Below are 140,287 nucleotides of genomic sequence, written 5' to 3'. Positions count from 1 at the left end.
TTACGTCTTCAGAACTTATAGCTGGAACTTTGTACCTTTTGACCCCCTTCACTCAAGTTCCCCCCCCCCACCCCCAGGTTGGTTTTGAAATGAATTCCTTTCTATTTAATTATTTAGACAATACTTGAATATGTGCTTATTTTAAATTTTTGGACATACAGGCAACAGTACAAGACCTCCTTCTCACTGATGCTAGTTTGGTGTCTATTCTATTTTCCTGTGCCCCCCACACATCCGTATAGACGTATAGAAGTTTAAGGTTCACTTTGTGTTTATTTTTTCCACATGTCAATGGAATCTTATGGCTAAGTATTGTTCCAAAACGTGTTTTCTTTACTTAGCAACATCTCGGAGGCCACCTATGTCAGAACATGGAGACCTACCTGTTTAACTCCTGTATAGTATCCCGAAGTATGACTGTACTGCGTTTTTAGTCCTGCTTCCCTGTTACCTGTATTTCATGAGGCTCGGATCCCCCCGCCCCGCCACCGCCACCGAGGATCTTCCCAATCTTGGAGAAACTGCCCCTCCTAAGGCTAGCTAATTCCTAGAGATAGCAGACAATTTGCCTGAGAACAGACCTTTCATATACAAACAAACCGATCTGGAGCCCACACCCCCAACCACCTTATCTAACTCTCACACACCAAGTCAGTATTTCCCCTGCCCTAACTCACCCCAGGGCCGGGTACTGGATAACTAGGCACCACCTGATAGCCCAAAGCCTGCCGACACCATTCAAGCACGAACTTGCCTACCCTAGCTCGCCCATTCCTTACCAAGGAAACCACAGCCGAGGTTCATTCCTTCGGCCTCCCCACGGACCCTGGTGCTACCGCGTGTGGCCTCGTGTGGTGTGGTGCACCCCTCCTCTTTGGAATTATAAGTAATAAAACGTCTTTCAATGGCTGTGGCCTCACTGTGTTGGCGCTCAGTCACCTCTATACATTAAGCCCCAGGTACCGTCAAAACACTGGATGAGAGACATTTAGACGTTTTCAGTTTTTCACAGTTAGTGAAAGAGCCGCAACGACCATCTTAATAGATACCTCTTTGGAGGAACGGCCAGGTAGTAATTACCTACTTCCTCACTGATCGCCTCGGGCAATGTCCCTCCACACCCAGCCCCCGCTCCCCCTGCCCTTGTCCATTTCACAGCTATTGAGCCACAGAATAGTGAGACTCAACCCCAGGGGTGGCCCCTGGAATAGTTTGAGCACCCAAGATGCTCCACAATACAAAACATCTCCCTCCTCCCACCGGTCCTCCCTGACCCCTGAACTTCCTGTTTGAAACTGAGCATCACCTGGTCCAGAGAGATTTCCCCTGGAAAGTAGAACATATCAGCCAGAAAGTCAGGGAGGGCTCTGTCAGAATCATGCCACGTGGACAGAACACGGGGAGCTTCCGGGCTGGTCAACGCCCGGAGATCTGGGGAGAGTGGCCTGGAGAGGACACAGAAGCTCTGTGCTCCTTTTCACATACCTTGCCCCACACATCTCTTCCATTTGGCTGTTCCTGAATGATATCCTTTTATAATAAAGCAGTAATCTGCTGATAATGTTGACCCTGCCCACTGGAAAACAATGGGCTTCCTGAAGCTTCGCTGCTGGGACTCCTGTGGGGGAGGCCGGCCGGCCGTGGGGCCTCCCCTCCTCAGCTGACACGGGGCTGCACCTCAGCCTACATTTGGCTCCCCCAAGCTCTGTGGAGATACTGGCCCACCCAGGTGAGGCTGTGCTTTGCTTCTCTTTGGCTTTTCAGATATTTAAATATCTCCCTATCTCCCATCCCACTCCAAAGACTCCGTTAGAACATGGAGAAAGAAGGAGGGAAGGGTGGGAGGGAGGAAGGAAGGGAAGGAGGGGGTGAGGAAGGAGGGAGGGAGGGAAAGAAGGAAAGAGGGAGAGAAGGAAGGAAGGCAGGAAGGAGGGAAGGGAGGAGGAAGGAAAGGGAGGAGGGAGAGAAGGAGGACAGAGGGAGGGAGGGAGAGAGGGAAGGAAGGGAAGGGAATGAAGGAAGGGAAGGAGGGAGGGAAAGAGGGAGGGAAGGAAGGAAGGCAGGAAGGAGGGAAGGGAGGAGGAAGGAAAGGGAGGAGGGAGAGAAGGAGGACAGAGGGAGGGAGGGAGAGAGGGAAGGAAGGGAAGGGAATGAAGGAAGGGAAGGAGGGAGGGAAAGAGGGAGGGAAGGAAGGAAGAAAGGAAGGAGGAAGGAAGGAAGGAAGGAAGGAAGGAAGGAAGGAAGGAAGGAGGGAAGGAAAGACCGTGTTTTGGATCCGAAGGCCTGGACAAGTCACCTCACGTCTCTGAGTTTTGATTTCCTCACTTCTCAGAGCAACTGCCAGAAGATATGCAGCACACATAATAGTGAAATAACGCGTGTAAAGTCCCTCAAGCATAGATGTGCTAAAGACAAAAGCAAAACGAAAGCAGGGCATGCTGTGTGTTCTCCACGTGCCTGCCCAGGAAAGAGCCTGGGCTTCTCTGTTCTCTGGCCTCCACTTGGATTTGGCCAATGAAGTACCGGCAAAAGACTGGTGTCAAAAGGAAGAGGGAGGTTGGGTATTTATTGCCCCGTCTCCTCCCTCCCCACTGGCTGGGTTGACTGCGCAGAGTTCTTCTACCTAAGACCACACTTCCTTTCCTGCAGCTGCCCCTCGCCCCTCCAGGCTACGGAGGCCAGGGCTCCCTGCTGTAGTCCTGGGTGCCCCTCCATCCGTACCAACCCCCTTAGGGATTAAGGCCCTCCATCAAACTCTCTCTCCAATGGCCCCTTCGGCCTGCTGGAACCTTGGCTGATGCAATGAGCCAGTTTCCCTATTTTTATCGAGGTGCTCTCTTGTCTGCCCCCCACCCCAGCTGCAGAAAGAAGGTTCCTGTATCCTGAAGGATAGACCAGTCTTAGGGGAGTCTCCAGAGGGGTGGAGTGAGACCACCCTTGGGCAGAGGAGCCTGGGAGAGGATTGTTGGCAGAGCTGCTTGCCCGGCTGGGCCCCACAGGTAGCAGCCATCGGAGATGCCTCGGTGCCCCAATTCTCTTCCTGAATTTTGCAAGAGCAGGGTCTTGTCCGCCCAGCCCCTTCTTACCAGCCCAGGTGTCCAGGCTCTGGGAGCCTGACTCACACTAGTAAAATGAGCCAGGACCAATGGCTACATCAGCTTATTCAGTGATCCTGAGAAGGATATGGGCTGAGCAGGAGGATTCTGAGGTCAGCTGGTGAGTAGGCTCTCCTTCAGGAATTAGTGGTAATAAAAACAGTCACCAGATACTGAGCACCTACCAAATGTCTAGGCGCTGTGCTGGGACTTTCATTCCTCCAGCAAATAGTCAGTAATTGATGTCGGGTACCATTCCAAGCCCTGGAGATAGAGCAATGAACACATACACAGGGACGCTGCCCTCTTGGCGATGGGCATCTGTCATCGTAGCTAGTCCCTGACTGAGGACACTGAGGTCCAGAAACTTGCTAAAGGCACTCACTGGTAAATGGTTGAGCCAGGATTTGAACCCAGGCCTCCCCCCAGGAACTGTCGTCTTTGGAAAGTCCAGGAGGATCAGGGAGTATCGTGGGAAGCACAAAACCCAACTCAGGGAGAGAGGACCTGGGAGAAGGAGGCGCAGATCTCGGGGGGGAGGGGACACGGGGCTCGCATCTGTATTCCAGCTGCCTGCGGTGACTAAAACATAGGGTCAGGGGCCCACGGTGACACAACCAGGGGAGGATGCTCTGTGAAACGGTGCTCCTGGCTTTTGCTCGTTTGTAATTTCCTTCTTGACGTAAAATTTGTGAGTCATGGTCTCAGAACTTGTCTAGTTTCACAATCCACAGAGATGATTGCAGACACTGTCGTGACTCCTGCCGGCACATTCATTTTTCCCTCCCGGTTTGGGGCATCGGGGATTTATTTTGGAAGGTCGGTGGAAGCCAGGCAGGGAAAGGTAAGCACAAGACCTCGTGTGCCACTCAAGGGGAGTGTCGTGCCAAGGCTCCGGGAATGCTGAACAGCTGGCCAGAGCTCCGTCTCCCCGAACGCGAGCAGACATCCGCCTAGTTGACCACCTACTGTGGGCAGACAGTGGATTAGGCAAAGGTGGGCAACGGTTAAAACCATAGACCAGGCTCTGAGCTGACAATGGGGAGCCTGCCTGGGATCCTCTCTCTCCCTCTCTCTCTCTGCCCCTCCCCCGCCCAAATAAATAAACTTAAAAAAAAAAAAAACCCCGAAAAACCATAGACCCTGGATTCACTGGATCCAAGTTCTAGCTCCACCACTTTCTGGCTGTGTGACTTCAGGCAAGTCTGTTCACCTCTCTGAGCCTCAGGTTCCTCCTTGGTAAAAGAGTGGGAATAATGATGCCTTCTTGACAGGGCTGCTATGAGGATTAATGAAGCAACACATTAAAATGCCTAGAAGGGGACACAGCGCATTGCAAGCGTTACACACAGTGTGAAGGGTCAGTCCCATCGGGGAACACACGAGTCGGGAGACAGACACGTGAATATGCGCACACCGTATTTGTATGCGTGTAGTAATAAGCGAATTGTAACACAGGTGGGGGCTCAGGTGACCGGTGTTGCCCCTCCCTGCTGCCATCTGGCATTCACACAGCACACCTGGCCACCACAGAGAATCCCTTAGGATCAATCCCCTAGGTCCTCACCTCTTTGAGGTCTCTGTTCAAATACTGCCTTTTCCTTTTAATTTTTCTAAATGTTCATTTATTATTTGAGAGAGAGAGAAAGAGAGACGGAGCGTGAGTGGGGGAGGGGCAGAGAGAGAGGGAGACACAGGATCCGAAGCAGGCTCCAGCTCCGGGCTGTCAGCACAGAGCCCGACGCGGGGCTCGAACTCACAAACCCCCGAGATCATGACCTGAGCTGAAGTCACTTAACTGACTGAGCTACCCAGGCGCCCCAAAATATTGCCTCTTTAGAGGATGCTCTCTAATTGCCCAATTGAATTAGAAACATGTTCTTTCTCTACCTCATCACTCCTCTTATTTCCATCATAGAACTTACGCGGACATTTTCCCATTGACTTATTTGCTTGTCTAGGATCAGCCTCTCCCGTACAAAAGTAAGTTTCCAGATGAGCTGGAGCCTGACATCCCTGTCCCTCCTCGATTCCCAAAGCCAAGTACAATGCCCAGCACATAGTAGATGCTTAAAAAATACTAGTTGAGGGGCACCTGGGTGGCTCAGTCTGTTGGGCGGCCGACTTCGGCTCAGGTCATGATCTCGCGGTCCGTGAGTTCGAGCCACGCGTCGGGCTCTGTGCTGACAGCTCAGAGCCTGGAGCCTGCTTCGGATTCTGTGTCTCCCCCGTCTCTCTAACCCTCCCCTGCTCACTCATGCTCTGTGTCTGTCTCTCAATAATCAATAAACATTAAAAAAAATTTTTTTAAATACTAGTTGAAAGAACTAATAAATTCCATCTTCCCAGGAGTTGTCTTCTGGCGCCTGTACCTGCTTTCCCGAAGGAGGGTCATGGAGGCTCTGGAGGCAAGAGGTTTACATGTTGAGCCTCAAGCGTGCCTGTGTGGGTCACCGAGCTGGCCCCCCTGTGCACCTGAGCCGTGCCCCCAAGAGTGAAGGGATGAGGTGGTGATTGTCAGATGCGGCAGTCAGAGCTCTCTGCCCCCACCCCCTCCTGGTACCACATGGCGTAGAGACAGCATTTGTCTGTGGCAGGAGGCCTGGTTCCCAATTCTATCCCTGATTCGTGGGGAGACCGTGAAGGGGCTGCTGTGCCTCACTTGGCCGCAGTCTCCCATCTAGAAAACAAAAGGGCTAGAAGAGATTGGAGGGTTTGTTTTTTGGTTTCTCTTTAATACCTTTTTTTTTTTTTTTTTTTTTGAGAGAGAGAGGGAGAGCACAGGGGGTGGGGAGAGAGAGAGAGAGAGAGAGAGAGAGAGAGAGAGAGAATCCCAAGCAGGCTCCATGCTCAGCAAGAAGCCCAAGGCAGGGCTTGATCCCAAGATCCTTGACCATGACCCCAGCCGAAATCGAGAGTTGGACGCTTAACCAACTGAGCCACCCAGGTGCGCCCCCCCCCCTTTTTTTAATCTCTCTCTCTTTTTGTTTTTAGCTTTTTGGTTTCTTTTAAACTGAGATATAGTTCACGTGCCATAAAGAATCAACAGTTTTTTAACTTTCTTTTGTCACAGAATATTTTTTTCAGAAATTACATTTTATATGCAGATCCAATGCATAAACAAGGTAAGAGCGGGGCTATTCTGGGGGGGGGGGGGAGGCGTGACTTGAGAACCAGGTCCGCTTAGTGAACCCCTTGCTTCCACCACCCTGCCCCCTCCCTTCCCTCCGTGGTCCCTGAGGCACTTCGGTGGGATCCCAGGGCTTAGAGGAACCCGGTTTGAAAACCACTGGACAAGAGGCACTGTCTAGGGGCCCTCCAAGGTGCAGGAGCCCTGGGGGGTGGCGAGGGGCCCCTGCTCTCCCCATTTGCAGATGGGAGTTGTTCCTTGAGCCGCAGTCCAGCTGCCTCCCAAGGGTCATGAGAAAGAAGGCAAGGGCAAGCTCGGGGCGCCGGAAGCGGAGCTGGCCAGCTGGGAGGCAGTGACAGGCACTGGTACCGTGGCCTCCTGGATGGGCTGGTGACATCACAACCCCAGGAAGCAGCTGCCCGAGAGGCCCTCGCTGTCCCTCAGTCCCCCTCTGGGAAAATCAGCCGCCAGCTGTTGTAGTCCTTTCTCACTGGCTTGCTGTTCTGGATTGTCCCCTCCTGAATCGTCATCTTTAGCCCCAGCAGCAGCCCCTTCCTCCCGTTAAACGATCTCCTACGAACCAGGACCGCACTGCCCTTACGGCACAGCTCGAGATCACATGAACTCTCTTACATCATGTAATCCAATCATCACCTCCGTGTTATGAAGTGGGGACCAGCACCAGCCCTGTTTTACAGATGCTGAAACCGAGGCTCGAGGGGCAGGCCAGGTCGCACCAGGCGAATACCTGAGTCAGGATTTGAACCCGGTTCTGTCCAACTCCGCCTACGCTCTTTTCATGAATTCTCACATTGTCAGTGTCGAAGCAAAACAATGCCGGGTGGAGAATTCTTCACACAGGGCAAGGCGAGGTTATACATTTCAAACCCAGTGTCTTCTATTAAGGATTATACCTGGCCTATTCCCCAGGCCTTCTTAGGAAACCTGGCAAGGGCTTACCCCACTGCCTGGCATTCTACAGATGTTAGCTATATATTAAAGAGTACACGTAAGCATGATAAAGAAGTAACATAAAATAAATAAAATAAAATAAAATGAAATAAAATAAAATAAAATAAAATAAATTAAATTAAAATTAAATTAAATTAAATTAAAATAAAATAAATAAAAATAAAATAAAAATAAAATAAAATAAAATAAAATAAATTAAATTAAAATTAAATTAAATTAAATTAAAATAAAATAAATAAAAATAAAATAAAAATAAAATAAAATAAAATAAAATAGAAAAAAAAAGATGTTAGCTATAATTATGACTCTCTCCATTTTGCACAGAAAGAAATGGAGGCTCAGAAGAGTGAAGTCATCCATCCAGCCCATAGAATAGATATGTGCCAAAGCCAGGCTGGTGAGACCCCAAAGTGGAGGCTGTTTCCCTTAAGCCTTGAATTTCTCAGCCAGGATTATCCACCTGCTCAAACCCTGTGTTCGTCTTCTAGGGCTGCTGTAACCAAACAACCACAAAGTTGGGGGCTTCAAACAACAGATGTGGATTCTCTCACAGTTGTGGAGGTGGGGAGTCCAAAAGCAAGGTATCAGCACGGTTTGTTTCCTCCAGAGCCTCTGGGAAAGAATCCTCGCCTCTATGCCTCACTTCTAGCTGCAGTGGCTGCCAGTAAAGGTCAGCATTCCTCGTCCTCGGGCCCTGTGACTCCAATCTTTGCCTCAGTCTTCACTTGGCCTTCTTTTCTCTGTGTCTCTGTGTCTCAGATCTCTCTTTCCTGTCTCATAGAAGGACGCCAGTCCTTGGACTGAGGGTCCACCCTAAATATAGGATGATCTCATTTTGAGATCCTTAACTTAATTACATCTGCAAATACCCTATTTCCAAACATGGTCACATTCGCCGGTACCAGGGTTAGAACTTGAGCACATCTTTTTGGGGGACATAATGCAACATGCCACATCACCACCACCACCCTGGTTCAGCAAATCTTCGTTGAGCACACCGTGCCAGCCCTGGGCACAGCAGGTATCTTGCATTCATGGTGCCCGTGGTCTTGTGGGACAGGCAGACAGGCACAGATCATAGTGGGATGGTTTTCTAACCAAGCATAGAGGGGCGCCTGGGTGGCTCAGTCCGTTAAGCATCCAACTTCGGCTCAGGTCATGATCTCATGGTTTTGTGAGTTCGAGCCCCTGTCGGGCTCTGCGCTGACAGCTCAGAGCCTGGAGCCTGCTTCGGATTCTGCGTGTGTGTCTCTCTCTCAAAAATAAATAAACATCATTGCACTGTATGCTAACCAACTTGGATGTAAATTAAAATAAATAAATAAACATTAGAACAATAAATAAATAAACCAAGCATAGAAATAAAGACTATGAACCACAAAAGATGGCAAGTAATAATGTCCAGGATGGAGAAAGAAGGGAGCACGGTATGTGTCCTATCAATCAATAGATATTTATTAAACACCACATACAAGATATTTAGGGAAAAAATATATATTTGAAGAAAAGCAGCACAGAACTGAAGAATGAGCCCGAACTTCAGCTTTGGAGGCAGAAAGAACACAAATGCAGGCTTTAACCTGTCTGTGCCTCAGTTTCCTCATTTGTAAAATGGGAATACTAATAGCGTTTGCCTCACCGTCGTTATTATATTTAAGTGAAATCTCTCAAGCATCCAGTCAGCAAATATTTACTGAACCCTTTCTATGTGTCATGAGGGACTAACAAGACCCCTGGCACCAAAAGCACTTGCTGTCCGTTCTTATCCTCTTTCTCCCAATTCACAAGTTAGGTGAAAGTTCAGGACAGAAATATAAGAGAGGTCACAAGGCAGGACAGGCTCAGAGCCAAGAAGAAAGCACGGATCCGTGTGTTTAGGAATAGTGGGGACATGGCCAGGAGGTCTGCAAACGCTTTTCCTGGGGAAATGGGCTTGGAATCAGACCCTGGAGGACAGATAAGAGGGGGAGGAGGGAAGATTCTGTGGAGCAGTGGTGGTGGGGATGTAAGATTGGGGGGGTGAGGAAATCAACTGGTAAGAAAAGTAGGTTTGGGCTCGATCCTTTCTGCGGCGTTCTGGGCTTTTGGGTGGGGGTCAACTGGCGCACCACTGAGAGAAATTTTCTAAATCCAAAGGAAGCAATCAAGGGTAAGCACAGATAAGAATGTTTTCAGCCATATCACAAGTGTTTGTGTTTCTTTAAATTGTGCTCCAAAGTGAGTATCACTTTTTCTGCAGGGCATTTCCTGTATGGAATGGTTCCATAGGTTCCCGCTAAATTTCACTCGGGTGCCTTTCCTACTCGACAAGGCTTTCTGGAGGCAGGGGCTGTATCTTAGCCAGTGCCACCCTGGTGCCTCGCTCAGTAAGCACTCAATAAGCATTTCATTGAGTGAATAAATACTTCTATAATTCTATTTTACACGAGAGCATGAAACTTTGAGCAGTGTGCTAAAATGAATGCTTCCTGGCCTGGGGCAAGTATAATACTGATACGCACAACCCCCAAGCCAGGCAGGACTGTTCAGTTGTAGACAGCTGCTAGAATGACCAGCCTGGAATCTAGCAGGACAGAGCCACACAGAGGCCCTGCTAAACTAAACTTACAAACTCACATAAGTTGAGGCGGTGTTGCTTTAAACTCAGCCAACCAAAGGTGGATGCAAACGACTTTCTTTAAACAAGCCAGCGGCTTGAGACTTGAAATAGAACAGAAAGGGAATTCACAGGACTCAACCTTGTCTTCTGGCTGGAGCCCTTGAGATCTGGGGATGCTGGCCAGGCTAATTGTGTGTTGAGATAAGAAACGGCAGCCTTCTTTAAGGTTTATTTTGTTTTTGGAGCCACCAGATCCAGTGGGCGGATCATGCCTTGAAATAGAAGCATCTCGAAAAGCCTGTGAATCATTTCTTAGTGCCGGCCTGCAAGGTTTCATATCCTGTTCTCAGTGTTACCTTGGGTGCTGTGAGCGTGTGCGTGCGTGTGTGTATTGTTTTCGGGGCTGTTTGCTTAGGATTTGGTTTTGAAACTTTTACTTTCTTTTAATAGCCTTTTTTTTTTTTTTAAGCTGGAAGAATTTTTCAAATGGTTTTTGCGAGAAAGTTCAAACCCTGGAATGACTAAGTCTCTGGAAGAATTTGGACTTTGTGAGGGGAATTTGTTGGTATTTGGTATGAATCACCCAGTCACTGATTTCTGCAGCAAAAAGATCCTTTGGAAAGCTTTTAGGTCAGCCCCTTCAGTGTACACATGGGGAAACTGAGGCTCGGGGAGGGAGAGGCGTTCAGCCAAGGCCACACTGCGTGTCAATGGAAGAGATGGGACTAGAATGTCGATCGGACTCCTGGAACCAGCTTCGGGTTTGCAAACAAGCTGTCATGCACACAGTCTACGTTGAGGTGGGCACAGCTTCAAGATCGGGAAAGGAACAGAAAGAGAAAGAGAGTTCTGAAGAGTCATAATTCAAAGCGTACAGGTTAAAAAAAACAACGAAGAGTATAGATTTAGAAGGGGCAGAGAAGCGAGTATGTGAAGGTACTCTACGTGCATTACCCCTGTTTAATCCTCGCCAGATCCCATGAGAGCAATGGTTCTCAACTTGGGTTGATTTCGCCCCCCAGGGAATTTTTGGCAAGGTCTGAAGACACTTTTGTTTGTCACAACTTAGGAAGGGGATTTGCTACTTCATCTCTCAGGTAGAGGCCAGGGATGCCGCTAAAACTCACAATGCACAGGGCAGCCCTCACAGCAAGTGTCCATAGTCCCAGGGCTGGGAAGTGCCCTGGGGAGGACACTCACATCTCTATCTCTGTTTAATGGCTGAGACAGCCTGAGGCTCATGTGGTCTTGGGCAAATTCCTTAACCTCCCTCTGCCTCATTTTCCACATTTATAGCATGGAGACAGCAGCACTAATGTCAAGAATTACGGTGATTAAACGAATTAATGTTTGTAAATCACTTAGAACAGTGCCTAGTACATATCAAGTATTATATGAGTTTTTGCTAAAAAAAAAAAAAGAAAAGAAAAGAAATAAATTGGCCCAGCACACGCAGAAAGTAAGTGGAAGAATTGTAATAAAAGCCTAGGGAACATTTAAGGGCATGGGGGCTGGAAGATGGGAGACCTTCCGGGGGTGCGGGGTTTTGTGAGCAGGTGAGGCACGTGCATGGCCGTCCAGGTGACATCTTATATCCTCGTGACCGTGAGGTTTTCCTTCTCAAAACTGCCACCTTAAATGCAACTTCACCTTTTCATGTTAAAATGACATGCACTGTTAAACAGGAATATCTGAGGCAAGTCTGGCATAGCGAGCCACTGCGAGCCATCAGCAGCTGCCCATGAAAAACTGGCTGATGGGTTCCTTCTCGGCAAGCTGGGCTGCAGCTCCCCCCAGCAGGCCTGAACCACCAGTCATGCCCCAAACCCACCGGCACCACCTGAATCAGGCCTGCCTTCTGGCCCAACCCCGCCCCCTACCCCGGCTTACACCCCACTCGAGGACCTGTGCCTGATCCTCCCACCTTCGGCTCTGATGGCCCTTTTACCCGACCTGGGGCCCAGTCCCCGCTTTTCCACTTTGACCCTCTAATCCTGTCCTCAATCAAGGGACAGATTCCTCCACTGGCTCCTGATACCCGCCAGCTCTCTGCGCGGTGACCATGTGCGGGCCCCAAGGACTGCCCGCTCAGCCCAACTCTCTCAGCGAGGGCTGGACTCTGGGACGTCCACTAGGCATCCATGTCTCCCCCCTGTCCGGGATCCACCCTACGGGCCCATTCCTTACATCAACCATTTACCGAGCATTTTGAGATAAGTGCCTTATATCCTTGCAATAGTTCTCTCCAGCTGTGCCCCACTCTCCCATCTGCAAATCTCACCAGCCCAAAATCAAAGTGTTGGCAGGTGAGCGTTTCCTTCTGGAGGCTCTAGAAAAGGATATATTTATTTCCTCACCTTTTCCGCTTTCTAGAAACTGCTGACATTCCTTGGTTCATGGTCCCTTCCTCCATTTTCAGAGCCAGCAACGTGACACTTCTCTGGCCCTATTTCCATTGTCGTCTCTTTCTCATGCCTCCCTCTTCCACTTTTAAGGACGCTTGTGATTACACTGGACCCAACAAAATAATCCAGGATACCCTTCCTATTTTAAGACCAGCTGATTAGAGGGGGCGCCTGGGTGGCTCAGTCGTTTAAGCATCCGACTTCGGCTCAGGTCATGATCTCGCGGTTTGTGGGCGCGAGCCCCGCGTCGGGCTCTGTGCTGACAGCTCAGAGCCTGGAGCCTGTTTCAGATTCTGTGTCTCCCTCTCCCTCTGCCCCTCCCCCACTCATGCTGTCTCTCTCTCTCTCTCTCTCTCAAAAATAAATAAACATTAAAAAAAAGATCAGCTGATTGGCGACCTTCTGCAACCTTGACTCCCACGTGTCATGTAATATAACATATGCTCAGATTCCAGGACACAGACATCTTTGGAGAGGCCATTAGTCTGCCAGCCACATTAACCAGCAGGCAGTGGTAGGTAGCACGACAATCCACACCGCAGGTACTCCTGACGCAGACAGCTGCCGCTCAGCCCTGGCTGATCGCATCACGCGTGAATACGGGTTCAGTATGGCTACATCTACCAATATTTCAAATGAAGCTAGAAAACTAGAGTCTCAGGTGAAATTTTCCAATCTTGAAATCATTTGGCAAGGCCAAAAAAAAAAAAAAAATTTTTTTTTCTTTTATGGGCCAGATTTGGCCTGAGGCCACCCAGGTGTGACCTCTGGATCCACCTTCACCCTATCAGCCGTGGGGAGACGATGAGCTGTTCTCTGGCATTTACAGGCTCTGCAGGCTCTGGGGTATGAGGAACAAGCTGGGCCTGGAAGTGGGAGGGAATGTGGTCAGGAGCCTAGCGGGTACTGGTGGGGATTCCTCAGGGGAAAGTTTGGAGGGAGAAGGGACAAACCATTTCCCTAAGGGACCAACCATCACCTGCAGGAAGCAGCCGTGCATCAAAGGGCACAGGAAATCAGGCAGAGACTGACCTGAAGAAATCAGCCAGAGTGAGGTAGGCTTTATGCCTCATGACTTCAGAACAAATTAAGCACACACTTTCTAATTTCAAAAGGTATCAGTTCTTCCCTTCCCCTTGACAAAAAAAAGAAAGAAAAAGAAAAAAAAGAAAAAGAAAAAAAAAGAAAAAAAAAGAAGAAAAAAAGAAAAAAAAAGAAAAAAAGAAAAAAAGAGAAAAAAAAGAAAAAAGAAAAAAACTAGCAATACTGGCTGGCTGGGAGGAGACTGGCAGGCTGGGGGGATGGCAGGAAGCGGGGTGAGAAGGAGGCTTTCACCTTATGCCTTTTCATGCTTTTTGAATTTTGAGGCAGGTGTGTTACCTATTTAAAACATTAAATTGAAATCCTTGTATAAATTTGAAAATGGTTTGACACATGGTAGTTTATGTTAAAGGTAAAAACATAAATGCAGTTGTCATGGCGACTCGACTGTACTTCCATGAAGATGGTATATGTGACCTCAGGGCAGAAAGATTTAGAAATGGTGAAATGTTGGGGCGCCTGGGTGGCTCAGTCGGTTGAGCGTCCGACTTCAGCTCAGGTCACGATCTCACGGTTCGTGAGTTCGAGCCCCGCGTCGGGCTCTGGGCTGATGGCTGTAGAGCCTGGAGCCTGCTTCCGATTCTGTGTCTCCCTCTCTCTCTGCCCCTCCCCCGTTCATGCTCTGTCTCTCTCTGTCTCAAAAATAAATAAACATTAAAAAAAAATAAAAAAAAAAGAAAAGAAATGGTGAAATGTTAATAAATTTGGCCAGTTACTTTGGACCTGTCATTGTAACTGACTGATGCTTCTCCTGGTCCTCACATACCAGGGCTTCGATAAACCAGACTGGAATCAGTCTTTCTTTCTTTCTTGAAGTTGTCTTTTTAAGTAATTTCTACACTCAACGTGGGGCTCAAACTCACAACCCTGAGATCAAGAGTTGCATGCTCCACCAACTGAGCCAGCCAGGTGCCCCCAGACTGGGGTCTTCTTTAGGTCTATTCTATTCCATTCTAAATGGCAAAAGGCAGGGCACCTGGGTGGCTTAGTCAGTAAAGCATGCAACTTTTGATCGCGGGTTGTGAGTTCACAGCCCATGTTGAGCCTAGAGTTCACTTTAAAAAAAAAAAAAAAAAGCCAAGAAGCTAAGGCTTTGAAGTCAGTTGGCTTGCCCTTTCCACACTGGGTGACCTTGAGCAACATGCCAAACTTATCTGAGCCTCGGTTTCTGCATCTGCAAAGTGGGGGTAGTAATAATACCAGCTTCAAGGGTTGCGATGAACATTAGTGAGTTAATGTATGCAGAGCACCTGAAACAGAACAAAATCAGCATCCATAAATGCTGACTCAAATTATTTAACTACTTTTACTACCCTCTTTTAACCTTGTTTCTTTTGAGTGGGGAATTGTTAAAACCGTAACAACTTAGGCAATAACAATGCAGGCAGTCTAAAATGAAGTGAATTTAACCCCTGGTTCCCCAAATCCTTACAACCACCCAAGGGAGTATCATTGTCTCTATTCCACAGGTGAGAGAACTGAGGGTTGGAGGAGGTGAGCAAGTTGCCCAAGGACACTGAATGTGGAGATGGAGAAGATAGAGGCCTGAACCAGGTTTTCAAGGTTCCAGATCCCATGACTTTCCATTCAAGTCTGTTCTATGGTGTGATTATAAAATAACAGGGTTTGTTAGTTTGGTTTGGGGACAGTCCCTCCCCCACCATGGCCCCAGATCCAGTAAACTCCAAGGTGGGGGTCAGGTCAGGCCTCTGGCTCACATTCTGGCCTCAGCTTTGGAGCCAAGTTCCTTTCTCCCCTGGGAGGGAGACAGGGTTGGGGAGGGGGTGTCAGAGCATGGGGGCTACCACACATGACCTTGGGCCAGCTGCTGCCGGAGCTTTCTCACGGAGGAGGTTCTCCCAGCATCCCGAATCTGCAGCCTCCCCCTGACCCTTGCCATCTAAGAAGTCGTTGTTGCAGCTCGAGTTAAATGTCCCCAGAAAGATGGAGGGCACAGCCCAAGCAGCCTTTATCAAGTGTGAGAGCCCAGAGGTCAGCAGCTAAGCTCGCACGTTTCCAGCCTGGCTCCTTCACTTCCTAGCTGAGGCCTCTGCTTCACCTTTCTGAGATATCCCCAGCTGTAAAATGAGGTAACGGTAGGATCTATCATAAACATTGTTGGTATACTTTTCTTTTTTAAAGGAGCTTTATTGAGGTATAATGCACATACCATAAAACTCACCCACTTTAAATATAAGTCAATGGTATTTCGCACATTTACAGAGTTGCAAAACCATCACCACATCCATTTTAGAATATTTTCAATCAACTCCCTTCCCCCCCCCCCCCCCCCCCGCCAAAAAAAAAAACCCTGTCCCATTAGAAGTCACTCCCCTTTTGGGGCACCTGGGTGGCTCAGTCGGTTAAGTGTCCGACTTCAGCTCAGGTCAAGATCTCACGGTTTGTGAGTTTGAGCCCCGCGTCGGGCTCTGCGCTGACAGCTCAGAGCCTAGAGCCTGTTTCAGATTCTGTGTCTCCCTCTCTCTGCCCCTCCCCTGCTCGAGCTCTGTCTCTCTCCCTCTCTCAACAATAAATAAACATTAAAAAAAAAAAAAAAGAAAGAAAGAAGTCACTCCCCTTCTTCCTCCCAGCCTTATGCAAACACTAGTCTACTTTCTATCTCTATAAATTTACCTTTTCTGGAAACTGCACATAAGTAAAATCACACTGTGCTGCTCTGTGTCTTGTTCCTTTCACTTAGCATAATATTTTTGAAATCTACCTATGTGTTGCATATATCATTACTATATTCCTTTATTTATTGCTGAATAAAATTCCATTCTATGGAGGTATATCTGTTTATCCATTCATCAGTTGATGGACATTTGGGTTGTTTCCACTTCTTGGCTACAAGGAACAATGTGGCTATGAGTATCTCTATACAAGCCTTTGGGTAGACATATGTTTTCATTTCTCGCCTACAAGAATTGCTGGGTTGGGGCACCTGGGTGGCTCTGTCGTCTAAGCATCTGACTTTTGGTTTCGGCTCAGGTCATGATCTCATGGTTTCGTGAGTTCAAGCCCTATGTCGGGCTCTGTGCTGGCAGCATGGAGCTTGCTTGGGGTTCTCTCTGCTCCTCCCCCACTCACGCTATCTCCCTCTCTCTCAAAATAAATAAACTTAAAAAAAAAGTCACTGGGTCATATGGTCAATTTATGTTTAACTTTTTAAGAAACTGCCAGTTTTCTAAAGTTTTCCCTTCAGCAATGTCTGAGCGTTTGTTGAGAGAATTAAATGAGGTAATTAACATAACACACTTAGCATAGTGCCTGGTCATAGTGAATCTTCAATAAATGGTAGCTGGTGCTAATCGAGGTCTTCATACGGTCAACTAAATTACACTACCCACGATACTGCTACCTTCTTCCCTGAAAAGAAGGTAGATCTCAAAGAGACAGTCATTCTAAAGTAATAATGCCCACATTCTTGATGCTCTAAGCCTGGCACTCAAGCCTCTGCACACACCCTGCCTCCATCTACTTATCCAATCTTGGCCAGCATCCACCCACCGGTCAGCACTTTTGCTCACACCATTCTCTGCTCGCTCCCTCCTGTCTTCCTTCTGTCTGCCCTTCATGTATTAAAATCCCTCCTGGGGGCGCCTGGGTGGCTCAGTCGGTTGAGCGTCTGACTTCAGCTCAGGTCACGATCTCGCGGTCCGTGAGTTCGAGCCCCGCATCGGGCTCTGGGCTGACGGCTCAGAGCCTGGAGCCTGCTTCCAATTCTGTGTCTCTCTCTCTTTCTGCCCCTCCCCCGTTCATGCTCTGTCTCTCTCTGTCTCAAAAATAAATAAAAACGTTAAAAAAAAATTTAAAATCCCTCCTGGCCTTCGAGACTCAGCTCCAGTATTCTTTCCCCTCTGAGGTCTATCTCGACTTTCTAACTAATTAGATCAGTACTATCCAATCAGTAGCCACTAGCCATATGCGGCTACTGAGCACTTGAAATGCAGCTAGTCTGGACTGAGATGTGCTGAATTATAAAACGCACACCAGATTTTGATGTGCATGAAATCACATGTGTATAATTTTGATGGATGTGGATTTTCACCAGTGTGAAAAATAATGCAAAATGAATAGTTCTTTGTATTCATTGTATATTCAAATGATAATATTCAGGGTTAGGTAAAACACATTATTGAAATTAATTTCACCTGTTCTTACTTTAAAATGTGACTGCTAGAAACTTAAAAAAAAATTTAATGTTGATTTTTGAGAGAGCAAGACAGAGTGTGAGTGGGGGAAGGACAAAGAGAGAGATGGAGACACAGAATCTGAAACAGGATCCAGGCTCTGAGCTGTCAGCACAGAGCCCAACATGGGGCTTGAACTCAGGAATGGGGAGATCATGACCTAGGCTGAGGTCAGATGCCCAATGGACTGAGCCACCCAGGTGCCCCAAGAAAATTTTTATTTTCTTATTTTTATGTTTTTAAATTTTTAAATGTTCGTTTACATTTGAAAGAGAGAAAAAGACAGAGTACCAGCAGGGGAGGGGCAGAGAGAGAGAGGGAGACACAGAATCCGAAACGGGCTCCAGGCCCTGAGATGTAAGCACAGAGCCCGACACGGGGCTCGAACCCACAGACCGTGAGATCATGACCTGAGCCGAAGTCGGACGCTTAACTGACTGAGCCACCCAGGCACTCCCCAAGAAAATTTAAAATACATACATGGCTCACTTCTGTGGCTGTGTCATAGTTTTTTTGGACAGCATTGGTGTAGAGCACCAACCTCCTAACGGTTGGTATTTATTGAGCACCTATTTCTTAATTTTTCTATGTGTTATCTGATGTAATGCTCAGCACGATCCTGTGGGGTAGATATTATGAATATCTCCATTTTACAGATAAGGAAGCAGAGGGAGGGTGTGACCTCCCCAAGGTCACACAGCTGGACATAGCAGATTCAGTATTCAAACCCAAGCTGTCTGACTCCAAAGCGGATAGTCTTCCGCGGGATTTTGCTGCACAGACTACTAAAGCACCAAGGGCTTTGGGGGTCTCCCTGGGGTGTCTTCGGCTGGAATTAGAACAGCTCTGCATGGTAATGAATCATGCTAATCAGAAACTCTGAATGCTTGTCTTTCATAAATACAAATTGAGACAGCAGATTAATTAATATAAGCAATGCATTTGGAATAAATTGGATCTGGGGATCTGTGGGCAGAATGAAAGGCTGAGGGCCACTGATCTAAACAAATATCTCATTTTGCAGGTGGGTAGACTGATGCCCAAGGACGAGAAAGGATCTGCTCAGGGTTGTCAATTAGTGGCAGAGCCAAGTGCAAAAGCTGGGTTTCCAAGATTCTAGGCTGAGCTTCCCTGGATCTACGTCCCCATCTTCGCAAGGACGGTCTCTGCCCCCAGCTACTTGGAAGCCCTTTGTCTTGAATCAGTCTCCTCCTCCTTCCCCTAGGCCCATCCCAAGGACTATAGTGGAGGGGGCCAGGAGACCCAACCCATTTCCCACCAGGGTCCCAAGGCCACCATCCGGTCCTGGGCCAGGAATTCCTTTCAGGGACTGAACTAAACGGGGCGGAAAATAATGCTGAACCCCTGGAGGCCTCCAAGAGCCCCTGTTTCTACTGAACCCTGGCCTAGCAGGCCAGGCCTCCCCAAGTCTCCTCTCTGCCGGCTCTCCGGGCTCCCCCAGGCTTCCCCTTGTCAGCTCCCGTCTGCACACTCATATGTGTGCAGGGAGAGGAATGTTTAAACAAACTGCCCACATCCCGGGTTCCCTCTTCCCAGCCCTCTCCAAACAGGCAGGAGACTGTGCTAAACCCAGCACCGTCGTCCCTCTGAGCCAACCCAGGAGAGCCATGGTCAGAGGCACAGACAAGAAGCCACCAAGAAATAGAGACACGGACACAAAGAGACACAGAAAGTGTGTCGGGCGACAAAGAGAGGAGATACAGGATGAATGTTTAAATCAAGATAAAGAAAGACATGGAGTAAGAGGCGAAGAGAATAGAAATGAGAAGAAAGACGTGGAGGAGAAAAGGGGATTCGCGAAAAGGAAAATTAGAAGAAAGGAAAACAGGGAAAAGACCGAGAAATTAGAACTTGAGGAAAGTGACTGAGGGATCCATCTAATGGGCAGAAACGCGAAGGGAGAGAAAAGCCCAGACACAGAGGGCGAGGGCTCGTCGCGCTGGGGCGCGGGGGATGCGAGGGTCCCTGGGGGCGCTGGCGGTGCGGGGCGTGGGGGACGCGAGGGTCGCGGGGGTCCGGGGTGGGGGGACAGCCCCTTCTCCGGGAGCCTCGCCCCGCTGCGCCGGTCCCAGCAGCCACATTCCTCCGGGTTTCCCACACGCTCGCCATCAAAGAGTCCCCAAAGCCCAGCTTTTCCCGCGCCCCTCCCCCGCCAGGGCTGGAGAAGCTATTTTTCACCCCCTCCTGGTCTTTAATCTGTTGTGGGGAAAGAAAGCGGCTTTTGTTGGGCGAGGGGCTGCGCGGGGGGTGGGGAGGGGGCGCCGGCGATTGTGTGTCCCGCAGCTGCGCGCCTGGGGCCGCCGGGGGTGGGGGCGCGGGGCGCGGGCGGGAGGGCCGGGGTGGGAGCCGCAGGGCCCCGGGGAGCAGGCGGGGAGGGCCGGGGTGGGGGCCACAGGGGCGCGGGCAGGGAGGGCCCGGAGGGTCAGGCGGGGCCGAGGTGGGGCACCCGGGCGCTGGCGAGGAGGGCCAAGGTCGGGACAGGGCCAGAATGGGGGCAGCCAGGGCTCGGGGTGAAGGCGGAGGGGGGTCACGGTGGGTGAGGGAGTGGAGGAAAAGGCCACCCGGGCGTGCAGGCTCATTGTCCTCTTGGCCCTGTTTGCACCTGGCCCCAAGATTGAGGGAGGATGGACACATCCTGAGCAGGCACATTAGGGAGAAGGCCGCACGCCCAGAGAAGCTCATATACTAGGCAGGGGACCACGGGCACTCGGGGAGACACCCCCACCCTCACTGGCAACCCTCAAGGAGGGTCCCAAAACCCTGAGAAGGGCCAACGACACATACTCAAGGGGGGAACACACACGTTCAGAGAAGCACCCACTTACTCAGAGACGTACACACATGTAAGCTGCCAGACATCATGAGGGTCTGTTGAGCAAAATGGATTTCAAATGTGAATTTCCTTCCCTTTCCATCCTCAATTCCTCCTTAAGGTAGTCCCCGTTCTCCAGCATTTGCTTCCTTTCTCCCTCCAGTTGATAAGCCTGGCGCATGCTTCAGAGCACAAGCTCTGGACTCAGGCTGCCCTGCTCTGCCTCCCAACAGCTGTGTGACCTTGGGCAAGTCACATCACCTCTCTGAGCTTCAAACGATAGGATTGAGAGAGAGAAAATACATGTAAGATGCCTGGCTCATTGTTGCCACTCATCAAAAGCTGTCCTTTAAAAGGCTGCTGGTTGGGGCGCCTGGGTGGCTCAGTTGGTTGGGCAACCAAGTTCAGCTCAGGTCATGATCACATGGTTTGTGGGTTCAAGCCCCATGTCGGGCTCTGTGCTGACAGCTCAGAGCCTGGAGCCTGCTTCCGATTCTGTGTCTCCCCCTCTCTCTGCCCCTCCCCTGCTCACACTTTGCGTCTCTCTGTCTCTCAATAATAAATAAATGTTAAAAATTTTGAAAAAATAATAAAAAATAAAAATAAAAGGCTGCTGGTGCTTGGTCCCCTGTGATGATTACACTCATGAGTAGCTCCTACCTGTGCTTTCGGACACCCCTGCATTTCCAGCTCACTGCAGAGCTCTGGCCTGGTTGGGGGTAGGGGACCCCCTTCCTCTCTGGCAGGGTCACCTTTATTCCTTTATTCACCTTTATTCCCCTGCCCTCGAAACCTCAGTACCTGTCCTCGAAACCTTTGAACTGTGGCTGGGACCTAGGCCAACCCAAGACAATATCTGGGCCGGGTGAACATTGCTTTTCAAGGCCTTTCTTTTTTTCTTTTTTTTTTCTTTTTTTTTTTTTTTTTTTTTGCCATATTTTTTTCTTCCTTTGGACTTCATCTTTCTAAAGCCTTTTCTGACCCCTTGTTAGTGGGAGCCCAAATACAACAGTCAGCATCTGTCTGCAGCAAAGACCTGACAGTCACAGGATCAGAGTCATCCAGTAACACTTGCATCTAAGTTTTAACCCCCCCCACCCCCAGATGGTCTCCCCAAAGTGATGACTGAGGTGGAACTTAATTCAGTACATGTTTACTAAGTGCCCACTCTGTGCCAGGCACTCTGAGGTCTACGGAAAACAGAGAGACAGATTCCACTGGCTACAAAGCAGGTGAGCTATATGCCTCCTATGGTGGTTGGGAGTGTTCAATGAAATCCTGAATGAAAGTGCTTTGGAACTAGTAAAACCTCGGCAAAATAACAACCTTTTGTTGTTATTTAAGTCACAGTTGAACTTCCACATAACCTACTGATGCTTTCCAAATTCTAAAAGTTCCACACTATCCCTGCTTGATAGGTGATTGCTGGCCATACTCATTAGTCTAGAAATGCTAGGGCGAGGGAGCCAGTCCTTTGTGTCTGCACACTGTGTGAAGTTTGAATGTGTGTCTCCGTCCTTGTATCAATTTTTGAACCACAGGACCGGATTCAAATCTCGATTGGTGGAGTTCTATTTCCTACCAGCTGTGTGACAAATCTCTTTGAACTTCAGTATCTTTGTCATAATAGTACCTATCCCCCAAAGCCTCTAGAAGAGATTGTGTAAGATAGAGTTTATAAAGCACCCAACAGAGGATAGGTGCTCAGAAAATAAACTCCGTACCTGCTTCGCTGTGGGTGTCCACCCCTCCACCCCAGATGCCAAGCCAGATCCTGGACATCTCATGGTCACTGCCTACCTGTTGAAACAAGGGGTTAGTTAACTTCTGGGTGGCATGGCTGTACCAAGCCAGGCTGGATTTGGGTTGGAAGAAGGAGAAAGGGAGGAAATTCAATTCCAAATCTGACTCTTTAATTTTTTTTTAATGTTTATTTTTATTTTTGAGAGAGAGAGAGAGACAGAGGCAGAGACAGAGTGCTATTGGGGAAGAGCAGAGAGAGAGGGAGACACAGAATCTGAAGCAGGCTCCAGGCTCTGGGCTGTCAGCACAGAGTCCGACACGGGGCTCGAATCCACGAACCTCGAGATCATGACCTGAGCGGAAGTCGGATGCTTAACCGACTAAGCCACCCAGGCGCCCCCAAAGCTGATTCTTAAAAACAGGATTAGTGGGGTGCCTGTGTGCCTGTGCTGACAGCCCAGAGCCTGGGGCCTGCTTCGGATTCTATGTCTTCCTCTCTCTCTGCCCTTCCCCCACTCTCTCTCTCTCTCTCTCTCTCTCTCTCTCAAAAATAAAAATAAACATTAAAAAAAAAAAAACAGGAGTAGTCATTCTGCACTTTAAGAATAGATGTCTGTTGGGGTGCCTGGGTGACTCAGTCAGCCAAGTGTCTGGTTCTTGATTTCGGTTCAGGTCATGATCTTATGATTTGTGAAACTGAGCCCCACATTAGGCTCTGCGCTGGCAGTATGGAGCCTGCTTGGGATTCTCTCCCTCTCTGCCCCTCCCCCAGCTCAAAATTAATAAACATGAAAAAAGATTTTAAAAAAAGTATAAACATCCCTTAAAGTATGGACAGGAAAGGGTTTTTTGGGGGGGGAAAGAAAGCTCCAAATTTCCAAGAAATTTCCAATGCTGAGTCTTTCTGTTAGAAGGCAAAGGTTTTCTCTTGGGGCACCCGGGTGGCTCAGTCAGTCAAGCATCTGACTTCAGCTCAGGTCATAATCTAATGGTTCATGAGTTTGAGCCCTGCATTGGGTTGGCTGCTGTTGGTGCCGAGCCTGCTTTGGATACCCCTCTGTCTGCCCCTCTCCCATGCTTGCTCTCCCTCTCAAATAAACATGAAAAAAAAAAAGTATTTTTTTAAAAAAGAAAACAAAGGCTTTCCCTTAATGTCCCCAATACCTTAGTGTCTGTCTTCCTATCAAATGCACCACCCCCTCTTGCTTTTCTCTATCCTGTAGAATAAAATACTGTCAGGTCCAGCTATGTTCCGAAAAGGTCCCTTGAAGGGACAGAAAGAAAAGCATAGGCACAGAAGGACAGAAGCTTTGACACAGGCAGACATGGGTGCAAATCTTGGATCTGCCACTTACTGGCTATGTGACCTTGGGCAAGTATGTTAACCTCTCTGAGCCTCAGTTTCCTTGGCCATAAAATGTGTCTATGAGATAAGGTATGAGTAGGCACACAGTTAAGATTCAGTGAAGGATGATGATGATGACGATGATAGCACCAATTACTTCTGAACTATTGAGTAGCCTGTCTTGGAGGCCCCTGGAATCCTCACCCCTATAAGGACTCATGCCTTAGATCCCCAGGCTTCCCACATTCCCCTTCTCAGTATTACCCACATTCCTGAGAACAGTCTCAGCGGGAGCCATTAAACTCACCTGGCACCACCCATTCCACACACCAGGGGCTATCGTAGCACAGAAAAATAACTAATTGGTTCCCACAGCACTTTCCATCCCTCCTCCCCTTTCATCCTCCCAGCTGTGAGGTAGGTGGATATTATTTTCCTTCCCATTGTGCGGAGGTGACAACTGAGGCAGAGTGAGGGGAGGCAGTCCATACAGGAATTTGAGCCTGGTCTTGATTCTGAATTCCCTGTGCTTTCCTTGTATCATAGGAGTTTCAAGCAGCACTTTGAGGTCTAGCCTTGCTAATGGGAGAAGGAGCATGTTTTTTGTTTTTGTTTTTGTTTTTTTTTGGAACATGTTCTATGTGTGTGGCTTGAAAGTCCTGAGCACACAGTTACAGGCACTTGAGGAGCAAACAAGTACCTATTAGGAAATGCAGCATCTGGGGATGTTCTGAGACCACAGCAGGCCACCCTAATGCTAATGAGAAGGGATAGAGTGGACAGGGAGTCCAGTGAGGGGGAGGCCAGGGTCCTGGCCCCAGGTTCACGGCTGACATCCCCAGTAACCTTGGGCAAGCTTCTGAGGTTCCCTTGATTCCCACTTTAGAACACAACTGGAAAAAATAGATAGGTAGATAAATAGATAGAAACTCAGTTTAGGCAAAAAGACATCTGCGGTTCTCATCATCATTACTTTGGCTTTGAAAGCAACAGCTCAGAGACCCCCCACCATTTTTAAAAATTTTAGAGACAAAACAGTATAACTTAATAGTTCTGCCAACTCTTCAAAAAACAGAGAACACAACACTGAATTTTTTTTTCTTTTCTCCTTCTTCTTCTTCTTCTTCTTTTTTTTTTTCTTTCTTTCAATTTTGGCAAAGGAAGATTCAGTTCCTGGAAATGCTTACAAAATGATTCCTGACACTGGGAGGAGATAGTTTAAAAAGGAAGAAGGAGACGACAAAGAAAAACTATATACTTATATAGATCAAGGAAGAATGTGGAAAGAAAGGATAAACAAAAGGAAGAAAAGAAAGGACTAAAGGAGGGAGGGAAAAAAAGACTTTAAAGGGCCCCAATTCAAGGAACGTTATCAAGTTCCCAGCATCTGCAATTGACAAGCCGCTCGCCTGTCCGGGCGGCGCAGACCCCGCCCCTTTCTCGGGTGTCGGGCGCTCATTGGTGGGGGCGGCAGTCGCCGACCGGTGACTGCCCGAGGAAAGGTTGCCTGGGACACGCATCCCTGTGTGAACGCATGACGTCCCACCCTGGCGCCAGGCTGTCTGGGGCTGAGTCTTAGATCAACACAGCTGTGGGACCGGGACCCACAGCTGGGCAAAGGAGCGGATTCCTCAACAAAAAATAGGATTGTGAGAAAAGTTCTGAAACAAAAACAGCGCAGACAAAAGCCTTAATGACATCCTTTCATAAAAATAAAAAATGCAAGAGGGGGGAAAAAGCTGGTAAAAGGAGCAGAACTGGGAACAGAAAGTTCAGAGGCATTTGGAATAAGAGGCTGAGGCCCCGCCACCACTAAACTAGTTGCAGAAGGCCTGAGCTAGCCCTCCAGTTCGCTGTTGGAAAAAGAAGTCTCTAGGGTTCAGACTTTATTCAGGATTCCCAACGGTACCCTGCTTCTTTCAGAATTAGAATCTTAGATTGGAGAAGACCCTCAGAGGTCGTTTGCTCTCCACCCCGCCCCCCTGGCCGCCCCCTCCCCCACCCCCTCCCCCGTCATTTTGCAGAAAATTCGGCTCAGAAAGGAAGGAAATTCGTCCAAGGCCACATTGCAAGGTGTTGGCATGGCCAAGCCACAATTCTGCTTGCTAATCCCACTGCATCCTTCTCCTGCCTTGTGTCACACAGCCCATGGGTATTTCAGCCTGAAAGCATCTGGGGAAATAATAAATGTGAAGGTGCTTTGCAAACAGCTACACAAGCCTGAGGCATCAGTGGTAGTAACAGAGGAGGGGAAAGGAGTGAAGAGAACCTGTGTGGACCTGTGGACCAAGCACCTACCACACACCTGGCCCCATGCCGTGTCCCCAGGCACCAAGGAGAGTAACAGATCTGGTGGAGGGAGCATGTCAGGTGCCTTGCAGAGCAGAGGCACGCAATAAGTATTTGTTGAATAAATGAGGTAGGTCTAATTAGCTTCATTTTATAAATTGGGGGATCGAGACACAGAGAGTTGACTTAGGACAACATCATTAGTAAAAGAGAAGAGATTTGAACATAAATCTGCCTGGCCCCAAAGGCCATAATTTTTCCAGAACCCCCCCCCCCCACACACACACACCCCGGGTTTGACCATTTTGCACAAACCACGGAAGTCTGCATGATAGAAAAGGAAAAGGTTTTCTATTTGGTCGTTCAGGAGTCGGCATAGCCACCATTTTCCCTTCCCATGACCAAACAGCTGGAATTCTCTTCTTTTGATGTCTGTAGTTATAGACTGACTTGTGTACTCCCAAGTTGTTTTCTTCCTCCTTCTTGTGCTAGAGTATGAGAAACTTAAAACCATTAATATTCTAGAAGAAATCTTTAGAAGACCCCTTTCTTGGAACAGAGCCCTGTGGTATGATGGCAAACAATGGTACTTCAGGGTTAGCTCTGCCATTAGCTATGGCGTGACATTGACATGTTTTATAGCCCCTCTCTGGGCCTTTTACCATCCCACACCTGCTTGTCCAAATTTCATAAAGCCTTAGATTCCTGGCATTGGGAAGGATTTACAATAATCATTGACACCACCTCCCCGTATTATTCCCAAGGCAACCAAGGCCAAGGTACCTAGGCTTGTTCAGGAGTGTGTGGCAAATTATTGGCAAGGCTGGGATGTTGATTCCAGTGTCCTTTATACTATGACTATTTTGAGACTCTCTTAGCTCTGGGCTCCCATTGTCCTGTTAATCAGTGCCACATACTATAGAACTCTTAATTGTTTCCTGTGTTAATCTTGTCTCCCCAAATTGTGAGATTCTTGAGAGCAGGAGTCACTGTTTTATGTGAGGTGACTCCATAAATATTTACCAACTGATTGATTTAGGAAACAACCATTGGGGGATCCCACCTGGTCAGTTCCAAGATGAAAACCAACACTTTGAGGCTGCAAATTCCCTAAAGTTCTGGGAAGTTACAAGAAAACAAGCAGAGAATACTTGAGTGCAATGTCCTGTTGCAATACAGAGTTTAGCTCTTTCCTGGGCTCTCAGATAGAGCTGGAGCTATTTCAGCAAGGCTAAGAATAATCAAGTCCAGGTGGCCTACCCTTCCATTGCAGAAAGGGACAGACAATAGAGTGATGAAATTTCCAAACTATTGTTTTCTGCATAGAGGTGTGTGGAAAGGGCAAAGCAAGAATTAAGAGATTCGCTGACCCAATGTGGGACTCCTAAAAAGACTAATGAAGAAACTATCCTGTCCGTAGGCCCATATTTAAAATCCAGTCCAAAAGTCTAATCAAACTCACTTCCAAAACACAATTGGGCATATATTTGGCTCCTTATGGAGTGCATAGGGCCAGAGAGTGGGACCTCCTTTCTTTCTCCATGCAAAAATCACGGATTCAGCCTGCTTTCTCCTTTTTTTTTTTTTCTTTTCCCCTGTTGCTCAAATAAATAGTGTTCTTTGCTCAAACCCCCTTCCCCTCCTCCTTCTGCAATCTCAGCGCCTAGCCCAAATCTGTTTTCTTCATTGTAACCTCAGCTTCACCGCAATTAATTTTTTTCCCCTCTGGTCACAAGATAATTCCTGACGCCAGTGAGTCTGGAGGTCAGACGAACAGCAAATTGGGGAACAAGGCGGCACTAATTCCTTACAAGTTTCCCTTGAAAAATCCTTTGCTTTAAAAAAAAAAAAAAAAAAAAAAAGCTTCTTTGCTGTTCAGGGATTTATGACCTCAGAGGAGCTGAGGGTTCGAACCAGTGTTGGGCTGTGGGTGGACTGGCAGGGGGCAGGGAACTCAAAGATCTGGGGCGCTGCCAGGAAAAGGCAAATTCTTAAAGTTAATAGTTTTAAGTGATTTTTAAAATCCTTGCTGGCAAAGAGGCCTGCCTCTCCCCAGTATCAGCGCTTCCTCATTCTTTGAATCCGCGGCTCCGCGGTATTCGGCGTCAGACCAGCCTGAGGAAGCCTGTTTGCAATTTAACCGGGTTGTGAACGCCCAGGGCTGGCGGAGGCGGGGCCGAGGGTCACGTTTTGCATAAGGGGGCGTGCCTTCGAGGCGGGCTCTATAAGTACGGGCCGCTGAGAGCGTGCGCGCGTTGCCAGCTGCCTTAGGGGTCCGTTCGCTCTCTGGGTCCTTTCGGCACCTCCGGTCTCATTCCTCAGTATGAAGGCGCTGAGCCCGGTGCGCGGCTGCTACGAGGCGGTGTGCTGCCTGTCTGAACGCAGCCTGGCCATCGCGCGGGGCCGCGGCAAGGGTCCGGCAGCCGAGGAGCCGCTGAGCCTGTTGGACGACATGAATCACTGCTACTCGCGCCTGCGAGAACTAGTACCCGGAGTACCGCGAGGCACTCAGCTTAGCCAGGTGGAAATCCTGCAGCGCGTCATCGACTACATTCTGGACCTGCAGGTGGTTCTGGCCGAGCCCGCCCCGGGACCCCCAGACGGCCCGCATCTTCCCATCCAGGTGTGTGGGGGCGTGCGCGGGAGCCGGGGCGGGGCTGAGCTCCAGAGCCCGGATGCTGCTGAGACCCCCCCCCCCCCCCCCCCGCCCCCGAGCGTTCCCAAATACCATGCATAACTTTCCCCTCTTTTCTTTCTCCCAGACAGCCGAGCTCGCTCCGGAACTTGTGATTGCCAACGACAAGAGGAGCTTCTGCCACTGACCTGGCAGTCCTGGCGCCTCCAGGTGAGTATCCGCCGCCTTCTCCAGGGGCTGGAGGTGGGGCGGTGCTTAAACGACAAATCATGGAATTGGTAGGCCTGCCAAGGGATTGGGGCCTCCTCAGCGTAGGGAAAACGAGGCCAGAGAGGGGCTAGTGACTTACCCGTGGTCACATCAAATGAATGACGGAACCAATTCCCATCCAGTGTGCGTTTCAGCCTTCAACGCACTTTGCCCCTGCCCTCCCCCCCGTGGCCAAAGACACGAGAAAGTAGGCGCAGGTAAATAAAATAGCCGTTCTGTTTGGAGTTTGGTAAAGGAAGCTGTGTCTTTCAGCCCTTGTCCAACTAGTGTCAATTCCAAGAGGGCGGGGTGGTTGCGAGCTCCGCCTGTGGTCCTTTGGCGCCAACTGGGTGGGGGCAGCGTGGGGCGCGGAGTTATCAGCTGGAGGTAGAGACCAAGTTTCCTCCCTGGCGCCGGGCAGTCTGCGGACGGCCCCCGCCTCGGCGCGCTCGGCGGAAACTGATGGCTCCCTGGTCTTCTTTCCTCCCCCGCCCAGAACGCAGGTGCTGGCGCCCGTTCCGCCTGGGACCCCGGGACCCTCTACGGCCGGAAGCCCGAGGGCATGGATGGGCCCCAACCTCGCCCTGCCCACTTGACTTCCCCGAACCCCTGCCTCGAGGCTGGACCTGGCGCCCGGGAGCGAAGGACTGTGAACTTGGGTGGCCTAAAGGGCCAGAGCTAGCTCTGGGCACCAGCTGGGCAACGTCACCCAGCCCCCACCCCACCCCCAGGTTTTAAAGACTATCTTTCAGAGTGTGGAGGTGGGGGGTGGGGGGGGGAGTGGCTGCTCTCCAAAGTCTGCCAAGGCAGCAGTAGAGCTGGTCTTCTGGTCTCCTTGGAGAAAGGCTCTGTTGCCCTGATTATGAACTCTATAATAGAGTATATAGCTTTTGTACCTTTTTTGCAGGAAGGTGACTTTCTGTAACCATGCAATGTATATTATTAAACTTTTTATAAAAGTTAACATTTTGCATAATAAACGGTTTTTAAACACTTGAGTATATAGTTTGGTTCCTTAAGTTGCTAACACTCTGTGAAGACTGAATTTAGGGGAAATACATGTCCTTCTTGGACCTTGGGGAAAAAGCAAACTTGCTTATTTAAGGGGGATGGGAAAATGCCAGCTAAGACTGGAGTGGGGGGGGAGTGGAAAAGGCTCATGACGGGAGCTCCACATCCATTGAGGTTTGGGTGCAGAGAACATCCTGGCCCTTGTCCCCTCATTTTACAGATGAGGGAAGATGTGAGGGGAAGTGACTAGCACAAGCTCACCCAGCAGGTTGGGAGCTCAGGATAGAAATTAGGTTTCCTGAGCCCCAGTTCTTAGGTCCCTTGAGCTCTTTGCTGCATTACCAGATGGTCGTCTTCTTCAATGCCATTAATGATTCATGAGGTCTTTCTAGCAGGGGATGTGGAAGAGTAGTCTCACCTGGTGCCCAGACGGGTGGTGGTTGATAGACCCATTTCAGAGATGAATAAGCACATGGGGGCCTGGTTTCATTTCCCTCCTCATGCTTTCTGGTTTGGCTTCCCCTTGGGCTTTCAAATTTGGAAAAAGTAGGAGAGGGGTTTTTCTCGTCCCTCAAATCCCTAGCCACTCTGATCAGAATGATTTGGGTGCTCGTTGGAAATACTAGTTCCAACTAGTTGGTAGTTGAGGGCTCTGAGACTAGACTGGGAATTTGAAGAAGCTGCCCTACAGCCTCCATTCCTTCCGGTAGTTCCTTCCTATAACACCTCCATCGGGAGTCTACTCTGTAAAGCATCTTTATCCCTTCTTTAGAAATGGAGAAACCGAGGCTCAGTAGATAATGGGTCTCAGTCAGGTTCTCAGAGCCCCTTGAGAGAAAGCGATGGGATTTTAACCTAACTACAGTGACTATGGCTGTAGGGGACAGGGACAGAGCCTGAGACTGGCCATCCCATAGGTCCAGGTCTGAGAGTAGGGCAGACGACAAGACCCCCCCCCCAAACCCACACCATCCCCTTTTGCCCCCCACCTGGCAGCTCCCCAGGTGGGCTCCACCAGGCTCCTGGCCTCACTAGATTCCTGTTTATGATATGATCTCATCTGTGTTGGCCCCTGGCATGAGTTACTTCAATATTTCATAACAAACAGGTCACGTCATCACCCTTCATGCCTTAACCTTGGTGAGCTTTCAGGGGTGAACAGGGGCATGTGCAGGGGGGCGAGGGGGGGGAACCTCTGTCTTTGCTAACCGGCTGACCAGCCGTTCCTGTTTCCTGGTTTCTTCTGACGATCCGATGGCAGGTATGAACACTCTTCAGAAAATACATGCACACACCTTTGGAGAGTAATAGCAGACCTCCAGTCCCCTGGGAAGTTCTCAGTCCCCATGCGTGGAACTCTTGCTCAAACCAGGTAGACCCAGGTTGGGTCCACCTTGGTTTGGATTGTTGGGTGTGCTTTGCTGGCTCTGGAGACAGCCACACGGGTGCAGATCCCGACTCTGTCACATGCTAGCTATACAACTGCAAGCTAGACTGCCTCTCTTTGACCTTCAGGTTCCACATCTAACTAATTGCTGATCCTGAGCATACTATTCGGAGGCCCCCGGCTCTACATTAGACCATGAACTGCAGTAAAGCCAGGCACCGAGCTTCTACCCTTTCTGCCACAGCATGCTGCTTCCTGCTCACTCAGAAGCGGTGGGACTGGAGGAGGCTGGAAGGAGCCGAATGGCTCATCTGCCAGGTGACCTTGAGCAAGCCGCTTCACCTCTCCAAGCCTCTCTCCTCCTTTGCCCAGCAGCTGGCAGCTCTCGAACTCTCCCTCCCTGGACAGAAGATAATGGTGGGAAAGTTCTTTGAAATGCATCACACACCTACAAGGTATTATTAAGCTAATTCCAAGGAAATTGCCTGTCAGGTCTGCTGAGACTGAGCTGTTCAGGTGGCCGGGACAAAAGCTGAAACCAGGCTGCCAATTCATTAGTCATTAGAGAGTGAAAGCAATTTGGCCTCAGGTCGGAAAAGTCTGAGAGAGAGGATAGTGTCTTCTGTCATAATCACCTATTGAGTGCCTGCCAGATGCCAGGCTCTATTTTATCTTCTTTTCTTCTAATCCTCACCACAACCCAGCAAAGTGGGTATCATTATCCCCATTTCACAGAAGAAACCGATTCAGAGGGGCTGAGGAACTGGATGCCGCTCACACCACAAAGAAGTGGCACAGCAAGGATTAGGAAGCCCAAGTCCGCGTAGCTTCAAAACCCACGTCTTCACGTCGACTCCAGGCCAGTTCTTCTCCCTCTCCGTTCCCTGTGCCGGGTACTAGTTCAGTCCCCAGTGGGTGCTTGCTGAAGGAACGACCCAGGGCCACCTCGGGTCTCTCCCTCCTTTGTGAAAGGGGGTGACGGTCCTTCCCTTACAGGTTTGGAATTCAGATGAAAGGGAACATACATGAAGCATATGTCAGGCTCTCTGAAACACAAGGGTCAGTAAGACTCAGCGTCTTACGTCCATTATCGCATCAGCTCTGAAATAGGGCCATTTGGGAGAGATTTGTACTTTGTAAATAAAAAACAAAACGAAACTAACAAAACAGGCTCAGAACACGCGAAGTAACTTGCCCGAGGCCACCCAGCGCCTAAGTAACCAAGCAGGGATTCAAATTCATGCCCGTGACACCGGAGATGATGCCCTTTGGAGGAGGCCAGTGATAGCTCTCCCCAGCTGCGGATGCACCCGACAACCTTCAATTATCTGTTTTCCCGGCCTCATCACCTCTCCCGGCCACCACTCTTCATTCCCCAGGCTACACTCTAAAGCCTCCTGTCGCTCTCTTTCCCGCAGAACTGCTTCTCGGCTCCCCTCTGCCCGCGCTCCCCACCCTGCAGCTGGGCAGCCGCTTTCCACCCGCCGCGGCTCGGAGCCCGGGCAGGGGTGGAGCCTCGGCCCACGTGGCCCGGAGCCCCGCAGGGCGGAGGAGAGCCGGCCCCGCCCCTCGCCCCGCCCCCGGCCCGGCGACCCGCGCTCCCCCCCCCCCCCCCCCGCGGGCCCTGGGGGCCGCTCGCAGGTGTTCACTGGCGCCCGGATGTCTGAGCTCTGGCTCCGCTCTGGCTCCGGCTCCCTCCGCAGCCTGCGGGCGGGGCTCCCAGCCCATCCGGAGCCTCGCGGCGCCCCCGCCGCTCTGCCAGCAGCGCGGCCTCCCAGTTCCCAGCCTCCCGGCCTGGGGGGGGCCCCCCACCCAGCGGAGTCGCTGACCCGACTGCTCTCCCGCTGCCCCCAGCTGCGCTCGGGCCGCTGCAGCCTCAGCGTGCCCCCACCCCGCTTCCTGCCTAGGCAGTTTTGCCCTGGCCGGGCGGCCGCCCTGGATCGCACCCCGTTCCTTCCTTCCTTCATTCTTTCAGGCTACTCGCATTCCTCGAGCGCCTGCGACGTGCCCCGCGCAAGGCCAGTCCGACCTTCCGAGTGTGGCCCCAGGCCCACCGGGGTTCTCCGGGAAGCCTCTGTCCTCCGCCCCAGTCTCCCTCCCCATCCCGCCCCACTCTCCGCTCTGCTGTCCTGTTTCACCCACAATTTAGCATTGGATTGTTCTCTGGTTATTTCTCCTGCTAAGGGTCAGTCGGTGACAAGGTCGAGGGGTCTCCTTGTGACCCAAATCAGGGGTGAGTCTGAAAGTAGGGTAACGAGTCAGAGTGTGGCCAGAGCTGGAATTCTGCCAGACTGCGGCAGGGTTTGCGGATAAACCTGCTGGCAGATAAACCCAGAGCCTGGGTTAACAGACACGGTGGGAAGGTCAGTCTGAGTAGCATCAGTGGTCGAGATTAGTGAGTCAGTCTATGGGTCGGGTAGGTGGACAGTCCAGATCAGGGCTGTAGGTTACTTAGGAAAGGATTTGAGGATTGCCTTTGACAGGTCAGATAAAGGGGGTGGGGGGTGGGTGGTGCTGTAACGTTTGAACTCAGATTCATATTCCTCCAGAGCTGGGGGCTGACTGTAGGTAGTCTCCCCCCTAAAGCACCCAAGCTGCAGAACTGACTTTCCATCTGGGGACCCTCCTTCTCCTCAACACCACCACCCCACTCCACTTGGTGCCAGATGTAGGAGACAGAGCCCTCACGGGGCCAGACCATGGTCAAAGGGAGCCCAGGGGGGTAGTAACACTGGCCAAGGTAGGGAGGCCGTAGGCTTCCTGCGAACCCCACCCTGGAGCCACCTTGGTCTGCAGGTAAGTTGATGTTCTTCCCTGCACCTTTTGTCATTTGCTCGTGAATCTAAAGCTTGTCATGGATAGAAGGGCTCTTATAGGTCACAAATGTGGCCCAGAGAGGAGAAGGAACCTGCTCGGCGACACACAGAAAGTTGCTAGTCAAGACAGGACTCAAACCCAAGCCTCCTACCTGCCTATCTAAGGGCTCTTTTTGTGATATCTGCTTACCCTGAGCAGAGACCTTCATTCCCACTTTAGAGATGGGGCAGCTGAGACCCTGAGAGGCTTAGGGCCTCACACGCTTTCTACAGAGACACTGTCAGGGGCTGGTCCACACCCCTGTCCCTCCGTGCACCCTGAGGATCTGGAAATGTGAAGTCAAGGACGGTGGTTCGCTGGAGCATTGCCTCGTTGTCATTGCCACCCAGCCACCTCCCTCCTGCTCTCATTAGGAGCAAATGAAACAAGGGTGGCCAAGCATGAGTTGGAAGCTGGGGAGGGGAGAGAAACACTTTTTAAGAACTGCTGGGGAAAAGCTTAGCTGGGTTCTTGTGGAAACATATGGAACTCATTACCCTAAGTCGAGGTGGTCCCTGGCCAGCTGGCAGTTGGTTTGGGGCTAAAAGTGTGAGCTGTGTGGCAATAAGGGTACCAAGGCATGGCGGACCCCTTGGAAATACCCCACCTGCTCACTGATCCAGGTTCTTCAGGAACCTGGTTTTGTTTCTAGTCCATGCCATTTTTTAGCATTAAACCAAAAAAAAAAAAAAAAAAAGTTTAAAAGTAAGGGTTTCAAGACATTCCAGGCTACTAGGCCACTGTAGGTCACGCGAGGAGGAGGTGAGGACTCGAGGACCATCAAGACAGATGCTACGGCACCACACACACACCCTGGCTCACACACATCCCTTCCCCAGCAGGGCCCCTGACAGGTCTTACTGTGGGTCCAGATACACGAAGGATTGATCCCAGCTTCCATTCAGATGGGTCCCAAGGAGCCTAGATGTTGGTCACGCATCTCGTTAATGGCATTTTCCACCGTAGATTTGTCTCCTTCTACAAAGAGAGCAGCAAGAAGGTGTTCAAAAGAGGCCACTCACTCGTGCACAGCATTTTCATCTACATGGTAATAGGAGACTTGAGGGGCTGCCTCTATTTCACTCCTGCGAGGCCCACAGATATTAGGGGACCCGCAAAAGGTCACCCTGGAGTAAGTGTCAGAGCCCAGGTCTCCAATACAGCCTCCACATCCAGTGTCGTTGATGTCTGTAGCTCTTTTAGAACTCTGTACAAACCAATGAATCATACAGAATTGGCCTCAGCCAGCCACTCGAGCCCTCCCGCACTTTCTGAGTCTGGGAATCAGACAGATGCTGGTTGAGATCCTGACTTTGCTACGTATCAGCTGCGCCCTTACAGGTAAGTTACTTATCCTCTCCGAGCCTCACATGACTGCTTTGATGATTCAATCAGATGACATATGTAAAGTGCCTGGCACTGGGTAGGCCCTGGGTGACCCCAACCACAGAGCTAGCTGGGCATGGCTGTCACATTCCTCATATAATTCTTTGCTCATCTTTCCAGGGAGGCAGTGTTGTTGGCATAATCCAATCACGGCATCTCAGCACTGCCTGCCCAGCACAGATGCCCTTCAGAGCCCTTTCACACGCACCCAGGAGCATCTGATCAGCAAGACAGCCAGGTGTCTTGAGGAGTAGAGCTGGGACTAAAAGCAGGACTCCAGCCCCCTAGTACCTCCATTCCCAGGCTGTGCCACATTGGACAAGCTCCTTCACCTCTCTGAGCCTCAGTTTTCCCTTTTTTTAAAAAAAAAAAAAGTTTATTTATTTCTTTTGAGAGAGAGCAAGAGAGGGGCATCCGGGTGGCTCAGTCGGTTGAGTGTCCGACTTCAGCTCAGGTCATGATCTCACGGTTCGTGAGTTCAAGCCCCACATCAGGCTCCGTGCTGACAGCTCAGAGCCTGGATCCCGCTTTGGATTCTTTGTCTCCCTCTCTCTGCCCCTTCCCCACTCACACTCCATCTCTCTCTCAAAAATAAATAAACATTAAAAAAAATTAAAAAAAAAAAAAAAGAGAGAGAGAGAGAGAGAAAGGGAGAGAGAGAATCCTGAACTGACTCCATGCTGTCAACACGGAGCCCAACATGGGGCTCGATCCCACAAACCATGGGATCAGGACCTGAGCAGAGATCAAGAGTCGGATGCTTAACCGACTGAGACAGCCAGGCGCCCTGAGCCTTAGTTTTTCATCTGTAAAACTCCCAACGGCCCCTCTTTCAAAGGGTGGTCGTAGGAATGAAATAAGACAACAGAGGTAGAGTACCTGGTACAGGTGAGGGGCTTGGGGCTGGCAGCCTTCCTGATTTCATCAGGAGAAAGTCAAGCAGCAGCCAACTGTTTCTTCATCATCCTCACCTGCAAGTCCTTTTGCCAGTGTTCAATTGAACTGACAATGGATAATGTGGATGTTCTAATTCTTGGTGTTGAAATGCTTCTGTGTGCCCACGTTGCTCCACTTGGCGGCTGCGTGAACTTGATCAGGTGACTTAACTTCTTTCATCCTTAGTTTCCGCATCTTTCTGCACCTATAAAACGGGGGTGATAGTGCCTGCAACAGTTGTGAGGATTAAACTAGTTAACACACAGAACTCTCAGACTGGCGCTTGGTACATAAAAAGAGCCCCCCGATACTAGTTGTCTTTCGTTATCTTAAAAGACCACGGGAAGTTTACGTTCTCATGCATTCTATAGCCATCTGTGCTTTATGAAGTCATAATGTCTCAATTTTTTAAGTAACGTTGACATTTCAGAGAGATGTGCAGGTTTTCATCACATGCCTTTCTGAGACCCAGCCAACTTCACACGTAGTCACACATGTGCACACGCCCCTGCACGTGTAGACACACACACTTTGAGAAAGCCATGCTACACTATGCTGCTTCCCAAATGGGCTGAAACCACCCCTCTTGCCTTGGAGAACTGCCTGCACTCTCCCTCCCCCTCATCATGCTTTGTGGAGTGAGACAAGAAAGGGTGGTCACCTCTCAGCAGGAGCGTACTCGTAGGCAAAACTGACTGGGAGCAAGTCCAGGCTCCAGCTCTTAAGCTGAGAGTTAGAGCCCGGGGCCCAGTCCTGGCTCTATCCCTCTCTTGCTGTGCAACCCTGAGCAAGTACCTTCACCTCTCTGAGCCTTGGCGTCTCCTCTGTGAAAAGGGGCTGACCGTTTCTACCTTGCAGGATTGTTGTAAGGATTAGAGAAATCCTAGAAAGCCTGGCACACAGTGGCTGCCCCATAAATGAGAGCTGTTAAGAGCTTGGCTGTTTTTTAAATTTAGTAAAAGCTATCTTTTATATATTCCTCAATAAAATGGGGCCATTGTTTCTATGCCTTACATAATATATTTTATTGGTTTTAAACACATCTGTTAATCCAACAAAAGTTCCCCCCCCCAAACATCATTTTATTTCCCATTTTATTCATATTTTACAATGTCTGGGCAAATCGTTGAAGCTTTCTGAGGCTCAGTTTCCTTATCTCTAAAATGGGGAAAATGCCTTCCTCACCAGGTTGTTTTGAGAATTTAATGAGGTGGTGTATGTAGAAGTGCTTTGTAAAGTCAAACAAGTGGAAGAGATTATTTTCTGCCCTCCTTGCCCTTCCCCTCTCACTAGGCTGAATTCCTCAAAGACAGGAGGGAGTTTTGTTAACCTTTGTATCCCCAGCACTGAATGTGTAGTAATAAACCTAGTAATAACAGTGACAGCGATAAGAACTTACATTTCTTGAACACCCACTGTGTGCCGTGTCCCAGACTAAGTGCATCATCGTAGGGGAAGGAGGAAGGACAGACATTTAGAAGTTTTTGGTTCCCTCTGCTGATTATTTATTTATTTAAAAAAATTTTTTTTAACATTTATTTATTTTAGAGAGACAGAGAATGAGCAGGGGAGGGAACAGAGAGAGGGAGACACAGAATCCAAAGCAGGCTCCAGGCTCCAAGCTGTCAGCACAGAGCCTGACGCGGGGCTCGAACCCATGAATTGCGAGATCATGACCTGAGCCAAAGTCAGTTGCTTAACTGACTGAGCCACCCAGGTGCCCCCCCTCTGCCGATTATTTAAAGGTGAAGGAATTGTTTCACTTTTCCCATGGGCAAGTTCTGTCTTCTATACTGCAGATAAATTAATCTCATTCTCGGGTCTTATACATTGTTTGGCCAACCCAGTCGGGTAACAAGAATAGTAGTTGTTAGTTTCCTTATCCACAAAATGGGCTTGTGAGCAACTTGCCTCATATAAAAGTGTCCCACAAATGACAGCTTGCCTTCCCTCTTCTTTCCTCCCCACCTCCTCACACCTTTCCTTTGGAGAAGATGGTGATAGGTCAAGATGACTGGGCAGAGGGCTGAGTCCCTTCACCCCTCTGGGCTTTTGTTTCTTTTTGGCACAGGAAGATCTTTCTGGAATAATTCCCTGATTCTGAAACCCTCCGAGTCTTGCCTCTTGCAGAAATTCTCCCTTATCGGCTACGCTGCCAAATATTCGACTCACCCAAATACCACATGCCCCCCATGAGCATGTTGTGTGTTCCAAGTAGATTTAAATTCTAGGGGCGCCTGGGTGGTTCAGCAGGTTAAGCCTCCGGCTTCAGCTCGGGTCATGATCTCACTGTTAGTGAGTTTGAGCCCTGCGTCAGGCTCTGAGCTGTCCTGGAGCCTGCTTCAGATTCTGTGTCTCCCTCTCTCTCTGCTGCCCTCCCCCCAAGTGAAATAAACATTAAAAAATTTTTTTTTAAGTCCTAGAAGGCAGAGTTGTGTGTTAGGGGCTTGATTTCTATTTCCCTAAGCATTTCTTCATCATCTCACTTCATCCTTTATAAACCTTTCAAAGTCCCCAGGTCACAGATGAGGCAGCTAAGTCTAAGAGACAAAAAGAGCCTCGGTTAAGACCAGAGAGCCAGTCCTATGACCAAGACATGCCAGGAGCCTATGTGAGCTCAGGTACTCTCTAGTACCTTCTTTTCTTTTTTCTTTAAAGATTTTATTTGGGGCGCCTGGGTGGCTCAGTCGGTTAAGCATCCGACTTCGGCTCAAGTCATGATCTCACGGTTTGTGGGTTCGAGCCCTGCAGCGGGCTTTGTGCTGACAGCTCGGAGCCTGCTTCAGAGCCTATGTCTCCCTCTCTCTCTGCTCCTCCCCCACTCTCACTCTGTATCTCTCTCTGTCAAAATCGACATTAAAAAAAAAAGATTTTATTTATTTTTATCAGGTAAACTCAGCACCCAACATGGGGCTTGAACTCATGACCCTGAAATCAAGAGTCACATGCTCTACCAACTAAGCCAGCCAGGCACCCCCTTTGAGTGCCTTCTCGATACCAGGCTCTGTGCTTGGTTCATCCTCCCAGTAATTTAAAAAAGCAGATGTTGTCCCCACTTTCCAGACAAGTAAGTTGGGATTTGGACAGGTAAAGTAACGCGCCCAAGTCAGACAGCAGTAAGAGACAGAATCCTGATTTGATCAGGGCTGCCTCCTGAATGTGTGATTTTTGTTTAATATTTTGAGGCACTTTTGCCATTTGGGGGCCTCGGAAGACGGCCTCTCCAAGTCTCTGCAGTGGTAGTGTTGTACCCCAAAGTAAGGAGTGACTTCCAAGGCTGACCCCATGCCCAGTTTTCTCAGCCTCAGCAGCAGGGTCAGGGGATTCCTAGAGCACAGCACACAGAGCTCCTGCAGCAGCATCTGCATCAAGTGCCCCCATCCCCAAAGCCCATTGTCTCCGCAGGAGACAATACAGATAAAGGACCCAGCCTAGTGGGCTGCCTGCATCAATCTGTAACCATGGAAACCCCTAGGGAGACAATTCCAAAGCTCCCCCAGCCACCCTCCGCCCTGCAGCTGTGGCTCCAGGAACCCAGCCTCCAGCAGAAGGGGCATCGCTGATAATTGCCACCCCCCACCACTACCACTACCAAATGGGACACAGCTGGGCTCTCCTCCCCACACATCGTCCCAGCCTCTCAGTCCTAGAACTGGTGTTAGCAAAGGGGCCTTGGATACATTTAAGGCCTAAAGTTTATTTCTGTTGCAGGAAGGTCAGTTCAGTGAGATTCGGGCACAGGCTGAGATAGATCATTGATCCCAGGGTTGCCCACAGGGGGAAAGGGGACTCTGAATCCTTAACCCTTGAACTGTCAACCGGCTGTCCCGGGAAGGGCTTAGGTCCTCAGCACATGACTCCCCTCTGGTGGCCAGTTGCTGTAATTGTCAGTGGAGGCTCCAGGGAGGAACAAAAATGACTTCTTCCTGGGTAGCTGCTGTGATCCAGACACCTACACATATTAGATCTAATCCTCATAACTACCCTGTGAGGTGGGTATTCTTACCCTACTTACACGTACTGAAGCCAAGGCTTTCTGAGGAAATCCTGAAGTAAGGCTAGATGGCAGAGTGGATGAACCCTGGCTCAAAACCTGCCCCATCATCACCAGCCCTGTGACCTTGGGCAAATTACCTAAACTTTCTGAGCCTCAGTTTCTTCATCTGCAAAGCTGGGTGATAACAATACATAGTTCATAGGGATGTTATGAGGATTACATGAGTTAAGATTTCTAAGCTGTCAGAATGGTGACTGGCACGTAGTAAATAAATACAATTCTGGGCCCTCATACTCAAGCTCTGTGCCTTCAAGGCATATCATTGAACTACTCCTGGCCTCAGTTCTTTCATCCGTAAAATGGGGCTAATCGTGGCTTCCCCACAGGGCTGTTGTGATCACGTGGATTTGTGGATTTGGGGTATGAATGTGCTTGCTTTGCATTGTTGTTTTTAATCTGCCTGTTGGGGGAGGAACAATCATGAGGGTGGGGGGCAAGTGGGATTAGAAAGTAAGGGGACGCCTGGGTGGCTCAGTCAGTTAACTGTCTGACTTGATCTCGGCTCAGATCATGATCTCATGCGTTGGGCTCTGGGCTGACAGAGTGCAGCCTGCTTGGGATTCTCCCTCTCTCCTCTGTGCCCCTCCTCCTGCTCTCTCTTTTTCAAAATAAATAAATAAACTTTAAAAAAAGAAACAAGGAGAGTAAGGCCAGGAGAAGGTGGTGCCTGAGAATACTGGCCCCTATGACCTCTTTGGCCCCACAAGGTCCCCAGTTCCCCTAATGCAGAGTCACAAAGAGATTCTGACAGTGGCCAGAGCTTTCCTGGGAAGAGATTGGGAGTGATCCCTCAGCCATTCTAAAAAACTTTCATTGAGTTCAGTTCAGTAAGCAATTCTCGCACTTCTGCTCTGTGATGGGCGCTGGGCTGGATACTGGAGTGTAATGATAGACAAGACAAGGAACAGCTTAAATCTGGAGAAGAGGATAGAACAGAAGAACCACTGTAATTACACTGGGAAATGATGACAGCTTGAGATTCTTAATAGGAGGTGGGGAGCAGGCATCAGAGTTCTGGTGGGGGGGGTGGGTGGTAGGAGCTATCACCACCCAGACCCATATGAACGTCACCTGGGCTCCAAAGGCTGGATGTCTTACTTATTTCAAGAGGATTCTGAGTCTTCTTTTCTTAGTTTTTTTAAGTTTATTTATTTATTTTGAGATTGAGAGAGAGAGAGAGAGAGAGAGAGAGAGAGAGAGAAAATTCCAAGCAGGCTCCGCACTGCCAGTGCAGAGCCCCACCCGGGGCTCAAACCCACAAACCCATGAGATCATGACCTGAGCTGAAGTCCAGAGTCGGATGCTTAACTGCCTGAGCCACCCAGGCACCCCGAGTCTTATTTTTCAACGTTGGTAATTGATCTGGATCCTTGATTTTACTGTCCCAGGTTCCAGTTCTGTTAATCTGAAGAGTTCTAGAATACCCACTGTTATTGAATGTTGTTTGAGATCACATATATATACAAGGTACACAGCATTCTCAATGATTTGTGTATCTGAGAAACTTGTGTCTGAGAGCAGACCTTGTTTTTTCCTGGTGGAAGAGACAAGACGCATGGGTGGCTCAGTCGGTTAAGCGTCCGACTCTTGGTTTCAGCTCATGTTGTGATCTCGTGAGTTGGAGCCCGCATGGGTGGCTCATGAGTGGAGTGGGTGAGTTGGAGCCCCATATGGGGCTCTGTGCTGACAGCACGGAGCCTGCTTGGGGTTTTTTCTGTCTCTCTGACCATCCCTCTTCTCTAAATAAATAAACATTAAAAAAAAAAAAGAGGAGAGAGGACATAGGTAAACAGGGAAAGCAGGGATGTTAGAGGGGAGTCAGAAGTGCATTCGATCAGAGCCTACGGTCCTTGTGTGAAGGGGGCTGAAAATCAGAGGGGCTGGGGGCAAAGGGGTGGCCAGGCCATGGTGGGGAACTTCTTGCCAGAACTTATTAAGGCTAGAGAGTGACAAGGTCAGGTGTGCATTTTAAAGAGTTCCTACAGGAAGAGGAGAGAATTAATTGGTAATTGCAGGAATTGTGGGTGGTGCTTGCCTACCCTACTAGTCTGGGCATCTCTATTGGGACTTGAATCCGACTGCCCTCCTACAACATGGGACCACCTTCACAGGACCCAACATCTGTGAAAACCATCTCCGGGGTCTGGAGACATCTGGGAAGGATCCGGCCAATTTGGTAGCCCTGGCCTTCCCGCAGGGCTGCGTTTTTCACATCTTTTTTCTCCTCCCCAAGCCCACAGTGTGTGTGTGTGTGTGTGTGTGTGCCGGGTGGGGGGTGGGGGGGCGGTCGTGGCTGACTTGTTGACCAGAATAGATAGCCTTGCAGATTTAGGGCAGTTGCCTGAGTTTACCTCTAGATGGCAGCCTTAACCCTTAAACCTCACCAGCTTCCACCCAAAGGCCAGAGAGGAGAGAAAAGGAATAACTACCAAGCTTGCCCAGCCACCTTAAGTGCACATCATTATCTCTGGTTTACAGTTGAGAAAACTAAGGCTCCAAGAGAGGCGAAGTCATGGGTCCAAAGTCACACAGATAGGCAGGTGGAGTGGAACTTAGCTTCTCTTCAGCTTCTCTTGAGCCGTAATTTCCTCACCTGCGAAACGAAACTGATCCACCTCTGGCAACGCAACCCTATTTTCTGTCACTATAGATTTACCTATTCTGGACATTTCACATTAATGGCATCATACAATAGATGGCCTTCCATGTCTGGTTTCTTCCACTTAGCGTAATGTTTTCAAGGGTTTCCGTGTTGTAGCCTGTATCAGTCCATCATCCCCTTTTATGACCGAATAATTTTCCATTGTACGGCTAACACATGAAATGTATCCATTCATCCACCGATGGACATTTGGGTTGTTTCTACTTTTTGGTTATTATGAATAAGTCTGCTGTGAACACTCATTCTCAATTCTTTTGGGTATACATCTAAGAGTGATACTCTCTGTACAACTTTTTGAGGAACCAGCAAACTTTTTTTCCAGTTTACATTCCTCCTGCAGTGTATGAGAGTTCCAGTTTCTCCACATCCTGGACACTTGTTTTTGTCAGTCTCATCAATTACAGCCATCCCAGTGGGTGTGAATCTCATTGTGGTTTTGATTTCCTTTCCCTAATGGGCAGAGATTTTTCTCCCTTCGTTCCCACAGTGCCCATTTGGCTTCTCTCTTGATTTTAGGTTCATTTGAACAGGTAACACACTGGGGAGCCCCCAAACAGGAGGTCTGTACCTTCAGGAAGCTTCTATAAAGAATTTTGTATTTTGGGGGCACGTGGGGGGCTCGGTCGGTTAAGCCTCCGACTTCATCTCAGGTCATGATCTCACAGTTCGTGGGTTTGAGCCCCCCGCATCGGGCTCTGTGCTGACAGTTCAGAGCCTGGAACCTGCTTCGGATTCTGTGTCTCCCTCTCTCTCTGCCCCTCCCCTGCTCACGCTCTCTCAAAAATAAATAAAATGTTTTTTTAAAAAAAAGGGTTTTGTATTTTGATAAGCAAGGCTTTGAACAGAGAGAATCTGAGCATTTTTCAGGAGACGATACACCAGAGATGAGGTACACCAGTTGGAATGGAAGTTTGCTTGGGTTTGGGGACTTTTCCAGAGTTTTGGGGTGTGTCTGGAATAGGGTCTTTCTCCCTTACCAGCCGTGTAGCCTTAAGCAAGTTCTTTAATGTCCCCCATGCCTTGGCTTCCTTGTCTGGGAAATGGCACTAAGCATCCCTAACTTATTTAGTTGGGTGGGGCACACTCTTTCCACCCTCACCAATGTCTGCAGCAGTAGAACCCTGGATTCAGTAGCAGAATGTACCCTCCTTCACCTGGGACACTGGGGATAAGCTCTTTATTCAGAATGACTCAGTGCCTTGGGAGCCAGAGGTCTGAGTTCAGTTCCTGGTCTCATCTCTAACCAGCCCTTAGTCAAATCTCTCTGCATTGTTTGAGCCTCAGTTTTCTCATCTGTCCAAATTGCACCTGTGTTATAGGGAAATATCAAGGTGATAGTGCATATAAAGTGCCTAGCTGGGTGCTTTATGCTGGGAGGTGCTCAGGAAATGTGAATTATCATCACCATATCACTGAGCACAGGCCTACTATGGGCTGGCACCCTCAGAGAGGAAGGCAGAAAGATGAAAACAAAGCATGGGTCCTGTTCCCAAGGAGCCTAGAGTTTCCTTAAATGTCTGACTTTAGGCTTTTTGCTCCTGCCACTCCGCCATTTGAGTTGGGCCTTAAAGCTGGGTCAGAGTTGAGCATGAGGGGATGGAAGGGAGAAGGGGCCTTGGGGATATGGAGCCACGGTAGCAAAACCTGGGAGATGGGAGCGTGTAACCCAGGAATGGAAAACTGCAAATGTTGTAGTTTGGTTCCACTGGGGCTTCTTCTGGTCCATCTCACACAAATCTTAGATAAAATATATTAAGTACCGGGGCACCTGGCTGGCTCAGTTGGTGGAGCATGCACCTGTTGATCTGGGCGTTGTGAGTTCAGTCCCACGTTGGGTGTAGAGATTACTTAAATATATGTTAAAAAGAAACAAATAAAATAAAATATATTAAGTGCACAGTAGTGCCCCTCTGAGGACTTTGAGGACAACTTACTGAATCGCACAGTAAATAGGTCACTTTTGCCATCCCCATTTCAAAGATGAGGAAATTGAGGCTCAGAGAGGTCCAGTAACCTGATCAAGAGCACAAGCTAGGAATGGATGGGGCAGGGATTCGTGTTTGGGGAGATAGACTACAGATGTGCTCCCACAGGAATTAGTCAGTTCCCAGGCAGTGAAACTAAAGCCAGCCCCAGCTGCCCGAAACTCAACCACAGAGAGCTGGCTCTTGGCCCCCTTGCTGGCTCCCTTCTTTAGTCTCAGCCCCACCCTACCACCCCCATTTCCCTTCCCGGCCCTAGGGCTCTGCTCCTCCCCCAAACCTGCTCTGCCACAATTCCTTCCAGGATCCTTCATCTGTAAAATGGGGATAATGATAGTGCCTGTCAAGGGGGGGTTGTGAGAATCATCACCACCACCATTTCAATAGTGCCTCAGAGTCCTGTGAAATCAGCCGAGTAGAAGCATTGTCAGCGCTTGATAGTTGAGGAAACTGAGGTTGAGGGGTGGTGCAGCAGCCTGTCCAGGGGTGCTCAGCTAGGAAGCAGAGAACGCGACTTGACTTGGAGCCTCCTTACCACTAAACAGAGCTTTGTTTGTTGAGTCGAAACACACTATGCATGGGAAGAGGTCAAGAAGCACTCTGGGAGGGGGAGGCAGGCAGGGAAGGCTTCCTGGAGGAGGTGAGGTTTAAGCTGGGCCTTGAAGGATCAGTGAAATGTGTAGACTGGAGTAAAAGGGTCTGTGTACTGGAGATAAGGCCAGAAATGTAACCACAGCTGCTATTTCTTTATGAACTAGGCTCCGTGCTGACAGCTTTACATGCATTATCTCATGAGATTTCCCCACAATCCAATGAGGTGGGTGTTAATAGGGATGAGAAAAGTGAGGCTCGGAGAGTTTATAAAACTTGCCTGGGATCACACAGTTAGTAAAGTAACTACCTGGGTTTGGGTTTGAACCCAGTGCTGTCTGCTACAAAGTCTGGGCTCTTAATCACCGTGCATTAGTGCCATTTCATCCATGATATCTGAGTTTGAGGACCTGGTATTAAGCTGGGGACTGACTCTGGAAGGTTTTGAAAGCCAGGCTCAGACCTGCATAGAAATCACATAGCACCAGGCAGGAACCGGCGGACCTGAATTTAGCTTCTGACAGCTGCACCACTCGCTAGCCAAGGTCACATCTTGGAGCCTCGGCATCTCTAAACTCGAGAGCCGGGGGATGTAAATGGATTACCAGCAAAGAAAGTTTTGAAAGAGAGAGGGAGGCTCTTGTGACCAAAGGATTGTTTAGGAGAAACACGGCGATGTTCAAATATTTACTGAGTATTGGGCTCTGGGAATGTAACCGAGAACAAGAACGAGCCCCGCACTCCAGACCCAGCCCCCACCCAGGCCGGCATGGGGCAGGACACAGCTTGGGAGAGTGGAGGAGAAACCTCATATTGAAACAAACAAGGGCTCAGAAACAAACAAGGGTACACCTCTCTGTACCCGCAGACTGTGCCTCCCACTTGGGCCGGCACCTTGTCCAGGTTGGACTGCCAGTTCTCAAATCAGTGAATCTCTGTGTGAGCTTGGGCAAGTTAAGGAGTCTCTCTGTGTCTCCATCTTTACCACGAAGACTATCATGCCTCTTCCCAGGATTGTTGGATTCAATTAAATAAAACAACTCGTGTAATGATCTAACTAACGGCGAGCCTGACATATTGTAGGCACTCAGCAGATGTTAGTATCCTCCTATGAAGAGGTATAAATGTTAGGCTCCACCCATCGCCCCCTGCCAAGAAAGAAAACAGGTTGCTGGCTTTCATTTTAGCGGGGGAGAAAAAGGATATAAAAGCGTATGTGCTAAATAAGCAACCGTGCAAACTAACAAAAGGCCTTTGGCCTGGGCAACGTGCTCCTGGGTCTGGGCTCAGGACAACACTCCGTGCCCAAATCTGCCCCCGCCCCGGAATCCGGGCCCATTACTCAGCGGGCCACGGTGCAGCTCCGGCTGCCTCTGCACGATACGGGACCCACCCTCCCAACCTGTTTCGCGGGCTGCGAGGGCCAGCGGGCGCCAGGCGACAGCAGGTGTGGCGGCCCCTTTAAGCAGCAAAGCTCGTGTTGCAATCGCAGCCTTGGGGACCGGTCCTTTCCGGGGGTGGAGCCTGTGCGTGGTGCGGCGACCAACCAAAGCGCGGCATTTTCCGCGGGAGATCCGAATTTCGCGGCACGCAGTTTGGCGCTAAAAAAAAAAAGGAGAAAAAAAAAAGAGGCACAGAAAGGCTCGGGGACTAGAGAGCCAGGCGCGAAGGAGTCGGTGCAACCGCGCCCCCCCCCTTCGCCGGTCCGAGCGCATCGCCTCTCCGCCTAGCCCCCGGCGACCCCGGAGACCCCTCCCGCGAGCTAGCCGGACCCCAAGCGCCGAGGCCTTTCTGGGGCGCGGGGCCGTCCGGGTCGCCGCCGCCCTCGGGGCGGCACAGCCCCTGGCCGTGTCGCCGCCGCCGCCGCCGCCGCGGGGCGATCTCTAAGCGGGGATCTCCAAGCGCTGCTCGGCTCGGCCGCGGGCCAGGAGGGGAGGGTCCGGCCTTGCCCCACAGGCGTCCATTGGCGGCTTCCCCCGGCCTCCGCGCCATGCCTCCGGCCGAGTGAGCCTCCCCGGGCTCCGGAGCCCGCAGGTGCCTGAGGGTGCGCCAGGCCCGGTTGGGGAGGGGGCGCTGTGCTCGCCATGCTGCGAGGGCCCCGGGCCCTGGCTCCAGCCGCCGGGCCGCCCTCGAAGGTACTGCCCGCGATGAGCCCTACAGAGCTGTGGCCGCCCGGTCTCAGCAGCCCCCAGCTCTGCCCGGCCACCACCACCTACTACACCTCGCTGTACCCGCAGACTGTGCCTCCCACTGCGGCGCCCGGCACCTGCCTCGACGCCACCCCCCACGGACCGGAGGGCCAAGCTGTGCGATGCGTGCCGGCTGGCCGGCTGCCGGTAATGCTGGGGACCTCCCCACCGCCACCCACCGCTTCTCCCTGTGCTTTTGCGGGTGTGGGAAAGGAGGGAGGGGCGCCGGGGACCCAGTTTGAGCGAAGCAGGTCGAGTTGGGGAGGGAAATGAGAGCTTTCGGCTTCCAGAACAACCCACTGCCCTGCATACCTGAGCAGAAGAGCCCTTCATTTTCGGATTTGGGATGAAATAACCTCATCTATTGGAGTGGAGTGGAGTGGCATTGTGGAGACCCAACCCACCACCCCCAGTGCACCGTGTGACCTTGGGGAAGTCCACGGGGGCAACACTGCCACCATTCATTCATTGCTGGATCCAGAAACTCGTACTGGGCATCTGGTATTGTCCAGGTTCAGGGCTTGACCTAAGGACAGTGGGGACTTTAAAAAAAAACAGGGCAAGGGTGGGGGGGGGTGTGTTTCAGGTCCAGTCTGCCTTGGACAGACTCCAAATTTCCCATACAGCCAACTCTTTCCCAGTTATCTGCCCTAGGTCTCCCCCCAGGCCCAGCCTTCCCTCCCAGCCAGCCAGTAGCAGGTGCAAATTGAGGGCAGCCCCTTGGGTTTCCTATTCAGATTGTTTCTTTCTCAAGCCCCAGGCCACTGCCAGGGAGGGCCCAAAGTGTGGCACCGGGTACAGGGTGTGTTTTGTGGGAGTGGAATTCCTGGAGCCCTTGAGAAGGGAAACAATCATAGGGTGGGGGTAGGTGGGGTGGGAAAAGCCCTGGGGGTACTGGGGGGGGGGACCTGGTTTCTGGTCCTGACTGCCACTAATTCAGTGGGGCCTTGCGTCAGTCTTGGCACCAGCCTGGGCTTACATTTCCTTTGCTTGAAAACGCATATGTATATGGGGTAGCTGGGCTAACTTATCTGAGGTCACTTCCAGCTCCAGGTCCTGGGTTTTGGAAATAGGCTCCAGGGAGGGGAAATGGGGGTGCTGTAGGCTTACTTAGTGGTGAGTGGTGAATAAGTTCAGGCACAGAGCTAAGACCACCCCACCCACACTGCCATAGAGACATCTGCTCAGACCTGTGTCAGTGAGCAGGCACGGACCCCCAGCCCTGCCTCTCAGTGGCTACCACTCCCTGCTACTGAAATCGTGCTTTGCCCATCCTCAAGGCTTTGAACCTTTCAGGGCCCCTTCCTGCACGTGATTTCTAACTAGGAGGAAGGAGGCAGGGGTGTTACTCCCATTTTGTAGGTCAAGGAGCCAAAGATAACTTGAGACCAGCTATCTCTCTTATGTTCAGCATTACCCTGTGAAGTAGAAGGTATTAGTAGCCCCAGGGAGAAACTGAGGCACAGAGTGGGGATGTGATCTGTCCAAGGTCATTCAGGGGGATGTATGACCAAGGCTGGCGATCATTGGGTCTCTTCTCTGCAGCCTTAACTTTCCCCGGTGCAGCCTGACCTAGGAGCTGGGTGCCCCCGGGGGAGGGGGCTCTGGGGCGGGCGCAGTCTCTTCTGGGCAGCTGCTTTCAGGCGCTCAGGCGGAGTTTCAGTGGCTGAGTTTCAGTAACAGCTGTGGTTTTGAACTGCTTCCCTCCCAGAGGAGCCCGAGTGCATCTGTCTGTAGCTCCCTCCCAGAGGGGCTCAGTGATCACAGCAAGAATGGCCCTCTTTTACTGAACGCCTCTCGTGTGCCAGGCACCGCTTGGCACTCTCCGCATTGTTATCTTGGCCAAGATGCCTGGGAGGAGGCATCTCACAGATGAGGAAACTGAGCAGAGACGTGAAGTCACTTGTCCAAGTCACAAGCCAAGAAGTGGTGGGAGAGTCTCCTTGCATCAGACTGCCCTAAAGGCCTGCCGGGCCCAGAGCCCCCTCTCCTGTCGGATGCCCCATGGCCCCCTGCCTGTGGGCAGGCTTGGCCCCCTGCTTACTCATTTTACCAGGGTGTGACCTGGAAGAGCTCCAAACCCAACCCTGGGTGTGGCCGCTTGTTTTGTGGCCGGGTTGCAAAGTGCAGGGTGAGCAGGATTTGTTGAGGAGCTGCTGTTTAAAAGGACCTCAGGGGTGGCCACCAAGTTCAATGGCAGAACGAAGCCCTGAGCCCTGGTCTCCTCACTTCCTGTCCAGGGCTCTTTCCAGCACCCTCTGGGGAAGGCTTGTGGTGATCCTCCGTGGCGTCCCTCCTCCGGCCGGGCACATCACACTGTTCTGTCTCATTCCCGCGGGAATCCGTGAAGAGGGTGGGGTTCTGTGCACAGTTCTCTTTCCTTTTAATTTGTCTATGTTTTCCAAATTCCCTCTGAGAGCCATGAAAGCAAACGGACATTTTAAGGAACAACCATACAAGCCAGGGCAGAGGAGGAGATGTAGGCTACCGAGCGGCAGAGCTGGGATCTGGAACACTTGTTCCTACCCCCGCCGTCTAAATGAGGACTTGGGGCTTGGGAGAACCCTGGCTCCGGCCCGTGTGTGCCCTCGGGCAAGTCAGCTCCCCTCCTTCGAGCCCCAGCTTCCTCACCTCGCTGCCCATGGTGGGGTTGTGCCAGGCGGTCTCGGACCCTCTCACTTCTGGAGCCGCCTGAGGAAGGAGCTTCGCTTTTGTCCTTTGGGGTTGGCAGGGGAGCTCGGATCCTGATCAGGCCTTTAGGAAACAACCGAAGGGGCTGCCTACGAGGGTCCAGGTTCGAGCCAGGCTGGCCTTTGCCCTTGGCACATCTCCGTCTCTTTCCAGCTTACCTCTGAGCTGTCTTTCTCCTTGCTGGTGCCCCTCGTGTTTTAGTGATAGCCGCTTCCTTGTGCGAGCGAAGCGCTTTGCTGCACGGTTGCTGAATCCCCAGCCGCGGGGGAGCAGATTATCCCGTTTTACAGGTGGGGCTCAAGAGGTCGACTGTCTTGATGAGCTCACCCAGCTGAGAAGGGGGGAGGCCTAGATGGGAACCCAGATGGGTCTGACTCCAAGGTTTGTGCTCAGGGCCCCCTTGGCCCTCATCTTCCTGGGCTTGTCCTCTGCCGCCTCTGTTCTGCAGGCTCAGGCCCATCTATGGGCTGACTTTTCTCTGGGGAGTGCCCCAAGGTGTCAGGGAGATGTCCAGGGACATTTTGCTGCTTAGGAACACTTGGAGTATAGCATAAGGGTGAGGGAGAGTAAGAGAAGGGAGGGAACTGGTGTGGGTGTATAAAATAATGGGGGCAGGTGGGCACAGCCGGGCCTTGGCTCAAATTCCAGCAAATTCTGGGGGGATGTGTGTGGGACAGAGCTGAGGCAGCCTGGTATGTGGCTTTGGCGTCAGACAATCCCAGGTTCAAACTCTGGCTCTGCCCTTTGTCTGTGTGACCTTGGGCGTGTGTCTCACCCTCTCTGAGCCTCCATTTCTCGTCTGCCAAGAGGGATTGCCAATACTGATGTTGCAGAACCGATGAGCACATGATAGGCCCAGTGCAGGTACTCTGTTCAAGGTCCTTCCTTCCTTCTCCCCGCCTTGTAGGTGGTGAGATTCTTCCTCAAGTGTTCTGTGAACTCAGCAGGGCCTGGCTCCTGTTGGGTGGGGGAGGTGGATGGGGTTGGGGAGACTCTGGGCTGCCCCACCTTTGCCTCAGGTAGAACTCAGCTTGGCTTCCCTTCTCCTCCTTGCTCTTGGCATTCCTTCTTGAGGGTGCCGGGATGGACAACCTCAATCAGATTGATAAAGGCCTTGGAGCTCACCAGGTCCTGCTTACTTCAGCTGTTAAATGGGGGTTGGTGGTGCCGGGGAGACTCAGTGAGGTGATGAAGGTTGGGGCCCAGCCCAGGGCATGTGGAAGGTCTCAGTGAGTGACTGGGCCTTTCTCTAGAGACAAGATGGGTTACATTCCCTAGGATCTAGGATCTCACCAACTGAAAGGTTAGAAAAAGAATATCCCAGAGAGACTTCAAGAGGAATGAGCAGGGAGGTGTTTGGATCGCGTCCAGGTCTGGGTAGGGGTGGAAGAGAGTGGCATCGTATCCAGGCTCCTCAAACCCAGGAGCAGGTCTCCTGAAATCAGTCCGGGAAGGCTTCCTGGAGGAGGCAGGAGCAGGGAGGGAAACTGATAGCAGGAAGAGCTGTCACCACCTCTGACACCTGTCAGCCCAGCTGTGCTCAGCAGCAGTTAGTCTCAGCCCTGCCGAGCATGACCTCACTGTCAAAGGTTAAAATAGGCTTCTCTGTCCTGACCAGCTTAGGGGTGTCTGGGCGGTTGGGGGGAGAGGGAGAGGAAGGAAATGGGTTCAGTGGCCCCCAGAAGGGTGTGTCAAGGAAGAGGCCAAGCCTGGATTTCAGAGAGGGGACTCTGCATTTTCTGAACACCTACTGTGTCTGAGTCACAGGGTGAGCACTTTGCAGGAGTTAGCTCCTCTATTCCTTATAATCATCCCTCAAGGTAGGTGATTGCTGCCTCATTTTACCAAGGAGGAAACTGAGGCTCCTAGATGCAGAGTACATCCCCAAGTCACACACAGACACAGTGAGTCCCTGAAGGAGCCGGGAGATTCAAGTCCAGGCTGGCTTATGCCCCCGTGCCCTAGTGCCCTAGCCCTGCCCCTGCCCAGCCCTAACCAGGAGAGAGGCCCCTTCCGGGCCAGTGCAGCTTCTGGGCCTAATTGGGGCCTGGTGGCAGTGGGGTGGAGAAGAGCAGACGGGTCTGTGGTTTGATTTCCCCAGCAGGTGTTTCCCAAGCTTGGCGGGAACAGGCAGGGGGAGCAGGGGGACCTCAGCTGTTCGTCCTTGAGAAGCAGGGGAAGGATTCATTGTCTGCCCCCTCTCAGCAAAGAATGGCAAATGGAGTCTATTCAGGAGGCCTTGGGGCCCTTGAGCCGGAGCCCAAACATGGGGGGTGGGGAATGTTTGCTCTGCTTCCCGATGTGGGCACCTCCCTGGGGTGTGGCACTGAGCCAGGAAGTCCCCTGGGCCTGGGCGGATGCCCAGCCCCACCCTGATAAGGGCCAGCTGTGGGGCTGTGATGGGCACCAGGGCAGGCTGGGCCAGCTGCTTTTGCACTTGGTGAGGCGGGAGGCTCTCCCCAGCCTGGTGTGGTTTAGGTCCTACCCACTCCTTCCTCCCCGCATCATCCTCTGGGCATGGTGCCGATAGAAGTGACCTTGGGGCCTGTTATTAAGGAACCCCGGGCTCTCGGCTGGACTGGCTTCCATAGTCTTCAGGAGCATGGACCTCGGAATGGGAGTGTTGTGTGCTCTTCAGAAAATAGGGCTCCCTGCGGCACCTGGCTGGCTCGGTCTGTGGAGCATGTAGCGTGACTTGATCTCAGCGTTGTGGGTTCGAGCCCCATGTTGGGCGTTGAGATTACTTAAATAATAAAATCTAAAAAAAAAAAAAGGTAAAGAAAAAAAAAAAAGGATTTCCTTCCCATGAAAGCTCACTTTTTGAGCCCCTCCTATTTCCTCACCAAGTGCAATGATGTTTTCACCAGGACTGGTGGTAAACTGAGGCACAGAAAGTAGCTGCTGGTGGCCTCCATGCTTTGGCCCCGACTTGGGGAAAGGCTGAAGGAAGAGTGATTCTCAAACCCTGTCTCTCTCTCTCCTCTCTCCAAGGCCAAAAGGAAGCTGGACCTGGAGGGGATCGGGAAGCCAGCAGTCCCTGAATTCCGGACCCCCAAGGGGAAGTGCATTAGACTGGACGGCCTCCCCAGCCCCAAAAGTAAGCCTTGCCCATTGGGCGTCTAAGGGCGGGCCCCGGATGGGGGATGGGTAAGGGCAGAGGGCAGCAGCCCGGCCCGAATCATCTGGAGTGATATTTGTAGCACACTTCCCAGTTTACAAAGTAGTTTCCTCTGGGTTGTGTCACGGGACCCTGCCAGTAGGTAGCTCTGTCCCCCTCTCAATGATGAGGCAACTTGAGACGCAGAGCTTGAGCGACTTACCCAAGGTCACACTGCTGGTGAGTGGGGTCAGGACTCAAAGCCAAGCTAGCACTGCTTCTCCCACACCGCACACCGCTCTCGTGACCTGAACGTGATGACCAGCGTTTTACGTGGGAGCTTACTATTGAAAAAAAAATTACATTTCCTGCAGTCTGATCTTTTCTAAAAGAGAGAATCCAGGGTCTTTCTCCCACATGCAGAGGGCTAAATGAATGACTCAAAGGGAAGTGAAACTTGGGTTGGTCTAACCCGCGTGGCCTCAGAGATTTTTAAGATCCAGGGGCTGCCCGGGTGGTGCCTTCCTAAAGTTAAGCTGCAGGGAATTTCTGCCTCTGCCTGCTGGTATTTTCAGTCAATATCCTGGTTCCAGCTGGAGTTTTAGAAACTATGTTAGAGAGGAACAGTAATTTGGGGGGGGTGGGGTCAGAGACCTAATGAAGAAGTTATGTGACCGGGTGGGAAACACGAGGGGCAGGAATTTGGGGATCTTGGGGCACCTGGGTAGTTCAGTCGGTTAAGCATCAGGTGTCCAACTTCGGCTCAGGTCATGATCTCATGGTTTATGGGTTCGAGCCCTGCATTGGGCTCTGTGCTGACAGCTCAGAGCCCATAGGCTGCTGCGGATTCTGTGTCTCTCTCTCTCTCTCTCTGTCCCTCTCCTGTTCACACTCTGTCTCTCTCTCTCTCTCCCTTTCTCTCTCAGAAAAATGAATAAATAAACATTAAAAATTTTTTTTTTTAATTTTTATTTTTGGGACAGAGAGAGACAGAGCATGAACAGGGGAGGGGCAGAGAGAGAGGGAGACACAGAATCGGAAACAGGCTCCAGGCTCCGAGCCATCAGCCCAGAGCCCGACGCGGGGCTCGAACTCACGGACTGCGAGATCGTGACCTGGCTGAAGTCGGACGCTTAACCGACTGCGCCACCCAGGTGCCCCTAAAAAATTTTTTAATGAAAAAAAAAAGGAATTTGGGGGTCTGGACAAGGTTCTGCCCTGATCTGACTAATCACTCCTCTTGTGAGCGTTGGTTGTCTCATCTATAAAATGAAACACACCGAGATCAGGAATAGCAATAAAGTTTGCTCTCCCTTTGATTGGTAGAGGCTGCCGGGATCGTTTTATTGAAAGGTACTAAGTGCACTGATCAGTCAGCAATGTCTGTCAAGGGTGCAAAACCTGACAAAAACAGCCCGTGTGCCAAATGCTTGCCATCTGTGTGTTAGGGGATTCTAAAATCCCCTTCCGGAGGAATCTGAGACTCTCTAAAACTCAGTTTCCAAAACTAGTTTGGCCACTAGCTTGCTATATGACTTGCAAGTCACTAAATTTGCAGAAGTCCTCTTGTGGTTTAAGATGCTGCAGCTGAGATGTGGTCTTGGGACATCCACCTCATTAAGAAAGCATCTTTTTTCATGCGCCTGCCCCGTGTGATAGTATAGGGCTGATTCCTTTCAGATAATCATTGGGCTGCACGTGGAAAGAAAAAGCAAATCTATACACATGTTCTCGAATCCCAGTCCGTTATTCTCTCCCTACCATAATCCTCGATTCCTGACCTAGCTGGCGGGATAGGGTGATGGTTAAGGAGGAAGACTGCAGCCGGACTGTCTGGATTTAAATCAGCTTTGTCACTTTCTAGCCGACTGAGCTGAGCAAGTTACTTCACCTGTCTGTTCTGAAGTGTACTCACCCGTAAGATGGGATGCCTCTCAGGCTGTTGCCTGAGAGGGTGTTGCAAGGATTAAATTTGTGGTATATGGAAAGTTGCTTAGAACGGTGACCAACACACGATAACTATTTGTTGGTGTTGATGGAGGTGGTGTTTCTAGGGCTGCCCTAAGCTATAATGGAAAGGGGCTATGAACTAGGAGTTAGGATGCTTGGTTTCCAGTCGCGCCCCTGCCCCTGCGAGACCTCAGACAAGTCACGTGTCCTCTCTAGGCATCAGGGTCCCTGCCTGGATGGTGGTGGCGAACGACCTCCTGCCTCACAGTGCTCTGTAAACTGGAGAGTGGTTGCTCCGGCCCTCATGCGAAGAGAGGTACTTAATGGGTCCAGATCAAAGGATGAGGTTGTGACTGGGCCCCTTTCCTCTTAGCCCCCAAGTCCCCTGGAGAGAAGACTCGGTATGACACGTCGCTGGGGCTCCTCACCAAGAAGTTCATTTACCTCTTGAGCGAGTCCAAGGACGGCGTCCTGGACCTGAACTGGGCGGCTGAGGTGCTGGACGTGCAGAAGCGGCGCATCTATGACATCACCAACGTGCTGGAGGGCATCCAGCTCATCCGTAAGAAGGCCAAGAACAACATCCAGTGGGTGTGAGTGCCTGGGCTGGGGCCGATGGCACCAGTGGGTGCACGTGCTGCGGGTGAAGGTGCGGGGTGCCCCGTATGCAGTGGGTGTGTCGGGGCTGCAGCTCAGGGTGGCGTCCGATAGGCTCACGTACCTGCCGGGAGCAGAGCCAATGTATTTAAGGGGGAGGTGGAAGGACAGATGTATATGCTGGGAATATATTGGGAAAGCAGGTTGGGGCAGCGTGGAGAATGGTTTCTAGGACACGCAAAGGCCCAAGAGAGGACCCAGATCCTCTTGAGTTGGGATCCCAAAGATTCCCCTCTTCCAGCTTAGGAAAGTCCCCTGGGAGCTGGGCTGTAGCCACCCACACTCCTTGCAGCTCTGAGGTAGGAGTCCCCCAGGCTCCTTTCCTCCTACAGAGAGCAGAGCGGACCTGCAGCCCCTGGCGCGACCCTGAGGGAACCCAGGCAAGGCGTTTGGGGAGGCGGGGGGGGAGGGGTATAGGCATTGACAGCCCCCCAAAGTGGGGTGAGGCTTGATTTGTTTCTTTTCCCTAGCCCAACCCTCAGACCTCAAGTTCCAGTTCCTAGCAGCTCCCCGGGAGCTAGGCAGGGCCCCTGATCTGCACAACCCAGGGGGCGCCGTTGTAGACCGTGTGAGTGGCCCCATCCTGGGGTTTTGCACCGCCTGTTTAGGTCTGCACAGCCGCCCTGGGGTTGGGGCTCCTGGATGTGCGCTGAGACTGACACTGGGGGACTGCTCTGTTCCCAGAGGCAGGGGAATGTTTGAAGACCCGACCCGACCTGGGAAGCGGCAGCAGCTGGGGCAGGAGCTGAAGGAGCTGATGAGCACGGAGCAGGCCTTGGACCAGCTCATCCAGACCTGCTCTCTGAACTTCAAGCACCTGACCGAGGACAAGGCCAACAAGAGATATCCTGTTTGGTGGGGGGAAGAGGTCAGGGAGCAGGGCCTTATTGGAGTTGAGGCAGCACCTCCCTGCAAGGCCTAACTCAGCCTCGGGGGCTGGCATATCTGTTTCTTCCTTCTTTGGTGGCCTGTCCTCACGAGCCTATCGAAGTTACTCCTTATAAAAGTAAGTCCAGTTCCTTAAATCTGGAAAATGGAGAAAAGAACTAGGTGCCCCCTTCATGTAGCCATTGTTTCTTAACTATACATACACAAGGGGACAGGTTATTAATGTAGTGTGTGCCTGATATACATAATTTTAAAAATATTTTTTTAACATTTATTTTCAAGAGACAGACAGAGTGCGAGTGGGGGAGGGGCAGAGAGAGAGGGAGACACAGAATCCCAGGCAAGCTCCGGGCTCTGAGCCGTCAGCACAGAGCCCGATGTGGGGCTCGAACCCACCAACAGCGAGATCATGACCTGAGCTGAAGTTGGGCACCTAACTGACCTAGCCACCCAGACGCCCCTACATAACTTTTTTTTTAAAGTATTTATTTTTGAGAGGGGCAGAGAGAGAGGGAAAGAGAGAGAGAGAGAAACCTAAGCAGGCTCCATACAGCCAGCAAGGAGCCCGATGTGGGGCTCAAACTCACGAATCGCGAGATCATGACCTGAGCTGAAGTCTGACACTTAACTGACTGAACCACCCAGGTGCCCCATATGTAACATTTTATATCCTGCTTTCTATCACCATTTTGTTGTTACAAATCCTTCCTAACTATTTGCTTGATCCATGAACTTGTTGCTATTGGACCATTTTTTGCAAAACAGCAGTCTCATAGGATTTAACCTCATGTTCAGGATGATTTGAGAATGTCCTACTCAGACCACATTCTGGTTTGTTAAGGCCTAGAGTCAACACTTAGATTGATTTGAGATTTCTGCTTTTATAAAGCAGCATTGTGATGAATATTTTTGTATAGAGAACATTTTCCTATATTTTTTACTTCTTTCCTTAGGTTGGATTCCTAAGACTGACACTATAAGCATGGGCTTTGCTAAGGCTTTTCACACACTTTTCCCAATCAGATGGTTCTACCATCTAATTGGTCTTTGGATCTGACTTTGTGTTTTTGGAAGGATTCTAGGCATGGTGAGAAACATAAAGAAATAAGACGGAGCCCTCCTGTCTCAGAGCTAATGATACAGTCTGAGATGAAGTCTTTACATAAAAAACCGTTATGAGGCAGCATTAAGAAATGATTTATACTCCTGTTTGTTTTCAAAAGGGATGGGGGGTAGCCTATGATAGTAGGAGAACAGGTTATGGTGTTTGGTTATTTCTAAGCTGTAGACGGACTGAGAAAGAGATGTCCAGAGGCTTAGGCTGGCAGGCCGGGGGTTTGAATTGTGACCAGCTACTTCTCTTGACTCTCCTGCCCCTACACTGGCCTATGTGACTTACCAGGACATCCGTGCTGTTGGAAGCTTCAAGGAGCAGACAGTGATCGTTGTCAAGGCCCCTCCTCAGACAAGACTGGAAGTGCCCGACAGGAGCGAGGTGAGAGGGAAGCATTTGGTGGAGAGCAGGGTTAGGAGGGTCCCAGGCTGCTCTGTATGCTCTGTCCCTGGTGCTGCCCGACCCCAAGCTTCCCAGGTCCGTGCTGGTACCCATTACAAGATCAGTGGTCCCCGAGCTGGGGGCAGAAATGGCAGAAGCTGGAAAGGGCAACAGGCATCAGATGCTGGCCCGAGAAAATCTCCGTTCCTGGTATCTTTCTGCATCCCACGGCCCCCAACATTTCTGGGCACACGCACACATGTGCCCATACACCGTGGTGTTAGCGCTCACAGTAATCCTTTCCTAACTGTGTCTGGCGAGGTTAAAGACCAGAAATTCTTAATACTTCCTTATGAGGTCCTCTGTGCTTTGACCTCACCAGCCTCTTCTCATATGCTGCCCCATGGTGTCTTTGCTTCAGCCACACTGACTTACCTACAGCTTCCCGCCACACTAAGCTCCTCCCCATTGTAAGACCTTCACCCAGGCTGTTCCCTCCAGCTGAAATGCTCTTTTCTTTCTCTGCCTGGTTTACTGCTGTTCATCCTACTGGTCTCAACTCAAACATCACTTCTTCAAGGAAGCCTTCCCTGATTACCACGCCCCCCCCCCCCCCCCCCCCAGATTTCATTACTACCTGTGCTTTTCTACCACACTTGACCTCCGTTTGCTGGGTGATTGGTGATTCTGTGATTGTGTTCTGCTTCACCTATTAGAGTGTAAGCTCCACAGAAGCATGCCGCACTCCTGTGGTAGCCCCCCCCCCCCAGCCCAGAGCTGGACACACAATAAACGCTCAAGAAATAATTCGTTTAATGGAAGGACATTAAGATAAAGGAGGCCCCACCTCTGTCTTGGAGGAGCTCGGGACCTAGTGAGAAAAAGACCCAAGCAAGCAGTCATCCTGCCATTTATAGACTCCAGGTGCCCAGAGAAAGGACAGTTGGAGGAAGAGCCCATAGATGGCTACAGGTTAATTGGGTCCTAAAGCATGAACAGGAGTTGTCAGGGGAAACGGGTGGGCAGAGGGCAGTGCAGGTGCACCGGGTGGAGACCTAAATGCCTGTCGGAATAGCATGTGTGCAGTTAATCATGGAGGGAAGAAGCAGGGGCGGGAAGGCCAAGTTACCAAGATGCTTTGTTACAAGTAACAGAAGGCCAAGTCCAAATGGCTTAAGTTGGGGGTGGAGGGGACTAAGGGGAAGCAAGTGAGAGGTCCAGAGGAAAGGCTTGGGGATTGCAGGCAAGGCTAGATGCAGGAGCTCAAACTATGACTTTCAGTTCGCCCCATGCTCTCCATCTTTCTCTGCCATTCTTTGTGCTTCCATTAAGGCAGGCTCCCCTTTTCTGGTGGCAAAGCTAGTTTTCATGATAACCAGCTCGGTGACCCCAGTGGGAAGGGAGCTTCTGTTTCCCACGAGTCCCACACGAGTCCTGGGTCCGATGCTCCTGGACTGACCTGAGTCGTGCGCTACCCTGAACCAGTCACCATCACGGTGACTTTCCCAGCCTGTCCCCCAAGCTCACCCATTGGAGTGGGGAAGAGTGCTGTCCCCCCACAGTACATGAGTTGCAGAGGAGTGGCTTCCCAAAGGAAAATCAAGATATTCTCCCTAAAAGAAGGGGACCTGGGGACCGGACAGGCAGCAAGAGCGGATGCCCACCACAGGCCAGACAGGGCAGGCGTCAGCACCAAGCTCAGGAGTTGCGCTGGCTCACGTGGATGGCGGGAGCCGTGGGTGTCCATCCATACACCCCACCCCGACCCATGAGTCAGTGCCCAGCTGCCCAGAGCCATGACCTGGCTTCTCTTCTTCCTCCAGGAGAACCTACAGATATATCTGAAGAGCACGCAGGGACCCATCGAAGTCTACCTGTGCCCAGAGGAGGTGCAGGAGCCGGACAGTCCGACCAAGGAGCCCTTCCCCTCCCCCTCCCCCCTCGGCCCCATCCCTGACTCCACCCAGCCCAGCAGCAGCACTGACCCTGGGATGACAGAACCCATGGCATCTCCAGGTAGGACCCTCTGTCCAGAGGGACAGGAGGTGGGGAGAGCAAGCAGCCTTAGCGTTTCCTCTTCCACGTCAACATTTGTTGGGCGGCGAAGAGGGGTACAGTCCTTCTCCCCCGCTTGTGTGTTTGCACGTCACACTTTATAGAGCACATGCGTGTTCTTGTCCCAGTGGGGAGGCTAATGCTGCTCTGGGCCAGAGGGGTCCTGGGCCTGAATACCAGCACTTCCAGTTACCAGCGATGTGACCTTGGACAAGTCACTTAACCTCTCTTGGCTTCAATTTCCTCATCTGTCAGTTGGGCATAGTAACTAACAGGATCTACTTAATAGGGTGTGAGAATCAGAGGAAATAATACAGGCAAAGCGCTTAGAACGGCACCAGGCAGTAACGGCTAACTATTCTTGTCATTATTACTGCCACTAGGGCTGGTACCACACTTCCGTGGTGACTACTAACGACAAAGCCCCTGGCACTCAGTAAGCCCTCAGTGAATGGGAACTACAGATGTTTGAAGGAAGGCTCAACTAAGATTTTTTAAAATTAATTAATTAATTAATTAATTATCTATTTATTTATTTTGAGAGAGAGAGAGAAAGCATGAGCAGGGGAGGGGCAGAGAGAGAGGGAGGGAGAGAGAGAATCCCAAGCAGGCTCTGTGCTGTCAGCACAGAGCCTGACATGGGACTCGATCTTACAACTGGGAGATCACGACCTGAGCCAAAATCAAGAGTCAGAGGCTTAACCAACTGGGCCACCCAGGTGCCCCTGGGAGTTTGGAAAATTAATTAATTATTTTTATCTTTTATTTTATTAATTTTTTGTTATAATTAAGATTTTTAATTTTTCTATTAAAATTTTTTAATGTTTATTTTTGAGAGAGAGAGAGAGAGAGAGAGAGAGAGAGAGAGACAGACACAGAATCCGAAGCAGGCTCCAGGCTCAGAGCTGTCAGCACAGAGCCTGACCTGGGGCTCGAACTCACAAACTGTGAGATCATGACCTGAGCCAAAGTCGGAGACTTAATGGACTGAGCCGCCCAGGCGCCCCATGACTAAGATTTTTTTAAACCATGACTGTATCAGGTACATCTATTATCACGTTACTTTTCACAGCCATTGTTGAGGTAGGTGTTCTTGTCCCCAGTTTAGAGATAAATAAACTGAGGCATAGAGGTGATGTGACTCTCCCCATGTCCTCTCCCAGGCCTCTCCCCACGAGGCTCAGAACAAAGCGAGGAAGGGGTTCCTGACTAGAGAGGCTCACCCCTGGCTGGGAGGTCGCTGTACGGCTAAAAAAAGCTGGCTATACCTGACAGGAAGTAGCATGAGTTGAGTCATGAGCAAAGAGGCCGGAGAAGTCCCAGGGAAGGAGTCTGGAAGGAGTAGAAATGGGAGCCCAGGAAGGGCCCTTCCTCCAGGACGGCTTATGCCCTTTACTGGGATCACACATCAGGTCAGACTGACAGATCCTTTCAGGTTGTGGAGGCCAGTGTTCAACTTTCTGTTTTCTTAGCAGCAGAATTCCCTTGAGTAGAACCCTGGTGTTTAAAGCAGCCAGAGCTCAAGTTGGTCTGACGGAGGAGGCTTGGTGGGGTGTCCACAGAACACACACATGGATTCCATTTCTTTTTTTTTTTTTAATTTTTTTTAACGTTTATTTATTTTTGAGACAGAGAGAGAGAGAGAGAGAGAGAGAGAGAGCATGAACAGGGGAAGGGCAGAGAGAGAGGGAGACACAGAATCTGAAACAGGCTCCAGGCTCTGAGCTGTCAGCACAGAGCCCGACGCAGGGCTCGAACTCACAGAGCGTGAGATCATGACCTGAGCCGAAGTCGGACGCTTAACCAACCGAGCCACCCAGGCGCCCCTTCCATTTCTTTAACTCAAGGGTTCACAAACTATTGCCTGCAGGCCAAATCTGGCCTGTTTTTAAGCAGCCCATGAGCTAAGAATGGTTTTCACATTTTTGAAGAGTTGGGGGAGAGGAAGAAAGTGACTGTGTGACAGAGATTGTAAGTGTTCTGCAAATCCTAGAATACCATCCGGTCCTTTACAGAAGTTTGCTGGGCGCTGATATAACTCAGCCCTCCATTTTACACATGAATAAACTGAAGTGCAGAGAGGGCAAGTGACTTCCCTAAGGTCACACAGAGGTTGGCGGCAGAGCTTGGACAAGAGCCCAGACCCCCAGCTGATCTCTCCTGTGTCCTGGTCTGGTCCGGGGATCCGGGCTTCTCCCGGCACCAGCCATCTGTCCCTCTGGGCACCTCCCAGTGTCTATCTCCCACTCCAGACCTGTGCCCCACCCTGTTCTCTCTCCTCCCTCGCTCTGCTTTCGCACTTCGCTGTCAACATGTGCGCATCTCTCCTGAGTTAGAACCACTTTCGCTTCGGATGTCCTCTGAGACTTGGGGCAGAGGCGGGGGACCCTCCAACATAAGCGAGGGCGAGGTTTTTGCCTCAGTTTTACAGATCAGCTGTGCTCCCAGAAGGAGTAGAAGCTGACAGAGCAGTCGGTGGTGGAGCCAGCCCAGAAACCAACCACCCTGGCCACGTGGTCTCTTGGCGACATCCTTGCCGAAGGGAACAGGGGGGGTGTTTTCTGGAAGGTATCCGTGCCTGCATGCACGCGCATACACACACTCCGTGTTCTGGCCCGAAGCAGAGTCATTTTGAGGTCTGAGCACCAGGGTCCACATCCAAAGAGGAGGCCGCAATGGTCTTGGCACCCAGGTTCTGGCGTCGTGCAGGGGAATCACTAACCCTTTGGGGCCTCGGTTTCCCTCGTGTGTAACGGAAGGGCTTTGGACGGAAGGGCTTTTGGAATGGTCTCTGACATTTGCCCACCTATGACATTCTGAGGTCAACCTAGATGTAGCTGTAGCACAGGGGATGACTCTGAGAGACTCGGGCTTGAGTCTGCACCTCACCTGCTGTGACTTGGTGACTGTAGGCGAGTCACTGTGGCCCCTTGGAGCCCCCGTTCTCATGTCTCTAAAAACTGGGACACTTAAAACTCCCTCACGATTCCTGGACGGTTTACAGAAAGTGACACAGCGTGAATGCGATTTTTGAAAAAGCTTATACGAACCGGCCGCCTGCTCTGTGTGGTTTGGAGATAGAGGAGTGAGTCTGAGCCATCGGAGTGCGCGGAGGCCCAGGTGTAAAGAACGGCTCCCTCTGGGGGGTGATAACCGTGCAGGAGAGAAAGGCCCAGCAGAGGCTTTCACGCACGTTGTCTCGTTCCTGCTCAGCACGGCAGTGAGCTGGAGCCTTATTCTTCCTCTCGAAGAAAACAGGGGCTTCACCCGGTGGGGTGGGCGGGGCTGGGGTCCGAGCCCAGGTCCTCCCCCTCCTCCCGAACCAGGCCTTTTGCTAGAACACCTCCCTGCAGGCCTCTGCAACACGCTAAAAAATATTCCATTTTTTTTCCATTCAGATATGTTTAATTGACTTCTTTGAGCCTCAGTTTCCTCATCTGTAAATAGGGGTCACAATATTGCCTCCTTTGGGGCCACCTGAGTGTCCGAGGAGGTCAAACACACCTCTTCCCGGGAACCCAGCCAGCCAGGGCAAGCCCGTGGTAAAGCTCAGTTCTTCTTACCATTGGCCAGGGCAGCACTCAGACAAGCTGCCCTCTACTTCACTTATCATTGAATCCTCTCAACAACCCTGGGAGGTGGGTATAATCATCCCCGTTTTAGAGGTGAGGAAACAGAGGCTCATGCACATTAAGTCGCTTGCCCATAGACACACAGGATCAGGCAGGCTGACAAACCACAGCTGTATTTTCCAAGGAATGCGTGGTTGGGGGTTAAGTCATGGCTCAAACGGAGATTCTGGGTATCAGGATATATTTGGGGGGGCGGGTTCTGGTGCCTTATTCCTCATCCCTGTGTAAGAAGTCGCCTTTTTACCTCTAGGTGGAAATGCACCTGGTGTGCTGGGAGCGAGCCTGGGACAGAGGGAGTAGAAAGGCAGGCAGGGGCCAGATCACGCAGAGCCTTCTTGACACTGGTTGAACTTGGATTTTATTCCCAGCCATTTAAAAAAAAATTTTTTTTTAATGCTTACTTATTTATTTTGAGAGAGAGAAAGGAGAGGGGGAGGGGCAGAGAGAGAGAGAGAGAGAGAGAGAGAGAGAGAGAATCCCAAGCAGGCTCTGTGCTACCAGTGTAGAGTCCGATGTGGGACTTGAACTCAGAAACCATGAGACCATGACCTGAGCTGAAATCAAGAGTTGGACGCTTAAGCAACTGAGCCATCCAGGCGCTCCAACTCCCATTAAAAAAAAAAAAAAAATTTTAAATTTTTATTCATTTTTGAGAGAGAGAGAGAGAGCACGAGCTGGCGAGGGGCAAAGAGAGAAGAGGGAGACACTTAATCCCAAGCAGGCTCTGGGCTCCGAGCTGTCAGCACAGAGACCGACGTGGGGCTCGAACCCACAAACTGTGAGATCATGACCTGAGCCAAAGTTGGACACTTAACCGACTGAGCCCGCCAGGCGCCACCCCCCCACCCCCTCCGCCAGCCCTTTTTAAGCTAGAACACAGACTTCAAGGGTTGAGGCAAGCTGACTGGTAAGGAGGCCCCGTGGAACTGGCAGAATTCATTCAGTTGTGGAAATGACCCATCTCGCTGCCGGGCTGGGTGCTAGGGAAATGGCGGGACTGTGTGCAACTCTTGGGCCTTTTGGCTTAGGCAGCTGAGTGGGTGGTGGTCCATTCACTGAGGGGGGAAGACCAGGAGTGTTTGGTTTTGACGTGCTAAGTTCTGGGGTACCTCGGTTCTCTAAGCAGAGGCGTTGCGGGAGCCGAGAGCTCGGGGGCGAAGTCTGTGCCAGACGCGTCCACTGGGAGCGGGATTGAAAGCCAAGGGGCAGCTGTGGTCACCCGAGGAGGTGTGCAGCCAGAGAGGGGAGTCTGAGGCTGGAGCCCTGGGGCACTGAGGGCTTAGAAGTTAGGAAGAGGAGGATACAGAGCAAAGGGGGCAGGAGAAGTAGCCAAGGAGGTAAGAAGAAAACCAGGAGACTCTAGTCTATTAGAGCCAAGTGAAGAGGTGTTTCCAGAAGGGTGTGAATAACGGCACCAGATTCTGCTGGAAGTCAAATAAGACCATTGGTTCGGCAACGTGAGGTCACTGGTTCAGTGGCGTGGTGGGGACAGACCTCAGTGGAAGAGTGAAGAGTGGCGGGCAGGTAGAGGATACATTTGGAGGGGGTAGAGGGTAAGCACAGGCAATTGCTGAGAAATTTTGCTATGAACAGGAGCGATAAGCTGGGCTGGGAATTGGAGAGGGTCATGAGGCCGGGGAGGCTGCTTTTTAAAGATAGGAGTCATTAGCGTGTCTTTGTGATGATGGGAATGATCTGGGAGAGAGAGAGAGAGAGATTGGTGATGCAAGAAACAGAGAATGTGGTTTCAGGGGCCAGGAGCTTGATGGTGAGAGGGGGTAGGGGTTTTGGGTTTTGTTTTTGGTTTTGTAAGATTTTTATTTTTAAGTAATCTCTACACCCAACGCGGGGCTCGAACTTATAACCCCAAGATCGAGAGTCAAGGGTCGCGTGCTCTACCGACTGAGCCGGCCAGGAGCCCTGAGGGGGTGGGGTTTCGAGAGCTGGAGATCCCATCTCCTCGGAGAGGAGGGGAGGGAGGGTAGGAACATGAGGGCGGTGGCTAGAGCGGTACCAGGAAGGTACACAGGGAGAAGGGCGCACGGTCGTCCAGAGGACGGGAGGGCTATTCTTGCGCTCCGAGGTCTGACCAGACTCTTTGGGGCAACAGGCCCGGGTATGACCTTTGCCTGTTCGTCTCCAGGACCAGCGCTGACTCCCCAGCAGGCCCTGCAGCTGCCAGCGCCTCCGCCACCACCACTGCCACTTGTGCCCCTGGAGGCCACCGACAGCATGCTGGAGCTGCCACACCCACTTCTGCAGCAGACCGAGGACCAGTTCCTGTCCCCCACCCTGCCGTGCAGCTCCCCCCTGATCAGTTTCTCCCCGCCTTTGGACCAGGACGACTACCTGTGGGGCCTGGACGGGGGCGAGGGCATCAGCGACCTCTTCGACTCCTATGACCTCGGGGACCTGCTGATTAACTGAGTGGCCCTGCCTGCCCCCGGCAGCCCGCCCCTGTCTCTACCTCCTCACAGACTGGCAGGCCCTCTGCCCGCACAGGGACGTGGGACACAAGGTGCCGTCCTCAGGGTACGGGGGTCTCCTTTTCTCCTTTCTTACCCCCAGCCGGCCGAAGCTGTCTTGGGGGGCCATGTAGGGGATTCGGGTGAGGAGCGTATCAGAGGTTGGGTCCCCTCCTTCCTAATGGAAGCTGAGCCCGGAAGGCCCATCCGGCTTCTGACCTCTGACCTCTCATGCGAAGAGCCACAGGTGAGGCAACCAGGTCCAGGGAAAGGGCCCCGGCCCCCCCCCCCTTTTGAGGGGGAATTAGGACCCTGAATTTATCAAGAAGCACTTAATGCCTTTGTATTTATTTCAGGTTGAGTTTTGTTTGTTTGTCTTCCCTGAGTTTTTAGCAGGGAGATCATTCCAGTTTCTAGTAAGACTTCTCAAGACAGGCCCGGAGCTGTCCACTGTCCAAGGGCAAGCCAGGGCTTCCAGAGCCCCAGGCCAACTCCCCAGTTTCCCCACATCCGTGGGCTGGGTCTCTGGGGGGCCGTCCCGTCTGCTAGAACGCTACTTGCACTTAGGCCTCGTGATTCTAGTACGTGGTGGCCTGGCATCTCCAGCTGAGGCGCCAGCCTTGGATTCCTGGTCTCCTCTGTCCCAGAGATGGTGGCAGGGAGCCACCCCAGGGTAGGCGGCATCGAGGCTCCAGTTCTGGAAACCTACTTCCTATGGAATCCCCTACCTCTCCCTCAGGACATGAAAATCAACCTTGCAGGGAGTCGGCACAGAAGAGCTCCCGGGGAAACACGGACAGGGACGTGGAAGGCGCCGAGGGCACCCTTCCTCTATTTCTGCCTCTCGCTTGGGACAGGTGCTGTCTTGCAGTGAGGACCTGGGAGGGAGTGGCAGCCCCCCCAAAGAGACAGGTGGGATGAGAACAAGAAAATGCCAGAAAGCACCCCCTCTGGTCGCTGCTGGTATAGTCTCCCCCTTCCCTGGAAGGCTTTTTTTGTTTCTTGGAGGCAGTCATTCTCTAAGGACCTCCTCTCCCCACCAGCTCTCACACAGAAAGACCTCTCTCTCCCCGCCACGCCCCCCCCCCCCCCAGCCAAGGACAGAGGTGACCAGGACTTGGTGGCCTTTTGCCTCCTTTTGTCACAGGAATGCCGAAGCGCTGACAGGAAGCTGTCTTAAGTGCACACCAGACCTTGGCAGCTAGTGGGGCGATGGGTGTACGTTAACTCTTCAGGCGTAGGGTCCTGAGAAGGTCTCTTGCCCTCCTCTCTCGAGCCCCCACAATGGCTTGACCATCCCAAGGTGTCTCTGGAGCCCGCTTGGGTGTGGGGGGATCAGCTCTCCTCCCCACTCAACCTGGGGTGGGGCTGCTCTGGGCTGAACCAAGGCTGTGCCCTCTGGAGAGAGGCAGCCAGGGACGGTGGTCTGAAAGGCCCACCACCCACCCTCAGGGAGCTAGGTTTCCTCAGGGGCTCAGCTGGGCAGCACTTTTCTTTTTCTTTTTTTTTGAGTTTGTAGCATTAAGTTGGTTTTAAATATGAAGTTGGCCTCACGGGATTGCTCTTGAGCCGACCAGAAGCTGGCATCTGAAGTTTGGGAGGTAGACTTGTTTGGACATGGGGGTCTGATGGGAGCTAATGCCCACGTGGGGACAGTCTTGCCTTGTCGTTTTCTCAACTTCCCGGGCCCCTAACTGCCCTCTCAGGAGTGGTCAACAGGTCACAGATGCCTCGTGCTGTGAACAGGGCTAATTTTGTATGCTTTGCAGAAGCTCCCCTGATACTCATAGGGGGCTTGTCAGAAGCCTGTCTCGAAGCCCAGTATGTCCAGGGTCAAGGGACTACCTTGGCCCTTGGGCAGGGGGAGGGAGCGTTGCATGGAATCTGGTTGGGGGCATGTGGGGCCAGAGATTGAGATCTCTGGGCTGCCATTTAGCCGTGCCCCATCTCTGAAGACAGAGACGTTTGACTTCCATGCCTTTGGCTCTGTCTAGAGTGTTCTCCTGGAATTAAAGCAGACAAAGGGGAGAAGAGGCTTGCAGGACCCACCGGGAATGAGTTTAATGGCAAAGTCTGGCCAGAATTCAAGCTCATTCCCCAAATTCCCAGCCATAGTGCTGGACAGACGGGCTGCCCCTTGGGCCCGTGGCCTGTACCCTGAGCAGCTGCCCCTGTCCTGTGCTATCCCCTCCACACCCTGCCTGGCCCCCGGGGCTGGACCGCCTAGGCCAAGCCTCCGGCTAGGGGCAGGGGGGTTGGGAGGGACACAAGCTCATGCCTGTTTCTTGCCAGTGACACTTGAAACCTCTCGAGTTCCGTCAGGTGCTTTAAGAATGCATTTTGGCTGGAATTTCTTTTAGGGGCCACATGTAAACTTGAGACCTAGCCTCTTTCTGAGATATGTTATTGCTGTCAGGATGTTTCCCCAGCTCCATCGGCAGCCCACAAGTCACCTGTGTCCCCAGGGGCACCAAAGGTTCGGGGGCTCCAGGGAACTCGGTAGCATTAAGTTGTGCGGTAGAGTTGGAGATTCAAAGAGATCTCTTAAAACCAGGGACATGCTCCCATGTCCCTTCCCATGAAAAGTGTTCATTAGATCAGTGTGGTGTCCCTTCTCCACAGCAGTGCTGTGGTTGGACTGGTGTAGCTGTGGGGGGTGGTGAAGCTCAGAAACCTGGTTCTGGGATGGTTTTGACTTTCCTTTCCCTCCCCAAGTTTTCTCAGCCTCAGTTCTGCACAGCGTGTAGTTTTCAGTAAAATCGTTTGGGTGTTCGCACATCTGAGCATCGTGTGGCTTTAGTGCATTTGAAGTGAAAGCCTTTTGGGGTTGTTTGCAAACAGCTTTCTGGTTCTCATCGTGTCCCAGGGTCCCCACCTCACCCTGGGACACCATTCTCCCACGAGGACCCTTGGTGACCAGAAGCCCAGCCAGCCTGCTGGCTCCTGGGTGAGTGAAGAAGCCTTGAATATGGCACGTGTGTCTCGAGGGTAATTAGGCCCAAGAGAACTCGGTCCCCGTGCTGGGACTCTGTACAGGTCACTTCCCTCTGGTCTGGTTTTTCCCTGGGTCCTGCCTTGATGAGCACCATGTAAACCTCCTTGTGTTGTGATAATTGGGCATTAAATGGCAACTCTGGACACCTTGATTCTTGTGTTTTCTGAAGGTCATTACCAAGTGTGAGTCTGGGGACTATCCTGACCACCTGGCTGATTTCTCCCCAGAAGCAGCCTCCCTTTCCCACATTGACTTCTTACCATGCCTGACATGTCACCACTAAGACACTGAAAAGTTAGCACCCAGATCTAAAATGTGAACATCTCTCCTCCTCTGGGTCCGTCACCTCTCATTGGACTATTTGGACAGCTCCCTTCATCTTCTCACTGCTACCCATTCTTCTCCGTCCCATCCTATCAGTGGTTCTCAAAGTGTGGTCCTCTGATCCGGCATTACCTGAGAACTTGTGTGAAATGCATATTCTCGGGTTCTGCCCCAGACCTTCTGAAACTCAGGGCGGGACCCAGAATCTGTAACATAGTGAACCCTTCAGGTGATTCTAATGCAGCTGAAGTTTGAGTACTCATGCCCTCTACCACCCCAAGAGAGTTCCTTCTAAAATGCAGGGTTTTGGGGCGCCTGGGTGGCTCAGTCGATTGGGCGTCCGACTTCGGCCCAAGTCATGATCTCACGGTTCGTGGTTTCGAGCCCCGCGTCGGGCTCTGTGCTGACAGATCAGAGCCTGGAGCCTGCTTTGAATTCTGTGTCTCCCTCTCTCTGCCCCTTCCCTACTCATGCTCTGTCTTTCAAAAATAAATAAACATTGAAACAAAATTTTTAATGCAGGTTTTTTTTTTAATGTTTATTTATTTTTGGGAAAGAGAGAAGAGGGCAGGGGAAGGGCAGAGAGAGAGGGAGACAGAGGATCCAAAGCAGGCTCTGTGCTGACAGCAGTGAGCCCGGTGCCAGGCTTGAACTCATGAACCGTGAGATCATGCCCTGAGCCGAAGTCAGATGTTTAACCAACTGAGCCACCCAGGCGCCCCTAACATGCAGTTCTGATCATGTCACTCCTACTTAATGGATGGCTCCTCCCTGCCCTCAGGGCCCTCCTCCATGCCCTTCACTTGGCATGAACGTCCATTTACAACATTACTAGTGGCTTACCCTCCCTTTTCACCTCACTGGCCACTCCATCCCACTACCCATAGCCACACTAGACTTCTTAGATCCTGAAAACATGTTTTTCCTCTGCTGGGTCTTAAACATACTGTTCACTTCACCCAGCATGCCCTTCCCTCCATTTCAGCTGAGCAGGTGCCTGCTTCTTCCTTAAGGCCCAGTTCAAGAGCCTTTTTTATAGAGTTTTCTTAGACACTAACATGTAAGCATTAATGTTTTGTACATAGATATGGTTATCTATGGGTTATTGAATACCTGCTATGTGCTAGGCAGGGAGGAGACAGAAGTAAATAAGAATGGTCCCCGTCCCTAGGATGTTCATGAGACACAGATGCATAAAAATATAGTCACAAATAATGTGATGGTTGCAGTGATACACATTTTAGGAGTTAGGAGGGTGGTCATTAGGGAGGGCTTCCTGGAGGAGGTGGAAGCCTGGGACATTAGCAAAGACAAGGGAACATAAAAAAAGATGTCGTGTATTGAGCTTTGTGTGTGTCTGGGCTCAGCGCCATGCTAAATCCTTCACACAACATAATCTCTGACTTCGTAAAGTCAGTGTTCTCGTTGCCACCGCTTTACAGATGAAGAAACAGCTTAAATGAATGCTCAGGTAACCCTCACACTTTGCTCATGGGAATGTAAAATGGTACAGCCACTTTCGAAAGCATTTTTGGCACAAAGATAAGCTTAAAACTATCGTAGGACTTGGTGATGCCACCCTTAGGTGTCTACTCAAGAGAAATGAAAACATATGTCCATGCAAAGACAAGACTTGCACATGAGTGTTCATTGCAGCATTATTCATAATAGCCCCAAGCTGGAAACATCTAAATATCCATCAATTGGCTCCTCTGAACAGAGTTGCAAAAATTCTCAACAAAATACTGGCAAGCCAAATCTAGCAACGTATAAGTAAAAAGGACTGTACGCCGTGGGATTTATCCCAGAAACGCAAGGCTGGTTTAAAATCTGAAAATCGACTAATGTAATGTATCATATCAGTAGAATGAAGGATAAAAACCACATGATCATCTCAGTAGATGCAGAAAAAACATTTAACAAAATTCCATACCCCTTCATGATTGAAAACACACACACACACACACACACACACACACACACACACACATACTCCTACACTGAAACTAATATAATAACTATACTAGAATTAAAATAAAAAACTTAAAAAGAAACCTCAACAAACCAAGGATAGAGGGGAACTTTCTCAACCTGATAAACGGCATCTATGAAAAATCCACAGCTAGCATCATACTCGATTGTGAAATACTGAATGCTTTCTCTCCTAGATCAGAAACAAGATAAGGAGATCTACTCCCTCTGTTTCTATCCAGCATTATACTGGAGGTTCTAAGCAGGGCAATTAGGCAAGAAAATTAAATAAAAGTCATGCAGATGGGAAGTAAGAAAAACTAGCTCTATTTGCAGATAACATGATCTTGTATATAGAAAATCCTAAGGAATCCATTAAAAAATATAAAACTAATAAATGAGTTCGGTAAGGTTGTAGGATATAAAATCAACATACAACAACCAGTTGTAATTTTATGTACTAGCAATGAAAAACCCCAAAAATGAAATTAAGTAAACCATTCAAATTATAATAGCATCAAAAATAATAAAATAGTTAAGAATAAGGTTAACGGGGCGCCTGGGTGGCGCAGTCGGTTAAGCGTCCGACTTCAGCCAGGTCACGATCTCGCGGTCCGTGAGTTCGAGCCCCCGCGTCGGGCTCTGGGCTGATGGCTCGGAGCCTGGAGCCTGTTTCCGATTCTGTGTCTCCCTCTCTCTCTGCCCCTCCCCCGTTCATGCTCTGTCTCTCTCTGTCCCAAAAATAAATAAACGTTGAAAAAAAATTAAAAAAAAAAAGAATAAGGTTAACAAGGGGCGCCTGGGTGGCTCGGTTGGTTAAGCTTTTGATTCTTGGTTTCGGCTCAGGCCGTGATCTTGTGGCTTTGTGAGTTCGAGCTCCGCATCAGGCCATGTGCTGGCAGCATGCAGCCAGCTTAGAATTCTCTCTCCATCTCTCTCTGCCTCTTCCCCACTCACGTAAAATAAAATAAAGAATAAGGTTAATACTAAAGAAGGGCAAAACTTATATTCTGGAAAGTACAACGCATTGTTGGAAGAAATTAAAGAATACCCAAATAAATGAAAAGACAGCTCAATAGTAAAAACATAAATAACCCAATTAAAAAAAGGTCAAAGGCTATGAATAAGCATTTCTCCAAAGAAGATATACAAATGGCCAAAAAGCACATGAAAAGATCTCAGCAACATTAGCCACCCATCAGGGAAATGCAAATCAAAACTGTGAGATATTGATATCGGGGCACCTGGCTGGTTCAGTCAGTAGAGTGTAAGACTCTTGATCTCAGGGTTGTAAGTTCAAGCCCCACATTGGGTGTAGAAATCACTTAAAATAAATATCTTAAAATGACAAGATAATCGCGTTTTATCTACTAGGATGGCGATAATCAGCAAGACAATAAGTGCTGTGGAGGGGCGCCTGGGTGGCTCAGTTGGTTAAGCTGCTGAGTTTGGCTCAGGTCATGATCTCATGGCTCGTGAGTTCAAGCCCCACGTTGGGCTTTGTGCTAACAACTCAGAGCCTGGAGCCCGCTTTGGACTCTGTGTCTCCCTCTTTCTCTGCCCCCCCCCCTTGTCGTGCTCTGTCTCCCTCTCCTTCAAAAATAAATAGGGGCGCCTGGGTGGCGCAGTCGGTTAAGCGTCCGACTTCAGCCAGGTCACGATCTCGTGGTCCGTGAGTTCGAGCCCCGCGTCGGGCTCTGGGCTGATGGCTCAGAGCCTGGAGCCTGTTTCCGATTCTGTGTCTCCCTCTCTCTCTGCCCCTCCCCCGTTCATGCTCTGTCTCTCTCTGTCCCAAAAATAAATAAACGTTGAAAAAAAATTAAAAAAAAAAAAAGAAAACTAAACATAGAACTACCATGCAGCCCAAGTATATTTCACTTCTAGGTATATACCCAAGAGAAATGAACACATATGTATGGCCACACAAAAACCACACAAATGTTTGTAGCAGCATTATTTACAATAGCCCAAGAGTGAAACAACCCAAATGTCTCTCCACTGATGAATGGACAAATAGACGATAGTATATCCATATAATGGAATGTATGCAATGAATGAATACACGCAATGAAAAGACATGACGTACTGACATGTGCTACAACATGGATGAACCTTGAAAACATGATAAGTGAACGAAACCACACACAAATGGCCACATATTATATGGTTTTATTTATATGAAATGCCCAGAATAGGTAAATCTATAGAGACCGAGGGTAACTTAGTGGTTGCTTAAGACTTGAGAAGAAGGGGAAGGGAGAGGGGGGGTGACTGCTAATGGGTACAGGGTTTTATTGGGAGGGAGTAATGAAAACACTCTGAAATTTACGTGGTGATGGACATACAACTATGAATATCCTAAAAACCACGGAATTGTATACTTTCAGTAGGTGAATTGTATGGCATATGAGTTATAACTCAATAAAGCTATTATTTTACAAAAGGACATAGGGATCTTACTGGGGGCATGAAAATGTTCTAAAGCTGATTTATGGTAATGGTTGTAGTTACTTGATAAAATTTCTAGAAATCATTTCATTGTACACCTGAAATAGGTTAAAAAAATTTTTTTTGAGAGAGAGACAGAGAGAGAGAGAGAGAGAGCACGAGCCCGAGCAGGGAAGAGACAGAGGTTGACAGAATCTTAAACAGTCTTCATGCCCAGCATGGAGCCTGATACAGGGCTCAGTCTCTTAACCACGAGATCATGAACTGAGCCCAAATCAAGAATTGGACATTTAACCAACTGAGTGACCCAGGCACCTCAGGTGAATTTTATATTATGTAAACTATACCTCAGTAAAGTTGTTTAAAAAAGTAAAGAGTTTCCAAGTAATGCAACCAATGAGAGGCAAGGCTGAAAATGTATGTGAAAGGGAGAAGTTTCTAGAAAATAATAAATTTACCCAGATTGACTCAAAAAGAAATAGAAATCATTAACTAACTTGGATTGATGTTCAAGAGCTTCTGACTCCAAACGGATGCCAGAGCCAGATGGATTTATAGGTAGGTTTTTTTTTTCATTTTTAGAGTTTTTAAATTAATTCATTCATTAATTATTCTGAGAGAGATAGAGTGAGCGGGGGAGGGGCAGAGAGAGAGGGAGAGAGAGAATCCCAAGCAGGTTCCTCACTGTCAGCATGGAGCCCGATGTGGGACTCAAACTCACGAACCATGACCTGAGCCAAAACCAAGAGTCACATGCTTAACCGACTGAGCCACCTAGGCGCCCATATGGGCAAGTTTTATTGAACCCTGATCTTGAACCTGTACATATTTCAGAGAACGAAACAAAGGGAAGTCATCCAATTTTTTTTTTTATAGGTAGGATAACCTAGATCTCCAAACCAGAAAAGGACGATACAAGAAAAGAAAATTGCAGGGGGAATTCTTTTAAACATAGAGACACAAATCCTAAACAAAAATTAGCCAATTAAACAGAGACTTTAAAAAAAAAAATAGCCGAGTTAGACTGATCCCAGGAGTGCAAACACATTATCTGCACATTTGCTGCAAAACTCCAAGCTGTTCTCATGTGCAGAATGCAAGATAGAAATGTTACTGGGGTGCCTGGGTGGCTCAGTTGGTTAGGTGTCCAACTTTGGCTCAGGTCATGACTCAGGGTTCCTGAGTTCTCGGGCCCCTGTCAGGTTCTGTGCCGACAGCTCAGAGCCTGGAGCCTGCTTCAGATTCTGTGGCTCCCTCTCTCTCTGCCCCTTCCCCCTAACCCCCTCTCAAAAATAAACGCACATTAAAAAAAAAAGAAATGCTACTTTTGGGGGCATCTGGGTGGCTCAGTTGGTTGTCTGATTCTTGATTTCAGCTTAGGGCATGATCCCAGGGTCATGCTATCAAGCCCCACATCAGTCTCTATGTTAAATGTGGAGCCTGCTTGGGATTCTCTTTCTCTCTCTCTCTCTCTCTCTCTCTCTCAAATAATAAAAAATTAAGAAATGCTACATTAGGGAAGTTTCCCCAAGAATCTGTTGTTCCTTGTTTATTCACTCAGCAAATATTTGGGTGCCTATTAAGTACTGGTTACTGTTTTGATACGAGTGCGGAACGTAAATGCCTGCCCGCAAAAAAGGAAAGAGAGCAATGTATATGCTCCTCTGCATTACTACATTAACCAATTAAAGGAAAAAAACCATGTAACCATCTCCACAGATATGAGAAAAGCCCTTGAAAAATTCAACACTCGGGGCGCCTGGGTGGCGCAGTCGGTTAAGCGTCCGACTTCAGCCAGGTCACGATCTCGCGGTCCGGGAGTTCGAGCCCCGCGTCAGGCTCTGGGCTGATGGCTCGGAGCCTGGAGCCTGTTTCCGATTCTGTGTCTCCCTCTCTCTGCCCCTCCCCCGTTCATGCTCTGTCTCTCTCTGTCCCAAAAATAAATAAAAAACGTTGAAAAAAAAATTTAAAAAAAAAAAGAAAAATTCAACACTCATTTATGATTATTAAAAACCTGATACATGACAAAACCCAGGAGTTACTATATTATAGCGAATATCATATTTAATGGTAAAACCTTAGAAACAAGATACCTACTATCACTGTTACAAATCAACATCTTCCCGGTGAACCGGGACAAAGCAATAAGACAAGAGGGAGAAAAAAGCCAGGATCTGACTGCCCCCAACCCAATGCAGTCGACTCCTGTGCTGTCCTTAGACGAGGGTCATTTATCAGACATTTACTGAGCATCTACCCTGCGCCAGGGTGGGATCCTAACTACTGTTTCTTGTCAAGAATTGGCTTCTGCTTTCCATGGATGCCCACGGCCTGGCAGGTGTGTCTGCAGCACAGCTCTTGGGGCACCTGAAGGGTTCTAGATTACAGCAAAGAGAGAAGACCAGACCTCCCTGGGGATTCTAAAGGAGAATTTCTAACAAGGCTCAGCAGTGTGACAATACTATTTCGTTATGTATATTCGTACATTTTGTTTGCCTCTTGATCCTTCCATTAATCCTAGGGGAGTAGGATGCAGTGTCCTAGTAAATCTTAATTCACTGGTGTCAGTCTTACGTCAATCTTCAAGTGACCACAGCCACGGGTGACCAGCAGGATGCCCAGTGTATCTGCTGGCCAGTGGGGCTGTGTTGACCCAATCAAAGCACACATCTCTCCTGGGGCATGCACTCACACGCATGCGCGCGAACACGTGCGCGTGTTTGTGTGCGTGTGCGCGTGTGTGTTCCTTCAAAGGGATCACTAATCACCAGGCAGGTTATTTTATTTCCAACGTGGGGACCACTGCCCTCTGGTGGCCACTCTGCCAAATGCCGAATTTAGGAAAAGTATTACCCTTTATTGAGACCATTAGGAACCAAGTTTTATTTAATCTCCATAAAACCTTATAGAATAGGTATTATCCCCAGTGCAGCTCAGAGAGGTGAAGTTACTTGCCTGAGGTCACACAGCCAGAAGTGGTGGACAGGCTGTGATGGGTGAGGCAGTTTAGGGGGAAGAAGAGGGGCCCCTCATCTACTTCACCCTAATCCCAGCCCCGGTGATGGCATGGGGCTGGAATAGGGTCAGCCAAGCTCCTAGGCTCATGATCTTAACCACCTGGTGACCCAGCCTCCTAACAGCCATTATGGGGGTTCCATTCTAACCTTGGATGTTTCCTTTCTGTGTACAATGCTAGATGCTTGTAAAGCAAAGACACAGCCTTTTGCCCACGAAGAACGTGACTTGTGTCCTGCAAATGTAAGTTGTGAAAAGACACCTTGCTCCATGGAGTGCCTGGCTGGCTCAGTTGGTAGAGCATGAGACTCTTGATCTCAGGGTCATGAGTTCAAACCCCATGTTGGGCATGGAGCCTACTTAAAAAAAACAAAACAAAAACCCACCTTGCTCCAGGAGCAGCAAAGGAAGCATGATGTGTGTGTGTGTGTGTGTGTGTGTGTGTGCGTGTGTGTGTGTTTGGTGTTCTAAGGGAACAGATCCTGAGGGGAAGCTGGAAGGCAGTGTCCTGGCCACAAGGAGTCTTCTTCCCCGGGCAGTGCATCCCCTGAGACAAGCCAGTCGCCACCAGGCAGGCTCCTTAGAGGTGCTGGGGAAACACTTGCTGGATAAATGACCATAAACTTGCAACAGCTGATCTGCTGTCCGTTGCGACGATACACATGATCGTTACTGCACCGTGTGGTCCTGAGGCGCAGAGGGAAAATGCTCGCAGTGTGAAGGTAATTAGCATTCCGCTGACCAGACATACCCAGCTTGGCTGTTTTAGCTCTTCTCAGTTTGCCAGCATTTTGCATCAGAATTCAAGTCAGCAGTTTTCCCTGAAACTAATACCCAAGTTTCTATTGAGCAGCCACTAGGAAGTCAAAACACAGGGAGAGGGCAATTGGCAGAGGTAGAGCTCTAGGCCATTGAGTCAGCACCAGCAGGGCGCCTGGTGCTGTCCTAAGCCTGGTCCTCTTTGCTTCAACCCAGTGGGGCAGGAGGTGGGAAGAATGAATCCTTTCAGAGATGAGAAAGCAGCTCAGAGAGGGCAGGGGATGTATCTAAAGTCACACAGTGAGAGGCAGAGCTGAGATCTGAGTCCAAGTCTAGCCTCACGCCAGCACCTCGACTTCTGTGCCTGTGGTCCTCAAAGAGTGTTCCCCAGACCAGCTGCAGCAGGATCACCTGGGCACTTGTTAGAAATGCAGATTACCAGGCTCCACGCAGAACTACTGAATCCGAAACCGTGATGTTGGACCCAGCAGCCTGTGTCTTAGCAAGCCCTCCAGGTGATTCTGTGTGAATCTCAAGCGTGAGACCCACAGACCATTGCTATAGTGGTCCCTGAGCCTCACCTGCCCGCAGTCAGATGGGGACCAACCGGAGTGGGACAAGCCAAATAACTCCGGTCAAGACATTTTAGGATAGAGCCAGGGGGAGGGAGAGAGTTCTGGGGCTTCTGAAAAGGTTTCATGAAAGAGATGACGTTCGAGCCTGGCCACGACGAATGGAAGGACTTTAAGGATTATAAATGGAAGAAACAGAGCACCTGGGCGGCTCAATCAGTTAAGCGTCCGACTTCGGCTCAGGTCATGATCTCACGGTTCGTGGGTCTAAGCCCCGCCTGTGTCGGGCTTTGCGGTGACAGCTCAGAGCCTGGAGCCTGCTTCGGATTCTGTGTCTCCTTCTCTCTCTCTCTCTCTCTGCCCCTCCCCCACTCGTGCTTTTTCTCTCAAAAATGAAGAAACATTAAAATTTTTTTTTAAATAAATAAATGGAAGAAAAAGCCTTTCAGGCAGAGCAGAGGCACAGAGGCCAGAGAGTGCCTGTTCATAAGTGGGATAGAGGTCAGTTCACGAAAAGCTTTGCAGGCAAGGCTGAAGGGCCTGGCCCTTATCCTGGAGGCAGTGGGGGGCCGTGGTAGGTTTTTGAACAGAGGTACGCTCAGTGCAAAGTTCCAGTGTTTCGCAGCATTTTCCTGCTCACCCACTGTAGCAGGCAAAATAATGGTCCCCGAAGATGTCCATGTTCTAGTCCCCAGAGCCTGTGATTGTGTTATGTTACATGGCAAGGGGAAATGAAGATTGCAGGCGGAATTGAGGCTGCTAATCAGCTGACCTGGAGATGGGGAGCTTGTTCTGGATTATCCAGGTGGGCCCAGTATAATCACAGGGTCCTAATAAGTGACAGAGGGAGGAAAGTCAGAGCCAGAGGGAGAGATTTCAAGATGTTGCACCGCTGCCTCTGGGGACGGAGGAAGGGGCCACGAGCCAGGAATGCGGGCGGCCTCTAGAAGCTGGAAAGGCAGGGCATCCAATGACCAGAGCCTCCAGAAGGAACCCAGTCTTGCCGACACCTTGGTTTTAGCCCAGTGAGACCCATTTGAGGCTTCTGACCTCCAGAGCTATGGGATAAACCTCCAGAAGACTGCAGAAAACTGTCTTCTTTTTTTCAACCAAAGACAATAACATCCGTCACCATTTTCTGAGTGCTTACAGTGCATACTTCACGAACATGCTCCCTTTAATCCTCACAACAGCCCCATGACATAGGCATTATTATCTCCATTTTCCATGTGGGGAAACTGAGGCTCGCCGGAATGAATATGGAGTACAGCCAGCACTGAAGCCCAGGCCTGTCTCCAAGGCTTGTACCCACCAGGCTGGAGAGGACTTTAGACCATGGTGACAGCTTACACTTGGGGGTGCCTGGAAGGGCTTCAGCCAACGGAGGGCCTTTCCTGGCTGGAGCAGGGGCACACTGTTGGAGGGCCCTGGACCCCTGGACGTCCTCCCCTTCTAATGAGGAACTCGGCAAAGTCAAACTTGAACTTCTCGGCACAAACCGCCTCCCCCCTGCCTTGGATCTGCTTTCAACTAGGCCATGGAAGACTGACGCCCAGGTTCACAGCCAGATTGCTTGTGTTTGTCTCCTCATCCCAGGTAAGTCCCTCACTTCTCTCGGTTTTATTTCCTACTCTGTAAAATGGGGATAATAACAGTACCTACTTTTTAAATTTTTTTTTTTAACGTTTTTATTTATTTTTGGGACAGAGAGAGACAGAGCATGAACGGGGGAGGGGCAGAGAGAGAGGGAGACACAGAATGGGAAACAGGCTCCAGGCTCCGAGCCATCAGCCCAGAGCCTGACGCGGGGCTCGAACTCCCGGACCGCGAGATCGTGACCTGGCTGAAGTCAGACGCTTAACCGACTGCGCCACCCAGGCGCCCCAACAGTACCTACTTTTGAGAGTGTTCTATGGGTTATGGCACGTATGTAACAGACTTAACTCATTACCTATACGAAGCAAGTCTAAACCTCGTTATCACTATTTTCTTTTTTTTTTTTTTTTTAAACTTTTTTAACGTTTATTTTTTTTTTGGGACAGAGAGAGACAGAGCATGAACGGGGGAGGGGCAGAGAGAGAGGGAGACACAGAATCGGAAGCAGGCTCCAGGCTCTGAACCATCAGCCCAGAGCCTGACGCGGGGCTCGAACTCACGGACCATGAGATCGTGACCTGAGCTGAAGTTGGACGCTCAACCAACTGAGCCACCCAGGCGCCCCACGTTATCACTATTTTCATTATCAGTTCACGTCCTGGGAGACCCGCCCCATCCCAAGCCTCCTTCTCAGGCACAGTGGCGGTGATCGACTGTGCAGATGAATTCCCACACATACGCTTCTAATACGAATATTTTTACGTGCTCACAAAATATTTCTTTAGGAGCTTTCAACCTTTTGTGGGTTTGGGGACCCTTTGGGACTCTACTGACAACTACAGACTTTTGTGTGTGTGGTTAGTCCATACCCTTCTCTGAAAATTGCCCCTGGGTGCACAGGGATAGGTTCCTGCAGCTATGCTTGGACTCTGTGGGTGTTGGTGGGCCCCCACAGCCCGCAGGCAGCCTGGCTCACCCTAACGGGCATCCAGGGCTACTTTATCCAGCTTTCCAGTTGTGCAGGCTGTATACTGCCCCACTCTAAGGGGCGCCATGATGTAGACTACAATTCACAACCCTGGGGTTGTACAACATGGAGTCTTGTGAGCTTCTGATCCAGACTGGGGCTCCCCAACTCTCTCTCTCTCTCCCAAGGGAGTTTACGTGTTGAGAGTCTAAGATTAGTCTCTACTGGCGGCTCAAACTGAGGATACGTAAATGAAGACCATTTGGCCCCGGAGAGCAGCTGCTCTTGATTCTTGAGTGCTTTCCAGTCTCTCGTGGGACTCCTGGGTAGGAAAGATCTTGCACAACTTGAAACCACAGGATCATGGAGCTCACGGTCTGGCAAAGGGTGGGAGTGGGTCCTCACACACACACACACACACACACACACACGTGCACACGCAGGAAGTGAGGGGAAAACAAGGAAACATGAAACGTAATGAGAAAGCTCGGGAGCCTATGGGAAGGGCACCAAACCGTCTCACAGCCTCAGGGAAGGCTTCCTAAGGCAGTGATATCTGTGACATCTGGGTCATGAGGATGAAGAGGAAATGGCCAGGCAAAGAATAGTGCAGGGAAAAGTAACAGCCAGAGCGTGAGCAGAGAGGTGGCGGTCTGCTGGCCTTAGGAATTGGGCAGAGGTCAGTTTTCTTCTCCTGAAAGAGAGGATTGAAGGAGCAGATGTGGCTAGAGGGGAAGGGGCTGGTGGTCTTGCAAAAGAGTGCAGACTTGATCTTGAGGCGGGGGGCGGGGGGAGTCCCTTTTGCATCCATTTTCCCTCGGCAGTCCTCCTTTTCACTTCTGGTCTTTGGTCTCCTCTCACCCCACGACATGCAATGTGAATTCTCTACTCCCTGGAGCTCAGCCTCGAATCTTCAGAAGGTAGATTGTAGAGCAGTAGAAGAAACAGGGGTTTTGACATTAGATAAACCTGAATTCTAATCCTGTCCCTGCCACTCACTGGTGTAATTTTGGGCATCAGTAAACAGGAATAATAACACCTACTGGATCCAGCAAATATTTACTGCATGCCTACTATGGACCAGATGTGGGGACAATAGTTAACATTGCCAAATCCTTTCCATCCAGCACCTCATTTAATCATTTCTATAACATTATGAGGGAGATACCATTATTCCCCCCTATTACAGAGGAAACTGAGGCCCACAGAGATTAAACAATTTACCCCAGGTAGATAGCAAAGCCAGGATTCAAACCCAGGCAGTCTGGTTCCAAAGCCTGGGTACATAACCAAGCCCTAATAAGGAAAGGAAGTCCCCCCTTTCAGAGAACTTATATTCTAATGGAGGGAGCAAACAATAAAAAAATAAGACAAATAAGAAAATCAGCACGTTAAAAGGCGTAAATGCTAAATAGGAAAAAATAGAGCAGGGTAAGGGTGACGGAGAGTATGGCAAGAGACCGGTGGTTGCAATTTTAGATGAGATGATCAGGATAAGCATCATCAAGGTGGTGACAGTTGAGCTAAGACTGGAAAAAAGTGAAGGAGTTGACCACGTGCATATCTGGGGAAAGAGCACTCTAGGCAGGGGGAGCAGCCAGTGCAAAGGTCCTGTGGCAAGAGTGTGCCTAGTATAGTCAAAGAACAAGGAAGTCAGTGTGCCTGGAACAGAGGTGGAGAACGAGGGGAAGAGTAAGGGTAGACGGAGTCAGAGTGAGACAGGCTTATACAGGGACTTGCAGGCCATGTGGAAACTTGGCTTTTAGTCTGAGTGAAATGGGGAGCCATGAGAGGGTTTTAAGCAGAGAAATTACATGACATTTTGTATTCTGACATGATATTTTAAAGGATCACTTGTTTCTCTGTTGAGAGTAGACTATAGAGGAGCAAGGGTGGAAGCTGAGAGACCAATCAGAAGGTTCCTGAAGTAATCCAGGCACGAGATGATATGGCTTAAATCAGGCTGGTAGCAGTGAAGTGATGAGGAGTGGTGGATTTGGAATCGATTTCGGGTATAGATCCAACAGATGTCTCGATGTGGGGAAGGAGGTTTGGGGAGGGAAATCTAAAGTTCAGCTTTAGATACGTTAAGTTCAAGATGCCCCATCTGACTTCCGGGATCTTCAAGGAGGCAGATGGATAGAAGAGGCTGAAGTTCAGGAGAGAGGCCCAGGCTGGCGTTACAAGTTTGGGAATCATCAGGATCCAAATGGTATTTAAAGTCATGGGACGAGGTGGGATCATCAAGGGCCTAAGCACACATAGGAGAGGAGGTGACCAAGGACCAGGGTCCTCAGTGTTAAGAAACCAGGAAGGACAGGAAGAACTGACATACATAGGAGATCAAGAAGAAGTCACCAGTGAGGGAGGAAGAAAATCAAGACAGTGTGGTGTCCTGAAGGCCAAAGGAAGAAAGTAGCACAAGGAAGCTGCTGGAGGCCACGCAGGGTGAGAACTGAGCATTGACCATTGGGCTCAGCAATATAAGGGGTGTAGCAGTGACCTTAAGGAGAGCAGCTGCAGTGGCTGGTGGGGGCAAGATTCTGCTCAGAGGAACGTAAGAGAATATTGAAGTTCAGGCCTCTTTCCAGAACTCCTACCTCTGTCCCCTGTGGCTCCGCGGCGCATGCTTCTAGGCCTCCCTGAGCTCGTCTCTCCCCCTCCCCACCACTCAATCCCAGCAATGTCCTGGGTTCTCCCGTTGGTAGATGCGATTTGCCTGCGACCCGAAATCGATCGAAGTTATTTTACCGGAAAGAAAAATATTGGAGGAGAGGAATTGGATACGGTGAATACAGCAGTGACTTTCAATGACTTCAGCTGCAAAGGGGGGCAGTGGCTGGAGGGAGAAGTCAAGAGGGAACGTTTTATCATGTGAGCTGTTGAGGCAAGTGTCTGTGCTGATGGGAGTGGATTTTCTGTATTGTCTTTCTTCCCTGTCTTTGCTCATTCTGTCCCCAGCTCCCTCAGATCCTTCGGGGCTCAGCTCAGGTGCCCTTTCTTCTCTGAAGCCTCCCCAGCTTCCCTGAGCCACACGTGGAAAGTCTCTCTTTTCCCCTCCCCCACCCCTAATTCTCAGAGCACCTCTTTTTTTTTTTAATGTTTATTCATTTTTGAGAGACAGACAGAGCATGAGCAGGGAAGGGGCAGAGAGAGAGGGAGACGCAGAATCCGAAGCAGGCTCCAGGCTCTGAGCTGTCAGCACAGAGCCCGATGCGGGGCTCGAACTCACGAGCTGTGAGATCATGACCTGAGCCAAAGTCGGGCGCTCAACCAACTGAGCCACCCAGGCGCCCCTCAGAGCACCTCTTCAAGGGCCTTTACAAGGTGCATCTTCTGATTATTTGAGTACAAGTTCCTTGAGAACTGCCCATATCTTGCCCATCATTGTAGCCACAGCTTCCCCATTCCTCATTTTCCACTCAGGAATACACCTAGAATTGCTTGATGAATGTTGAGTGAACGAGTAAATTCCGGAGAGTCAGATTTGCACAGGCTGGTCCAGGAACCTTGAGACAGCTATTTCATAAGGAGTGTGCCTCAAACGCTTCCCTTGAATAGTCCTAGTAAAGTGAGTGTTTATGTAAGGGTGGTCTGGTAAACAACTTGAAGCAACTGGAAATTTCCTTGAAGGCACATGTTTTCTCTGGAAATTCCCCCAAATTGTGTAATTTATGCTGACACAGCCCTGGGTTTGTCTTATTTCCCCCCAAATGCTGTAATTTACTTAATGTTTGTTATTTCATTTTCTCCCCAAAGTCTTGAAATAAAACTTATGCTTCAGAAAGGGGGCCACCATAGTAGCACGTGTCTCTCAGTTTGAGTATCTGATAGAGGATTTGACATTGAAGTAGTTGCTTCACAAAACAGGAAGGAATTTGTTAGCCTGAAAGATATTACGACAGTATTCCGTCGTATATTTTTAAGTTTTATTTATTTATTTTGAGATAGCGTGAGAGAGCGCATGAGCATGGGAGGGACAGAGAGAGAGAGAGAGAGAGAGAGAGAGAGCAACCCAAGCAGGCTCCATGCTGTCGGCATGGAGCCCCATGTAGGGCTCCATCTCACCAACCATGAGATCATGACCTGAGTCAAAACCAAGAGTCGGGAGCTTAATCGACTGAGCCACCCAAGCACCCCCAAGAGGCAATGTTTTCAAGTTAGCTAACATAGTTTGGTGATTAATAATAAAACAAAACAAAAAACAAACTCATGCAGACCTGGGTTGGGTTGGAATCTTGGTTATATTACTTGTTCATTCTGATTTTATACCAATTAACCTCTCCAAGCTTTAGCTTTACCACCTGTAACACAGAGATAGCAAGAATAATGTTACCTGCCTCACTGGGTTGTTGGGAGTATTGAGTTAACTATTACTTGTATAGTCCTTGGCATTGTGACCGGTACATAGGAAGTTCTGGATAAATAAATAGGTAGAGGCCCAGATCAGCAAACAGGTGGTTACAGTCCACAGTGAGAACTGCTGTAGCAGGGGATACCAGGGTCTGTAGGAGTGCCTAGAAGGACATTGGGGAAGGCTTCCTGAAGGAAGTGACATTGAATTTGGGCAGTTGAAAGGAGGTCAGGGGGTGTTATGGGTCAACAGGAAGAATATCAAGAAGGCTCAGATCATATCAGGGATGGGGTGGTGAGAGATAAGGCAGGAGCAGCTAGCCATGCAAAAAAAAAGCTGGACTTCATCCAGACAGCAATGGGACCATTGAAGAGCTCTAAGCAGGGCAGTATCAGATCAGACCTGTAAGACTGGGGGCAGGCAGACCCGTGAGGAGACGAGAGGTGGTATGGACTGGACTGGGGTTAGCCCAGAGAAGGTGGCCACATGTGTGAGACATTACGAGGCAGTGATAAGACTTGATTGAGTGGAAATTGGTGGAAGGAGACAGGGAGGATGACCCCGAGGGGGTGCATGGTGGTACCTTCCACTAAGACAGGGACAGAGAAGAAGCCAGATCTGAGGGCAGGTTACAAGATGGCAAGTTCAGTTTTAGACATGTAGAGTTTGAGAGGTCTGCCTGTGATATAAGCATGTGAAACCATCCCATAGGCAGTTGGATACATAGATCTTAAGCCAGAAAAGGGTCCAACGTGGAGAGAGAGCCTTGGAAGTTGTGGTGGGCTCAATAATAGCCCCCAAAGATATCCAGGTCCTAATTCCTGGAACCTGTAAATGTTATCTCCTATGCCAGAAGGAATTTTGCAGACGTGATTAATTTAACGATCCTGAGCTAGAGAAATTAGCCTGGATTATCTGGACGGCACCTACATATAATCACAAATGTGCTTATAAAATGGAGACTGAGGGAGATCTGACCATAGAAAAGAAAGCAATAGGATATGACACAGAGACAAGACGCCCTTGAAGATGGAGGAAGTCCGCTAGAGGCCAAAGGATATGAGAAACGCAGTTCTAGAAACTGGGAAACGCAAAGAAATGGATGCCCACCTAGAGCCTCCAGAGGGAGTGCGGCCTTGCTGTACTTTGGTTTCAGCGCAAGGAAACTCATTTCAGAGTTTTGACCTCCTGAACTGTTAGAGAATAAATGTGTGTTGTTTGCAGCGATTTGTTACAGCAGCAGCAACAGGAAACTAACACAGAAGGCGTCAACATTAATGGTGTGAAGGAAGCTGGTAGGGACGGACAAAAGTGTCCAGGAAGCCTGGGTAGAGTGAGAAGAACAAAGGGTCTAGCAGAGAGCTCCCAAAGATCCCAGCAGTTAAGATACATGCAGAGGAAGACCATCTTAGAAAGGGCCCTGAGATGGACAGCCAGAGAGGGAGAAAGACCACCATGGAAAATAATTGTCTGAGAATTCAAAAGAAAAAAGTGTTTCAAGCAGGACAGCGTGGCTAACAGTACAAAATGCTCCTAGAAGTTAAGAAAAGGGTCTGTTGCATTTTAAGAGAGAGATCCTAGTTGACCTTGAAATAACTCTGTAGGAGTTCTGGCTGAAAACCGACTGGAGTGAGTTGAAAGGTGACTGGGGGTGAATAAGAGTTATATTTCACAGCATATTTGTTCTATCTCCTCCACCAGACTGTACACATTGTTTCAACTTTAAATTCTATTACACAAGTAGCATATGCTCCTTACAGAAAAGTTAGGATATACAGATTAGCCAAAGAAGAAAAATTACTCATAATGTCCTCAGCAGGTAATATCTTAGTGTATATCTTTGTAGTCCCCCCTCCCCCCAGGTAAAGCATGTAATACTTTCACTCGCCTTGTGGAGTAAAATATTATTAGACCATTTGAAGAGTAGAAAATTCAGGATTAGAGAAGCAAGCCATTTGCTCAGCTGCACACAGCTGGTCAACAGCAGCACCAGGATTGGAACTTGGATCTATCAAATTCCAAAGCCAATATTGCTTCCCCGATTTTTTAACTGAAGAAATCTTTTCCGTAGGACTTCAGGCGCCAGAAAGAAACCTAAGTAGATTTCTGAACCTCCTCTCTCATCCACCCAAGGACATAGATGGTTTCTAACAGGCAAGGGTTAATAGTGGGGGAGGAGTGGCAGTCTTCAGCCTGGTCAGGACAGTGAGCTGGGTTCCGGAGTGGAAGGCACCATACTGAGCCCAGGAAGAATGAGGGTGCAGCCAGAGGATCGGGAAAGGGGGAGCGGGTTGCAGAGCGCTTACTGGGTACACGCAAGGGTTAGGCTCTTTCCTCGCAACATCACCGTTAAGTGGGCAGCAGGCTTCTCACCTTGCAGACAAGGAAACTGAGGTTCCAAGAAGGAATGTACCTTCCCCCAAATCACACAGCTACCCAAAGGCACCGAGCCACACAGACTCCGCAGGGGCCAAAAGCCAAGGCGGGAGGGGGGGGGGGGAGGGAGGTGCGGCTCAGAGCCGAGGCTGAGAGCTGAGTGTACGAAGCAAGGGAGGGATGGTGCAATTGGGAGCGGAAGGGGGGCGCCGAGACCGGGTGGGCCTGGGGGGAGAGATGGGGGCCTGAGTCGGGGTAAGGCTGAAGGGGCGAGGTCAAGGGGGCTGGGAACGAACCCATAGGAGAGGAGAGGTAGATGAAAGGTTCACGAAGGGGGGGGCGCGGAGGGGGTGGGAGGGAGGCAACCTGGGAGGCCCAAGAGAGGGATGAAAAGGGGAGTAGCTGCAGAGGGGCCGGGAGACAGATGCGGCTGAGCTTCCAGGGAGGCTGGGGCGGGGTTAGTGAGTTAGGGGCGGAGCTATCGGCCTGGGTGGCCTGGGGGCGGGGCCGAGGAGCCGGGCGAGGGGCGGAGCTCCTGGGCCAGGCGGCCTGGAGGCGGGGCTGGGGAGCCCGGCGGGGGGCCGGGGGCGGGGCAGTGAGTCAAGAACCGAGCTCTCAGGGGCTGTGAGGCCTGGGGGAGGGTCTAGGGAGCCCGGCAAGAGGCGGAGCTCTAGGGCTAATAGGCCTGGAGGCGGGGCTGTGGAGCCCGGCCAGGGGCCGGGGGCGGGGCAGTGAGCCAGGGGCGGAGCTCTGGATCTAGGAGGCCTGGGGGAGGGGTTGGGGAGGCTAGTGAGGGGCCGGGGTAGGGGCTGGGGAGCCCAGCGAGGGGCTAGGGCCGCGCTGTCCTGGTTAAGGTCGGTGGGGAGAGGCTGGAAGGCCGGGGGCGGAGCCGAAAGGCGGGCGGGGTAGGGAAGCTCCGGGCTCCCAGGACGCGAGGCGAACCGGCGGTGCGGGTCGGAGGCAGTCGGGGGCGGGGCGGCGCGGAGGGGGCGGGGCGTGCGGAGGCCCCGACGGTGCTCGCGGCTGGCTGTGAGGTCGGCCCAGCGCGGTGCAGCGAGCGCCCCCCGCGCCCCGCTCCGGCAGTCCCGGCGCCCCCACCCCGCGCCCGCCATGCCCGAGCAGCTCAGCGTCGCGGAGTTCTTGGCCGTCACCGCGGAGGACCTCAGCTCCCCGGCCGGGGCCGCCGCCTTTACCGCCAAGATGCTCCGGTGCCGGGGGGCTGCACTGGCACGGGAGGAGGTGAGGGGGCCCTGGGCGGGCGGGGTCGGGGGTCCCGGCAGGGCCTCTCCTTGACCTTCACCGGCGTGACCGGCGCTTCGATGGCCCTTACCCCTCCCCGGAAACCTGACCCCTCTCTAGATCTGTGAGAATCGAGTGCATCTCAAACATCTGCGCCCTCCCCGTTGAGTCCGCGGGAGGGCCCGAGGGACCGTTTGGGGGTGGGGGGGCTTGAGTTCAATTCGATGAAGGACTTCACAGGTCAGGGTCATAACCCCAGTGCTCTTGTTGGTCGGTCCCGTCTCGTGTTTGCTCAGCGCCTCACTGCATCTGTTTGCGTTTTCATCTTTGGAGCCCCACAGATTTGTTCCCCCAGTCACTCCCCTTCTGGGAAAGAGGCCTTCCCGCCTCGGTCCTGAACTTCTCCCCGGCTGCAGGGAGGCCACCTCCTCCTGGCTGCTGGTTCTGAGATTTGGCCGGCGCTTGTGGAATGAATGCGAATGAGAAGGCGCCAGGAGCCGGGGTTCACCTTGGCCAGGCTGTTGGCAAGTTTGTAGTCTCCCCTCCCCTCCCCTTTCCTCTTTGTCTTTCCCAGCAACGCGTCCCAGGCCTTTTCTTTCGTCCTTGCAGGCTGCCCCACCCCATTCGCGTCCTTCTGGAGTTCCTTCCTCTTTCTGGACCTGCTTGCTGCACTTTCCTGGGCCTCCTCTGCAGGGACTATTCTAGGGCAGACACCCTGTGGCTTTGGGCCAAGGGAGAATAATGTAGTTTTGCAGTTCCCTTTCAGAGGATGCCCCAAACTGGATGGCATTTTGGACCTCAGCAGGGGCTCTCATCTCCCATCCTTCACCTTAAGAGTATTGAGCACCTACTGTGTGGCAGATACAAAGCTCAATAGTTCATAATACCCTGGGCCAATGTCTTGAGGAATATCTCCTTCTCCTCCTCTCCCTGGCAGGCTGAACTCCTATCCCAGAATCTGCGTGCATCTCTTGGCAGGGGTGATAGAGGATTGTGGAAAGGGCATTGATTTTGCAGGAGGCAGACCTGCAAATTCTGGCCCTGCAGTTTGCCAGTTGGGCGAGCTTGGGTATGTGACCTGATCTCTTTGAGCCTCACTTTTGGCATCTATAAAATGGGATAATAATGTTTACCTCACAGGGCTCTGGTATTACATGAGTCAGTGTGTATAAAGCATGCGTCTTGATGAATGGAATGGCTATCAGGTTAATTGATGGACCTTTTTAGACAGTGACTGGGTCCCTTTTGTCCTCATTTCTCTCGCAGAGCCTCACCTAGTGCTCTGTACCTAGTAGGGTCACAGGCTTTAATTAAAATAAGAAGAAGCCAGTGACTTTTTGGCTTCTTTCCTTGGGCAGAACCGGTAACTTAGAGTCCACTGCCTATGAATGTGGATTCTGTTTTTCTGGGAGGTTCACAGGGAAACTGTCATCTCGAGGGGAGAGACCTTCCTGAAGTTTGTCTTCACAGCCTCCCACGTCAAGACTTGGAAGACTTAAGTGCCATTGGTACCCTTAGGGCTTTCACAGCTCTCTCTCCTCTCTGGGTTCTTCATTAAAATGTTAAATCTGAGCTGGAGCAGGAGAAGGGGCTGTACTATGAACCTTTCTCCAGGGACAGAAATGCCCATTTATCCCTGTGCATCTGGCCTTGCCTGGCTCGGTATGTGTCAGCACTTGTGTGTGCTGGGCCGGAGGTCGTGGGGGGTGGGGGGGAAACTCTTGGAAGGGGTCTGGAGGCTGTAATGGGCTCTGGTCAGAGCTCAGCTTTGCCCCGGTTCAGGCCGGACAAAAATCTGGCCTCCTTTGCCTTCAGGACTTTGGTTTGATGCATGCAAGCATTTTTTGTTTGTGTGTTTTTATTATTTATTTATTTATTTATTATTATTTTTTAACTATATAATTTATTGTCAAATTGGTTTCCTGCAAGCATTTGTTTGTGCAGCAGGGAGGCTGGGGCACCCAAACACAGCTTTTCTCTTCAGCATTTCGGTGTCCAAAAAGGTTAGAATCTGACCTTTGGATTGGACTCTGCTGAGGTTTCCTGTTTGATTTTGCATTCATGTTTATAGTTACATGCAGTTTGATGCGGGCATCTGCCCACCTCCACCCTCCACTCCATCCCCCCCCATTCCACCCCTACCCCCATCCTGGGCATGACTAACCCACACCCAGGCTTGAGGTTCCCTTTGGCTGAATTAAAATGCAACAGATTCTTAAAGCAAGGCTTCCAGTCCCCGCTGGTTTCCTGGGAGTAACTGGAGACTCTTTCCTGAGACTTGCAGCCCCTTTTTTTGCAGTCCAACTAGGAAGGACCCTGGGCAGGCCACTGAAAACTGGAATGTCAGCATTGAGCAACCCTTTAAGATAGAAATCGCCTAGGAACTCTCATTGAAGTTGGGGAAACTGATGTCCAGAGAGTACAAGAGACTCGTCTAAGCTCCCATATCTAGGTAATGAAAGAATTGGCATTGGCACCCAAATATTCTAACCCCTGCTCCGATTCTATTTCCTTCTAAAGCCCAACTGCCTGTTCTCCCTATGTAACTTCTCTGAGCCTCAGTTATCCCACCCTTAAAATGGGTTAATAATCCCTCCTTGTTTACCTCTCTAGGTTGTTAAAGTTTTGTTTTGTTTTTTAACGTTCATTTCTTTTTGAGAGAGAGAGCTCGAGCAGGGGCAGAGAGAGAGGGGGACAGAGGATCCAAAGTGAGCTCTGCGCTGACCGTAGTGAGCCCGATACAGGGCTTGAACTCATGAACCGTTAGGTCATGACCTGAGCTGAAGTCAGATATTCAACCGACTGAGCCACCCCGGCGCCCCAAAAGTTTTTTGTTTTTAATTGTGAAACACTATACAAATGTGAGGGAGTGTTAAGACAGATGATCATTCTGTCAACCACTTTCCTGTTCGGGGCCCCTTTACAGCCATCATCTTATTGGTGGTCACAATACCACCGGTGAAAGTGGGCCCGAGAAGGTTAAGGCAGTTGTCTCGTGTCACATGGTGGGTCTGTGACTCTGAGTCTGTTCTCTGTCCGGTTCCCTGTGCCATCTCTGGGCTAGGCACCAGGGACATAAAGATGCTACCCTGGTTTGCTGGCTGATTGGGGAGATGTAGCCTATCTTAGGGAGGTCAGTAGGAATCCCAGGAGTCTATCCTGAATGCCCAGAGAAAGGTACAGAGAGGCCAGTGGGGTGGGGAGCGAGAGAACAGTGAGGACTGGTGTCGTCAGGGAGAGCTTCCTGGAGGAGGTGACTTCCAGATGGGTCTTGAAGGATGGAAGAACTCCATCATTCAGTGGAGAGCATAAGTGAGTGAATTTGGAGACTGGTGGAAAGAAAGCATATTCAGGAACCAAGTGAACTGTTTTGACCAGTGCTGAGAACTCATGCTATACTGTGCATCTCAAACTACTAGTGAACTTATTTTTCCTATTAGATCTTGGATAAAGCAGTCTTCCGCAAATAGATCTGGCAAGACTTGTGTTTCATATGTTTATTTGAAGGTTAAGGGAGTTTCAATTGCACAAAGGACATCATTTTTATGAAGTTAAAATTTTTAATTCCAGTATAGTTAACATATAGTGTTATAAGAACATAATCATTTTTAATTAAAAAAATTAAAAAGATAACAGAAAAGGCAAAAGTCACCTCTGACCACGCCTCACAATCCTTATACTCTCCCCGGAGGTAATGGCTGTGGAAATGTGTGTGCTTCCCAACGTACGTCCTCAGAGAAAACACATTATTGTAAGGGGATGGTGGTTACGAGGAATGTTTACCTCAATTAGTATCATGTCTTTTGTTTTGGTTTTTTTTTTTTTTTTGAGAGAGAGAGAGAGAGAGAGAGGCAGAGCGTGAGTGGGGGAGAGAGAGGGAGACACAGAATCCGAAGCAGGTTCCAAGTATCATGTCTTATATTACATAGTTTTCAGTTTTATTGGAGTCAGATCTGTCTTTTCCTTTGTGACTTTTGCTTTTTTGGAATCTTGTTCTAGAAAGAACATTGCTGATTCTTTTTTTTTTCTTTTAATTTTTTTTTCATTTTATTTATTTGAGAGAGAGAGTGAGAGGATGGGGCAGGGGAGAGAGAGAGAAAGAGAGAGAGAGAGAGAGAGAGAGAGAGAGAGAGAGAGAGAGAGAGAGAGAGAGTCTTAAGCAGGCTCCATGATCAGTGCAGAGCCCGAAGCAGGGCTCGATCCCACGACCCTGGGATCATGACCTGAGCTGAAACCAAGTTGTACACTCAACCGACTGAGCCACCCAGGGGCCCCCTCATTGCTGATTCTTAATACCCTTGTGACTTTTACATGGTGCTCCATCACGTGTCTTTATTTGTTTGACAAAAAATAATTAGAATTATGCAATCTTAGCGATTGTTTGTTTGCAGGAAACATAAGGCCTCTCAAGCTGTTTCTGTTGAAGGGAAATTTGTTTTAAGGACTCAGAGGTGCCTCATGGGACTGAAGAGGTATAAGTAAACATGGACCTCGCCAGGGCCTCACTGGAGGCCGGGAAGCTGTCAGAACATCATTTTGGTTCTCTTGCCTCTCTTTCTTTCTGCACATCTGAACACTGCTTTTGCTCACTTGTCATCACACAGGCCCCGAAGGGTATCACACAGTCTTCTGGGGAAGACAGGTGGCTTCAGCCCCCACACCGATGTGACCTCAGTGGTCTAGCCTCTGAAGGTGACCAAGCCAGTCTTGTGTCCCACTTCCCCCTTCCTGGTGGAGAGCTTGACGGCCCAGCTCAGCTTCTGGATTGGTTCTAGAAGTGGGTTTCCACCCCTGGTTTCATCAGCAGAGGTCATGGGAAGAGAGACTCAGGCCGTGTATGCGTGTCTACAGAGACTTGTACTGTGGAAGGAACACTTCTCAGAGAAGAGGGGCAGAGCCTGGAGAGTCCCCACCCCCCATGTATCCATGGCAATGGTGCTTCGTTTGGCACAATCGAAGATCCAGGGAGAGGTACTGTGCTCATCTTGCTTTCTGCCTACTTGGTTATCCAGGGGCAGATGAACCCCAGTTTGGAAAGCTCAGGTTTAGTGGACTTAAAAAGACAGAGGGCTAAAGGGTGTAGCATGACTCAGAAGGCCGTGAAGGCCAGTTCGTCACTTGGGCTTTTTGTTGGACAGTGGCGACCAATGGGCCCAATCATGTTGTCCAGGGAATGGATGAGGCCAGGCCTGCTGAGGGACACAGCGGCCAGTGAAGTACCTGGGGACTGCTCCATCGCGGGCCCCGTATTAGGCACTGGGTAGACACGTTGCTTATGAAAAGAGATGTAGGTCTTTGCCCTGTTGAGCTTACGGTCTTCTGGGGAAGACAGGTAGTCAACGGATTAACAAACAAATAAATAATTGCACATTGTGATAAGTGGCGTGACGGCTCATCCTCCCGGTCAAGGCCTTCCTCGAGGTTTGGTCCGAGGTCCTAGCCCCTCCCTAGCCCATCTCATCCACATCCATGGCTTCAGCCCCCTCTCATCTTTAGGCAACTCACGCATCTGTATATCCAGCCCAGACCCTCATGTTCAGGTGCCCACTGGGCTGTTTCACTTAGACATCTCAGTATGTCCAAAACCACACTCGTGACTTTCCCCGCAGGCTGGCCCTTCCGGCATCCCCTCCTCAGTGAGTGGTACCTCCCTCTATTCTCTTACGCCGGCCAGAAACCTTGTACCTCCACATACATCCTTCATCACCAAGGATCACAAGTTCCATAAGCATCTCTGGAGCCCACCCACTTCCCTACATCCCCACTAGTCCAGACCACCGCCTCCTCTCCCCTGGCGTGCTGCAGTGGCCTCCTAATTTGTTTCTCTGCTTTTATTCAAGCTCAATTCTCCTGATAGCACTGGATCTCTCTCCTTTGCAGCACACCTCATAGGTATATTTTGTATTTATTTGTATAATCATTTATTAAAATCTGGTTTCTTGGGGCGCCTGGGTGGCTCAGTTGGTTAAGTGTCCAACTCTGATCTCGGCTCAGGTCATGATCTCACGGTTTCATGAGTTCAAGCCCCACATCAGGCTCTGTGCTGACAGCGTGGAGCCTGCTTGGGATTCTCTCTCTCCCTCGCTCTCTGCCCCTCCCCCACTCACACTGTCTCTCTCTCTCTCTCTCTCTCTCTCTCTCTCTCTCTCTCAAAATAAACAAATAAACATTAAATTTTTTTAATAAAAAAATAAAATCTGGTTTCTCACTAGATTTTGACTTCCATGAGAATAGAATTTAATCTCACCACTATACCCCTAGTATTTACCATAACACCATAGTAGGTGCTCAGAAAATATTGGTTGGCTAACAAATAAGTCAAAGAAGAAAACTAAAAAGGAGCATTAATAGAGAATAGTGGTGTGAGGGTGCTCCAGATGGAGGGAAGAGCTTAAGCAAAGGCCCTGAGGCAGGAAGGAACCTAAAGTATCTGTGACACTGAAGAGGTCAGAGGGTAGAAGCATAGCGATGGGCAGATGGGAAGGGCAAGACCAGATGGGTCTGGGAGGGCAGGCAAGGGCTAGATCATACTCAAGCTTGTAGGCCCTGATAGCAAGTGTGGATTTTATCTCTTTTGCAGGCCAGCAGCATGATCCAATTTCTGTTCTAGAAAGATCATATCAGCTGCTGTGTAGACTAGACTGGAGGGAGCAGGGGAAGACCCAAGGAGGCTGTTGCGGCTATTTGGGGAAGAGATGACGGCGGTGTGGATAGTGTCACGATTGGTGGAGGAAAAAAGTGGACAGATTTTAGAAGTATTTTATAAGTAGTAACACCAAGATTTGCTGATAGAGTGCGTGTAGGGGGTGGTCAAGAAAGGTTCCCGGGGTGCCTGGGTGGCTCAGTCCGTTGAGCGTCTGGCTTCGGCTCAGGGCATGATCTCACGGTTCGTGAGTTCGAGCCCCACACTGGGCTCTGTGCTGACAGCTCAGAGCCTGGAACCTGCTTCAGATTCTGTCTCTCTCTCTCTCTCTGACCCTCCCCTGCTTGCGCTCTCTCTCTCTCAAAAATGAATAAACATTAAGAAAAATAGAAAAAAAATAATAAAAAAAGAAAGGTTCCCAGATTCCCAATGGAAGAGTGCCATTTACTTTTTCCTAGGAAGGGGAGCTCTGGGAGAGAAACTGTTTTGGGGGGAAAGTCAGGAATTCTGTTTGTACATCTTACAGGTCTTTGAGACATCCAAGTGGAGATGTCAAGAAGGCGTTTTAGATATACGAGTTTGGAGATGAAAGGAGGAGGCTGGAGATACACACTGGAGATTGTCAGGGTTGAGAGAGCGAGTTTCAAGCTTGCGTCTATGTGAGAATCACCCGCTACCATTCCCAGAGGGTCCAATTCAGTAGCTGTGTCTTTCTTAGGCTTCTTATTACAAGTAACAGAAACCAACCTGAGCTGATTCACATAAAAAAGTTGTTCCCTGAAAGGGAATGCTCAGTAGTTCGCAGAATTTCTGGGAAGCTGGGGTGAGGCGGCAGGCAGGATCTCCGCCAAAATCATTCCAATGAGCCGGTTTGGCGAGGACACTGTTGCCATGCGCTGAGTGCCACAGCTTGTCACTGCCACTGTCCCTGGAGACGGGGCTCCTTTGTTGCTGTTGCCACCAGCATAAGCGCGGATCTTCCACTCTCTCCTCCTGATTGGGATCCCAGTGCCTGCTTGGCCAAGACTAACTCATACACCTGTACCCTAGCTGCAAGGGAGTCTGGAAAAGCAAGAATTTCATCTGGTCAGCTTTTGTAGGACGCAAGCTCTACCAAGACTTGCACAGCAAGTCGTTTTTCAGGTGGAGGAAGGAAATTCAGATGCCTCACTGGCAAAAACATGGCAAATGCCCTCGGCAGGTTTGCCAAGCACGCAGGAGGGTGCCTGGGAATCTGCATTTTAACCAGCGCCCCAGGAGATGCTCGCACAGGCAGTCCACGGACCACACATGCATACGTTACATTCGCTGGTGTTTAAAGCTGAGCAGTGGATAAAGTCACCCACGGAGAGGGATGAAGAGGGCCCAGGTCCAAGCTCTGGGGAGCTCTAAGGCCCAGAGATTGGGAGGGGAAGAGTAGTTAACGAAGGGGGTTGAAAAGGAACTGCCAGCGGGGAAGCAGGGAACTCAGGGCCCCAGAAGCCAGGAAAGGAAGATTTCAAGGAGGGACCAATGCTCAGCTCAGTCAGACGCCGCCTAGATGTCCAGAGGCAAAATAAGAAAATGGCAGATGCAACCCAAGGTTAGCAACACCGAGGTTGTTGATGAACAGGTTCCAAACAGGATTAGTGCCGTTTTCACCTCGACGCTGGCGTGGACTGATTTGAGGAGGGGGCAGATGAGAAGTTCTCCTGAGCTGGGGAACAGAGCCATAGGATGATGGCTAGGGACCTGCATCAAGAGGGTCTTTCAGGATGGGCTTGGAACCCAACCTCTTGGTTGAACCCCACCTGAGCCCAACCTCTTTCTGTATCTGCCTCTGCACAAGAGCAGAAGGTCTTTCCCGGGGTGTCAGCCTCACGCCCAGCCTCGTGGAGTCTCCTCCCCTCTCTAAATTTCGGTCTTCAGTGTTCACTTCCTTGCCTGGTGTTCAGCTGTTTTTGGCCACTGAGGTGACACAAGTAGGTTTGAGGACAGAAACTGGAACCGCAGGTCATGGCAGAAGGAAAATGCTTTTCCCGAAGGCAGCTTGGTAGTCTAGACCTCAGACAGGCATTGTTGCTAGAAGATCCTTTTTTTTTTTTCCTTAACTCTTTAAACGCTTATTTAGTTTTGAGAGAGAGAGAGCATGTGTGTGCGAGCGGGGGAAGGGCAGAGAAGGAGACAGAGGATTCGAAATGGGCTCCACGCCAGCAGCAGAGAGCCCGATGTAGGGCTCGAACACGTGCAACCACAAGATCATGACCTGGGCTGGAGTCGGACGCATAACCAACTAAGCCACTCAGGTGCCTGGCTAGAAAATCCTTTTGATGGGCCTAGTGCCTGGGCTCAGAGCACCTGAGGCAGTGAGGCCCGTGGAGGCACAGTGACTGCCCCAGACTCAGAGGCAGGGCCCTGGGCTCCCTCTACCATGGGAACACTGTGCCTGGGCCTTGCCGGGGTCAGGGACGGGGCCTCGCACTGGAGGGTATAGGAGGCTGAGCTGGGAACAGCCGCTAAAGGTTCTCTAACTCAGCTGGCTTTTGACCTTAACTGAGCTTTTAAGAACTTTGGATGCTGTAGCCTCTACCCAGATGTACTTTTTTTTTTTTTAATTTTTTTAACGTTTATTTATTTTTGAGACAGAGACGGAGCATGAACGGGGGAGGGTCAGAGAGAGAGGGAGACACAGAATCTGAAACAGGCTCCAGGCTCTGAGCTGTCAGCCCAGAGCCCGACGCGGGGCTCGAACTCACGGACCGCGAAATCATGACCTGAGCCGAAGTCGGCCGCTTAACCGACTGAGCCACCCAGGCGCCCCTCTACCCAGATGTACTTTATGAAAATCTCCCGGGGGGTGGGGCCTGGGCAAGTGAGCAGTTCAGAAATTCCCCGGGAGACTGATGAGCAGTGGGCAAAAACTGTTGTGGTAAGCTGTGACCTGCCCACTTAAGGTTATTGAACTTATCCAACACCTGCTGTGAGCACAGGCGGGATGGCAGGTTCTAGGGGCATAGAGATGACAAGACAAGGGCCCCGTCTGGAAAGGAGAAGGACTTACACCCATGAAAGGATGACTGGCAACCCACGGCATACAGAGATGTGGCTGAGGTCTATGGAGAGAGTCCAGTGACTGAGGTCAGACAATCCTGGGTTTGAATTCCTGTTGGTTGTGTGACCTCGGGCAAATGACTTAACCTTTCTGAATCTCAGTTTCCCCCTCTGTAAATCATGTGTGATAATAACTATCTTGTGGGGTTCTTTGAGGAGATTACACATAAAGCATCTAGCATATCCCGGGCACATAACAGATACTTAACATTTGAAAATTCTCTTTTACTAAAAACACAGTATCACCTGGACATGGGATAGCTAAGGAGATCAGGAACCACGCGGAGAAAATGGGATCATAGCAACAGAGGTGAAGCCACTACTATGAGTGAGTGTTAAAATTGTGCTGTCCTGACACCAGGATAAAAAGAGGAATCTCACGTCCCCCGCAGGTGTCCAGGAGTAAAGAGCTGAGCCCAGTTCTGGACAAGGCAGGTTCTCCCCTTAGCTCTGCCCTTTGCTGTCTCCCATCCATTCATTTCATCATGAAATGTTTATGGAGAGCCTACCTGAGTCTCAGTCCTAACTGTACATTACAACCTGGGTTGCTTTTAGGTAGATTTTTAAAACAATCTTTTGTTTTTAATTTTTTTTAAACATTTATTTATTTTTGAGAGAGAGAGAGGCAGACCATGAGCAGCGGAGGGAGAGAGAGAGATACACACAGAATCCGAAGCAGGCTCCAGGCTGTATGTCAGCACAGAGCCCGACGCGGGGCTCGAACCCACGAACCGCGAGACCATGACCTGAGCCGAAGTCGGATGCTCAACCCACTGAGCCACCCAGGCGCCCCTAGGTAGATCTCTTGAAGTCGAGATGAGATTCACCATATGAACCATTTTAAAGCACTCAGGTTGGGACACCTGGGTGGCTCGGTTGGTTAAGTATCTGACTTCGGCTCAGGTCATGATCTCGAGGTTTGTTGAGTTCAGGCTCTCTGCTGTCAGCACGGAGCCCGCTTCGGATCCTCTCTCGCTCTCTGCTCCTCCCTTACTCGTGCTCTCTCTCTCTGTATCAGTGGAATCCTACAACATATGGCCCCGTGTCTGGCTTCTTTCAGCGTAATGTTTGCAAGGTTCTTCTGTGTCATCTGGGTTGCTTTAAAAGTTATGGAAATAGAAACAGACACCAGGCAGTGCTATAAGCATTTCCCGTGTATAATTTGTGTAATCCCCATAAGGAAACAAAGGCACGGGGAGGAAATAGCTTAGTAAACAGGATTGCCAAATAACATACAGGATCCCCGCGCAATATCTGGGACACACTTACGCTAAAAAGTTATTCACTGATTATCTGAAATTCAACTATAACTGCATGTCCTGTATGTTTGCTGAGTCTGGTAACTCTACTAGCAGTAAGTGGCAAAGCCAGGATTTGGACTTGGCACTTGGGAGTGCTTGACCTCTTGCTCCATGGGTCATGCCTGACTCTGATTTAACAGTTCTGAAGTGAGGCTCTGGTACCCTTCTTTTGTTTTAGGTTTATTTATTTTGAGAGAGAGAGAGCAGGGGAAGGGCAGAGAGAGAGAGAGGGAGAAGAGAATCCCAAGCAGGCTTCTGCTGTCAACACAGAGCCTGATGCGGGGCTCGAACCTACCAACCGTGAGATCGAGACCTGGGCTGAAATCCGAAGCCAGATGCTTAACGGACTGAGCTGCTCAGGCGCCCCTGGTACCCTTATTTTTTAAGTGCTGCAGGAGACTCCCCTGGCCAGCCTGGGGATTTGGGTCACAGGGCCCAGGAGCACAGAGAAGGTGTTCGCTGGGTCTGGATAGCTACCCTGCAGCCCTCCCTATATGCAGGGGGCTGGACTAGGTGCTGGAATGCCTGACTGCATTCAATCCTGTGAAATAGATGCTGTTCTTATCCCATCTGACAGATGGAGAAATAGAGGTTCTGAGAAACTAAGTCACTTGCTCTAGGTCACACAGCTTAGACTTATTGGAAACAGAATTTGGACCTCAGAACAGTGTGATGTAAGAGCTGGAGTCCTTAACCCCTGCTACTTTTTCTGCATTCCCATAGGGCCTTGCTAATAGTCACTCATTCACTCATTCATTCTTTCCACAAACGTTTGTTGCTACTCATGTGCCGGGTCCTGTGCTGGGTGCTGTGGATGCAAAGGCAGATGAGCCAGTCCCTGCCCTTTTATAGAGTTTTGAGCCCCATAGGGAAGTCAGATGTGCGTGATACATAAGGGCCATGAATGTCCTGATAAACACGTGTAGTGGGCATAGCGTGGCATAAAGGCAGGAGGGATGCGTTCTGGAAGGGCCGGTGCTGTTGAGGTAGGGAGGTGGTGGCCTGTAAGTGGAGTCAGGAAGGACTAAGTGCTTACTCGATAGAATGGATTGGGGGTGGGGGACTCTCCAGGCGGCTGGGAACAGCCTGGCGTGTTGAGGACAGTGCAGAGCTGGGTAGGACTGGGGTTTACGGGATTAGTGACGGACATCCAGTCGGGCACAGGGAGGGATTCATCCAGGCCAGTAAGGGAACCCGGAAAATGGGAGGCAGGGGACCCTCTCCTCCTCTATCCAGGAGGGCAGGCCAGGCTGTCCGCAGAGTTGGGTGGAATTCAGGGCTTGGAGCCAGGAGCCAGACGGGAATCTAAGGCGGTCGGTCCGGCAGAGTTCTTGATCTCTTAGCTCATCACTGCCGAGCAGTCTCCCGAGGAAAATCCCAGCCAGGAAACTTGGGGTTTTCAGGGGCCTCGGCTTACGTCGAGGGTGCGGCTCCCTTCCTGCAGCCCCCCCTCCCCACTTCCCAACACCCTGCAAGGGGCAGCCAGTGAGGCCTAGCAGCTTCCCTGGCTGGGGAGACATCTGCAGGGGCCCAACTGAGGGGGCCCGCGGCTGGTCATGGGCTCCAGCAGCGCAGGAAGGAAAACAGCAAGAGGCCGAGGGACCCTGAAATAATAAATGTCAGAGCTGGCAGGAGCCTTCCGCATCCCGCCCAACCCCTTCATTCCAGACTCCAGATGAGAGTTGAGGAGTCAGCCTGGGAGGAAAGGAGACTGAACAAGGTCACACCAGGGGCAGGGGTAGACCGGGGGCTGGCCCCAGACTTTGCAGCTTAGCCAGTGCAGGAGCGCAGGCAGGCAGGGCTGGGGCCCCTCCACATGGGTGATGCAGGGGGAAGCTGGGAAGAGCCCTGCCCTGCTCTCTGGCACCTCCTTCTGACTGCCCCCCCCCCCCCGCCCCGCCACCGACTCTTGGGCCCTGGGGGGCGGCGGCCTTGCCTATCCAGATGAAAACCATTTGGAGATGTGCTCTTGCTGGTGGCTGAGGTTGGAGTGGCCTCGCGAGGTACGATTAACAGGACTCTGAGTCCCAGAGCACTGACCTGGAAGGGGATTTAGCAGCCGTGTCCGCCGGCTGTAAGGTGTACAGATGGGGAGACTGAGGCACAAGAGGAAGAAACTTGCTCAGAGGGGCTAGTGGCAGAGGCACACCTAAAATTCAGTCCCTCTGCCTTCCCTCAGCATGTTTCTGTATCGCCTCTCAAGATGCCTGGCATCCACCATTAGACAAAATGTGGCCACAGTACTCCTTACAGAGAGAACAGGTTCCGCCAGCTGGGACTTCCCTCCTGGTTGGCTGTAGTGTGGGATAGTGGGAGAAGATTCTGGAAGCTAAAGGCTCTACGCTTCCTAGAGCTACCTACGTGACCTTGAGCCAGCTGACCAACCTACCCCAGCCTCTGTTGCCTCATCTGTAAAATGGGAAGGATAATAGCTACCTCACAGTGTTGCTGGGAAGGATACATGAGGTAAAAATAAAGTGTGTGCCCCAAAGTGCTCACTCAGTAAGCAGGGGGGTGGTTGGATTCATATTAATAAGTAGACTCATCCTGGGACCTTGGAATCCAAGTCCTTCCCGTTGTGTGATCTGCTTTGCACTGGGTCAGGCCGTGTTCCCCATCACCCTGTCGTGCCTGGGGGACGCGTCTGTACCCCTTTCTTGCACTTGGGCATTGGTCTGCAGCCAAGTCCTAGAGCTGATCTTTCTACCGTGAGAATTTACCAAGTCCCTCCTCTCTTGTCCAGAGCCCTGCAGGCGCTCCCCATTACTTGTGGGATAAAACCGAGGGCTTTGGTTAAAAGTTCGGACTCTGGAGGCGCCTGGGTGGCTCATTCGGTTGAGCGTCCGACTCCGGCTCAGGTCATGATCTCGCGGTTTGTGAGTTCGAGCCCCAGGTCGGGCTCTGCGCCGACAGCTCAGAGCCTGGAGCCCACTTCGGATTCCGTGTCTCCCTCTCTCTCTGCCCCTCCCTGGCTCACACTGTGTCTCTCTCTCAAAAATGAATGAACGTTAAAAAAAAAAAGTTTGGACTCTGGAGCCTGACGCCCTTGGTGTATGTCTAGGTTCCTCTACTCACTAGTTGCGCGAGCCTGGGCAAAAGCCAGGACTTCCCGGGGCCTCACTTTTTCCTCATCCGTAAAACCTCCTGGGTTGTTGAGAGGATTACGTGAACTGGTACAAAGTGTGTCATGTAGTAGATCGTGCAACTCGTGAGCTCGGGGTCGTGAGTTTGAACCCCACGCTGGGGGTAGAGATTACTTAGTAAATAAAGTTAAAAAAAACCCAAAGTCTGTCACAACAAGCCTGGCGTCCAGTAGTGATAGGAGCATCTGCTCAACTCTCACTGCAAGCGTGGCCTCCCAGTGGGTCACTCTGGGCCCTGCTCGGCCCTGGGCCTCACTGCTCACCACACCCCGGCCCTGGTAAGTGCTGCTTCGCGAAGCTCCTGGCTGGTCCCCGAATGTGGGAAGCGTGCCTTCCAGGGACTTTGCCAGGTACCTCCCGTCTGTTAGAATCGTCTTCCCCCCCCCCCCGCCTCTCTTTGTTCCACTGACGTCTCCTGGTTTTCGAGGCCCTGGTGAAGCATCACTTCATCTCAGTGTACGGTGGCTGTGGCTGCTCCGTTCTGTGTCCCCACACGGACTCCTTCTGCTCTGCGTTCGCCAAGCGCCTCTTCAGCTGTTAGCGATCGTGGCGTATCTCCCACACCGGAGACCTCGAGGGCAGGGCCTGAGCTGATGTCCCTCTGTCCCCAGCACCCACACAGGGCTTTGGGTACAGGCAGGTAGGTGCTCGGTGTGTGCGAACGAGCTCCTTCTATGTGCCAGTGACCGTGAGAGACCTCATCGCAGCTGCTCCCGCTGGGTGGAGAGGGCGGGTTTGTAGATTTGAGCGTCCAGAGCGTGGAGCTGACCGAGGTGGGGACGCTGCAAATACTTCTCAACCCCACCCTTTCCCTTCCTTGCAGACCACCCAGGAAGGGCCCAGTGGGGCTCCCCTCCTTTCTCTGGATCTGGTGGTTGGGCAGGTGGATGAGAAAAAGGAAACCATCAGAGCCTGACATGAAGAGGACCGCTCACGTTTGCATGGGCTATCAACTTCCCCGGTCTTTATGACTCCATTCTCAGTGGGAGGGGACCGGAGCAGCAGTGACTGTCGTTCCCGCTTTGCAGGTGGAGAGCCTACTCCCGAAGACGCTGGGGACTTGCTCAGGGTCTCGGAGCGGGTGAGAAATTGGGTCTGGGATAGAACCCAGGCCTCCTCCCTTCACATCATGCGCTTTTTCCACGGTGTGCCCTTTTGTAATCAGGCCATGGAGTGTGGAGGCTGCCTCGAGCCAGAAGGTCAGCCTTTACCCCTTCCTGCCTGCCTCTCAAAGACCCTTCTGCCTGATCCTTGCCCTCCATTGGCCCTGGGCCCCAGGCCCCTGGCCTCCCTCAGGCCAACGTCTCCAAACCCACTCTCGCATCCCATCCCCCTTGTCGAAAGCTATGCCCAGACAGCTGTCCATTGAAAGGGGTCAGCTCTGCGCACCTAGGGTGTCAAAGGCTAGTTTCAGTAACTTAGTGCAGTGGTCCCCTACCTCTCTGAATATAAGAACCCCTTGTCTTTTTTTTTTAATGGTTATTTGCTTATTTTGAGAGAGAGAGAGAGGGAGAGAGAGAGAGAGTGCGTGTGCACGCTCAGGAAAGCACGGGAGGGGCAGAGAAAGATGGAGAGAGAGAATCCCAAGCAGGCTCAGCGCTGTCTGTGCAGAGTCTGATGTGGGGCTTGAACTCACGAACCCTAAGATCATAGACTGAGCCATTCAGGCGCCTCGAACCCCTTGTCTTGTATTAACTCAGTACTGTAGAAATCTTCAAACATACCCAAAAGTAGACTCGCCCAGTTTCAACAACTATGAGTATTTTGCCGATCTTGTTTTTTCATCTACTAGCTCTCGCTTTTTCCTGATTATGGAGAATTTAGAATTGTCACGGAGACAGAACACGATGGTGAACGGCCTCCATTTACCTGTGACCCGGTCCTGCCCCGACCTCATCCCCACCTGCTTCCCCGACTCTCAGTTTTGAAGCAAATGCCAAGCATTTGCTGAAATTCTAAAAAAGTTTAAAAAGCAAAGTAAGGTCCAAGTATTGCCTTTGGTCAGTGTGTGTTTTGAGCATCTTATGATTTCTCCTCCATAATTTGTGGTTTCGTTTTCTACGATCCCCTTGTTAGAGAAACCAGCGGCTTGTTCTGTAGTTTCACGCGCTCTGTGCTCACTGCTGCATTCCCCAGGTGTGGGGTCATGAATGTCTCCATCTGTGTTTCCTGTACATTGGTAGTTGGATGTAGAAATGAGAAGCCCTAAGGCCTTTTCTGGGTTTTTTGGTGGCTTTTGTTTTTTTGCATTTTATCATTTCATAAATATTATAAGTGTAACTTGGCTTGCTCATTAAAACATAGTATTTTCATTTTCACATTTAATATGTAGCACATATAATTTAATCTTCTTTGTGGACATCAAGGCTTAAAGGAGCCAAGATTCTGCCCCCTCACGGGGGGACCCCTCTTTTAAGACATTTTTTTAATTAAGTTTATTTATTTACTTAGAACAAGCAGAGTAGGGGCAGAGAGAGAGGGAGAGAGAGAATCCCAAGCGGGCTCCACACTGTCAGCGCAGAGCCTGACATGGGGCTCAATCCCACCAGCCGTGAGATCATGACCTGAGCTGAAACCAAGAGTCGGATGCTTAACTGTTGATTTGAGTGATCCTTTTTTAATGTCAAAGTTTCATTGACCTTCCCACAAAGTCATACTTTTAGTATTGCTTGAGAAATTTGGAAAAGGACCGAAAGTTACCATGAATTCAAGAATGCTTTTATGTTATGTTATGCTATGTTGTTATGTTATGTTATGTTATGTTATGTTATGTTATGTTATGTTATGTTATGTTAATGTTTTATTTATTTAGAGAGAGAGAGAGAGAGAGAGAGCAGGGATGGGGCAGAGAGAGAGGGAGAGAGAGAATCCCAAGCAGGCTCTGTGCTGCCAGTGCGGCCCGATGCAGGGCTCCGACTCACCAACTGTGAGATCGCGACCTGAGCTGAAATCAAGAGTTGGACCCTTAACCAACTGAGCTGTCCAGCCGACCCTCAAGAGTGCTTTTAAAGCTTTTTTGTGTCTTATTGATCATAACAGCTGCATGCAGGTGTGGAATGTGGTCGTGCTAATCTGTGAGACTGTTTTTATTGGTCTAGGGTGCTTCTTGGACGTGTGGCTTCGTAGGGCCCCGGTAGTGACTCTGTGGATGTCACGGGTCTGGGGTCCAGAGACTAGACATGAACAAGGGGGTTAGAGTCTAATGATTTGGGTGCCAGGTTCATTTCTTCTCCTTTGTGGCTGTGTGAGCCCAGGCCACTTCCTTCACCTCCCTGAGCTTCACTGACTCTTCAGCCAGATGGGAACAATGCAACAACTGCCCCGCTGGGAAGCTGGGAATCGTAGAGGATGGATGTCAAACTGCTTTATAAACTGTAAAGCCCCGTGAAAGTGTTGGTTTGTGTGCTTTCCTTAGTTCGTTTGCATTTCTGGTGAGACCCGGGGCAAGAAACTCATCCGAGTCTTCGCTGTGCAGTCTGTAAGATGAGAAGGTAATGTTAGATTATCTCTAATATTCCATGACTTAGTCCTCTGGGGGACGAGGTCATGGCCCAAAGCAAAGATGGAAAATGGTTTTCATCTCCTGTGCTAACTCTAGTTTCATTGTTACCTAAAGAGCCGTCTTAAAACAAAGCAAAACAAACAAACAAAAAAAAGAGTAGTCTTAACAGAATGATAAACTGAATCCAGGTTTTCCAGTGGGAAAAACACTGTGATTGATTAATGGTGCCACAAAAGTGGTGCCTATGTCCCATATTATAATAGTCCAAAGGAGTGAATGTCTAATGGTGAAATTTAATCGGCAGCTCCCGAGGCCTGAGCTTTTGCTGCTCTGCTCCCTTGGCTGAGTCGTCATGGTTACCACAGCTGGCTCTGGGAAATCACAGGAATGAAGAATGGGTCCTATTGATGAATCCTGACCCAGGAGGGGGGCAAGCAGAAGGCCCTTCCAAGCAGGGCAGCTGGGCATGGCCCTAGTGCTGCCATCTGTGGTCTTTTGCCTGCAGAGAACACGGATCAGCGAGCCAGAGCACTGTGTGTGTGTGTGTGTGTGTGTGTGTGTGTGTGTGTGCACGCGCGCGCACGGTGGGGGCAGTGGCACTGGGGGAAGTAGGGGCACAAAGGGCAGGGCCACCAGCTGGAATTCAGGCTTTGTCTCGGGCCAGCCAGGCAAGGCTGACCAAAGGACTCTAGTCGGTTTTCCAAGTTTAGTCACGTCCCTGATGGTCTTGTGTCTCGTCTCCCCTGCCTCTGCCCGATGCCTGCCCAGGCTTTGGAGCCATTTCAGAGAAATCTAAATAGCCATCACTACTGATCCCAAATCCAGTGCCCGAGTCATGCTCTCCCACCTGAAGTCCTTGCATACTTCAAGTGGTGGGGAGCTCACCGCTTAGTCTTCCTTAGGAACGCCTTCCTCTGTTTGAGCTGAAATTTGTTTCCATCTCCTTAAATTCCACCTCTCAGTCCTGGGAACCCTCAGGTCCAATTTGAACAAGTCTACATTCTCTTCAGTAGGATAGCCCTTGTCTCTCCCTGCCCCATCCCTGTTTGGGGGATGGTGAGAGGATATGGCAGAGGTTCTTGAGTTGGGGTTCAGATTCAGAGGCAGATCCGGTCTTGATATCAAAGGAGCCATGTCCCTTAACCTCTGCGGGGCAGCTTGGTGGTGTGGAAGGAACATGAGCCCTGGATTTGGCCAGACCCGGTTTTAAATTACAGCTCTACCACCGTTCAGAATTATGGGACCAGAACATACCTGGACTTGTTCCTTCCTCTAGCAGGTTCATCTATAAAATGCCAGTGGCGATGCCTGCCTCAAAGGGTGGCTGGGAAGGGGACAAGAAATGTGGATTCAGAACATGTGGCATCTTGTATATGACTGCCCCGTGGCAGAGGCTCCACTGTGGCCCCTCTGCACCTGTCATTCCCACATCTTGTTGAGCAGGATCATGGCAGGGTGGGGAGAAGACCTTTAATTAGCTCAAGGAAGATTGAGAAATTCCAAGCCAATTCAGGTTCATTTTGGAATAAGTCACATTATTAGCTATGAAATGATAGGTTCTGAGCACTTTACTATGTGGATTCATTTCATCTCTCCAACAACCTTATGCAGGAGAAACTATTATCAACCTCATTTCGTGAATGGGGACACTGAGGCATGGAGAAGTCACACAGCAGGTGCCTAGTGGAGCTGGAATTCAAAGCTAGATAGTTTGGGGCCAGCCTCATACTTTTAGCAGTGATGATTTACTGTGTCTCTGATAGAATCTGATTCCCAAACTTTAGCATGCACCAGATTCACCTGGAGGGCTTGTTAAAGCATAAATCGCTGAGCCCCTCCCCTAGATTTCCTGATTCAGCCGAAGAATTTGCATCTCTTCCAAGGTCCCAGGTGGTGCTGCTGCTGCTGGTTCAGAGACCCCACTTTGAGGATTAAATGGACCCACCTGAATCCAGAGGCTGATTTTTGTTTTTTCTAACCTAGCCAGTCTTCGACACGGAGAAGGAGGGCTGACCTCATACAGAGGCAGAAAGCAAACCACATGCCTCAGGGCTTGGCACGTGCTGCCGTGTCTGCGATCTCATACAAGCCTCACCAGTGACTCTGTGAGTGAAGGAGAGGATGGATTTTCTCCCCGTATGATATCATTTTTCTACTTTAAAGAAGAGGACGTTTGGAGCACTGCTGGTCTAGTATTGCCCAGGGAGATAGTTTTAAGGAGAATGGGGTTAGAATCTCAGCTTGCGACTCATTGTGCTATGGTAGGGTCATTACAGGAGGTCTGGAAACCTCTGTGCCTTTCCCCAGATATCTTCCCATCCCCAGGCTATGATCCGAATTTCCTCCTTAAAACTATAGTTCTAGGGGTGCCTGAGTGGCCCAGTCGGTTAAGTGTCCAACTCTTGATTTAGGCTTAGGTCATGATCTCAGGAGCAAGAGACTGAGCCCTGTGTCGGGCTCTGTGCTGAGTGTGGAGCACGCTTGGGATTCTCTCTCTCTCTCTCTCTCTCTCTCTCTCTCTCTCTGCCCCTCCACCCGTTCTCCCTCTCAAAAAAACACAACTGTATTTCTTTAGCTTAAGTCTTTGCCCCATTATATCATAGAGGGTAGTTGTTATCAGCCGTTGATACCCTAGTATGAATGGTGTGCAAATATTTTCTTGGGAAAAGGGTGATCAGAACTCTCCCCTCTTTGTGCCCACTTCAGGCACTTGTGTGGCTATGTGTCTGGGAGCCTCTTGAAGGAAAGGGCCATGCCTGGCTAAAATAGGCACCGGTAGGTGCTTGTTGGAACGAACGAATGAATGAATGAACAATGTTCCTCTCCTTTCCCATTCTTCCAGGTTCTTCCAGGGCAAGCCTTTCTCCTCCAGCAATCCTACCATTTCTATCACGTACTCCCCACAGCACCTCACCGTGCAGTCTTAGTCTCTTTCCTGCCTGTCCCGGGCCCATAGTCAAGCATCACCGAATAAGACTTTCTCTGTTCTTCCTAAGCAGACACGGCTGCCCTTCTCCTGGGCTCCCGAGTGCCTTGTCCACCTTACATTATAGCCATAGTCACATTGCAGGTGTCTGTTTCCTTGGCTCTTTGCCCCTTAGATGGTGATGTCCCTGAGAGCTGAGTCTGTCTTTTTTTTTTTTTTTTAATGTTGACTTATTTTTGAGAGAGAGACAGGGCGTGAGAGGTGGAGGGGCAGAGAGAGAAGGAGTCACAGAATCCGAAGCAGGCTCCAGGCTCTGAGCTGTCAGCACGGAGCCCGACACAGGGCTTGAACTCACAGACTGTGAGATCATGACCTGAGCTGAAGTCGGACGCTTAACCAACTGACCCACCCAGGCGCCCCAAAGTCTGTGTCTTTTACACAGAGTGTGAACGCAGGCACACAGTAACTAGTGAGTGAGTGAGTGAGTGAATGAATGAATGAATGAATAGCTATGTGAACCTTGGTTGCTAAGAGCAGTAGGGGCAGAAATGGTATCTTGCCAGGAAGCCATTTCCTGAGATATGTCTGACAAGGGCATCAAGTGATAGTTTATTGGTCATTAGGGTGGCTTGCCTACCCGTAGGCAAGTGGGAGCTAGCTTCAGTCACGAATGACAACATATCCCGCATAACGTGGCTAAAATAAGATAGACATTTATTTCTTTTATAAATGTTTACAAATAAGTGGCCCAGGGCTGATAGGGTGGTTCCTCAATCACCAGGACAAGGCTACTACTTTCTTGCTCCACCGTCCATAACAGGTGGCCTCTATGTCGTGGTCCAAGATGGCTGCCTGAGCTCCAGACATCACAAATGCATTCCAGCCAAGAGAAAGTTATGACAGAGGGTACCCCTCCCTCTCTTCCTTTTATCCTTTTCTTTTTTTCCCCCTCTTTGTTTAAAAAAACACTTTATTTTTTAGAGCACTGTTAGCTTCCCAGCAAAATTGAGTGGAAAGTACAGAGTTCCTATATACCTTTTACTCCACAAGTAATCTCCCACACTATCACTATCCCACACCGGAGTGGCACATTTGTTATAATCAGTGAGCCTACACTGACACGTCGTTATCACCCCAAATCCATAGTTTATGTTAAGGTTCACTCTCGGTATTGTACATTTTATGAGTTTTGACAAATGCATAGTGACCGTATCCATGAGCAGGCCCATGCAGAATCGTTTCACTGCTCTAAAAGTCCCTTGTGGGGACGCCTGGGTGGTGCAGTCGGTTGGGCGTCCGACTTCAGCCAGGTCACGATCTCGCGGTCCGTGAGTTCGAGCCCCGCGTCGGGCTCTGGGCTGACGGCTCAGAGCCTGGAGCCTGTTTCCGATTCTGTGTCTCCCTCTCTCTCTGCCCCTCCCCCATTCATGCTCTGTCTCTCTCTGTCCCAAAAATAAATAAAAACGTTGAAAAAAAAATTAAAAAAAAAAAAAAAGTCCCTTGTGCTCCACCTGTTTATCCCTTCTTCCCCTGGCAACCACTGATCTTTTGATCGTTTCCACACTTTGGCCTATTCCAGAACGTCCCATAGTTGGAATCACTATGCAATTTTTTCAGATTGGCTTTTTTCACTCAGTAATATATATACATCTTTAAAAAAAATTAGTTTTAAGTCATCTCTACACCCATCATGGGACTCGAACTCACAACCCTGAGATCCATAGTCACGTGCTCCACCAACTGAGCCAGCCAGAAATACATATTTAAGGTTCTTTTGTGTCCTTTGTGACTTGGGAGCTCCTTTTTAGTGCTAAACAATATGCCATTGTCTGCAAGTTTTAGCAGTTATGGATAAAGCTGCTGTAAACATCCATGTGCAAGTTTTTATGTGGCAATAGACTTTCAGTTCATTTGGGTAAATACCAAGGAGTGCAGTTGCTGGGTTGTATGGTAAGAGTATGTTTAGTTTGGTAACAAACTGCCAAGCTGTCTACCAAAGTGGCTGTGACGTTTTGCCTTCCCACCAGCAGTGAAAGAGAGTTCTGTTTCTCCACATCCTCATCAGCATTTGGTGTTGTCATTGTTTTGGCTTTGGGCCATTTTAATAGGTGTGTAGTCCTTCCTTTCCCTTTTTTAATCTATTCGTTTTGAGGGGGCGAGGCGCAGAGAGAGGGGGAGAGAGAGAATCATAAGTAGGCTCTGTGCTGTCAGCACAGAGTCCGATGTGGGACTCGATCCCACAACCCTGGGATCGTGACCTGAGCCGAAATCAAGAGTCAGACACTCAACCAACTGAGCCACCCAGGGGCTCCCCCTTCCTTTTAAGAATACTTTCTGAAAGCTAACAAATGAAATCTCCGTTGTATTACATAGGTCAGCACTTCGTCATATGACCATATTCACCCGCAAGGTAGGCTGGGAAATGTCTCTATTGCGAGTGGCCGAGTGGCCGTCGGAAAAGCCAGGGTTCTTTTTGCCAAGGAAGAAGAGAGAATGGACGCTGGGAGCCAACCAGCAGTCTCTGTAGGGAAGAGAGATCCTCTCAAACCAGCTTAAGCACTTAGGGGAATTTGTTGGATGGATTCGGGGATATTTCATGAAGACCCAAGGACAGGAAGTGTAGAGGAGCCTCTCAGGGTGCAGGATCGGGAGAAGTGTCAGAAACCAGAGCAGCATTTTTCTAGTGCTTTTCTGTGGCCGCATGGGTCTCGTTTGCTTCTTTTGTACGTCTGCTTTGTTCTTTTCTCTTTGCACACGGTGGGAAAGATGTCCCAGCTTCAGTACTTCAGATCCGTTAGCTAACTTCCCAGAGCCTGATTCCGAATTCCTTGGAGAGAGAAGCTGGTTGGGCCAGCTTGGGTCAAGTGTCCACCCTAGTCCAGTCAACTGTGGCTACAACAAACAAGGTGACAAGGGCCCACCGCTAGAGGGGAGGAGGGCAGTTTTCAGAGAATCTGTGTCGTGGGATGGGGAGACTCTCCGAAAAGTATCACGGACACAGACTTCTTAGGTGCAGGTCCCAGGACTTTGCAAAACGTCATTCATTTAGGTAAACAATTATTGGGTATTTTCTGTATGCTAAGCGCACGGATCTGCCTTCTAGGGAGTTTTCTAAATCTCTTTGGAATTTGTTCATATCTTTAACCTACGCTGTCGTTTGGAGTAAAGTCACAGCTCCTTAAATTAATCATCTCTTAGCTTTCCCTTTCAAGTCTCGAGGTGGGGATCGAGGGCTTTGGCGAACACATATTCCCTCACCTAGGTCTTTGGGAACTGTAGTGATGTCCCTGTCCTCCCCCTCGTCTTTGTTTCTCCAGTAGAATGTCTTAGTTCTTTAGCTGATTCAAATATGGCCTCCTCTCCCCCCATCTCCCTAAATCCTTGACTCTTTTCTTCATCCCTGGGATGAGCCTCCATTGGTCCCACGCATGATGTTCATACTCAGGATTTCCTCCATTTTCCAGATAGCTAATCAGGAAGCTCAGAGCAAATAGGCAACTTGCTCGAGGTCACAGAGCACCTGGGCAGGGGAACTGAGCTTCAAACCCAGACCCCCCTCCCTCTAGAGGCTCCCTACATGCCAGAGGCTTCGGAGAACACCCCACATTGCCCCTGAGGTCGGCCCTGTGCGTGTCCTCCTGTGAGTATCACTTAGAATCTTTGGAGATACTATGCCAAATGTGTTTGCTGACCCTGGTCACGTTGAAGGTAACTCTTTGAAAATAAACTCTGATCCCTTTTTTGGTCACGGGACAAAAGAGGTGGGGCTGGGGTCAGGGCGGGGCTGCGGCATGTGGTTGGGTGTGTGGGTGAAGCACAGTACTGGAGCAGCCCCTGGAAACCCAGCTCTCTCCTGCCCCGCTGTTTGACTCCGGGCAAGGCGCTCCCCTCTCTTGGCCTCAGTTTCCTCATCTGTGGTTCTATCAGCCCTTCTCAGCCCTGACATTCTATAATTTCCAGCTTAACGAAGCATTTCATAAGGGCTCCATGGGGTTGGGGCTTCTGTACCCCAACTGAAAGAGGAGTGTGTCTGGGAGGTTTTGATCTGAGCTGAGCCGAGCCCCCCCTGCCCAAGGCACTCGAGTCCTGCTTCTCACCATCACATCTCCTGGCCTTCCCCACAGTCTGCTGTCTGTTCCGCAACCCGCAGAGATGGTTGTCCCACCAGTTCTTTCCAGTTGGGGTCGAGTGCGGCCCCTTCTGCTTCCTGAGCCTGGGATTTGTCTTCGAGAATAGAGATGTCCACGTTCTCTCCTCTGGTCTTTTGCTAAGCGTTTTGCGTGTACAACACAGAGCCCGATGTGGGACTCCATCCCACGAACCACGAGATCCTGACCTGAGCCGAAATCAAGAGTCGGATGCTAAGCCAACTGAGCCACCCAGGCGCCCCAAGCGTTTTGTATATATCTGTAAAACCAATCCATTTGCTCAGCACCTCCAGGGGTCTATAGTATCATCTCCATTTTGCAGACAAGGTACCCAAGGCTCAGAGAAGTTAACAGGTTTGTCTAGATTGACGCAGTAGGTAGTGCCAGAGTCGGGGTTCCAATCCAGGTCTGGCTGTCCCCACTGTGCCACATGCCTTGCAATCGCTGTGTTTAGCTGGCCTGCACTGGAGTTGGGGAGAAAAGTCTGTGGTCTTCTGGAGTGGTGTGCCCGATCTATGTTTCCCATGTGGTCTGGGTGGAAGACGGTGGTCTATTTATGTTTGGTGGGGGGTGCAGGGGGACCCCGGGGAAGAAACGTTATACGTGTGTTTCGAGGGTGGGATCATGGAGTCTGGCACTCCTCCCAGCTGGGCATCCCTGAACTCTATCCACATTTGCTTCCAGATCCTAGAAGGAGACCAGGCCATCCTGCAGAGAATAAAGAAAGCTGTGCGGGCGATCCACAGCTCCGGCCTTGGTGAGTGAGCCTGCTTGACGCCCAGCCTGGCCAAGGAGCCCCTTCCCCAGCCCCAGCCCTAGCATGGAACGAACTCTGCCTTTCTCTCTGCCTCCACAGGCCACGTGGAGAATGAGGAGCAGTACCGAGAGGCTGTAGAGTCCTTGGGCAACAGCCACTTGTCCCAAAACAGTCATGAGCTGTCCACCGGCTTCCTGAACTTGGCCGTGTTCACCCGCGAGGTGGCTGCACTTTTCAAGAACCTGGTGAGGCCCTGTTCCTTTCTCACCCAGCCCTTAGCCTAGGCTCAGGGTACATCAAATGGGCCTAAGAACCTGACTGAGAAAGGTTCCACCCTTCTCTGGGGTTGCCCTTGACCTCCAGTCTCCCCTGACCTTGACCAGAGACCCAGTTCCCTTTCCGGTTCTGACCTACCATTTGCGTTCCTCTTCTCCTCTGACTTTTCCCCCATGTCTTCTCTTTCCCGCCTTCCCTCTGACCCTGCCCTCCTCTTTCTCTTCTGTGCGAGTACCCAGCAGCAGATGGGCCTCACAGAGGGGAAGAGCCCCACGAAGAGAGGGCTTCCTGGAGGAGGTTCGGGAGAAGGGAGGCAGAGCCTGGGGTTCCTGCCTTTGTACCACTGCCTCCCCGTAACCCTCTTTGCCCTCTGCTTTCCCAACCGCATCTGCTGTGTCCACAAAGCCTGGGAACGACCTCCCCTCAACAAGCCTCTCGGCTCCTGCACGTGGTCCAAGATAGAAGCTGTTCCCCTGAACAGGCACGGTTCTCGGTGCCTCACGTGGGTTAACTCATCCAATCCTGGAGCACAGCTCTGTGGGTTTGGTTTTACTGTCTTCCCCGCTTTACGGGCTAGGAAACTAGGGCACGAGGTTAAGCACCTGGCCCAAGTTCACGCTGCCGGAGTTGAACCCAGGTTGTCCGGCTCCAGTGTCTGAACTCAAGCCTGGCTGTAGCACCTCAGGAAATCCCGTCGCTCCCCAGGCTCCATGGCTTTGGGACTGGCTGTCATGGCTCCAGTCCCTCCCTTGCCCAGGCCCTGGCTGCATCATCTCTGAGACGCAGTTTGCTCGGTGGTTGAGCCCCCAGACCTCAGGCTTAGACTCGGACCCTGCTCTGCGGCTCTCTGGGTGGGTGTCCCTGGCCAAGTCACTCACTCTGCCTGGGCCCCGTCTGTAAAATTGTGCTCATAATGGTACCCACCTCACAGAGTTATAATGAGGTGACGCAAGTTAAGTGCCTACCCCAGAGTAAGCGCGCAGTTAGTGATAGATAATATTGCCACCTGTCATGATTGTACCTCTCTGCGTAGCACTGCCTCACACACTGTCCCGTATGTAGGGCTTCAGTGTTTGAGTTCAACTGAATTAGTGACCTCTTTTGTCTTGACCTCTCCTCCTGCTGTTTTCAGTCAAACTAAGCTTTGCTGAGGGTCTACTCTGTGCTGGGCATCGTATGAGGGGCTGGTGACACAGGGAAGAGGCTAATGCCTTAGAGAGCCATAGTCTAGTGGGAGAGACAGGAGCTGAGATGTGGGACGACACCAAGCATTACCAGTAGCTTGGCACAAACTCGAGGACCCAGCGAGTTGGGTCAGAGGCTGCCATGGTTCAGAAAGGGGAAGGTCAGCGTAGGCCATGGGGAGGAGCAATCAGGAAGGCTTCCTGGAGGAGGGGAGACCCAAGCTATACTTTGAAAGGTGAACTAAAATATCAGACAGGCAATTTGGGTTGCCAAATGATAGAAACTCAATTCAAACCAGGATTTTTTAGGGGCGCCTGGGTGGCTCAGTCGGCTAAGTGTCTGACTTTGGCTCAGGTCATGATCTCGCAGTTCGTGAGTTCGAGTCCCGTGTCGGGCTCTGTGCTGACAGTTCAGAGCCTGGAGCCTGCTTCAGAGTCTGTGTCTCCCTCTCTTTCTGCCCCTCCCCTGCTCATACTTTGTCTTTCTCTCTCTCTCTCAAAAATAAAAAATAAAAAAATAAACATTAAAAATTTTTTTTCAAACTAGGATTTGTTATAAAGAGAATTCACTGGCCCCCGTAATGGGAAATCCAGGTTTGCAACTGGCTTTAGGCTTCTTCTCTTTCTCTTAGTTTCTCTCTGTGTCTGCTCAGTGGGCAGGATGGCCCAGCAGACCCAGATTCACAGTCTCACCAGAAGAAAGACCCAGTGTTTCTCCCAGGACTCTGGCAGAAAGTTCCAGGAAGGGTCCTGATTGGCCAGCTCGAATTGCGCACCTGAGCCAATCCCTATTGCCCAAGGATGGGGTGCTCTGGTCAGCTCTGACTCCTGTGTTTACCTCACATGACCACAGGGGAAAGGGTTCCCCACATGATAGGGGGAGAGGAGCTGGCCAGACACAAACAGCAGATGGCCACTTCAGAGTCAGAGGGGCGAGGGGAGGGTGCTCGTGGCAGAGGAATGGAGATGGGCTGACCGTGGCCAGCTGTGAGGCGATGAGGCCGGGGTTAGTCAGGAGAAGGGGAAAGAGCGCTTTCAGGGGCCGGCTCTGCTACCCCTTCTGCCCCCCACCCTCACCCCAGGGCCCTCTTTTTCCCTCTGACCCTTCCTTGTGCCCTGTAGCTCCTTGGAGCTCGACAGATGGTCACCCAAGATGGGGGATGGGGGTCTCTGCTTTTTCCAGGTTCAGAATCTGAACAACATTGTCTCATTCCCCCTGGACAGTCTATTGAAGGGGCAACTGAGGGACGGGCGACAGGTGAGTTTCCATTCGGGGAGTGGAGGTGCCCAGAGGTGATGGGATGGAGTAAGAAAGAGGTGGGCAGGGGACCGAAGGGCAGACAGGGCTGGGCTGAAGCCGGAGGTCAGGTGAGGCTGTCACAGTGGGAGTGCTGACCCTTGGAGGGGCAGGAAGACCTGGCTTGGGGTCAGTCTGGGATGGCTGAACTGTTGTCTGCCGGGGCCCTTACGGGAAACGGGTCAGGCAATTCTTACAACAACCCTACGAGGTGGGTTCTGTGGGTACTGCCGTCCCTGTTCTGCAGTTGAGGAGATCGAGGCCCAGGGAGTTTGGTAACCTGTTGACAGGTCACCTGGCTCGTCCGAGGAGCCAGGGTGGGATCTGGGGCTGCCGACTCCAGTGTTGGCTGCTCTCTGCGCCTGGCAGCTCTAGCCTCCAGGCAGAGCAGAACCCAAAGCGACAGAATAATCTCCCCGAGAAGTCTGCCCCAGAAGGCCCGGGAGAGAAGCTGTCCTCCTTCCAGAGACTTCCCTCTTGCCTTAGGCCGGCCACCAGCCTGGGAACCGCCCAAACCAGCCAGGCAGCTTTTTTACTTGGCTGACGGGGACAGTTCTGGAGGGTGTGAGCACTCCAGCTGGATGAGGCTCAGGCAAACCAGGCCAGAGATCAGCCGGGTCCCACCGGCTTGCTGTGTGGCCCTGAGTAGACTCCTCAGCCTCTCTGTGCGTGTGTCCCTCTACGTGTACCCTTCCTGTGGAGAGGATGATCTGGTTCCAGGCACAAGAAAGGGTGGGATAAAGTTAGGGGAGGAGTCTGACTTCCAACTTCCTCATTCTCATGGCGATCTCTGCCTTCTGAGAAAGAGGACTCAAAATTCTTCCCGTACCTCAGGCCAAGGCCCACCAAACCCAGCTGATTCTTAGCAGCTATAGGAAGAGGTCAGGTGGGAGAAGGGGCTCAGTCCTGAGAAATGGTGCTGGTCGGGTCTCGTTTCGGGGGGTGAGGTTTACAGTAAGGGCTATGGGGGCAGGGGTTGGTTGGAGTATGGCTCTGAGCAGCATAGGGGAGCATGAAAACACAGGGTCCCCCTAAAGGTAGCAAAGCATACTGTTGATTCCAGCCCCCAAGTGCCCCTTTGGGCAAATTGTTCTTTTTTTTTTTTTTTTTTTTTTTTTAGTTTAGTTTTTTATTTTGAGCGAGAGAGAGAGAGAGTGTGTGTGTGTGTGTGTGTGTGTGTGTGTGCGTGCACGCGCACGCACACTCCCATGTGTAAGTGGGGGAGGGGCAGTGAGAGAGCATTCCAAGCAGGCTCCCCCACACGGGGCTCCAACTCACAAACCGTGAGATCGTGACCTGAGCTGAAATCGAGAAGAGTCAGTCGCTTAACTGACTGCGCCACCCAGGCGCCCCTGGGCAAATTGTTCTTTTTAAACCACAGGATTCCAAAAAGCAGCTGGAGAAGGCGTGGAAGGACTACGAAGCCAAAATGTAAGTGGCCGCGGTCAGGGTGGTTTGCCCAGGGGAGCGACTCTTGTGTTGCAGAAGGAGGCTGGACAGGCGGAGAACCTCAGTGCTGCCAGGACATGTCACCCAAAAGCGCATGGCATCTCACTCTCTAACATTTTTTTTTTTTAATGTCTATTTAGTTTTGAGATAGAGGGAGTGTGAGCCAGGGAGGGTCAGAGAGAGAGGGAGACACAGAATCTGCAGCAGGCCCCAGGCTCTGAGCCTGGACGCACGAGGCCCGACGCGGGGTTCGAACTCACGAACTGTGAGATCGTGACCTGAACCGAAGCTGGTTCAGCTTAACTGACTGAGCCACCCCGGCACCCGCCATCCCACTCTCTGGAGGCATTTACAGGAGGTGATCTATGCCCAGGCCTGACAGGAGTCTGGGGGCTGGACTGCAGGAGCACCAAAGGGGGGCAGCTGTGAAGGGTCCTCGAGATCCTGCTCTCAGAGACCCATCTGCTCAGTGGTGCTAGAAGTGGGCAGAGAGAGGGAAAGGCTGCATGCCAGTAAGTCTCCACAACCACCCAGCCTGTGCGGGAGGTGTTAGCATCCCAAGCGTCAGGAGGAATGGGAGGCTCAGACAGGTTAAGTCGCCTGCCTAAGGCCACACGGTGAGGCGGAGGCGGAGCTGGGGTTCCCGCCCCTTCATCCTCTTTCTGCAACACCAGGTGGTTATTTGTAAGCGTTTAGTCGGACATAGAGGAGGAAAGGGAGTCAGTGTCAGACCCACGCCTCTTGTGCGCGCCTCACGATGCTCCAGACCTCTCACTGGCTACTGGCCCATCATGGGGACAGAGGGAACCAATCCCCCCAGAGCAGAGACTCCTCGGGCCCTGCCTATAGGACTCTGCCAGGGCCCGGCCAGGCCCGCCGTACCTCAGAGCTCTGTTTACTATTTGTAAACTGTTGTCTTCTCTTGCATTTTGCAAAAGCAGTATGTGTCCCTTGTGAATAACTCAGGCAATGAGGAGGAAAGAAGAAAAAACTTTAATTATCCTTAGGAGAGGATGAGGGCCCTGTGGGGAACAGCTAGTACTTCTGTTATTTGAGTGTTTTTACATAGTATGGGCGGATGCTCTGGTTTTGTCGCTTAAAAAAGTGGGAGGAGGGGAAACTACCAAAGACCAAGAGGAAAATTCTTAAAAAAAAAAAAAAAAAAAAAAAGCTTATTTATTTTGAGAGAGAGAGAAAGAGGGAGAGAGAATCCCAAGCAGGTTCTGTGCTGTCAGCACAGAGCCAGACAAGGGGGTCAGACTCACAAACCATGAGATCATGACCTGACAGAAATCAGGAGTTGGATGCTTCCGGACATTAAGCCCCGGAAAAGCTTAATTTCCAAGACCAGAGGATTAACAACTTTCTAGTCATTTTCCTATATATAAAGAAATATTTTTTACAAGACTGAGAACATAATAATCATATTGAGTTTTCTTTACTTAAAAATACACTGTGACCCGGGCGCCTGGGTAGCTCAGTCATTAAGCCTCTGACTTCCGCTCAGGTCATGATCTCACGGCCTATGAGTTCGGTCCCGCATCAGGCTCTGTCTGCACCGACGGTGCGGAGCCTGCTTGGGATTCTCTCTCGCTTCCTCTCTCTTTGCCCCACCCCTACTCATGCTTTCTCTCTCTCTCTCTGTCTCTCTCAAAATAAATAAGAAAATAAAAATAAAACTTAAAATGCATCATGACCCTCTTTCCACATCATTGCATATTCATATACATCGTCACTTAAATGGGCACACTGTGTTTCAACATACGCATGATCCGTGATGTATTTCTTCCGCCCCTGACTTTGGGGAAGCATCCTTGGAACTAAATGTTTGCTCTCTCCCAGAATCATTACTTCTGTAGGTTCAATTCTAAGAAGGAGATCCTGGAGCTTTATTGTTCCTCCAGCCCCAGGGAGGCTGAAGGCAGGCCAGGACTCCCCACTCCAGCAGCGCTCAGGTCTCTACTGCTGTTGTGCCTGTAGACCCTCCCCCCCCCGCCCCCCCCCCGGGGGGGGGTGGGAGCTGTGGTGGGCGTGGCCATCTGCTCTCTTTAGAGGCCCAGAGAGGGGCGTGGCCACGCACGCAGTCTTCCTAGCAATTTGATGTGGGGCCACCACATGGTCTGCGTCTTCCTGAGTTCCCTTGACTAAGCCCTCAGCCTTGCAGGGCATCACCTACCAAGTGGAAGGAGTAAGCCCCACCCTGCTGACCATCTCCAACCAGCTCTGCTTTTGCCAGATTTACATATACATATGTTTTTGTATATGATTTTGTTTGTGAGTAATCTCTACACCTCACACGGGGCTCAAACTCACAACCCTGAGATCAAGAGTCGCATGCTCCACTGACTGAGCCACAGTCAGGCGCCCCGTACCAGATTTACGTATCGGTCTTGCCTGCAAGGTTTCGTTTAAAGAAAAGACTGTGTGATTGATAGGGAGAGGGGCTTGGTGAGGGTTGTTCAGTGAGTAATCAACAGGGCCTGGACTAGAACCCAGTGCCCTTTGTGCCCTGCTCCGCGGTCTCCTGGCTCCTGCCAGGCATGTTACATAGGCTGAGCTACCTGTCCTGGCACAGGCGTCTGTTACGCTCCTTTTTATGAGGGCTTCAGGTATAGCTAGATATTGGCGCGCTGTGAGTTACTGTAATTTCCACCTCATGCTTACCAAACCAGTCTGGGCAGCAGCTGGAAGGGCCCAGAATGGCGTCTGTTGGATACCACCAGGAGCCTCACTTCCTGGTTGTTCATATAGGAGGAGGGCTCCCCTGTCCATCTGGAGCTGCGAAGAAAGGCATCCCTTGGGCAGGGACCTAGTTTTTCTAGGGTGTTCCCTGTGCAAGTCTCTTTCCTCATCTGAGAAATGGGGCCAGGGACACCCTTGCAGGGTTGGTGTGGAGATGAAATAAACACGGTGCGTATGAAGCACCTGGTGCTGTGGTTCCACAAGTATTTGTCTGAGCCAGATAAATCTTTCTGAGCCAGAACTGCGATCAGAGTAACACAGCAAGGGGCTGACAGGCAGGATCCCAGGCCTCTGCTCCTAGCATTTCCCCTGGCCAGCTTGGGTTCTTGGACAGTCCCTTCCCTCCTCTGGGTCTCAGCTTCATCTTCTGTGAAACAGTCTCTGACTGTGGCCTATCAGAAAAGACACCGTGGGCGTGGGTGAACTAGGTGATGGGGCTTAATGAGTGTGCTTACCGTGATGAGCAGAGAGTAATGTCTAGAACTGTCGAACACTGTATTACACACCTGAAACTAATAGAACACCATGCGTTAACCATACTGGAATTAAAAATTTAAAGTTAATAAAATAAATACAATTTTTTTTAAAGAAAAAAAAAAAAAAGAGAGAGAGACACTGTGCCTGTCACCAGCAGAGGGAACCAGACAGGGAAGGAGGGATGGGGCAAATCTGGGACACAGCGTTGGTTACCAGTGCCGTCCCCAAGCCTCGAGCATCCGACAGACTGGATGGTGGCTTGAATCCAGATGCTGCATTCAAATCCTAGCTCCAGCAGTGACTAGCTAAGAGATTTGGACGTGTGACTTGTCTCGGCCTCAGGCTCCTCACCTATAAAATGGGGTGATGATTCCTGCCTCCTGGGGTTATCACTTTAGCATGTGAAGAGTCTAGCAGAGTGCCCAACACAATATTAGTGCTTAAAAATAATAATTAGTGATAATAGCAGCTGGTACTTATAAGCTTCTTTTACCTTAGGTACCATGATAAGCTCTTTACATCTGTGATCTGATGTATTTATTCCCCTTGGCAGGGAAAGGGGCTGTTATTATCCCCAATTTATAGGTGAGAAATAAGGAAGAGAGTGCCACCCCAATCCCTGCCCTAGTGGATCCCACTGGTTCGTAAGCAAGAAGAGAGGTGGGTGGATAAATAATGAAGATACAAAGCGACGGTGCCGTAAGAATAGTGTCGGCATTGAGGCGGCAGACAAGACAGGTGGTTTCGATCGGGTGGAGGGAAGGGTGGTAGGGGGAGGCATCACAGGAGAGGCGATTCCAAGGCATCAGGTCAGTGGGTGCGTGGTTCGTTTTGATTCCTTTCCTCTCCTCCATCCTCCTCCCTGACCCCCTCACTCCACCGGGAGTGCCTGCTCCCCGTCTGAATGCTACACTGCTCCCCGAAGTCCCCTTCTCCAGTTCCCTTGGTCTTCTCAGTAACTAGCATTTCACTGCTTTTCACTCAATATTCATTTCACTCCTTCCGCTGCAACTCCATTCAAAGGAAATAAAATATTCCCAGCATGGGAAATGTTTCTACAACATTGGTGATCCTTTGAGGACAGGGAGGAAATAGGAGTTGCTCTTTTCTGGGAAGGGTGTGGTGGAATAAAAAGCAAGTCCCCAGCTAGTAGTCTGAGGTCATCTCAGACCTGGTAGGGTATGGCTCTGTAGATTACCTTAGCTGAGGCAGGGACAGAGCTGTGGTAATTCGTGAAGCCATTTACACTTTACAGCTTGTCTCTATCCTGAGCTAACTAGCCTCTGTCCTTTAATCTCCACTAGAGCCTGTACGAAAAATATTAAATAAATAAGGAAGTACCCCATGCTAAAAACAAACAAATAAAGCTTAGATTTATAAAGGTTAAGTGAGAGAGCTGCTATTCAGATCTAGAACACACATTTCTAGCCACTGTCCCATTTACTCTTGAGCAGACGTCTTTCCAGTACGAATAGATCTTCCTTATCCTTTTTAACGGCTGCATAGTATTCCTACAGATGGCCAGAGCATAATGTATCTATTTCCCACTGATAGCCATCTAGCTTATTTTTCACTTTTACTGGTGAAAGATGAGGTTAGCAGTGTGCATGGGAGATGCCCCCACCCCTCCCAGCCGCTCTGCCTGCTTTGTCTCCTGCCCTCTTAGCAAGCTGCCAGGCTCACTGCGGGCACACCACAGCCTTAGCCTTTGCCCCTCCCTGCTGCTCATCTTCTGATCCCCTGAAATAGCATCTGTCATGACCCCCCCCCCCACCCCGGCCCAGTTCACAGGGTCAGTCCCCACCCTAACTCCACCAGCCTGCCACAGACTCCCTCTCGGGGTATCATAAAGCTTTAGGGGAAGGAAAAATAACCACTCCTGAGAAAAAAATTTTTTAAACCTACAGACCCCCACTCTAGAGCAGTGGGGCTCACTCAGGGGCACCCCGTCCCCCCAGTAGACATTTCTGGCTGTCACAACCGGGAGATGCTACTGACATCTAGTGGGTAGAGGTCAGGGGTGCCGCTAAACATCCTACATCTAGTGAACGGCTCCATATCAAGGAATTATCTGGTCAGAACATCCGTAGTTCCACGGTTGAGGAATGGCTCAACAGGTCTCCAGGGACAGATCCTGCATGTACACACTGATCTCAGTAGGGCCTGGAACTTTAAGGCCAGAATGGACCTGAGGACTCTGCCTAGGCCTTTGCTTCCCTAGTTTACAGACAGGAAAACCGAGGCCTGGAGGGACCTATGATAATAATAGCTGTAGGGTCGTCTGTGTGCTAAGTCTTCTGCATACTGTGTCTCATCTGGGTACAGATAAGGATCCCCATTTCCCAGCTGAGGAGACTGAGGCTTGGGGAGGGGTAGTGATACTTGTAATGTATCCCACAGTTGTCATCTTTGCTCAGGGCTGGTACCTACTTAGAAGCAAAACTGATAAGCAAGACATCTCCTTTACAGAGGATTTGTGGTTACATGTGCCCAGCCCCAGATGTGGAAACACTCTCCCGGCTGAGAGTGGGTGGTCTGATGGGCGTGGGATTTCCAGGAAGTCATTTACAAACAGATCCAGCCACCCCCAAAGAGGGAAAACAGCCAACCCTCGAGATCTGTAGGGGGAAGGCCCAGGTGACTCTTAGCTATGAGCTGTCTTTGCTCACAAAGAAAAAGACAAAGGTTTTCTAAGCTTTAGATGGGAAGCTCCAAGGTTCAGAAGTATGAAGGTACCTACTGGTCCTCTGAGCCACTGATCCTTCCGGCAAAATCAGACTGGTCACCCCAAACCCCACCTGGCCCTAATCTAAGCCTGTCGCCTTCCTGCATAAAAGCCTTCAGCTCCTTCCCATCGCTCTTGGGAGCAATGATCTGAATGAGGCCCCGCGTGATCTGGCCCCTCTGGGCCTCACCTGGAGCCCCTTCCTCTCCATCTCCGTCCCTGAGCCCCGATGCCCCCTGCCTCCGGCTACCACGGGGTCTGATGCTCCTAGCTTCCTCCAAGGCAGCCTCTCAGCCTTTCAGATCTCACCTCAAACAGCACTCCCCGAGCAGCCGGGCGAGGTCGGAGCCCCCATTTTAGTCTTCGCGGCTGCGATTTGATTCACGTCTTTCTCCCCCACCTGGATCCTCCTTGTTCACCATTGTACCCCAGCCCTACCACACAGCTGGCACCCCGGAGGGCCCCCTCACTCTCGTGTGCCCGTGGCAGAGAGGGGCATGTGGAGGTGGTGGGTCGCGAAAGGGGCTATGGCAAGAGTTGTTCGGGCCTCTCTTTCCTTGGGGCCTAGGGCCAGGCTGGAGAAGGAAAGGGACCGGGCCAGAGTGACAGGAGGGAGCCCTGGGGAGGTGGCCCAGGACACACAGAGAGAACGGCGCGTCTTCCAGCTGCACATGTGTGAGGTAAGGGGCGCTGCAGGGGTGAGGGGAGGTTGGGACGTGCCTCTTCGCCTCCTGAACCCCCGGGGTCCTATCCGGATGGCACTTGAGATATCACCGAGGTTCAGTCACGGCCAAGGTCAGCCCGGGGTGGGGACAGCAGCCCCTCGCCCCCAGGATTCAGCTTCTGCACACGCTGCACACTTAGCCCTGCTCTTTCCCCAGTATCTGCTGAGAGCCGGGGAGAGCCAGATGAAGCAGGGTCCTGATTTCCTGCAGAGCCTCATCAAGTTCTTCCACGCCCAGCACAAGTAGGTTTCTTCTCCCTTGTCCCCACCCCCACCCCCACCCCGTGGCCCTCACCATTAACCCTTCAGACAACACAAACCAAGGCCCATCCCCAGGATCTGGCAGGCCCTCGAGGACTCCGCCTGTGCCTTTCTAGGGAATGCTTTCTAGGGCCCCTCTTTACTGGGGGCTCCCCATGTATCAGGCACTAGGTACTTTTACACGTTTGCGCTCACTCAGTCCCCCAACAGCCCCGCGAGCCAGGAGAAACCCCCGTTCGTCCTCAGAAAACTGCAGCTCAGATTTACTGACATCACGCAGCTGGGACGCGGGATCTGGACCCAGACAACTTTGACTCCAGAGAGCTTGCTCCTGACAGGCAGGCTGTACTGCCCCCAGGGGCCCTGTGATCCTTGGAGCACCTTCTCTCACCCTTCCTGCCTCCCTCATTCTCCTCTTTCTTGTCCCCCGTTTGGCCTCACGCCTCTTAGCTTTTTCCAAGATGGCTGGAAGGCCGCTCAGAGCCTGTCCCCCTTCATCGAGAAGCTGGCAGCCTCTGTACATGCAGTAAGTCGGGCCTCACCCTTGGGCACACGGTCAAGTCCTCTGTCTTCCCGGGAGAATCTGGGGGTGTGGAAGAGCTGGCCCCGGCCCAGAGAGCAAGGCTGCTGCCCTGCAAGTCTTGGTCCGGGCTGTGCACCCGGCACATCTGTGGGCTGACAGCGGGGTCCTGCCTTCTGTCCCATAGCTGCGTCAAGCCCAGGAGGAGGAGCTACAGAAGCTGACCCAGCTCCGGGACTCCCTCCGAGGGACACTGCAGCTTGAGAGCAGAGAGGTCAGCCCCTCAGTCATGTCCACATGAATGCCTTCTCCCAAGGCCGGCCGTGGAGGGAGGGAGAGAAGGAAGACCCCACTTCAAGGGGCCCTTGAGAAGTCTCCCTGCGTGAGACCCCTGCGCAGTGAGGCTCTTCCCAGACGCCCTAAGGTGTCCTTTGCGTGTCCGAGGAACAGGAGAATCTGAGCCGGAAGAACTCAGGAGGTGGCTACAGCATCCATCAGCACCAAGGCAACAAGCAGTTTGGGACGGAGAAGGTGGGCTTTCTGTACAAGAAAAGTGACGGGTAAGTCACTCAGAGAGCTCAAGTAACTTGCCCAAAGCCACACGGCCAGTAAACAATGGTTGGGGGAGCCGCCCCGGGGGACTGTTCTCATCATTTGCATAGACTCTGAGGGTTCCAGCACCCTCCGCTCTAGCAGTGCAATATCTTCAGAATCCTAGGCACAGGAACTCCTGCTGGAACTTACTGGTTGTTCTTAACTTGAAAAAGAATAATAGTAGCAGCTAGCCCTTACTGAACACTTATTAGGCCCTACGCTGTCCCCGTGCCTTCACCCTTAACCGCTCTAATATACGGAATATGCCTGGAAATGAAAGCGTTGACTGTGCCTTGCTCCCTGGTGTAAAAAAAAAAAAAAAAAAAAAAAATCAGTCTGTGAAATGCAAAGGCTCCGGGGGACGTATTCATGTTTCTGTTTACTAATCAGCTTTTATCAGAGAAGAATAGCTTTGTTATACCAATTAATATTCACCTCTTAAAGAAGTACTAAGTAGCTTTGGATTGTGGGTTTGCTAATTTCTGTTTTGGGGGTCTCAATATCTATCTTGCTTTATCCTTAATCATAATGCATCGGTGTGGTCAAGGGCCTGATGCTCCTGTCAGACTAGGAGCTCCCTAAGGGTTGGGAGCAGTGTCTCCTTCATCAGACTAGAAGCTCTCAGAGAATGGGGGCTGTGTTTCCCCCATCAGACTGGGAGCTTCCTCAGGGCAGGACTAGGTCTCCTCCATCAGAAGGGAGCCCCAGAAAGTGAGGGGTGTAGGAGTCAGGGGATGGAAGAGGTGAAGAGGTGTGGCTGGGGGTCATACAGGTGGGGCTGGAGACCTGGTCCAGGGCTGTGTTTTCTGATACGGGGGAGTTGGGCATGAGCCTTGGGTCAGTGTCTCTCTGTCCCTCTGGGCTCTAGAATTCGAAGAGTCTGGCAGAAAAGGAAGTGTGGAGTCAAGTACGGCTGCCTGACCATCTCACACAGCACGGTGAGGCCTGGAGGAGAGGGGGTCTCAGGGCTCAATAGGTCCTCTCTTCACTGGTCAGAACAAGCCCTCCCTCTAGCACTGGCCCCCAAACCTGGATCCAGGTGGCTGGAGACCCCCTGTGGGAGGAAGGATGGGATTGAAAGCTCCCAACGTAGTCTTGGCCCACACTCCACAATCCATGAGGTGCTGGGAGAGAGGAGATGTGAACTGGAACAGGACTATTATAGCCATTTAGCAGATTGGGAAATAGAGGCCTAAGGATTTAGGAGGCGCAGAGGGTAACATGTAAATCCTCTGTCCCCCAATTCCCACAGATAAACAGGCCCCCCGTGAAGCTGACCCTGCTGACGTGCCAAGTGAGGCCAAATGCTGAGGAGAAAAAGTGCTTTGACCTGGTGACCCGTGAGTAGTCCCTGTCTCCTCTCCAACAAGTGCCTAGGGCTTCTCGAAGAGACCTGTCAGCTCCCAGGAGGCTTCAGTTAGGGGCCTCTGTCCAATCCCACGTGTGTTTATCAAATAGCTGCTGCTGCGGCCATCAGACTCCTTAGGCCCTGGATGCTCTTTTTAGAGGGTACACCCCACATCCCATTAAACATTAAAGTGTACCCACATCCCACATTAAATACAATTATTTCTGTAAAGTATATTTGAATGGATTGGGGTAATTGGGCTTTCAAAATTATCATTTCTTTAGAAGTTTCAGTCTCCATCCTTCGGAGGCTTTGATGCCAGGCTTTACATGGGGACCAGTGCAGGCTGAGAAAGACCCAGATCTCATCCTAGGGAGCTCTCTCTGGCAGGGATGTATCCAGAAGAGAGGTGCAGATACAGCACTGTCAAAGATTAGGGAGCGGAAGCCCTGCCCTGCTGTGAGGAATCAGGAAAGGCTGTTTGGGCCAGAGAGCATTTGAGTGCAGCCTTGAAGAACACACAACACAGAGTTTGGGGGCAGACATTTCAGGGGACAGGACTGGCATGATGAAAGACATGGGGGCAGGACAATGGGTCTGACCAGTCTGGCCAGAGTGTAGGGTTCACAGAGGAGAGCGATGGGAGATGAGACCCGGGAAATGCCTCTTAAAGGTTTCGACCTGATTTCCCGGTAATAGGGAGCCACGGGGTGTCCTGGAGCAGGGGGTGGCATGATTAGATTGGAACCTTGGGCACAGCAATCTGGCAGCCGGTACAGGTTGGGGGAAGGGGGAGTCGGGGAGCAAGGAGACCAAACAGGAGGAGGCTGAGGGCCCAAGTGGGGTGATGGCAGTAGGTTCGGAGGATACTCTGCCTCTGAGCTGGGTGGGGTCTTGTTCCCTGGACCCTGTAACTGGGGTTTCACACAGAGGCTTCTTGTTGTGACTTCTGAGAAACTGCCTGTGCTACTGGCCACTGTCATTACCCTCCCCACCCCAGCTCTGTAGAGCCTGGCTCCTCAGGGACAAAAGCGCCCCCCCCCCCGTCCCCCCACCCGGGCCCAGCTGTTTGGTTGAGGGCTCCCTGGGCCCAGGGAAGGTCCACAGGATTTCTGTGGACCAGACACACGTCGGTCTCCCCACAGACAACAGGACATACCACTTCCAGGCAGAGGATGAACATGAGTGTGAGGCGTGAGTGACTCCCCACGGCCAGCCTGGGGGTGGGGTCAGGGGAGCCCTAGCTACCTCCCAGCCTCTGGGGATCCCACCCCTGCGGGTGTCACTCCCGGGCCCCCCCCGGCGTGCTCTCCGCAGGTGGGTGTCAGTGCTACAGAACAGCAAGGACGAGGCCTTGAGCAGTGCCTTCCTCGGGGAGCCCAGCGGCGGCCCGGGGCCCTGGGGGGGCGCTGGGCTGGATGGGGAGCCCCAGGACCTCACGAAGCTGCTCATCGCGGAGGTGAAGAGCAGGCCCGGAAATGGCCAGTGCTGCGACTGCGGAGCTGCAGGTCAGCCAGTGGACGGGGCGGGGAGGGAGGTGGCAGTGGAGGGGAGGGGGGGAGGGGGGGAGGGGGGAAGGGTCCCCCACCCCCCACGGGGGGGAGGGGGGAAGGGTCCCCCACCCCCCACCCCCAGGCTCAAGCTTCTCCACCTTGCAGACCCCACGTGGCTCAGCACCAACCTGGGCGTGCTCACCTGCATCCAGTGCTCCGGCGTCCACCGCGAGCTGGGTGTGCGCTTCTCGCGCATGCAGTCCCTCACCTTGGACCTGCTGGGCCCCTCCGAGCTGCTGGTGAGGGTGGGGCGGGGCCAGCGGTGACATTGGGGGCGGGGCCTGGTCGGAGGCTGGACTGGGTCCCCTGGCTCAACCTGAGATTGTGGGCCCTGGAGAGGTGGGGCAGGATCCTGACGCGCTGGGAAGGGGGTGATGGGGGGGGGGGGCTTCCGGAGGCTCGGTCCTCCAGGGGGCGCTGTCCTAACCACCGGTCTTACCCCTACCACTTTCCTGCGACCCCAGCTGGCCTTGAACATCGGAAACACTCGCTTCAATGAGGTTATGGAGGCCCAGCTGCCCTCACATGGAGGCCCTAAGCCCTCCGCTGAGAGTGACATGTAAGGGGATTATCCGGTGGAGGGGGGACGTCCTGGCTGGGAGGGAGCCTCAGATCTGGAAGGTCTAGGACGTGGTTCTGGGGAAAAGGAGATCCGTATCTCCTGTGGGAGGGCTCCAGGGGTCAGCTGGGTGGAAACGGCCCTTGCTCTGAGATTGTGGTTGACTTCGGCAGGAGCTCGCGCAGGGACTATATTGTGGCCAAGTACGTGGAACACAGGTTTGCCCGCCGGTCCGCACCCGAGCCTCAGAGACTGCGGACGGCCATTTGCAACCGGGACCTCCTGTCAGTACTGGAGGCCTTCGCTAACGGGCAGGACTTTGGACAGCTGCTGCCTGGGCCTGATGGCCAGGTAAGAACCACCTCCAAGGGCCACTTAGACCCCACCCGCTCTCTCATACTCCCCAGCCTTTCTCCAGGATCAGCTATTCCCCTCACCCCCTGCCCCTCCTCTGACATCTGCTCAAATCCCACCCGGCAGAGGGGTAAATGGGACCGAGCACTTCAGCCGAGCAGACCTGGGCCAGACTCCTGGCTGTCTGGCTTTTCCAAGCTGTGTGATCTAGAGCAGGTTACTTAACTTCTCTGAGTCTCGTTTTCTCATTTGTAAAATGCGTTGATGATAGCACCCACAGGGTAGAAGTGAGAATTAAGTTATGTATATAAAGGGCCAGGCATATAATATGTGTGCAGTGAATATTAGTATCTTTCTCTTTCCTCGACTAGCCTTGGAAATGGGTAAGGGTGCGTCAGAGTAGATCAGGGAAGGCTATTGCATTGGCGACTCCAGTGAGCCGGGAGGGGGTGAGTCAGAGGGGAAGGGTATCAGAGACACGTGAATGGATAAATTGACAGGAGTTGCTGACTGTACATGAAAAAAATCGAATGTCATGTCTTTGTGGGTGGGGCTTCCCAGTGGGCAGCGAGGGTGCAGCACTGAGGTGAGGTAAGAATTTGGAACAGCCTACACATGAGTGATAGAGCTGAAAGTATGAGGTTAGCTGAGGTCTCAAGGGGCCAGTGAGAGAGAGGAGCAGAGAGAGCCCAGGGCTAAGAACCAAGGCTGGGAAGCACCTGTTATTGGGGGTAAGAGGAGGCAGAGCCAATGAAGGAAGCAGTGAACGAATGGTCTCTCACCTGCCTCCCAAGCACGTTCCATCCCTGTGGTCTCCTCTCTCAGGGTCCTGGCAGCTTTATGTCGGGAGGTGTCCAGGGCAGCGAGAGTTCAGGAGGGTGATACTGGATTGGGGGCAGGTGAACTGGGGGAAACTCAGAGGTGTGGCTGTGTACCCAGGCACCTGGAGAGCTTGCCCTGCACTTGGCTATCAGAGTCGCCACCCAGGCCTCCCTGCCCCTGGTGGATTTCATCATCCAAAATGGGTGAGAACCTCCCTGCCCATCTGCCCACCTCCTCATACTCCCCCTTGTTCCTTTCTCTTCTCCGTTCCCCTTCCCCCTTCCCTCTTTTTCCCCCCTGACTTTGACCCCTTTGCCTGTCTGTTCCCCTTCCTTCCTCCCCGGCCCCCCACCCGCAGAGGTCACCTGGACACCAAGGCTGCTGACGGGAACAGTCCCGTGCACTGCGCTGCTCTCTACAATCAGCCCGACTGCCTCAAGCTGCTGCTGAAAGGGAGGGCTTCGGTTGGCACAGGTGGGGCCCCGACGCCTCCGCTACCAGACTTCCGGTTCCTTACTACCCCTCGTGTGGCACTTCCTGCCTTCTTCCCAGATGGAGAGCCCTGGTAACAAGCATGGGCTTTGCAGACAGACTTGGGTCCTAATCCCAGCTTGCCTCTGACCACCTCTGTGACCTTGGGATCTGTCCATTCATCTGTTGAACCTCAGCTTCCTCATGCGCAAAATGGGTATAATACCACAGACCAAGTAGAACTGCGAAGAAGATAAAGAGAATGTGTCTGAAAGTATTGAAGCAAATGAATATTAGCTGAGTTCAACTAATAGTGATTATAGTAGCCACTATTTATTTACTGTTTAACATGTGCCTGGTAAGGTGCCAAGTGCTCTTGGCACAAGAGCCTCACAACAACCTCATCAGAAAGGTATGAGTATTATACTCATTTTGTAGATGAGCAGATCAAGGCCCAGAGAGGCTAAGTGACTTGCCCAAGATCACACAGCCAGGAAGTAGCAGAGCCGAGATTCAAGCGCAGTCTGATTCCAGAGGCCCATCTTAACCTCTGGTCTGTAATGTCTTTTGACCCTGACCCCTAACTTTACCCCTCACAGTGAACGAGGCAGGAGAGACAGCTCTGGACATAGCCAGGAAGAAGCAGCACAAGGAGTGTGAGGAGCTGGTGAGGTCTAGGAAAGGAGGGGAAGCCCCTGACCCTTCCTCTTTCTCTGCTGAGCCCCTGACCCTCTGAACTGCCAAGGCTTTGTTTTTGGCAGCTGGAGAAGGCCCAGGCGGGGACCCTCGCCTTCCCTCTGCACGTGGACTACTCCTGGGGACTCTCCACAGAGCCTGGCTCCGACAGTGACGAGGAGGAAGAAGAGAAGGTGGGTCCTCACCCCATCTCTCGGGCCTTCGTGAGAGAGCAGATGGAAAGAGCCAGATCGGACCTGCTGTGGGGAGGGGCAGGGCTGAACTGGAGGAACCACACCATCCTTTCTCCCATACCTTTGCCCCTGCAGCGCTGCCCTCTGAAGCCCCCAGCCCAGACCCGCTGGGCCAGTGGGAGGGTCGACCTCAGCAACAAGACGTACGAGGCCATCGCCACCCTGGGAGCAGCTGCCCCTCAGAGCGAGAGTGAGGCCTGCCCCCCGCCCTTGCCGGTCAAAAACCCTTCTCGGACCATGGTCCAAGGGCGTGTGGGACATACCAGTGCAGGTATGACTGGCTGCCCAGGAAAATGCTCATCATACCATTCACTGTCACCAGCGCATTGAGTTAAGGGTGCGTGTGTGAGCTCATATCACCCTCACAGTCTCTTGTCAGGCAGAGGTCATCACGTCCCCCTTCCAGGTAAAGGGGCAGAGATGTGGAGTAGCATCCCCCAAATCCCACAGCGAATACGTCCCCGATGTGGGATTCAAACCTGGGTCTGTCTTATTCCAAATTCTTCAATGCTTTCCTTAAATAAAAAGAGAGAGAAGCATTTATTGACCATCCACCGTGTCTCCAGTATTTGGGGAGCTGCACTGAGACACAGTCTAGTGGGGGAGATAGAAGCTGGAATGCAGTTCATCACAATAATAGACACAATGGTATAGAACGTAAATCCCCGCCCCCTCCGCCCCCCCACACACAAAGAATGTAAATCTCAAGAGGACAGGAGTGTTCCGTTGACTAGTATTTCTCCTGCGCCTAGCACAGCACCTGGCTCTTCTCAAGAACTGTTTGTTGAAAGAACGGACAGCCTTGTTCTGGGAGCTCAGGGGAGGGAGGGAGCGTGTCCTGTTGGGACTGGGGAGCGGTTGAGGAAGGCATCCTGTCTGGGTAGCATCTGCGTTGAGCCTGGGGAATGAGCAGAAGAGTCCAGACCGAGACTGAGGGGCAGGAGGGGTAGAAGCCAAAAGCGCATCAGTGTGGCCTGGCCATCATAGCAAATGAGACTGGGCGTGGGGGGGGAGGAGCTGAAGGGGACCACCGGGGAGGTGGGTGGCATCCGGGAGTGGGGCCAGCCATAGATCCTTGAGGCCAAGGACTGCTTTGAATTGAGAACAGAGTAAGTGATAAAGACAGGCTTTATCATTTCTGATTCTAGATCGTTCCGAAGTCCCCAGCCTGAGCTTAGAGCCTTCTGGGGCCCCTGAGAGCCTGGGCAGTCCAGCCTCCACCCCTTCCAGCCTCACAAGCCCTGGGGAAGCTGGAGGTCCCAGCCAAACCCCCCCACCGAGCTCTGAGGAGGGCCTCTGGGAGCCCCCGGGCCCCTCCCGCCCCAGCCTGACATCTGGAGCCACCCCCACGGAGATGTATCCCCCGGTCAAGTTCAGGTGAGGGCCCCGCTGGGCAAGTCTCCCCCATCCCTCTGCACATCATGTATTTCCCCACCTGTCAGTGGTGCCTACCTAAGGCCTGGGATACCTCCCTGCTCTGAGGCCCATGACTAACACAGAATGCTAGCCCTTGAGTGGAGGGTGAGTGGGCCCCCTGCCCCTCACACACCTGCTCCTGAGTCTGGGAAGGAGCCTGAGACCCAGACTGCTGGAGGCCAAGTGAAGGCTTAGTCCCTCCTGTCTAGAGGCCGGAGTCTAGAGGCTCTCAGTGGGATCTCTGCTGTGTTCCCACCTCCAGCGCAGGATCCAAACTGAAAGGGATCCTTTCAGTTTGCAGTTTGGGGGGTAGATACGGGGAAATCTCCAGAGCCCTCGGGAGTCAGTTCTAAGCCTGGGGGCCTCGAGGGGTTCTCTACCCACCTGCTTAGGCCCCAGCCTATACCTGAGCTCTTTTCCCCCACACTAAGGGGCTCTCAGTGTGAGGTCACATTGGCCTTTCCCTGCCTTCCAGCTCCGAGAGCACCCGCTCCTACCGGCGGGGTGGGCCGGAGCCTGGAAGACTGTCCCTCAGCCAGACAGCCTCTGTGCAGAAGGAACACGCCGGTATGAGCTCTGGGACCATGGTTTGAGGGGCGGTGGCAGGACACGTGGGAGGCAGAGGGGGTCAACGGGAGGCGGTTGGGGTGGGGGACCTCTCCCCATGACTGGGGTACATATGAGAGCAGGTGGCCGCAGTTTGGTCAGTGCCTGCCCTTCCCACCACAGCCCAGGACACATGCAGCTGGGGAGAGCCCAGGCCTTGAGGGATGGCAGAGGTGGTGATGCCCAAGCCCTGGCTTCTCTCCGGGGAGGCTGAGCGAACCCCTGTCAACCAGGCTGGAGGCTCAGAGAAGGTCTCACCTCCCTGCAGATGAGGCAGGATTAGGGTGGCTGTGTACCAGTCTTTAGTGTGCCCGACTGTCCCCTTGTAGGAATCTGCTGAGACTGCCAACTCCCAGGCACAGAGGCATGTGACAGGGACCAGGCAAGGGCTCTCATCCTTAATCCGACTTCTCTCTGCTGGATCACGAAGCCTCTCACAGCTACCCATAGTTAGTTGAGGAACTGGGAGTGGGCACAGGACAGAGCCAGTTGGGCTGAGAATAAAACTGCTTGTTCCTTGTTCCCCCGGGGATTCCTCAGGGGTGGCCGTGGGTGTCAGTGCTGGGAGCGGGAGGCAGCAGGGGCAGGAACCGGGTCTCTCTGAGGAATTGCCACCCTCACTGTATCAAAGTCAGGCACCAGACACAAATCTGTGTCCACAACCAGGTATCTGTCACCCAGCATTTAGCCGATACTTGTTGAGACGTGCATGCTAAGAAGAGGCCGGGCTTCAGAGTGTGGAGGCCTTGGAAAAGTGGCTTCACTTCTTTAAGCCTCAGTTTCGTTGTCTGTTAAATGGGGATAATTTCATCTATCCATGACAGGACGGTGGTGAAACTGAGTGAGATAAACAGCTGGTATATAATAAAAGTACTTAGACGGGGCGCCTGGGCGACTCAGTTGGTTAAGTGTCCGACTTCAGCAAAGGTCATGATCTTGCGGTTCATGAGTTCGAGCCCTGCGTCAGGCTCTGTGCTGATACTCAGAGCCCAGAGCCTGCCTAGGATTCTGTGTCTCCCTCTGCCCCTGCCGCTGCCCCACTTGCACGCTCTCTCGCTCTCTCTCAAAAATAAATAAACATTAAAAATTTTTTAAAATATATAATATAGGTACTTAGAAATGATCAATTTTCATTCTTCTATCCCCAGGTTGGCTTCACTGAAGGAGAGGGCTCAAGAAGGGGGGTTCTCCTGGAAACTCTGCGCAGCTTTTGCAAGACTAGCTCCTCGCTGGCCTTTGCGTGCCTGAACTACCCCCATGTTTGGGCCCCAATGTTCAGAGCTAGGACTTGAACCCGCAAGACTGGGGAACTGAGGCGTCCGTTCCTTGGGTCTTGCTGTCTCTGTCCCTTGTGCCTCCGTGGCTGGCCTTCCTCCCTGCCGTGGACCCATACCCCTTGCCCAGGACACTGGGCCCTTCCATGTTAGGGCTAATGGTGGCTCCTTCCCCTCTATCCCATCACTGCCCAGAGGCCAGGGAGCCAGAGGGCTGGGTCTGAGATTCTTGAGCTACTCTCCATCTTGAGAATTCTCAGTCTCTCATCAGACCAGAACTCTGCCTCTTCTATCAGTCTGGGGGCTCCGTAAGAGTAAGACCGGCCTACCCTCATGCTTCATGTCCAGACCAGGGATTCTACCAGACAAGGGGCTGCCTTCTTGGACATTCATTAGTCTAGGACTCCTTTCCTGAGTTTCTCTCTATGTCCAGATGTCACACAAGTAAGACAAGGGTCTTGCAGATGTGGTCCCTTGCTAGGAAGCTGGTCCCCAAGGCTGGGCTTGGGAATGGGCAGGGCTAGATCCCAGGGGATGGTCCTCGGCCCAGGGGCAGACAGTCGGCTGGCTTACACCGATGAGACCCTGCAGTTGTCTGTAGCTTGGGTGCCTTCTGCTTGGCCAGTGCTCATGCTGAACTGGCTGTTAAGTAAGTAATCTGAAAAGTACTCCTTTCAAGGGACAGCGCAGCCTTCCCGGGCACCTCTGTTATATTCCCCAGCCGGGAGGTAGACTAGGAGTAACCCCCACTTGCCTACTCTCCTTGATTTAGCAGGAAGAAAAGGAATGGTCGGAGATGCTCGATCTTCACTTCTCTTCTTTTTCTTCGGTCAACTCAGGAGCCTTCCAGTCTTGGGGGAGGAAAGAGCTAAGAAAGGAGGAAGGAAAATAATAGGAAGGGAGGCAGGAAATAAAGTTTCTCCTTCCCCTTGCCAGAAATTCCACCATGACTTTCAGCCCCGTGTTAGAAAACAGGTACACTTAAGCCATCATCAATCTCTAACAGCTTTATGGGCACTGGGCATGAGGCCCTGGCAAGGATGGGCCAGGCCAAACAGAAGAGGCTGGAGGGTGCCAATGGCCAACGAAGCAGTCTGGCCCAGGAGGCTGAACTGTTTACCCTGGATGGAGACCTGACTGGTCTGGGATCCCACAGGAACAGGGTTGTCTTCTGAGCCTCCAGTGTCTGGTTTTGTTCATCTCAGACTTGTTATTTCACTCATCTCTAATAAAAGATTTTTGTTTTATTAAATTCCAGTGGTTTCATTTATGTGATCTGAAGAGCATTAGGGAAGGGGGTGGGAATTCTAGGGCCTGGAACTCTTTCTCTGGACCTGCTAAGGGAGCTGGGCCTGGTGTAGAACAGGGATGATTTTGCCCCAAGGGACGTTTGGCAATGCAGAGACTTTTTTTTTTTTTTTTTTTTGACTGTTCCCAACTGGAAGGCGCTGCTGGCATCTAGTGGCTAGAGGTCAGAGATGCTGGTCACCATCCTGCAATACACAGGTCAGCCCCACAACAATGCATTATCCCATCCAGAATGCTAGTGGTGCCCAGGTTAAGAAACACTGGTGCAGAGAAAGCCTGTTGGACGGGGAGTCAGGAGACCCGTAGCTGAGGTCTGCCACAGCCCTTGTCTCAGTTTGACTTTCCCTGAGACAAAGCTTTGGGGACCAATAGTTTATTGTGACGTGACCCCAGGAAACATAATAAGGAAGTAGGGAGTGGAACCGTAGGTCAAACGCAATCGAAGTTGTATTAATGAGGGGCTACCACCGGGAGCGACTAGGACTTATCTTGGGGACTGTATTGATTAGAACATATCTTCAGGCGCCTGGCTGGCTCGATCAGTGGAGTGTGCGACTCTGGATCTCAGGGCCGAGAGTTCGAGGCCCGTGTTGAGCATGGAGATTACTTAAAAAGTAAATAAATATATAAGAACATGTCTTCAAGTTGTCCCACTGAAAGTGAAAACATTGGTGTGTTTACCACCAAGTCTGGTCTCCCACTGGTTGCGGGGTCCTTCCTGGGGGGTGTCCATTCCCAAGCCTGCTCTGAACCCTCATTCAGGACACGTGGGAAGGTGTTGGATGTGCGTCCAGGAATTGCCTGCTGTGACCTCCAAGTGAGGATAGGTAGAGTGGGTACCAACAGTGTCTAATATGGCTGAGCAGTGCAACCCTGGGCTCCTCTAAGCCTCAGGCTTCCCACCCATACAATGAAAAGGTTGCACTTGATGTTTTCTTAGGGTCCTTTGAGTCCCGATGATGTAGGAATCTTGGCTTCTTTTGATGTCCTACAACTCAGGGTGGGAACTGTGTGGAAGTTTGAGGAAAATCAAATGTTTTTAAAAAGGCAATCCTGGGGCGCCTGGGTGGCTCAGTCCGTTAAGCGTCAGACTTGGGCTCAGGTCATGATCTCGCGGTTCATGAGTTCAAGCCCTGCATAGGGCTCTGTGCTGGCTCTCTGCTGTCGTCACGGAACCCGCTTCCGATCTTCTGTCCCCCTCTCTTTCTGCCCTTCTCCTGCTTGTTCTCTCTGTCGATAAATAAATAAACTTAAAAAAAAGGGGGGGGGTAATCCTAAATAACCAGATGGCTGTCCCTTCAACCCAGAGGTTGGTTGGGAATTGGCCAAGAGACTGTCCCACATACCAAACTGATAAAAGTCTAACCTCAAAGTGGTCCACATTGCTAATGCAGTCAGACCCCACCCACCTGTGGCTTCCTGCCCCGTTTGCCCCCAACCTACCTCTGTGCTACAGCCCCAGCAATTTTTCAGTTCCTCCAACCCTGACATGCCAAGCACACCCCCATCGCTAAGCTTTGCACATTCAGAACTCCAGGAGGACTGTTTTGTTCCTCTCTGGATGCTCAGGGCTAGAACTGCCTGGCACATAGCAGGTGCTCAATAAATACACGTTGAATGAATGAATGTCTCTCCATCTCTTACACAAACACTCCCTTCCTCCTCCCCTCAACTCCCACCCTGCACTTCTGCCCAAAGTTTAAACTTCACTGCTTCAGAGCAGATGACACCTCAACTGGTGCAGGTCCCCTCAAATGTGTTCTTCAAGTATCCTCCCCTTCTTCCTGACCCTCGCCCCAGTTGTGATCATATGGAATTGATTGTGTCCAAATGTGCTTAGGCTTTCTCTTGCCCATAGACTCAATCTCAAACTTGCTGGGACTAGCCTGTCTTGTTTGTTGCTCGGACACTCAAAAAGCGTTTGTTGAATGAAAGAAAAACCCGCCCGTTCCTACCAAAGTCCCAGGCCACACAGCAGCAGTCAGAAGCCCATGAGTTGTGACCGAGGCTGGGTCAGGGTTCTCTAGAGTTTTCTCAAGCAAGTCTGGAGATGTCACTGAACACGCCATGCCACAGTGCCCTACTCTGTACACACTATGAACCACTTTTCATGCTTCCCTCTCAGGTCCCTTAAAGCCTCTCTCCCGCACAAGGATCACTTTGTGTCAATTAAGCCCACTAGTTTAGGACTTTTCCTGGGTCTGCTGGGGACACTTGGAAGGTCCTTCCACTGGAATCCAGATGTGTGCACAGCTGTGGGGGCACAATTCTGCTTCCTTCCCTTCACCCAAGATGACCCTTCCAGACCCAATCCCAGGAGGGAGGCAGTGGCCTGACCCTGAATAAAGGGCACCCACGCACCTGGGTCAGGATTTCTCAAAGCCCGGTGCATCTAAGTATCTCCCAAACCCTCGCTACTCAGAGAGCAGTCCTGGAGGCCGCTCCGGAGAGCTTGTTAGAAATGCAAAAAACCTCACTGCAACAAACAAAATAGAAACAGAGGGCCTGGATACACGCGTGTCCCCAGACCATGTGCACGAATGAGTGAGCAGGGGGTACAGCAGAGTTGGATTTAACGATCGTGCACGAAATATAATCCGAGGGCACCAAGATGCCTGCCCCCGGGCATAGGCGCGGGGCTAGGTCCCGCTTTGAGCTGCGATCGGGCACCGACGCGGGAGCCAGGACTCCTCCTA

At 51.1% G+C, this 140,287-nt stretch overlaps 3 protein-coding genes and 1 non-coding gene across 4 annotated transcripts; all 4 read left to right on the top strand.

The window, feature by feature from the left end:
- Positions 1-27,945: 27,945 nt before the first annotated feature.
- Positions 27,946-29,587, top strand: ID3 (inhibitor of DNA binding 3, HLH protein). Its single transcript, XM_019836380.3, has 3 exons — positions 27,946-28,328; positions 28,468-28,550; positions 29,086-29,587. The coding sequence occupies exons 1-2, from the start codon at positions 28,029-28,031 to the stop codon at positions 28,525-28,527; spliced, it is 360 nt and encodes a 119-aa protein (XP_019691939.1). The 5' UTR covers positions 27,946-28,028; the 3' UTR covers positions 28,528-28,550; positions 29,086-29,587.
- A 17,485-nt stretch (positions 29,588-47,072) lies between these two features.
- Positions 47,073-69,722, top strand: E2F2 (E2F transcription factor 2). Its single transcript, XM_003989649.5, has 7 exons — positions 47,073-47,793; positions 53,329-53,434; positions 55,758-55,977; positions 56,726-56,884; positions 58,310-58,424; positions 60,248-60,440; positions 66,255-69,722. The coding sequence occupies exons 1-7, from the start codon at positions 47,542-47,544 to the stop codon at positions 66,536-66,538; spliced, it is 1,329 nt and encodes a 442-aa protein (XP_003989698.3). The 5' UTR covers positions 47,073-47,541; the 3' UTR covers positions 66,539-69,722.
- A 7,884-nt stretch (positions 69,723-77,606) lies between these two features.
- TRNAK-CUU lies at positions 77,607-77,679 on the top strand. Its single transcript has one exon. It is a non-coding gene; the product is annotated as a tRNA-Lys (tRNA).
- Positions 77,680-88,945: 11,266 nt separating this feature from the next.
- On the top strand, positions 88,946-137,535 carry ASAP3 (ArfGAP with SH3 domain, ankyrin repeat and PH domain 3). The gene is given in 27 exon segments (XM_023258299.2): positions 88,946-89,192; positions 114,630-114,702; positions 114,802-114,947; positions 117,346-117,420; positions 118,841-118,890; positions 125,421-125,532; positions 125,734-125,819; positions 126,288-126,363; positions 126,545-126,631; positions 126,808-126,917; positions 127,820-127,889; positions 128,204-128,291; positions 129,445-129,493; positions 129,617-129,807; positions 129,958-130,091; positions 130,317-130,411; positions 130,585-130,762; positions 131,705-131,790; positions 131,946-132,061; positions 132,658-132,725; positions 132,820-132,927; positions 133,063-133,258; positions 134,136-134,364; positions 134,879-134,909; positions 134,911-134,970; positions 136,158-136,185; positions 136,188-137,535. Coding segments are annotated over 27 exon segments (2,715 nt in total). The 5' UTR covers positions 88,946-89,063; the 3' UTR covers positions 136,232-137,535.
- Positions 137,536-140,287: the final 2,752 nt, after the last annotated feature.

This window comes from Felis catus, chromosome C1, assembly GCF_018350175.1.
Source record: "Felis catus isolate Fca126 chromosome C1, F.catus_Fca126_mat1.0, whole genome shotgun sequence".
NCBI classification, from domain to species: Eukaryota; Metazoa; Chordata; class Mammalia; order Carnivora; family Felidae; genus Felis; species Felis catus.
This window is presented reverse-complemented; position numbering and strand designations above follow the sequence as displayed.

What these genes read in the sequence shown, in the direction of transcription:
- E2F2 (XM_003989649.5), top strand. Translation starts at nt 47,542, where the DNA reads ATGCTGCGAGGGCCCCGGGCCCTGGCTCCAGCCGCCGGGCCGCCCTCG. An exon ending in GAGGACAAGGCCAACAAGAG is followed by an intron (nt 56,885 to 58,309) that starts ATATCCTGTTTG and finishes TCCTGCCCCTAC; the next exon opens with ACTGGCCTATGTGACTTACC. An exon ending in AAGTGCCCGACAGGAGCGAG is followed by an intron (nt 58,425 to 60,247) that starts GTGAGAGGGAAG and finishes TTCTTCCTCCAG; the next exon opens with GAGAACCTACAGATATATCT.
- ID3 (XM_019836380.3), top strand. Translation starts at nt 28,029, where the DNA reads ATGAAGGCGCTGAGCCCGGTGCGCGGCTGCTACGAGGCGGTGTGCTGC. An exon ending in GCCCGCATCTTCCCATCCAG is followed by an intron (nt 28,329 to 28,467) that starts GTGTGTGGGGGC and finishes TCTTTCTCCCAG; the next exon opens with ACAGCCGAGCTCGCTCCGGA.